This window comes from Numenius arquata, chromosome 5 (genome assembly GCF_964106895.1).
Source record: "Numenius arquata chromosome 5, bNumArq3.hap1.1, whole genome shotgun sequence".
NCBI classification, from domain to species: Eukaryota; Metazoa; Chordata; class Aves; order Charadriiformes; family Scolopacidae; genus Numenius; species Numenius arquata.
This window is the reverse complement of record NC_133580.1, coordinates 21,418,141-21,558,231: the sequence shown is the minus strand read 5'-3', so window position 1 is coordinate 21,558,231 and position 140,091 is coordinate 21,418,141. Positions and strand designations below refer to the sequence as shown.

Below are 140,091 nucleotides of genomic sequence, written 5' to 3'. Positions count from 1 at the left end.
GCTGAAAGGCAGAGCTTCGCGTCAGAGGGACCTTGGGAAACATGAGGGTTGGGGCCAACAAAAACCCCATCATTTGAAGAAGTGGCTCAAAGGAGTCAGAGGAGACAAGTTGCGCTGGGGGTGGGGGTAATTTAAATTAACCAGAAATTCTAACTAGTAACACATGGCAGGAATTAAAAATAAACAACCGTTTTAACAGCTAATCTTCAATTTGAACTAATATTAAATCCCCTCACCCCACAAGTCCCTAACATAAGCAATACCAGTAATTTTTCTGTTTCGGTGTGAAATGAGAATGTATGGAGAAGTTCCAGTTAGAAGAAGTGACTGGAATTGCTTCTTAACATATCGAACGTGGCGTAAAACTTGCGTCCATTCAAACCTGGCTGCGTGCATAAGGTTCTGCCTGAGGGAGTCTCATAATTCAGCACAAGGGTGCAAAGATAAGGAGAGCCTGCTCACAGAGCTGGGAAAAGCAGCAGCTGTAACTCGCAGAAACAGCGTCCAAGGGCTGTGCATGAACCGTGCACGAGGAACCTTTTCCCATTTCCAGTACAGTTAATTTTAATGTATTCACACGTTTTCACAAGGCAAGTAAAAATTAAACAAAGACTTACACGGAAAGATTTAAAACCGCTGAATTCTCTTACCTCTAAGTGCACGGGACCCCGTCTGCCTCCGGAGTGCCGAGCTCCCCAGCAGCCTCGGGGCTGCTCTGCTCAAAACTCTGCACTTTGTAGAGATTTGGAGGTTTTTAAAGAGGCCAGTCTGTTCTCTTCAGGGGTCAGATGCCACACTGCAACGTTATGGCACTTGCCACATGATCAGAGGCTTTCCTAAACTAGTGCCATTGCCAGGATTTATAAGGTGTTGGTGTTAATTGTTGTTATGATTGTGCTCAAGCAGGTCAAAGGCATGTTTGAAATGTCTGAGTGACTCACTAGAATGAAAACCGAATGGCATAATCTCCACAGGCTGTCTGCTGGAGGCTGCCCCAGCCCCTCGTGGTGGCAGCTCACAGCTGTCCCCAGTACCCCATGTCACTGCGGCTGGTGGTCCCCGGGGCCAGCCCCGCTTCCACCCACTGCAGCCTCCCCCCGGTGCCGCTGGCTCCGGAGCCCACCCAGCCACTCCTGCCTCTCAGGGCTCTGCAGGGAGTATGTAAAATCATTCCCTCCCCTTGCTCCTCTCCTCTGGGCTCGGCACGTCACCCAGCTGGGCAACACGACCCTTGTCTAAGCCTTGTCTGTCACCATTTACTTCATCCCTCCTTCCCTGCATCACCCCGTGAGCCCCAGCTCGACCCCAGCCTGTGTGAGGAGTGGGGGCTTCAGCTGCACCTGGTTTGCCCCAGGTGAGAGCTCTGGTACTGAGTACGTCTCGCTGGGAAAACGTCTCCTGACTCCTGTTGCTGTGCTGAAGGATCAGATGGGGTCGTGGCACGGGTGGGTCATCTCCAGGTTGCCTTGCATGAGTCATGGGAAGTTGGTTGCAGCAACTCCCCTCCAGAATGGAAAGTTTCAGAGAGTGGAGCTGTGGTGTGCGTGCCCCGACAAGCATCGGGCTGTGACTAGGGCTGGATCTTCCCCTGGCCACATTTGGGCATACTGAGAAACTGCTCAGAGGTGCTGAGAACATGAGAGACAGTATCAGAAACGGAAGGAGTGCTTCTCATTAAGAAGAAAACCACCCTCCAAGCACCTGTACAAGACTTATGGTATCGCTGTTTGAATTGATGTCCGAACGAAGGTGGTATTGCTTCCCAGCTGGAGTCAATGGGAATGTTGTGGAGCAGCAAAGGCCGGATCAGGCCCCTTTTTCCCTGCCAGTTATCCCTCTGTTTCCCTGGGCGCACACGGGTAGACCCGGGCGCAGGCAGGGCAGAGCTGAGGGAGGCACCACCACTTCTCAGGTGTGACACCATCCCCATTACATCATTGATATTTGGTTCTGGCTCCAATCGGATCCTGTGAAGGCGGGTACCAATGGAAAGACCATGACCATCCTTCACTCTTTTGAACTTTTTGAACTTTCAAGGCAGTTGTGAACAAAATTTCAGAACCTTTTTACCTTTCACTGTGCTAAAGATAAAAAGTGATCCCATACATCTGGTTATAGCAACTACCTCCTGGAACAGACACCAGCTGCTGGGTGAGACCTCAGCTTTGAAAGCAGAGGTGAGAGTGAGGAAGAGCACTCAGACTATGAAGACCAGTTAGGTCTGGTAGATGGGTGCCAAGGAGAGCTCTGAAGTGGGGAACCAGGAGGCCCATGACCCACCGCTGTCCTGATCTGAGGAAGCATTTGGTTGCCAAACAGCCGCAGAAGGCCCTGGGGGCTTTGCCCGTGGTTGGAAACCACTGACCAGGTGAACAGCCCCTTGCCTTTCATCTTTCCAAAGCAAAAATGGGTAATACAAACCCTGTTGCCCTGAGCACCCTGTGAATTCTGGGGACGAGGGCCTCATGGGTGAGCTCTCCCTGCGCTGCGATAGCACAGTGCTGGCTGTTTCCTCCTTACTTTCTGAAAAGGATGGGGAAAAAGTCCCTTGGTGCTGGTAAATGTATGGCCCCACTTTCAGAGTTATGCAAGATCAGGATTTAACATTCGTGTATTTTCATTGTGTAAGCTACTTAAGCAGAAAAGGTCACACTGGACACATCATTTGAAACAGATGAGAAACATTTGCCAGTAGGACCAGTGCCAGTTCCAGAGTGCTAGAACTGGGTCAGTTCTTGAGAAAATTTGATTGGGAAAAAAACATAGTTGGGATTAACAACAATCAGGCTCCAGGAAGCTGCCGGCAGCTCTGGAGCCCCTTGGAGGGGGGGGGACACCAGCTCCCCCTGTCCTGCCCTCCTGCCTGGGCTGGGAGAGCCAGTGGTGCTCCGGGCACTCCATGGTTCACACCGTGGCTTGTACTGACCTTGCCTGCCCCCGCAAGCCATGGGGATCAGAGGGCAAACCCCAGCCCACGCTGCACCAGAGCCTCGCCGTCCTGAGCTCGGGAGGGACAGGCGGGCGATTCGCATCTGACTGACTATCCTACAAATGGGATTTAAGCTGCAAAAAAACCTCCTATGTAAAGCGATGACAAGCTCATGGAAGAAGGGGGTATTAAAAATGTTCCTGCTCTGGCTCACCAGCAAGCCCTGCACACAACTGGGAGGGTGCCCGTGCAAACCCCTGTGCTCCGAGCTGTCCCCAACCTGCCAGCCGGGCTCGGCCACCAGCTGCTGTGCCCCGTGCCCACCTTTCCTCAGAGCCATCGGCAGCAAGACACCCCCGCACCAGCAACGGGCGAAGCCACAAGGATTTTTTTCCTGTCCGCACGGCTGCCTTCCCCGCTACAACTCTACTCGGAAGCACCACTCGTCTGGTTTGCTCACAAGTGAGGTTTCTTTTGGGGATTTGTCAGCCAGGTGAGTGACTCCTGGAGTCACTGTGAGCTCAAAAACATCTCGCAGGAGCTTCTTCCTCCTCCAGCAATACGGCCAGGTCCCGGAGCCTCGCAGCTGCTCTGCAAGGGGAAGATTAATAAAGGAGCTAAAGTCCAGGGAAGGCAAACTCGTAAAGGTGCCTCCAGGCTGAGTAAGAGACTTCAAAGAGCAGAGGAGCCCCTGGGCTGGGTCCTTGGCCTCTGACAGATACGCTGGGCAGGTGCATACAGAAATTAAAAGGCACTTCTGTAAAAGTCTGCTTCTGTTTGATGAAATAAAGGAAGAGCAACGTCGTTGCTGAAACATCTCACTACAAACGGCAAAACGGTTGGCAAAGATCATTACTGGAGCTAAGTCCAAACAAATGGACCAAATCTTACTTGTTTAAAATATGTTTGATACGCTCATCCCAGTTGTGCTAAATTGGTTCTTTCATGCAATCTGTTGCCTCCCTATATCAAAATATTGGGATCTGATAGTTCAGAATAAAAGCTTTCAGTTTTGCAATTCCGTTCCACGTTTAGAAGTAGGTTCCTATTTGAAAAAAATAAAAACTAAAAGGCTCCAGCTATGAACAGACCATTTGGTATCGAACAGCATGTTTCACTGGATGCAAAGGGATGGTTTTGAAATGGTCGGTGGCATGAGAAATCAATGGCTTGTAAAAGCCTCGTAACTGCCTCGCGTTTCAGGGAAGCCAGTCTCTTTCATACAAATTGCATTAAACAAGCTCTTTCTGAGGCACCAGAATAAGAGACAGCAATTCCAGAGACCTGTGCCCCCCAGCACCGCGTTATGAATTGCACCAAAAAGGGGATGTCACCACGAGGAGCCGTGAGAGGAAGAGGAGCTTGGGGCAGTGGCAACGGACTGAGTGTTGCAAGAAAAGACTCTTCATTGCATTAATAAATTAAACACTTATGTCTTCCATGGGATTTCAGGAAATGATGGAAAGAAGCCAGGCTCTCTAGCAATGCCCAGTGTCAATATTTATCCTTGTGGTGAGTGGAGACCTCTGTTTTCCTTATTTCTTTGCTGATGGCTGCTGTTTGGGACTAATCCTGGCCTAGATGGTGGCTCAAAGAAGGGATAGTAACTGCTTTGAACGTGCCTGTATCACATACGCCGCCAGCTGCTGTGGAGCTGGCACCGCTGAAATATTTGCTTTCTGTAATCAATTCTGTTCCCAGAAAGGTCCATCCAGCTGAAAGCCAAATGTCACGCACTCCCTCTGTTTTTCAGCCTACTCCGCCGCAGGTTCCACGCTGTGAAGGACCCCCCCTTACTCATCCCGGGTCCTGTAATTGCCCGTGAAACGGTGCCTGTGCAGAGAACGTCTCCTGCCCTGGGAGCAAGCCTCCACAGCCTGCCGGCTCCTGTCTTCTCATCACACTGAGTCACCATCTTCTGCTCCTCCAGCAATTTATTCCACAATCTGCACGTTCCCTTTGCCCGCCCATGGACTGGCTCGGACTGTCCCCCCCGCGCAGCTGGGCTTGGGCTGGGGAATTAGCAGAGCCTGCGAGAATAATTTCATTCCTGTTGTGGCACAGTGGCAGCTTGTAATAAACAACTCAGTGACTAGGTTCTACCCTGGCACACCCAGTGCACATAAAATTTTTATGGAAAAAAATACAAGACAGACTGAGGAACTGGACAACACGTGTAGCTGCATCTGGGAGCCAGCCTGCGGAGAAGATGGGCTCCAGGGCCCCGGGAAGCTAGGGACCAGCAAGCTGGAAGGGGACCAGGAGCACAGCCTGGCATGCCAGAGCCCAAATTCTGCCACAAAAAGCAGCAGGGCATTACAGGAAGAACTGAAATGTAGACGTAAAGCTGGCAGAGGAACAGCTGCTCGTAAATGGGCCGCAAATGTGTGCAGGCAGAAATGCAAAAGAAGCTAAAAATGGTCTGCAGAGCAGCAGGCTCTGACACGGCTCCCGGCAGGAGCTGGGGGACAAAGAGCCCCCCCCGAGTCGTGCACAGAGCTCTGCCACACACTACCCTTGGCAGACCTGGCTGGTCCCAGCACCACGAGCGCTAGGTGCAACTGGGCCCTGAGGCTATGGCAGGCTCTGCCAAGGGATGCAGGTTTACGGGGAAGATCTGTGCATCCCTGGTCCCCAGGAAGGTGGCATTTCCCCTGTTCCTCCTCTTCCCCCCCATCTGCAGGCTCAGACCTGTGCTGTCCAGAGGCGCTGGGAGCTGCTGGCCCTGTGCTGGGAAGCCCAGGGCTGCTCCAGGACCGCTTTCTGCTCCTTGTACCCATCAGAGTGAGCCTGTCTGGAGCACAGAAGCTGAAAACGTCCAAACATAAATTGCCCCCATCCACACTGTCCTGCAGGTCGGGCAGGAGCCAGCTGCAGCCTCTGGGCTGTGACCGTGTAGTTGCTCATTAAGAGTTACAGAACATCCTCCATCTGCTTCCTCCCACCAGACCCATCAGCTGTCACAGGTGGATACGTGGATTCCCCAGCCGGCCCAGGGGCTGTCTTAGGAAAGACAGAAGCCTTCCCACCACGTGGGTTTGAGCCTGGCTGCAAAAGTGAGTTTATCTGGAATGGCCTCTGTGCAATCCTGAACCCCACTCGAGCTCAGCTGCTGGAGGGCGCAGAGCGAGCTCCCAGGCTGGCTGCCGGCGGGCTGCTGAAAACCTGAGAGCCCGGTGCCTCTCCATGAGAGCAGCTTTGTCACCAGAGCGACTCGACAGACAGCAGCCAGGCTTGCAATAGCTACTTCACTGCTAAATGCTAGGGGGAGGAAAAATTCTCACCCTGCCGCATCCTCGGGGCTCTACTGCTGGGACGGCTGAGCCCTGCCAGGGCCACGCTGTGCCTTTCGCCTGTGAGGAATGCCCAGGTCTCAGCCCAGCCTCCCTCCAGCAGGCACCCCACCAGGATCCCCTTCCCCACCACTGCCTGCACTGCCTTGTGCTGATTTTTTTTCCCAGCAGCGTTTGCCCCCCAAAGTTCTGCCTGTGGGCTTTAACCTTCCTAATCTAACACGCCAGGTTTCACAGGACAGTGGCAATTACTTCCAAGCTTGCTTCCAGGTTGCTCCAGAGGTAAATAGACAATTAAAAAAGAGGTCTGGAGAGTTGTAATGAAAGCATAAACATTTCACACAAAGTGCTCTCACAGTAACTGGGAAAACAAGCTTGGCAGCAGCGCAGCACGCTGAAGATCGGCCCCGAGAGCACGGCCGGGGGAGGAGATGCGATGGGCAGAGCAGGGTGCCCGGCGTGCAGGGACCCGCTGCCCCTGCCGGCATCAGCAGCGGCAGTGCCAGGAGCCCGTGCTCCATCTCTGCTTTCAGGCCATCTTAAGATAAGAATAACCTCACGGCTTTTGCCTCTCTGCATCATTTTTTGAAACTGTATTTTCTTCTGTAAGCCTCTGAGGTTTTGGGATAAGCAAAATAAGTTGCCCTTTCCTTCTCCTTTAAACTCCATCCAATGTCTTGTGCTGGAGAGGTTGCAGAGATGTTGGCAGGGGCCCTTGTTGCACAATCGCTGTGCAGTGGGAGTAGTATGTGTGAGAGACAGATACTCTGCCAAGCTGAATGCCCTAACCTCGGGTGCCAGGGAGCCTGGCAATTCCCAATCACTTCATTTTTGCCTCCTGCCTTGTCTCCAGCGGGGACGGGATGCGGCTGTGCCGCACTGTCCCTGCCTGGGCAGGGCAGGATCGGCCAGGGGCTGAGCACTCATCCCGCAGACACTGCTAGGTCCCTGCGCCCGGGTGGCAGCTACATCCCATGGGGACATCCCTCAGGGATATCCTGCCGGGCCAAGCAGCCCTGGGAGGCTGGCTGGGAGAAGTGGTCCTTCCCCTGTTTGCAGTCAGAGCCTGGTCCTGTCTCTGCTGCTTGGAGCAGGATCTGGCAGGAAGATCCGGAGGGTCAGCGCCTGAGCAGAGCAGCTTGCGAAGGCAAACACAGGAGAAAGGGCAAGGTCCAGATCATTATCAGGGACTGAACCCTGAGCTGCAACCCTGAGAAACATAACATAGCAGGTGGTTTTGGAGCTCGGGGTGCCCTTGGAGGGGATGGCAGTGCTGGCCTCCTCTCCCGTGCCTCCTACGTCCCATACAGTGACCAGGGATCACCACTGCAAACAGCAGCCCAAGCCTTTGTGTCTCATGTAAACATCTTATAAAAAAATAGACACCCCAAAAATGCTGAATGGATTTGTCTTTTTCAGCTGCGAATCATTTGACACCTCCCCCAAGAGAGCAAACATTAATCCGGAATTACTGCTTGGCCAGGAACAGACAGCCCCTGAACAGTACCTGTTGACACCTCTAATCAGCAAGCCAGTGCTGACTTAGGACAAGCCTAAATACTGTTAAGTATATTAAAAGCTATTTAAATCTTCCCATAAAAGGGAAAATATGAGAAGACACTTAAGTTAGCAATCATCACAGGAAGAATTTCCGAACACCCAGAACGTGGCTTACAAGGGATGGGGGACACACCGTTTCAAGCAGCAGTGGTGTAAACACACACCCCAAAACCCATATAAACGTACCTGTCTGAAAATCTGCAATCCAGGCACCACCTTCACCTCTGAGCAGCTGCAACCAAAGTTATTTCAAGAACACAAACATCAGTATCACTAAAAAAGACGGAAGCGCGGGAAGACTCTTAAATTTATATGGGAATGCTGGTATGCATAAATCTGCCTTCTGCATTACACCTGAACAGCTACACTGAGTTTCAAGAACACACACAACAAAATAAAAATCATAATATAAAGCAGACAAGTTCCCCAACCCCCATTTTGGCTAACGGCATCAGAGAGTGAGTCGCTGAGATGTAATGCTGACCATACAGTTTACGGCTTACCATAACGTGTCAGGATTTTCCTCTGAGCCAGGTAAAGCGGCAGACAAAAATATTTACTAGCTCTAAAAAATGAAAACTGGAGCAGCAAAATGGAAGAAGAAGTCCGGCATATGTTCCTGTCTCTAGAGAGGGAGTTTCAAGCAGCTGCATCTGAGCAGGCAGCCTGAGAGCCGTTTGTGTAAAGGATGCACATGAAGAAATAGGGAAGGGAAGACACGCGCCGCTCCCTGCCCACAGCGGGCGTCTGGCTCCACATCCCCTCCCAGGCAGCCAAGCCAGCACATTGCACACGCGGGACGGAGTAAACAGCCCCGCGCCAGCCTTTGAGGGATTTTCCTGCCGTGAGATGCACTTTGAGCAGAAACCCCTGATTAATGTGTTTTGTGGAAATACGCTGGTTCCCGCTAACTGGAGAGAGGCTCCTGCCTGGCTGCCGGCCAGGGGACAGCGGCACAGGCAGCCACGGCTCGCTGGGACTCCAAGCTCTGGGGCGAGGGCTCTGCCGTGAGCCGATGGGAAGCCCCTGAAAGTCCCGGCTGGCCTGGGAGGCTGCAGGTCTCCTGGCTCCCACCACCTGCGACGCGGTGACTGCTGCAGCTCCGCACATCCCAAACTAACGCTCAGCATCCCAGCTATGAGCACGAAGTCTCCATGGGCAGATGACAGCCAGACTGCTTCATTTGTGGGAAAAAGAAGAAAAACCACCCCAGGTGTATGAAAGAAAACCACTTGAAGTTTCTATCCAAAGAGAAATTTTGGTCTTTGCTTCCCTTTGGTCCTTCCAAACTGCACGAGGCTCCTTCTCATCAAGGAATAGCTTTGCTCCATTGTTATTTCCCGTGAAATATGTTTTGACCAAGGTCCTGATCAAATGACTATTGCTTTCAGACAGGGGTGTGGCAAATGGAGAAATCTGTCCCAAGCAGTTACAGGCAGAAGTGACACTGGTGGGATGGAGCTGATTCGCTGAGAGATCAGACCCCAAGTCCTGAGAGAAGATGCCAGCAGCTCAGTGATAAAAGGCAGCGCTGAAGGAGGAATTGCTCTCCAGGCACAGCTGGTTGGTCTTCCCAGTTCCAACTGGGATCTCTTGGTTATCGGCCAGTGAAATCGGGAAATTAGATTTCACCAGCATAACTTGGCTTGTGGATGCTCTTACATAGGTTTGCTCTGCAACAGGAAATTTGATTAGGGAAAAAGGGTAGACCAGCCCCTTTTGGCAGTGCTGAAATCCCTCGACGTGCCCAGGAGCATGCACACATCAGGTAACAGTGAGAAGCAAGCAAAAGCAATCCAGGGGAGGCTGACAAGCCGCTTTGCAGCTCTGCTCTCTGGGCAGCGTTACTGTGCATGACGCCTTCTTCCAGCAGCTGGTGGGAGGGTGAGAACGGGACACACAGAGCCTCTCGGCAGGGTGGTCTGGCTAATCCAGCTCAGCTGGGCTGGGAAAGGCAGCACCCTGCTTGGGAACTCTCCACCGCTGCCCTGGTAGTGGGAGAGACTGATTCTGGCCGGAGGTGTCCCTGGGATGTTGAGGGCAGAATTTTTTTTGCCAGGTAATTTATCGACAATTTGTAACACTGACAAAGAAGTGGGCTGGTGTGACCAGACCTGAAGGTAACACCGCTCAGAGCTGTACAAAAGCACAGAAGATTTCCAAAACCACAGCCCTGGGCAGCCTGTTCCCACACAAGTCTCTTCACGATCCTTTTCAATAGGAGCAGTGTTGGGTTTGCCCTTGGGAGAAGCTCATAGAGCAACATTCACACCAACCACAGCCTTGGGGTAAAAATCTAAGGAAATACAATATCTTTGACACAAATCAACAATGCTTGATCCACCATGGATAAAGGGGTGCTAAACTGCCAGAGCGAAAAACCTGATGTCATGGAGAACGTGCAGTTAGCAGCCCAGGCAAAGGATGAACCGAGGCACTACTGAAGAGCTATAAAGCAGTGATTGCCTGGTTCAGTCCTTGCTGAGACACCACTGCAAAGCCCCGTAAGCAAACACTCACCCGGGTTCCCCCTCAGCAACTGCTGAGCACGCAGAGCTCATAACACCCAACAAGCTGCCTCTTCCAAGGACTCCCGCCACTGACAGTCAGGAGTGTCCCAATGTCCATGGTTTTCTGAATAAAGGATGGATGCGGATTTGGGTCCTCGAGCATGCAGTTGTCAGGTGTCCATGCCTGAACTCTCTGGTGTGCAATTTCGGGCTACGGGGCTGCTGCAAGCCAGGGCTTTGGAGAGCCCCCCCGCCCTGCTTCCAGCTCTCAGCAGGGGACCAGAGCACAGCACCTTGCCCTCACAGGTTGTTCTCACCCTGCCAGATTGTCCAACAAGTTCATGGCTTACCCTCGGTGAGGCAGATTATCACATTTCAGCAAGTTTGCTGATGTCACATATGATATCACATATCAGCAAGTTTGCTGATGATACCAAACTGGGAGGGCTGGCCGACACTCCAGAGGGCTGTGCCACCATCCAGCGTGACCTGGACTGGCTGAAGAGCTGGGCAGAGAAGAACCTCATGAGGTTCAACAAGGGCAAATGTAGGGTCCTGCACCTGGGGAGGAAGAACCTCAGGCACCAATATAGGATCTTCTGGAAAGCACTACTGAGGAGAAGGATCTGGGAGTCCTGGTGGATAACAAACTTTCCATGAGCCAGCAATGTGCCCTTGTTGCCAAGAGGGCCAATGGGATCCTGGGCTGCGTAGGGAAGAGTGTGGCCAGTAGGTGGAGGGAGGTCATTCTCCCCCTCTGCTCTGCACTGGTGAGGCCACAACTGGAATACTGTGTCCAGTTCTGGGCTCCCCAGTTCAAGAGAGACAGGGAACTGCTGGAGAGAGTCCAGCGTAGGGCAACTAAGATGATTGAGGGATTGGAGCACCTCCCTGATGAGGAAAGGCTCAAAGAGCTGGGGCTTTTTAGCCTGGAGAAGAGAAGGCTGAGGGGAGACCTTATCTATGTTTACAAGGACCTAAAGGGTGGGTTGAAGGAGGATGGAGCCAGACTCTTTTCAGTGGTTCCCAGTGACAGAACGAGGGGCAATGGGCACAAGCTGGAACATGGGAAGATCGATTCAAATCTGAGGAGAAACTTCTTTCCGGTGAGGGTGCCAGAGCCCTGGAACAGGCTGCCCAGGGAGGTGGTGGAGTCCCCTTCTCTGGAGATCTTCAAGACCCACCTGGATGCAGTCCTGAGTGATGTGCTCTGGGCAACCCTGCTTCAGCAGGGGAGTTGGACTAGATGATCTCTAGAGGTCCCTTCCAACTCTGACAATTCCGTGATTCCGTGATTCTGTGATTTGCTGTGATAAAGTTTATACCCACATGCAAAGTGAGGAAAAATATGGGAGAACGTGGTTCTTAATCAAAAGGATACAGTTCTCCTGCTGCATTTCCCACGCTCGGGCACCATTAGAGGCACCGCTGCCTCTCAGAAAAACCCCATGCTGGGATAACCTCATAGCACATCACTTACTGGCAGGAAAGAATTAGCATTTGCCCGTTTCACCTTGCAGGCAGGGCTCAACTTGTTTAAAGACTGCTTGGGCATGTTGCACACCAAAATATTGGCTAACACCTAACACCTGAAGTCTAATTCTTGAGAAACACAGAATTCCTAAGGGTACGGGCACTTGTGGGTGTGTAGGATTAAGCCCAAAGATCATCATGCTATTTCCTACTTGCTCCCTTTTCTGACTTCCACCAGTGCTATTCTCTGCAGTTGGGGCTTGCCCTACATTACTAAGAGCTGACTTTGTACATTTGAGTAGTACTACAAAGACATATATCAGGAAAAAAATTTCAACAGGCTCTAAGAACTACACTAGTAAATCCTTCATTAACATGTTAATCAATTGAGACAAGATGGATTTCGGCTGGTAAAGGAAGAGCTCTCTTTTAGCTACGCTCTCCTAAACTTCTCACGAGTTGACTGAGCAGTGAATTTACACTGTTAATCCAACTATAATCCTGAATCTCAAAGGGTTGCCTTCTTCTGGAACATCTCCCAGTCTTGTACCAGCTGCCTCTGCAGAAGGCCCCTGGGAACACGCTGCGGGAAGGGAGGCACTCTCTTAGTCAAGCCATTCTTCCCACTGAGTCCCTCAAGAGATGAAGTCCCTTGATTCACAAGTTGGCTCAGCCCCAACCATTATATGATATGGCTCGTTATAAACCAAACTCTATTTAAATAAATAGGGTTTGGAGAAAACCCACGTATTGTCAGGAAGAGCATCAGTAGGAAAGGTCTTCATAGATGTTCAACCATTGCAATGGTCGTGCCTTCGCTCCTCCGGGAGATTGAATTGCACAGGCTGGGATTCCAGGGAGCCACGGGCAGAGGTTCAGGTTCAGACCTGGTGGTGCCCACCATGCCTGGGGCCAGGGGGCGGTCACGGGGAAGGGGAGAGCACTAGGGATATTGGAATGGAGGGGCGTGTGGTGGAGGAGAGGAGAAGGGGCTGCCCAGCACAGCAGGGAGGTCGCTATGGAGGAAGCAAGTGAGCCACAACTCACCAAGGGAACTGCCGCGGCTTATGTGCCAGCCCTCAGCATCTGTCCTGCATTGGCTCCCTGTTTTACAGTCTGAGAATATCAAGCATAAAACAAATTTCCCCACACTTTTAGGTTTTTCCGTCTGTAAATATCTGGCACAGAAAACATTCATCAGAGGTCAGAAATTCCTCCCCGCCCCGGGAATTACAGAATACAAGTTAACCATTGTCTTCTTCCTACTGTGGGGGAAAAAGACAGAAAAGCAAGTAAATGTGCTCCCCACCCTTAATAACTTTTGACAGCCCCATTTCAAATGCTTTACTTTGGTTTGAAATTTGTCTCCTACACCGTTTATAAAATTTCTGGCCCGCGGCAGCACTTTTTGTGGGTGCTTTTCATGGTACCACAATGCATGAACTTAACTCAGCAGCGTGGCGTGGGACAGGGCAAAAATACCTTTGGATTCTTTCGGTCCATCAAAACCACAGGGTGCCTGACGAACCAACCAGCAATAGAGGCACATTTTCATATCAATCCAGCTGCTCGCTTTGCAAATGTCAGAGCAAACTCACTTGTGAAGAACCATCCCACCCTCTGTTCTGCCAGCTGATGGGAGCCCCTACGTGCTCCACATCCACTGCCCTAGAAAAAAAAAAAATCACTGGATTTGGCACAAACCAGCCTCCCCAGCTGTCTGAAGCCTGCTGGTCAGCCAGCTTTTCCTGCAGCACCGTCCTCAGGATCCCCAGGAGGCTGCAAGCGGCAGCGGAGTGGGGATCTGGCAGGGCAGGAGGATTCTCACGACTGCAGCACAAGCTGCTCCCTGCCAGAGCCGAGCCGAGGCTGGAAGGGACATCAGGAGGTGGCCTGGTCCAACCTCCCGTGCAGAGAAGGGTCAAAGACACCAACAGTTATGCAACTGGTTTAAAAACTAAGCGGGACACGTTTTAGCCCTAGACGTTGTTGAGGGACGGGTTATAGAGGAGGTGGGTTCGGAGCTCCCCTGGTCTGGAAAGGGGTGAAGGGATGTCGAGGCTGGAGCGATGCTCCGCGGCACTGCTGGAAGCTGGTGGAGAACTGACCGCCCTCACCCCTACCCAGATGCGTGTTTTTAAGTGCACGTCTGTTCCAGTCCCTTTACTTGCTTTTCGTTTATAAGCTTGCAAAGGCAACAGCTTCGGTACCATCAGGGCGCGACCCGCGCTCCGAAGCGACCGCAGGGAAATTCCAGTTGCAATAGTGTCAAACAGATGTGGGCCATCAGGAAGTTAAAAATACCTGCGTGTTTTTACCAATTTTGATGTTAGGAGTAACCTGTCAATTTAGACATGAAACCTGTCATTTTAGACATGAAAGACATAAGTCTTTTAAAAAGACCACCACAAGAAGTTTAGGTTTAAAAAAAATTCTCTTTAGAAAAATGAGATTTAACCTTCTGTGCGTAAGACTTTCTTGGTTTATGTAAAAGTCCAAGTGAGAAAAAACAGATGGGGGAGAGGTTTCTTTCGCCATCTGTACCCGCAGAGAGAAGTGGCAGGATCTGCTGTGGTTTCTAAATGCCTCCTAAGCACATTACGGCAACTCTGAGTTTGCTTTTACTTAAAACAGAATTTCATGTTGTTTGTTAATATCTGAGACGCCAAATAATCCAACCAAATGAACTGAAATCCCAATTTTGGGGCATGTAAATCCTGAAAGAATCAAGTATGTTTTCCTAAATACAACAAAGTTTATAATTTCAATTTATGCATCAAACAGAACTCTTCAAGTTTGCAATGAAAGAACTTCAAACAAGACGTTAATGCAAGTTATAGAGAAGCACACGTGTCAAACCGAGCCCGTGCCATCAGGCTGCTCCTAAGGCACTGGCAAAAGTTAAAAATTGGCAAAGGGAGTTTTGAAGTTCCCGAACGCACAAAGAAGGCTCAAGAATGCCATATCCAGGCAATACTACAGCAGGGGATAAACAGGCAAACATGGGACTGCTGACAGAAGGGCAAGAAAACTGAGTAACAAACGATGCTTCATTCATTGGGGTGGTCCAAGAGTAATAGTTCTATCCTCTACCTCTCTTCTTTTGCAATCCTTCGCTTGCAGACAGGAGGAAGGGAACTGCTTGATAGTTCCCCTGCTGTTTCACCAGAAAAAAAAACCAGAATCATCATTTAACTTATATTCCCAGGAAACAGAAGTTTATATTGCTTAAGCCAAAAAAGTCACAAAATTATCATTGTTGGCAGAAGTAGCTCAGTTTCATCATCGTGTCAGTGTCTTACCGGAGAAAGAACAGCACAAACTCACCATTTCACCGCGGGGGGTGCGAGCGGGACACATCACCCGCCCATCCGTGCAGAACAGCTTCAACAGAAACGTGATTTCTGACCAAATTCCATACTGCTTACCCGTTTCTAAATGCTATCGCTGAAAGTTTTCAGAGAGATAATCTTCCTTTCTTTTGCCCGAGTTTCTCGGGGGCTAGAGAACACACAGGGCGTAGGACGGCTTGTCTTATCAAATATTTTTCAGAAATATTGAAAAATATTCAGAATATTTTCATCCACTTGGAAGCTTATGCCAGGATGCAGAGTGTTTGCTGTTGCTTTATGTGGGGCTTTTTTGGTTGGTTTGTGTTCCTCCCCCCCCCCCTTCTGATTATAGAAGAGGAGATTCTGGAGATCAAAAGCAAGTGGCTGAAATAATGAACGGTGTCTCATCAGCTCATGAATTCCTACCTGTCTACCTGGAATGCCATATTCTCATTAAAATAAATTAACATTTACACTTAAGATATCAGTATTTCTCACTCAAGCTGCAAGAGGATTTAAAAAAAAACAAAACCCACTCACATTGGAATAGAAAAAATATCTGTAAATGCAGTAGCAGAAAAAGCAATGAAACTCTTAAAAAGGGTGGAAAGAAGGAAACGTCACGCAGCTCGGTTTCATGGAGGATAAAAGCAGCAGCACAACCATCTAGTGAGAGATCTTACTGCTGGGGCCGTCTCCGGGGATGGAGGGAGAGGTAAGGGAGAAGATGGTCCTCAGGAAGGTCCGCGCCTTAAAGTCAGGGGAGCAGCGAGCCCCAGGAGCTCGGCGAGGAAGGCAACGCCGTGTGGAAGTGGGATGGGAGGACAGGATGATGCAGGAAGCGGTGCCCTCCTGCCGCCCCCACAGAAGCTTTCCCAGTTGTACACGAGGGCGATGGCAACAAGAGAGAGTCCCACAGATTCATTCTTAGATACAAACCGAGCTCCTCTTCCTTCCTCCTGTGGGTACCGCGGCAGAGGCGACTCTTCCCCACGGACACGGCAGCACGTCTACAAGCAGAGGCCCTGCAGGATCAGCCAACCCAAGACACCTGGTTTGCCCCGGGTTAAATCATTTCTCATTTCTCCAACTCGCGATTATTGATCTAGAGATCGCACGCACGCACAGACCGCATCTCTCTGTACCTAGGGAAAGTTGTATGAATTCTGGTAATGAAATATTTATAATAAAGCCACAACTATAATACTCCAAAGATAGACGTTTATTGAGTTGCTGAAAAATACAAGTATTCCAGTAAGTTTGTCACATTTAAATGTTAGCTAAAAAAAAAAAACCCAAACCTACATAAATTCCACATACCGTCTAGTTGTTCCACTTCCCCACTATAACGAAAACCGTGTTGAGATGATACAAAGTCCAACCTTTAACAATCACCCGCGAATTTCAGAGAAGTTACCACGTTCTGACTCTTCTTGTATTGCCCTTGCTTGTAGTTACGAGCTACTGTGCCAAGTTATGCATCGTTCAGTTCTGAAGGCAACACCTTATAGCTGCGAAAACTAGATATTCCTATTGCAATCTACTCTTTGGCTATGTAATCACAACGTTATTAGCATGAGATTTCCATTATTAATGAGGCCTAACTAATTAAAACCACAAATAATTACATACACATTTTCCAAATAGGTTTCATCTGCAGAAGTCACCGCAACATTAAACTTCAAACTTTTAAAAAAAAGTGTTCTTAGAAGGGTTCTAACAGCCACTTGAGTGACTTTTGTAGCCACCGATTAATGTGCGACTGATTAATGTAGTAATTAATGGATTTGAATGCAGAAACAGGAGAATTCTGTGAAACCAGGATGAGGAACTGAATTTATTATTTTTTAATTTTTTTTTTAAACTCTCATAGAGTTTGCATAAACTGCGAGCATCAGAAGAGCCTGGGGCGCTGTAGCTCCCCTGGCATGGGCACGTCTCAGCGGGAGGGAGAGGGGGAGGCTCCGGTGGTAGCAGTGAGGCTGAAGCAGCAGCCGCAGGCGGGGGGGTGGTGGGAGCGGGACCCAGCACCAGAGGGTGCATCGCAGGCGTGGGACAGGCCACGGGGGGGGGGGAGGTACAGAAGCTTGAACGGAGAACATCAAAGTTGCACTGAGCAGTAGTTCAGCAGCTTCCATTTAGGAAAGAGACGCTGGACAAGCTCAGGGAAAGGCTACAGGGACCCCAGACTGGCTCCTGCAGAGCCACCGGCTGGACTAAGTGCTGCCACGAAGGTCAAGATAATGTGTTCGGTGGCACCAGTTCCCAAAGCTGCTGGGACCAGCACGGCCACCAGCAGCAGCCCCCTCCCAAGGCAGGTGCCATAAAACACCTGCGTTTGCTGATAGCTGGAGCCTGCCATTTACAAAATACTCATGACTGGGTGAAAAAAGTCCATGTCTAAGCCCCGTTACCCACAGCTGATCATCTAAATGATCTTCAGCAGAAGTAGGGAGGTGATTGTCCCCCTGTACTCAGCACTGGTGAGGCCACACCTGGAGTATCGTGTCCAGTTTTGGGCACCTCAATCCAAGAGAGATATGGAGGTGCTGGAGCGGGTGCAGAGGAGGGCAACGAAGCTGGGGAAGGGCCTGGAGAATAAATCATATGAAGAGCGGTTGAAGGAGCTGGGACTGTTTAGTTTGAGGAAGAGGAGGCTGAGGGGAGACCTCATCACTCTCTACAACTACTTGAAAGGACACTGTAGGGAGGTTGGTGCTGGTCTCTTCTCACAGGTAATTAATGACAGAACGAGAGGGAATGGCTTCAAGCTCCAACAGGGTAGGTTTAGACTGAACATTAGGAAAGAATTTTTCACAGAAAGAGTGGTCAGACACTGGAACAGGCTGCCCAGGGAGGTGGTTGAGTCCCCATCCCTGGATGTGTTTAAGAGATGTTTAGATGTGGTGTTGGGGGATATGGTGTAGGGGAGAACTTTGTAGAGTAGGGTAGATGGTTGGACTCGATGATCCCAAGGGTCTCTTCCAACCTGGATGATTCTATGATTCTATGATTCTAAATCTCAACACACGTGTTTGTGGCACCTTGATCATATGGACCAAGCTCAAATAATAACTAACAACAACAACAACAAAATTACACTGCAAAGCTTCATGAACTCTCCCTTTCTCTCAATACATTTCAGGTGGGAATTGCAGATATTTTTGGTTTTTTGCTTACATTTTCCTTATTCATCAGTGCCTCTCCCCGGTGAAGATGGCCAAGGCCAGGCAGGGATGTCACGCAGACCTGTGCACATGGGGTCATTCTCCTCAGGGACCCGAAGGGCCTTTTCCTAAGGGAAAGTCTTCTTTAGAGCTGGAAACTGAACAGAGTCACAGAACGTTTCCACCACAAACCCTCCACTGTTTAGCTGCCTGTGCCAGGGAATGGTCTTCACTTTCGTTGTGATGCTCCTTCTCAATTTCTGCTTTCTAGTCCCAAATTGTGCTTCATCAGGAAACAAAGACCAGCTGGTGTGCGCAGGGGCAGAATGCAAAGTCACACAGGGAAAACCAGCTCTCAAAAGGCAATCTTTTACTTTTGACATTCAGGTCTAATAATAAAACTGTCTAAACCTTCAAATAAACGGAAAGAAATTAAGGTAAAAAAAAAATCAACTTTGTCATACAGAACTCTATTTTAATCTAAATTTGAATAACTTAAGTACAGCTCCCAAACCTGGCAGCTCTGCTTCCCCAACGCTGGATGGAGCGATTAGCGACTGCAAACCCCACCAAAGGCGCTGTGAGCTATTGCCACATCCGAACCCGGGCACGGATGGGAAGCAGATCACCTCTGTCAGCGCAGGACTCAACTTATTACCAGCAAGATTCAAAAACCTACGTTTTTCCAAACAGACACGCTATAAGCTGTTTCCGTGGTGTCTAAGCGGATAAAAGACCCTGCTCCCAGCGAAGGCGTCACCACCGATGGCCCTGGGGCTGAACACTCAAGTCCCGACACACTTCATATGGAAAAAGGTCCTCTATCTCTGCAATAAAAGTTAACATTTCTTTTGTTTGTCACTATAAAAGAACGTAGCGATGCAGGGCACTCAATATCCAAATGACAACACAGACATTTGAAAGAACATACGACAAATTCTCGTCATTTACTACAAATATATAAAAAGTAAAAGCGAAATCAAATTGAATAACTTGACTACATGAAAGTTATGAAACAGTTTATATTTTATACACAGAGTATGTACACTGCTTTTTGGAAATGTGGGGCTTATCCATGCAAATTTAATACAAAAAAAACCTATTTACAAAAAAAATTAACAATAGGAACATTTTTCAAAAGGAAGATACATGTCGGAAGCTCCAGCAACAATGGAAGTCCTGGAAGAGAGACTTAATACAGTATTGTACAAGGAGACAATCTTCAGAAGTGTGAAAGATGCACTTTACAAGAACATGAAACGCAAAATGAATTAAAATGAGCTAACAAGGATGTTGCAAGTATATACACAATTTAAGCATCTATTTTTAAGTGATCGCTCTCCAGCTGTGCCTCAGAACTGCTCCTGCCGTGTCCCGCACACATTCTCACACGGACCGTTTGGTTACCTTGGGGTTTCTGAGCTCTACAATCACGAGTTACAAAATTAACCAACTGGATACCAACCGAATGAGAACAGAAAAGCAACTGCATTTCCCTCGGTCCACACACTACGGAATCTCAAACAGTATTCCTGTTATTCCCAAGGAAACTCACCCAACAACCCCCCTGCGGGTGCCGATGGGTTTCCCGGGGGCTCCCGCAGCGGCGCGGGGCCGGGGCACAGCAGACCCCACCGTCCCCGTTCCCATGGGATGAGCAGTGACACCTGACAGCAGGAGCTCCCGCCCCAGGGAGGGCACCACCAGAAGCATCACAGGTAGAGCAGAGCCCCAGGAAGATCTCACCGGGTCACTCAAACTTCAAAATGAAACTAAAAAGTACCCCTGCAACTGTTTCCAAACCCTCTCCGTTTCACAATCTGCCTTCATGAAACTATTGGGAAAAAAACCAACAACGTTACGTTTGCCGTATTTTACATGATTTTGAGAGTGAGGAAACCCTCGTTAGTGCCAAGAATTCATTTGAAATGACTGACTTCACGTCGTAGCTCAGTTACAAAACTACCAAGGGAAATTCTGGCCATTGAGCCCAACCGTTAACCTAACACTGTCAAAATGGAAAGTTTCCCAAAACAATTAAATCTGCTTTCAGTTTGAGCTATTCTTCTCCTTTAATATTTGGTAAGAGACTAAAGCAGTCCTGAAAAGACTTTTTGGCTTTGTGTTTTGTTTTTTTTTTAAGATAGAAATTCTAAAGTGTGTATGGGGAAAAAAAAAAATACCTTCTTTGAAAATGCAGTTGGCTTATAAAACATTTAAACTAGAAATAACCGATTATGTCATTTTTATAATAACTTGTATTCCTTCCATAGAAATTTGAAAACTTTGAAGGAAAAAAGGTCAAACCCAATGCAGGAACAAATACTGCCTCTAACCACAGGTTTAAGACAGTATGTCATCAGAATTGTACTACCTGAAATACTTAAAGACAAATAAAGCAAAGCACCTTTGTATTATGTATGAAACACAGGGGTCAGAACTGCTCCTGCGCAGTGGCAACTTCAAACTAAAATCCAGTTAATCACAAATGTTCTCTACTGGAACAGCCAACACCAGCAGAAATTTTCTTCCCAGGAAGAGAATAATTTTTTACCTTCATATTTATTTTACCAAAAAGATCTGTGCCATAAAATTCCCAATTGAAAAAAAAGACAGCTGGACTTTCCCTCCGTGTGTAAATGAGTTATGGATATCCCGGTGTGCTGCTACGGCAGAGGAGATATCTGGGTGCCCCTGGGGTGACCAGCTCCCCGAGGGGACAAGGTGACACACTGACCTGTGAAGAGCCACGGCGTGATCTTCCACCAGGGACGTTCATGAGCTGCCAGCACCAGCTTCCTCCGCTCACCACAGCACTGCTGCGGGCACACACCTACTGTCCTGCACTCCCAAGTAAAGGTACCGCTTTCCTTAGTGTTTCTACTCAGTTTGCAAACATCTGTTTTAAGAGAATCCTGCAGCCGGAGCATGAAGCGAGATGTTCCCTTCACAAGTGTCCCCGCACGGGCCAGCCTCGCTCGCGGTGACAGAGCCCGGCAGGCGGCACCGGGGGACGGCTATCCAAAATACACATTCCCTGTTACTGTGACCCCTACGGGAAACCCCCAGGGGCTAAAGGGTTCCCCTCCCTCAGCACAGAGCAGCTACAAAACACCTCTTTCTTTCTCTACTAAAATCTAAAGGCTTTTCCCTGTGAAGTGATCCAACGTGAAATCAACCCTCTCCTTGGACAACCACACTTTGGCTTTCCCATTCCTGCTCTTAATGACTTGAGAATTATTTTCTAATTTAAAAAAATAAAATAAAATTAAAAAGTCACCTGTAAACAGGAAATATTTCCCCATATTTCCCCAGTTTGGCATGTGTTGGGGCGGTGTTCGGTTTATTTGCTTTAGGTTTTCAAGAAGAGGTCACTGCTCAATACGATGTGCCTCTTGAAACACACACATACATCAGTCTGACTTAGGGAGGAAAGAGAAATCTGATTTACCAATCCAAAATCATCTCCTGGCTGCAGAAAGTGCCAAAATCTCCTGCCAGCAGTTTGCGGTTGGAGTGGGGTGCCACCTCTCCGCAGCAGCAGGTGACAGGCTGACTGCACGGGGCCCCCCCCAGCAGCTCCCCAGGGGCAGGGAGCAGCAGAAGGAGGAACTGCTGGACCTCCATCCTTCTCTTCTACACTAAGACGACACATGGAATCATAGAATGGTCAGAGTTGGAAGGGACCTTAAAGATCATTGAGTTCCAACCCCCCTGCCATGGGCAGGGACACCTCCACTAGAGCAGGTTGCTCAAAGCCCCATCCAGCCTGGCCTTGAACCCCTCCAGGGATGGGGCAGCCACAGCTTCCCTGGGCAACTTGTTCCAGTGCCTCACCACCCTCACAGCAAAGAATTTCCTCCTAATATCTAATCTAAATCTCCCCTCTTCCAATTTAAAACCATTCCCCCTTGTCCTGTCACTACACTTCCTGACAAAGAGTCCCTCTCCGGCTCTCCTGCAGGCTCCCTTCAGATATTGGAAGGCTGCTATGAGGTCTCCCCAGAGCCTTCTCTTCTCCAGGCTGACCAACCCCAGCTCTCTCAGCCTGTCTTCATAGGGGAGGTGCTCCATCCCTCTGATCATCTTCGTGGCCCTCCGCTGGACCCGTTCCAACAGGTCCATGTCCTTCCTGTGCTGAGGACTCCAAAGCTGGACACAGTATTCCAGGTGGGGTCTCACGAGCGCAGAGTAGAGGGACAGAATCACCTCCCGTGACCTGCTGGCCACACTTCTCTTGATGCAGCCCAGGATGCACTGGGCTGCCAGTGCACGTTGCCGGCTCATGTTGAGCTTCTCGTCCACCAACACCCCCAAGTCCTTCTCCTCAGGGCTGCTCTCCAGCCATTCTCCACCTAACCTGTATTTGTGCCTGGGATTGCCACGTCCCAGGTGCAGGACCCTGCACTTGGCCTGGCTTTAATGAAAACAGATGCCTTCTCATTCTTTTTCTTTGAATTCGGCTACACGTTTATGTCAAAACCTGACAAGGCTGCCACTAAACGGTACCTGAAATAGTTTTTAGCGCAGTGCCCGCTGGTGGTGGCCCTGGCCTGCAGCCCCGCTGCGGTGACACACCGCCTGCCCACGCCATGAAGCCTGGACTGCAAAGTGAGGTTCTTCTACCATCTTAACACTGCATGTGGCATATCCGACAACTTGTATTAAATAAATGAATCCGTGTAATACTCTACAGCTTCCTTTGACTTACCCGAGGATCGTTATTTTTAGTTAAGAATTTGACACTAAAGCTTTGCTGGCGTCAAACCAGTTTAGCCAGTGTTTCCTGTGACCTCCAGCTCAGCTGTGCCATTAATCAAAAAGGTGAAGCCTTCACTGAAGTCAAGAGCAAAACTTGCGTTGACTTCGGTGCAGTGAGCATCCTAGGATTTTACCAGAAGGTAAAATGAAGGATTGAAGGATTTTACCAGAAATCCTTATGATTCATGTCAATAGTTATTGTTTCAAATGGACTCCCCCCCTCTCTTATGATGGTTTTAGTACTTGGCTGTACTTTGGACGGCCCCAGTTGCACGGCCGGGGGGGGGGTTCGCCTCCCCCAGGGTGAGCAGTTCCGTGTAACAGACGTGAGGCCATTCTGAGACACCACGTGGGACCGGGTCACACTTTACAACCGTTACTTTAATGCTGCTGCTTTAAGATCTCACAATATCTGACCCATTATTGCTTAAACAAAAGATCATCTGTGTGCGACAGACTGCGCCCGGTGCCATAAAAACCAGAACACCCCATCCCCCCCCGCTGCCAGGAGCCCTGTCGTGGAGTCACTCTGCAACCAGCAGCTCATACCACATCACTGCAGCAACTTCGTAGAGCATCCACGGTACCAAGGGCACCCTAATTAACTCCGACACTTATTAGGAAAACCTAGCGCGGTTTCCTAAAGCTTTGAAAGGTGACTTTTCTTCACGCCCAAAGTGAAACGGAGGGACCACAACAGGAAGGCGCAGGTCTCTGCCTGTAAGCATCCCACCCGCCCCTGCCAGCGTTCAGTAATGACACCGCATCCTAAACAAAATCCAAAAAGGGTATCTCAAAACATGCTAAATGTTGGGAGGAGGGATTCTGGAATCACAGCAGTTCACCAATGCCTCCGGAGCAATTTCTTTACAAAAAGTAAAGAGGAAGGAGGGAAGCGGCATGGAATCATCAAGTCACTAGATCTATGGACAAATAAAAATAAGTAAGATGATGCTGGGAATCAAATGGGAAAGGAGAAAGAGGGGACAGTAGGCAAATTCTTGCACAGGGAAAACAGCAACATTTTCCACAGTCTGCTTTAAAATTAAAACTTAAAATTCTTTAGCATCTTTTTTGCTGTTGCTCCTAAAAAAAAAATATCACGATGGGAACAGCCAATTTTAGCAAGGCTTTAGATTATTATTATTTGGAAAAGCAGCTAAAGAAAGATGAGAAAAAGATGAAAAAAAGATTCATCCAGGCACAGTGGACCTTTTCTCAGATTGCTCCTAAGGATACTTGAAGGCCTTCATCTTTGCAAAGCTGAAAAGAAAGCCCTGGAAGAATCGTGATTATCCTTCTCCGTTAGCATGAAGGCAGCAATAATAATTTCCAATGAACGGCAAAGCAAGACTGTTTCTAGCAAGTTTGTGGGGAAGAACTCCAGAATACTTAAATAAAAATTTAAAAAATGCTATTTTAGCAGTTTTCAACTTCAGAGATACGGTTTAAAATGAATACATTAATTTTATATCCAGTTTTCGAGTTACTTAGGAAATAAGCTACGCTTAAAAAAAAAGGGTAAACAACGGGCATGCCACATCAAGGGAATTCTTCATCTTTACACTGTGATATAACGTTATCAATTTATGTCTAGTTGGAAAAAAAAGTTACTTTAAGATCAAAAAACCATATGTAAAAATGAGAATGACACAGTCGTGTAGATGAGTTTAGGCCAGATAACCCACAGTGACCATTTCCAGTTGGCAGCTCTGCAGCTGCCGTACGGAAAGGGAACTTCGCTGCTGTTCTCAAACACCGCAGCAAGGAATGAAAGACAGTGACTTATTCTTTGCAAAGGGTTGTTCTTCAAATATAGCACACAACAAGCATTTTGCTTAATGTACTTGCAGTACTTTTTCATTTTAGTCTTAGCGTGACTTTTCCAGATACTGCCTTTAATGAAAAATAGGGATTGGAATGGTTAAAATGAGTATTATGCGAGTGATTCAAAAAACAATTAGCAAGATTTGAAATACCATATTTCAAAGGTCAAAGCAATGCAGTTTCCTTAAACAAGTATTTATGTAACCTAAGATTCATATCTAGGACTTCACAAATTCAGTTTTAGACCAGCTGTATTTTAAGAAAACACTGTATAAATAACAGTGGGTTTTAACTATGACACATGAATCAGCTTGTTTCAATGAATTTAAAAATAATGTATCTTTAAAAAATAAAAATATCTTGTCATCAGAAAAAGGTTCTTTTTCTTCTCAGCTATTGATTTTAAGGATCATAGTGAACGAAGTAAGGTGTAAACAATACCCCTCCCTCATTCTGTTATGAATTAGATTACATGGGGTCTTGATCAATTGGGAAGAACAGAATCGGTGTTCCACGCTCGGCAAACGCATCCCTCACTCGAAATGAGCGTAGCCTGAACTAGGAAATCTGTGACAATCAGAACTTTTTTTTTTTTTAATTGAGCTACCTATTCATGAAGAACAAACTAACGCAAACAGATTTATTACTAAAATTATGAAATTATTGGCAGCTGTCTGGAGAAGAACTCAACTGTGTATGGTTTCAGAATGTTCTCAAACCACCGAGAATTTGTGCAGAAGCAAACAAATACATAAACTCAGAAGTTTTAAAAAACCACCACAGTGGAAATTTTTCACATTTATCCCGAAAAGTCTAATGTCTGAGCACAGTGACACCTGTACAAACTGACCTGTGTGCTATGCCACACCTCTGGAAGTTATACAATAAATCCCATAAACGCTAAAAAGATAAACACTGATTTTTCTCAACTAAATTATGGATATACCTGTTGTAAAAATGTCATGTGAGATCAGGAGCAATATTACACAAAATCCTGAAAGTCACAGCGTAAACCTGAGATTTTGGCAGTTTTATCAAAATGTCTTAAATGACTGTGTGCATCACTAGTCCTCACGTCTTACTCACCGTGTGTCTTTGTCCAAAACAAAGAAAAGTAGACAACTATTTTTTGTCCCACAATACGTTAAACCAAAAGTGATTAGGTATTATCAAATTAAATATCATAAATAAAAAGTATTTACAGTAATTTCTAATTATTAGACAACAAAATAACCGATTAGATTGTGCAACAAACTTAAAACACCCAACATCAAAAATGTGAAGTATTACTTAAATCTTCACGTACTGATTTTACAAAAAACTAGTAAAATATTTAAAAATTTCCATTTTATCTATTTTAAACAAAAATTTCAAAAATGTTTAAGACTATTAAGAGTTATCAATTACACAGGCACTTCACATGTAAACAATCTACAGTACAACTGAAAAGAAAATATTTGGCACCAACCTAGAAGACTGGAAAAAACTCAATGTGTCCTTTTCCCATTGTATACTGTTGCGTGTAATCACCATACACTCAGACGAAATACTGGCAATGTTAGAAGTGTGGAAGTTACAATCAGGAGTGCAAAAAATAAAGAACGCAAATATTTAACTTTCTGAGAGAGTGGAAGCGGATACAAGTGATCAGTCGCTCGTGTTTTTACCACCATACCATGGCTACATTTTTGTCTTACCTTTAAATCAAATGATTGACTTGAAAGATTTAAAGGGGAGGGGGTGCGTGCTTTGTACTTCTAAAAAAATTCAAACAGCATTTTCAACGTGGGAAAAGAAATCCAGCATTTAACGGTAACACTGTGAGCTGTTAAACGGCAGCTTTTAACTTAACTGGAAAGAGAACCTGATGCTACCACAATCCCTTGTGCATCCAGTTACAAAAGAAGAAAAGAATAATTGTGTTCTTTTAACTGTCAGCTGACTCCAAGGTTTTCACGTACAACTCCAAAGTAAGGCTCTCTACGGCACCTGGACAGACTAGTTTTGGATGGCTTGGCTGTTCCCGTGGAGGAAGCTGAACTGCCTCAGAGCAACCCGACGGACAGACGGAACGGCACGTCCTCTGGCTTCTGAGAAATCACGTCACATGGAGGAAAGCTGAGATACTTTCAACGTCGGCAACTCAAGCAGAGCTTGAACCGTGAGGCCAACCTTCACCAGACCCCTTTCCTCCAGGATGTGGTGAGGCAAGCAAAGTCTCTCCTGCAAAAGAAAGCGGTGCGTCTATCAAGCCTTGTTCGTTTGCTCCCCCAAGGCGGTAACAAACACGTTCTCTCTGAAGTCACACATACATCACTAGAGACGCTCGCAGAGGAGATGTCTTTGGCCTTCAATTTTACATGTGGCTCTCTACAGTAACAGGATGGTCAGAAACTAATTGGATCTAAGATCTGTTAAAAACTATGACAACATCAGAAGATACACAAAAGACTGCTAATTTCATAAAGCCAAAGACTGTTTCTTTTCATAAGCAGTGCATATAAACAGGCTCAGTGGCCAACTCCCCCCTTCCCTTCTTTTGTAGGTTTATTACCCATTTTCCCCATGGGAAAACTCGGAAGCACTGATAGACCGGGTCCTCACTAGTGAGCCATTCCCCAAGAAAGGCACCTTTCTGCTTCAAAACCCAGCACAAGCCAGACTGCTCCCCGGCTGCTCGCTGGTGTTACCTGTATAGCAGGAGGGAAATCTCGGCATCTCTAACTTCTGACTGGCCTGTGGCTCCACGCCAGATAGAAACTGGGGACAAAGCAGTAACCCAGGCTTCTAAATCCATAAACTCATTCTCTTGTTCCACTAAAAAAAGCGTCGAGGGAGTTTTTTTGTCTCTCATAATATGCAGGAAATTATTTGCTCTTTAGGGTTTTTTCCCCCCCTCATACAGGAAGTAAGAGGATGAACTTGGGCAACAGAAGTATGAAAAATGGGTTGCAACGACAGCGATGCCAGAAGGAGAGAGCTGATCAGTTAGGCTACGTATTTCTGTAGTTGCAGGATTCTTCCTAGGTGGACACTGGAATTCATGCCTAAGTGAGTTGCTAAACTCAAGAATTTCAAATATTACACCACCATCCTCTCATATTAGTTCTTTCGCTTAATTTATTTTACAGGGAGGTCAGTATTATTTTTACTATAAGGAACAGACTAGAAACCCATAAAGTACCTTCCCTCAAGTTCATGCCACTGGCCAGAAATGGAACTTCTTCTCAGATCTGCAAGGTCCCCGGTCAGTGTTATAATCACTATTACCCCCTGAATTAAGCCCCCCCCAAACCCCAACTTCAGTATTTGCTGACTTTTTGTGTGGTTATTATTAATAAGTCAATAAAGGAATTAGTATACCTGTGGAACGCCCAATTTTTTACAAGCGTCGAGGAAGTTTTCAACATTTCTTCGGCACTTTGCCATACTGAGTTTAGGCTGTAAAGACAGGATGTTAGACCTTAGTCATACATTCACGAAGGACTGCATATTTCTGATGCAAATTTAGCAAGAGTTGCTAAAACACAAAGCAAATTCTATGAAAACAGCTCTTAAACTACACTTCTGAGCTTTGTTTCATGTTTCTTGCAGAAAAAAAATGAGGAACGCAGCCAATTAATATAGTAAACATGATTCAAGATGTTTTAGTATTGGACTTCAAAAGCTTGTTTTCATTTAAGATGCGAGAGAAGTGAGATAAATGACTTACCACTGCTGGCGATGGTACATGAATGCTGGCAACAGAGCGGGGCCTTATGTGGTTGGCTAAATGGCAAAGGACGACTCCATCCATCAACGCGGCTCCGATGTCGTCTGGCAAAATGACTTTTAACCTTGATTCAAGATTCTGTTGAAAAGTTTAAGTAGTAAGTTCCTTCCAACATTAGGTAATTTTTAATTTCAAATCCAGTATATTTTAAAGCATTCAGTTTAAAAGGACGTTTGCATGCTCTACTGGCCGAAATTGTGGGGGTCTTTTGTGTGTGTACGGTTGGACTCTGTGATCTCAGAGGTCCTTTCCAACCATCAAGATTCTGCGATTCTGTGATTTAATACTAAAGTTAAGTAAATGGAGTCTATCATACTTTACTGAGTTCAAATATCCTTTCTCTCTTTACAATTAACCTTACATTCCCTCTGCTTGTTTTTTTTTCTCTTTTTCTTTTTTTTTTTTTTTAACAACACAGCTACATACATTGAGAAAGACATTCAGCCTACAACTACCCTGACGCACAGCTCACAAAGCCAGAGGATGAACTCACTGCTCAGAACAGGAAATGTAAGGACAGGAACATTAGGCTGAATGTCTCATGAGCCATTAGCGTGTAGGATTTGTGGCTTGAAATCATACACAGTTTTACTAGGAGAAGGAAGGGAAAAAAAGAGGGGAATACTTTGAGGCACGGCTCTGTCACTCTTGCAGGTGACAATTAAACAGCCGAGGGAAGGGTGGCCACAAAGAGCCCACACTTGTGCTGCAGAAGAGAGACGGGGAGCGGGGAGTGTTTTATTCCCAGCCCAGCAACCAGCCCTGGCTGCTCAGGAAGTGAACCAGGCAGAAACAGCCTTCAAAGACGTCACCCACCAAATTAGTACTGCCCTGAAAGCAGAGCTGCTGCCGTTTACAGTTAACTACAGCTGTGAAATATCTCGAGATCAGAACTATACAGAAAACAACGTACTAGAAGTCTGAAATTCAGATCCCATTCAGTATTGTATAACTTGTAGCAACCTTCTACCCTCAAAAAGTATTTGGCCATTCGGAAGGCTACGAGCATCTTTCTTCAAATCTCAGGTCAAACAGCAGCAAACTGGCAGATCTACTGTCTCCCTGGGAAAACCTAAAACCTCAGAAACCTAAAAAAAATTTTTCATTTTTCATTTCATTTTATTTTTCAGCGAAAAAAACATTTAATTCCTTAGAGGAAATATCACTACAGAGATGCCCTTGTAAAACTGCAATGATGTGCAGGCCTTTATTTTAAAGGTTTAAATTGTGGTACAGAGCAAACTAAATGCACTGCACCCATATAGTAAGTAATGGTACATACATTGCGAAGCTGTCTTATTTGTTCCCTTTCTTCTCTTAAGTGCTCCATTTTCCTCCTCATTGTAAATCCAGGATCCACTGCACCATAGTCCTGGCGAGACGCACGGCTGAAAGCTATTAAACATTAGCGAAGTCAGTTTTCACAATTCAGACTCAAAAACCCACCCTGACTAAAAATCTACCACCAGGGATAAAAATGTGAAAAAAGCTGCAGAACTTTTATATACATTTAAGTATCCTGATGTAAAAGATGCTGTGAAACTTATCTTCCAAACATACACAGATCATCTTACTGAAGTGCAAATGGGTAACTAGGAAATACGGAGACAGAATTGACTTCAGCATTCAAATATCCATTTGCACTTTTCCAAGGGTATCTTGCAATCTAGCTTTGCAAGTATTTTCATTGTATTTTACTTTTAATTCTGTATAACACCTTTATGGAGACTACAAAAAGGGACAGAACTCCCTGCTAAAACTTACAATGAAAGATTTAAAATATATATATAGACACACGCACATGTGTGGTATGCGTATGCACAGACACCATGATTGCTTATTAAAGAACAAATTGAAAAAATATGAAATTTCTCATCTAAAAGTTCAGTGTTGTTCTTTCAAAAGGAGGTCTGTTAGATAATTACATTCACTTTACTATTCTTCATGTCAGAAAGCCATCACATGGCAATTCTATTATTTTATAGAACACAGGCAAATAAAAACTCTGTAGCAGTATCACTGTATCCTTAAATATTTTATCCCAGGCTTTTGAGAAAAAAAAAAAAATCAATACTTACACCTTCAGAACTTTCTATACTGTTTCTAACAGTTTGGATTTTAGCAAGAGATCTAACAATCAAAAGTAACAGAAATTTTATACACTGCCCTGATTTTATATATATTATGAGAGTATATAGTTTGTAGACAGAAAAATACAATTGCATGTTACTGACAGTGCCTATGGAAGCATCTGAACCCACAAAGATTTTGGCTTGTAACTAGGAAACAAGAGGCTGTTGCCTTTCCTAGCGCTGGGTGAGACGGTGCTGCCGTTTCACGCTGCGAGCCGGCAGCGGCTCCGAGGAAGCCCCTGCGGCACGGAGAGAAGCTGGGCTACAGAGTCCTGCCACGCCGGGTCGCTCCTATCCAGCCTGTGCCTTCCTGCAGCCAGGGGCATGGGTAACTCCAAAGCCTCCAAACGAGCCCAGGCATGTCCCGGTACATGCCACTGATCCAACTATCGCCAACCAACTCAACAATCGCTGGCGCAGGAGTTCCACGCAACTGCTCCCAAATCCCAAGTGGCTGAAGGGCCCTGCAGGAGCCACTCGTGTGATCTCAGCCAGACGCACGCTCCCGCTCGGGGCTCGCAGGCCAGCAGTAAGGAGGTCAGGCTTTGCTACCATAAACACCCAGTGAAATGAAACTGAAGAGATCATTCTTTCATACTAAATTTGCACGAAGACTGTTCCCTTAAAAACAGAGACGAGTGGTATTAACTGGAAAAAGGGTTGCACAGTGGCTTTTCCAAACTATGTTTTAAACTGTTGACATCCAATGTTCATAGACACTTGCACACAAAAGAGTACTGTATAAAAAAAAGACTACTGTAACTGCAAAGAAAATAAATCGTATTATTTCTACCCAGAGTTCAGGGGACTGAAAGTCTGCTTTAGACAATACAACCTTCTTACGAGGGATGGCAGAGCTGAAAAAGCCAGGGTGCAAAGCAGCACTAAGCCATAAACCCCCTGGCAAAGCCAGGCTCGCAGCATCCTTTTGGAGGACAGATTACAAAACCCTACTCCTCTTGAAGCCCTCCTGCCTCAGCCAGCAGGTCTCAAGAACGATTGCATGCTGGCTCCCTGTTCTTTGACAGTGACTAAATACGCACAAAATAAGTCAGTGGGGGAAAAAGAATTTAAAATTAATTAAAAAAAAAAAAAATCACTGTCCAAGTTGGGGAACTTTCCATTATTCCTTTGCCAAAGCAGGTGTCTCTGCCTTTCCCAGCACCAGGCCGGTCATAAGCACACCGAGTGGGTTGCTGTACCGTGGTGTCTCTTCATATTCATCCCAATCCCTGCCATCTGCTGTCCTTACCGCCTGTTCCAGCCCGGGAAATAAACACTGGACCTATCAGCAGAGAACAGCAGCTTACCTGACCTTGGTTTGAGACCAAACGGACCATGAGTGTTACTGTCTGTCCTTTCATAATCCTGTTAAAAGAGAGAAAGTCAATTTTCTTCCATTCATTAAAAGAACTAACTTCTGTTGCCATCAAGATAGTGTTTAAACTACTCTTGCCTAAGAAAAGTGAGTCCTTCTGCTTCACTGTAACACACTCTTTTGAAGGGGAGAGTATAAAATAAATGGAATGAAAGTAACCTCACTACATGCAGATAAAATTATCTTACCGAGAAAGAAAAGCAGTACCAGGTTAACTAAAACCTATTTTAAACCATTTCAAACTACTGGAAACCATTCTGTGAACAGCGTTCTAAGCCAGCTGTAAGCAAATGCAAATATCCCCCCAATCCTTAGCATCAAAATATTTCTTAACAAATATTTACTTTCAGTTATGAAGATGAGGTTTTTTCCTCATTTCACCATCTAAAAAGAGCTGCAATCAATTAGGTATGAACAGAAGAGATCCTTATTTCAACTTGTTCCACTGCACTTGGAGGTGCTCTCACTGATGGGAAGCGGCAGTTTCCCCAGTCCGTGGTGTGCTCTGCTGGGAGCTCAGCGGGGTGGGATGGCCCGGGGGGGGGACACCCTAGGGACAGGGAGGAAGCTCCGGAGCTGCACCCCAACAGCCACAGCCAGGGTGGAAGGGATGGAACCTGCCAAGAAGGGTCAGTACCTTTGGGTTCCCTGTGGTATAGAAAATGCTAAACCACAAGTTTTGCTTAAAATTCTCTGGACGGCTAGTGCATAGGACACCTACAAAATACTGCATATTTTATTTTTGTTTTATTAGCTATTTTCATTAGGAAAGATAGAGACAAAGCGATGCAGCTTTCTACACACCAGTCAAAAGGAGAAACCTAGAAGAGATCAGAGAGCTGCAAAGGCAAAACAAGTTGTAGCACCTGGCTCTAGTTTCTACCTATTTTTGAATTTTTATGATGAGGAAATAGTTCTAATTGCAGTTTCAAAGGAAACTAGCAGCTTTATATCTGCATGGGAAACCAGGTGACAAGTAACACACACAGAGAAATGTTTGTTGAATGAATAACAAAACCACAAACTTGTACCTCAGACGACACAGGAGACTGTGGGGACACATTAGTATTATCACTGTCTTGCTAGAAAGAAATCAAAAAGATGAAATTATAAAAATGAAAATTATGATTTAAAAAGAAACACGAAATTATGAAATACACAATACACGAGACATGCAACATTTGGCAGGTATGTGACAAACCGGCAGCAACTAAATTTAAAAACACGTTAAGTCAAGGGAACACTGTTCCCTGTGATGGCTATTACTGTTCCATTCCCTCTGCTCGACAGGCCAATTAACTTACCTATTACCAAAGCAAGTAAACGTCCTACTTTTCCCCACTACACAATCTTGATGACTTTTTTCAAATAAGGGAGTACAATACTTATTTCCATATGGCTTTGGAATGCAGAGTTTGTTTGTGTGGACTCTAGTTAATGTTCTGTTCACAGGCTCACAGGTGAAACATACTGAAGAAAATGTTTTATTTATTTTACACAATTACTATTCTCACCTCATCATTTTCGTTCCCACTTGAACTCTTTCTGGAAGACTTGTACTGCAAAACACACACAATTAGTACTTTAACATGGCAGTATGGTTTTCATTTGAACTAAATGGCTTGATATCACTCAGATGTAACTTATTACTGATGAAGCTGCTGAGAAAAAAAAAACATGTTACAGAATCAAAGGAGCAAAAAAAAGAAATAAAACAGAAAAGGAATATCTAGTACCTAGGCTAATCAAGCTCTTTGTTATGTTAATGAGAGGATAAAAGCATTGTAAAACTAAGTGTTTTTATGTGAACTCTGACTGCATATTGAGATTAGATATTAGGAAGAATTCTTTGCTGTGAGGGTGGTGAGAGCCTGGCCCAGGTTGCCCAGAGAAGCTGTGGCTGCCCCATCCCTGGAGGGGTTCAAGGCCAGGTTGGACGGGGCTTGGAGCAACCTGGTCTGGTGGGAGGTGTCCCTGCCCAGGGCAGGGGGTGGGACTGGATGGCCTTTAAGGTCCCTTCCAACCCAAACCATCCTGTGATTCCATGGCATGAAAGTTGATCCAAGTGAAAATCTCTCAACACCTGCCACTCTGGAGCATTATGTGTTAGAAAAAATTATGCAACCCCACGAAAGTTACTGCTCCAACGTGTTTTGTGATGTGGCTGAGACTGCTTACACTTCAAGAGGTTGACTTCACATTATAAAGAACTAAATAAAAGCAATCAATGTTTCCTTTACGGCTTCAAAGCCTGATCACATCCTTTCATCTATTTAAAACCAGCCCTTTTTCCACAGTTGTGTCTGATTTGTTGTGTGCTGCCTTCATCCCTCTCCCACCTCCTGATTGTCCTGGCAGTGTAGGAAAGCGAGCGATTGAAGGAAGAAATTTAGAAGAGAGGTATTTAAGAAATTAAGTGCATTTCATTGCCTGAGACAATGCACACAGAGCAAGTGTACAAAAAATAGAAACCCCCTGTAGCTAGAATGATCCATCACTACAAAATTCCATAAGCGTGGGGTGGGTGTGTGTGGCCAACCCACCTTTGATATAACACAGGCTAAATTAAGAAACTAACTTTGGGACTGGAAGGATGGCTCTCCTTCAAAGATCTGACTTTCAGGGATACATATAGAATCATAGAATGGTTAGAGTTGGAAGGGACCTTAAAGATCATCGAGTTCCAACCCCCCTGCCATGGGTTTTAGTTAGAAGAATTTCTTTAAAAGGAAGAGAAACCTGACTTGCAACTGTGCTTGTTAATATTAATAAACACACAAACTTAGCTAGGTCTGGTACAGAAAGTTGCATTTCTTAGCTATGCATAGAAGATGGCTGTTCTAACTGAGCACTGCTGGACTGTAGAACTGAACAGCGGTAGAGAGGGGAACCGTCAACAGCTCTTGAAGACACACTGAACGATGCTGACAACAATGGTGACCAGTGTCTCTTGAGAACCAAAACCGAGGCCAACCCCAGCCTTGGTACCACCCTACTGCCCTTCATCCAGGCAAGTCAAACACGCGGCTGAAAAAACTGTCAGCTCTTGGTTTGTGGAATCCTTTTGTTGTTTTGGGGTTTGGTTTTTTTGTTGGTTTTGATGGGTTTTGACGGGGGTGGATTCTGTTCTGTTTTGGTTGGGGTTTTTTTTTGTTTCTGTTTTTGGTTGGTTTTGTTTGGTTTTTTTTAAACTATGGAAGGAGCGCGGGTAGTTCTAAGATCTGATAGAGAGCTATGACACATGAATGGATATTTCTCTTCTTTGGTTTATTTCCTTTATGTTTGCAGTACAAGGGAATACATTACTCTGGCAGCTGATAAGGCAAAGCCTAATTTTCTGTGCCCTGCAGACCTCTGCTGCCAACTTCTGTTTCTACAGGCCTTTGGCCAGCTCAGCGTTCAGGTGTTTCCACCATAATTAACCATACCAAAGCTAGCAAGTAGTACATTTTTTCCATTGTGGAAATGCTAACAAGAATTTCAGCTTGGGTGTATTCAGGATCCAAAACAATTGCAAACAATTCCAGGAAAAAAAAAAGCAAGCATTTTGCCTGATAAAATTGTCTTCAATGTTAAGATTCTTTTCACATATTTAATGCAACAAAGATTTCAGGCCCCAGTGAGACTTCAGTGCAATGCTACAAGAAAAGGAATTCCAGTTCTTGCAGGCATTTTCTTACCCTTCTGCTGCCCAGTACAATTGCACAATAAGAACATATAATATTTAAAATAGAGACGCTCTATAAATACTTCTGGATGCTGAACCAAGCAAACTTTCCCTGTTCTAATGACATCCCCTGCAGTAATTTGGCATGCATTCTTGAGATATTAACGTTTGGCAGTACAGATATGATTATTCAATGAGCTTTTTTGCCAAGAAAACATGAACACTGTATGAACTGTATTTTCACTAGTTTCTCAGAACAGCAGTTATTTTCTTTTTCCTAGTTTGCCATGGAAAACAGACTTTGTTTCACTTGCTTACTGCCTTGTTTTTGCAAATGAAACTCTCAGTGATACAGTATTTTTCATTCCCGATACAGCCTGCTTAATTTACTTCTGAGACACATCTATAGCTATACATCATGCGGTTTCAGGTACCTGCTTCCATCACAGAGCTCAAAACTGCAATCGGTATTAGCATTTAAAGACATCGTTTAAAGTTATGAGGAATCACTACTGCAGGTCGTCTGCATCAACAGCACAACTGCTTAATGAGTCACACGACTGAATTCTGTGCAGGGCATAATTAATTTGGGGATGAAAGCCCTGGAAAGTAGAATTCCAGCTAGGATATAACTCCACGTGCTCTTCAGGAAAAGAAAATTAATAGCTTCTATAATCACAAGAATGTATCTGAGGTGCATGGCATGGTCTGTTTTTACTATAATTTAATTTCTTTGAAGTCCCCTAGCATTTCATAAACATGTTTGATGGCAAAACACCCAGGAAACGAATTCCATATGTGACAGATTTAATTTTAACTCAACCTAGCACTGGTCAGAATTCCCCTACTTCTGTACCATACCCCCAAACTGCTGTAACTTCCTACCTGTTTGCACTAAGCAGACACTGACATCTGGTGACCAATGGGACACACTACAGCAGCAAAGTAATGCACAGATAATTTCCTCTCTAAAATGCAAACTAATGCAGTGAGAACCGAGATGCAGAAATCATTTTTATATCCAAGCTGCACAAAAAGGTACTGTACATTTTCCTACCAAAAAAAAAAAATCATCATCATCCCTCAAAATGGATGGGGAAGGACCAACAACTGCATTAGTTTCTGGCTTTAACAGAAGCCAACTGTAAATTAATGTCTTTTATTTAAAGGATAAACAAAGTATTTGGTCGATTTTTTCCTCCTGATTTTCCTGCACTCTCGCATTATCTTAAATACACACACATATATTAATTAACTCAAAAGAGCCAAATAAAGAATCACAGGTTACATGTAAAATCAGAAGCATGACAACCTTTTAGGTTTTCTTACATTTACTTATAGTTTCTTCTACTCTCATTCTAAAAAAAAAGAAAGTGTCACCCAACGCTCCCCCCCATTACCTTGAAATACTCTTTTCTAATTTGTTTACTTCTCCTTCTTTCTTCATTCTGCCAAATCACTGGCTGTGTTTCTGGCCAGCGCTGCTCATCCATCGGATCCTTCTGGTTTTCCAGTGGCTATAAGGTTCAGAAATATTTTTAGGTGAACGGTAAATATGCTTCGTGTGCACTAACAGCAATTAGTATGAACTACAATTACAAATTGTTTGCCTCTCATAATGTAGCTTTATGACATGGAAGTGTTATCAGTCTTAATGGTGATTCTGGTAGAAATCACTTATTTCCTTTCAAGTCCTAACACATACTTCATAGAAGAAAAAGAATCTATGAAATAATTCTTAAGAAAAATAACACCCTTTTCTGCTCTGAGCCTAATTTTCGCAGGTAATTTTTCACAGCATATCTAATTAATCTGAACACTTATGGCACAGGAAAAGGACAACTACAACAAGACAATTTAAGGATTTGTCTGCTGTTCCCATCTAAAAGATTATACACATCAACCAGCTGGAAATGACATCTCTCTTTCAAAGTACTGTATTATGCAATGTGTTCTGAGGAGACAGCTAAAGTATACTTGTTCTTAAAAAAACCAATGAATATGTATGAAGATGTCTATTTTATGAAAACTGAAAGCAGTCAATCTGAAGGGACCACTTCATAATAAGGCTAAAGCTACATTTCCAACTATTTCTTCGTATTAGATTATCAGGCCATTTAAAGCAATTGCAAATACCTTATGGATTAAAATCTAAAATAATAAAGAAGTATTCTCTACAGTTTCACTGCAATTTTATCATTAATGCAAGCTTCTCAGTGGGGTATGGGCAGTGGAAGGCATAAAAAATTCAAAGCATTTAAAAATTAAAAAACAGAATATTATGGTGAGGCAATAAAATTTATACGTAAAAAAATACTAAAACCAAGTAAGTAAAACTTATGTCTCATTAGTTTCAAGATCTTAAAGCTAGTACTAAGTGCTCTTAAAAGGCCTCCATTACATACAAGTGAAATTATCTTGAAGTATAAGTTCTTCAGATGTTTTATATTTTCCACCACAACCACACACATACAATAACTATGTGTATAAGCAATGATAGGAGCGTGTAAAAGTTTTCTGCCAGAAATACAAAACCGAAAACCAAACCAAAACGAAAAAAATCACCCGAATACGAAGCCACCACATTTACATTGAATATTTACCTGCCAGCTGTATGGGGACACTGGGGAACTCACTTCATCTGTTGAGACGCTAAAAATTAAGATGAGGCATTACAACTTTTACTGCTTTTTTGTACTTTAAAACATCGAAAAAGTGAACACTATTAAGAAGCAGTTTCTCTGCAGCACTACTGTATTTTTTGGCTACCTGTTTAAGGATGTCACAATGTGGCTAAAAAGTATGAGCATTTGACTAAAATCTCAAATCAGATTTCACTCTCCCTTCCATATGCTGATAATAGATATTCCACACTACAGCACTTTATTCGGATCAAGCCTTTTTTAAGCATGTTGATCTTTAGAGATTACTAATTTTTGTTTCCCAAAGCAACCAGTGAAACATCTTGTTCAAAGTTGACAATCTATTCTTAAACTTCTGGAAGATTCCCATGCTCCATTTCACTGCAGGCTCTGTGCAGCAAGGTGGGAGCTGATACTGAGAGGGAAGTGAAGAACATTTTCAGCTTTCTCTCTGTGAAATTCACCTCTATCACCCTCCCAGCAATCACCCCACCAGCACTGGGCACGCTGGCTGGGGAGCTGTGCAGGACCCACAGCCCGACACGGCTGGGATTGGGACACGAGGAGGACACGCCACCACGAGCAATTTCATAAATCCTAAAGGTTTCCTTTAGGAATTAGTGCCGCCAGGCACTTCCCATCTGCTACTTTCTATCCCTATCCCTTCCTACTTCTTTCTGTTTGCCTCAAACCAATAATGCTGCCCTTTAAAGCTGCAAGGCACAGGAAATTGGTCTGAATCATGCCCAATAGCTTGGTAAGTCACCCAGCTGAGAACCGCAGGAACTGCTCCAATAAATAATTGGGCTTTGCTGTTGGCAAATATGTTATCTATTAACTATGACATTCTACAAGTGTCAGTTCTTTGGGGATATGACAGTCTCTCTACTCTCTTTGTATGTTCCTTACGCAGAGCGTGACTTGGGTTCCTATGTATCAGTGCAATAAACCAACAAAGAGCCTGCAACACCCACCTTACCTTCTGTGTGTGCCTCAAAATTTGGGGGGGGGGGGGTGTGTGTGTGGCTGGGGTTTTTTGGGGGGGTTGTTTTGTTTTTAAGTCTCACAACTGCTTCTGTTTCATCAACAAAAGAGGGAAAGGTACGTTTAACCTTTCCTGTATCACCTAACATAGCCGCACCCTGCCCCGAGAGACTCCCAGAGAACAGATCCTGCACAGGAAGCAGCCAAGGATCCAAAGGCTGCAGGATGGGGCACAGAACCACAGACGCAACCGGCTCCTTAAAACCACAGATCCCAGTGAGAGAGGATAGTCAAAACAGGATGCATCACACTGAAATACCTACACTGTGTCCCTTCTCTGTTGGGGTAAATGCTTTCCTGACGTGTACCTGAACCGTTACCACCCCCAGTGCTCTCCAGCAACACCAACAGCAGCTGTGGCCCTTCTCTCTAAGATTCACAGCCAAACTGGACACACGCAGGTACAGGTCCTTACCAAGGTAAAGATTTTAGAAAACTTTGAGGCTGGCAAAAATAAAAAAAAGGCATCATTCGAATGGAGTTCTCATCAGGAGGCTGTCAGTAAGCTCTCCCTCTTTAGCTTAGACATTGAAATAGATTATTTCTTAACCAAACTGCTGAAAAGAATTGACCTAGGATTCCTTAAGGGAGGGAGGACTGAAAACTTGCTAAGTTCTTTCTCACCCATGTAGGCAGAAATGGGAAGCTGTGATTTCCCAGTTTCCTAGAGACCAAGGCTGTGGGTAATGTTGTTTGGTGTTGACTTGGGGTGGGTTTTAACTCAAAGAGCATGAGAGCAGAGCTCCTGCAGAGAACGGGTTCCTCACTGACACAACCTCCGCAGGCTGAGCTCCAGGCAACGCTCTTCCAGCAGCTCTTCCGAGCAGCAGGGGGCTGCAGGGAGGGAAACCGGGACACCCCAGCACAGCTCAGTGCCATCTGGTGTCACACAGGACCGTCACCTCAGGGAGACATGACCTTCTGCACTGGAAGTTTCAAACACCACTGAAGGCCTATCTTTAGGCACCGGAATTGCTGCCATAAATCAGACCCACAAATTACTTTTTGGATGACATTAACTTTCCTAAAGGCTCAAAAGAGCAGATTTTACTTTTTTTGTTGTCTGAAAGAAGCTCAAGCACAGATTATCTGTATAGGTTCTATTTCATCCTGAGCTAAAAACATTATGACACAAGATGGCAGTAGCAACACAATATGAAAATTAACAAAATATTGAAAGCTGTGATATATTAAAGTATATCAGTACCATTTTTCAGATTCCATTGGCTGCTTTGGCCTGTTCCTTGTGCTTACTGAAACGGAATGATTAAGAAGCCTAGAAAGAAAAAAAGAAAAACATTTATTCAACAGCTTTGTAGCTAAAACTTTTTCTTAGAATACATGTTACTTTCACTGTGTAACACTTCCTGTAAATAAAAAGTGTTGAAAAGTTAAGATGACATTTTCCATAAAATTAGAATATGTATGTGTGTACATGTATGAAATCCAAGCCCAATCCTGCTTCCATTTAAATCAATGATATTGTTTCCAGCTCTTGAAATATTTCAGGTTCTGAATTTTCAGGAAGTAAAACCTGATGACAACTCAAAATGAAGTCTCCTCTTACTTTTCTCCCTAAATAGACGCTATTTCAGCTGGGCTCACACCCGTGCACAGTTACTGCCCTCGCTGCTGACAAAGCGGGAGAGAGAAGCAGAGGCAGCGGGTCAGTGGGACAGGGCAGGATGCTGAAGGGCAAAGGACATGCAGGGAAAAAGGAGAGATGGAAAGTGGAATAACACAGGCTAAGAACTCAATGAAAAGTCTAACGCAGAAATGAACCAATGGAAATTCCATTTTTCTAAACGGTAAACAGTCAAAAGCCCCTAAACTTTACATAAAGATTCAGAAACGTTTTTTCATCTGGAACAACCACACACCAGAGCGTGTGCACACACAGGAAGAAGATATGAGCTACTATGGATGGTTAAAGTGTTAAAAATAACAAAACAATCAAATTAAGAATTTCAAGTAAGTGTCATGTTGAACAGTAAATAGAACAAGTGATTCTGAATTCTTGGAGGTAGCAATACTACACTTTGATCACATTTCTGCATGTGAAGTCAGTGTCAAAGTATACTACGCTGAATTATAGAGAACTAGAATGCGTTAAGAATCAGAAAGAATTAGAAGAACACCAACTATTCAATGGAAAAAAGTATCACAGTAGGCACCTCTTTATATTTCATTCTCATTACATAAGGCAGTACAATCATTACCTTTAAATGACTGATGATTTTCAATCAGACTTCTCTGATTATCGTGATAACTTTGAGCTCAGTAATCGCATTTGTGGTTTAAACCTCTCACTGTGTGAACCTCAGTTTAATGGGATTATGAGAAGTTAAGCCCATAAACCAACACAGGCTGCAGCATCCTCAGTCCGCACCATCTGCTCCCTACCTTCAGAAACTTAATTTTGAGGGCACGTTCCAGAATTAAACTATACTACAGCCTGAAGTGTTACAAAAAAATTCATATTCAGAGCATGGGTTATCAAACCATAATATAAACGTGCCATTTTAAAGTCATTAATTTTTAGAGAGAATTCCCATTTTAAATTAGCCTTTTGTCTTCAACTGCAAGCAAGGAGACATTCAAAGAGACTTTGTAGCAAGATCTGACCATTACAACAGAATGAGGTTTAAGAACAGAAATAGACATTTGAGTCACCAGAACAGTTTGATGCAACACTTGCACCAAAACTGACTTCAGTGTAAATTCGATGATTATATGTAACACAGGCCATTTCTTTTTTTATACTCATACGAAATGTAAGGAAAAACTATTCGAGCTAATTTAAACATATACACACCTGCTTTTCTGCTACACTGTTTCTGTGAAGCATGTATATAATTAGTGTTTGAGTTTATTATGAATTAAGTGTATTATAAACAGGGTATTTTTATACTTTGTAAAACAAAACCAAACAATCATTTTTGAAACTTCCTGTTCAAAACCTGAACGATATTGATGGGGAAGTAACAGCAAGTTCAGTATCTGTCAGGCTGGCAGTTACAGTCCAGTCAGAGAAATCCGAACTTCCTGTAAAATGAGGAACTTTAAAGCTTTTAGTTCAAAGAAAATTAATCAGAATTTACGAAACTTTGCACTAAGGAATTCATGGCAAAATAATTTGTTCAGCTGGAAGGGGTGTGTGTGGAAATCACTGTAGTCGTGTTAAGAACTGTCTTCCAGGAATTACAATGCAAAACTGAGTATGCAAAATAAAAGTACGGCAGTAGCTCAGACTCAGGAGTTACGCTCTTAAGAGTGGTGTTAATGCCGCAAAGATTCCAGCAACTGTTTTCATTCATACCACAATTAATTAAATCCAAAACTTTTTTTTAAAATTAGATCCATTCTCAGGCCAATTTCTTACTGATGGTCATACTGCATCGCTAAATAAGACTTTACTTGTGTTAGTACTGCAATTAATTTCCTTCTTATGGTTCCTCCTAAACATACAAATTCTGATGTTACAGAGGCATCATTAAAACTAGAACAAAACTACTGCTTTGAAAGGGTTCTAGAACTCATACAAACTTTGAAATGGAAGTTAGCCAACAGCACATACACAATGACACATATTTAGATATATTAAACTTAAAAGACAACATTGTGACTCATTTTTCTAATTTTACATCATGCAAGCATAACATGTCCTCCAAACTGCTGACTAGAGGGGAGAGAAAGGCGATAGCAAGCCCAATTATGATATTGGAAAATATCTTTTCAAGTTTGAGAATTTAAAAAGTGGAACCTCAAGTCACTTATACTTTCATATTCTGAGCAAACGTAATGTCATGATTAAGGGACACAAATGAAGAAGATGATGGTAATGCTAATTTTAAGGCTATCTTCAAGTTTAAAAAAGCAAGCACTACCTAGGATCTATAGGCGTATAAAGACACTAGAAATGTTTTACAGTGAGACAAAAAAAAAAAATCAATGGATTTTAAACTCTGTCTTCATACGTGGCTCTGCTTTGTGCCCATCAGCTGTGCTCTGAGGGACTGGGACAGCTTTAGGGAGTCCCTCCTGCCAGGTAGGAACCCACACGTTACTGATGCAAACTGAAACGCACTCATTTGGCGCTAATGAAGATTAAATAATCTAAGCTATCCTACTTCCTTCTGAAACTGAGCAGGAGTATCCAGAGTAAGCTACAGGGTTTCAGTTGATACAGTGACAGTCTGAGATCACTCCATTCATCACCGACATGTCTAAGCAAAGTCTGCACAGCCCAGTCCAGGTTCCGTGCTACCTGTGTCTATCTGCAGATGCTTCCCTCATGGCTGTCAAATGCAAAACAAGTTGTGACTGGTCACACTAATTTGAAAATTGTCACTTTAAAACCAAGATATCTGAAATAAATAAAAAAACGAAAATACCCCACTTTTGCCTGAGGTTCTATACTTGAGATACTTGATACTATGATACTATGAAAACAAAAAAAAAATTGGAGAGAAAGCATGCCAACGGTACAGGAAATTATGCTTCTAGCTTCAGATTTAAATGTTCTTTGGAATTAAATATTTTCTTTAAATGGTATTTCATCTTAAAGAACAATAAATGCATTGCAATCTATTTTTGATTACAAAAAAATCTTAGGCTAACTTAGCCCATCCCTTTATTCTGTTTTTGTTCAAGAAATGGCCAAAACTGTTACTTTTGTCTGCATTTTAACTTTGGAAATCTGAAGCTCTACAAACACTTGATACCTTGATGCACGTCCTGCCGCCCTTGTCCTCTGGAAGAGTTTTTCACTGAATGAAGTTCTATAGCTTAATGGCCTTCGTCTGTGTTCACATTTCATGTACAGCAAAGCCAAAGACGGAAGAAGGAAGCGGGACAGGTTGGTGGGAGAGGACAGGGAAGTCATTAGCAGAGCAAGCAAACAGAAAAGAGGCTGCATAATATTTTAAAAACACACCACACTGAACGAACAGAAATATTAGTACGAAATTATTTTGTGATGCTCACTTCTGAGGATTCTGTTTACTCAGACTGAACATATTTTCCACAAATAAACACAGAAATACCTTCACTGAAATTCTAAATATTATTGCTTTTTATGGCAAGAAAGTGTGAATTTATAACACTATGGCACTTAAAGATACATAAGCAAGCTTTAAAATATCAATGCTGAACTAAGATATAAAACTTAAAATAATGAGATTGCATATGCCTGGACAATTCAAGAGCAAAGCAGAGCCATTAGCAAGATCGCTACATTAAGATACAGCAACATATGAGAAGTAAAATTGAACTTGTAGTACTTGAGAAGAGGAGTGGCTTGGTATTTCAAGTGATTAGATAACCAGGAAATATTGAAACTAATCAAACAAGACCCACATGCAACATAAATAACCATCATATAAAACCCTAACATAAGAAAACCACGCTTATTCTGTCTGTTCAATTTTCTCATATTATGTTATTAATATTCTTAGTCTTTTTTGCAATACTATTGGTAATAAGCATGTTATGAGCACTAAGATTTCATTCTTACTTTTCCCTTCCCGATGTGAACAACCAATTCTTAAATACACTGCATGGAGTCATAAGCAAAACCTATTTTATCTCCCCCCCCCCCCCCCCCCCCCCCCCATACTACTGCTACTATATTTAACTAATATAAAACACTGCTGAATTTTTAAAGCTCTGCAATTCACAGTATCAGGATATCAATTTCTCTAAGGGTTTCACAGGTGTTTCAGCTATCCTAAAAGAAAACCAGCAGTGCAGAATCACATCATTACAAGACACTCAAAAGAAACAAAAATCCTACCAGTATCTAAGCTGGTATGAAGTTAAATCCATTGCTGTGGGATGATGAACGACTATAACGAACTATTTTAGTTAATGAACTACTATTAGCTACAACTTTTACCTTTCAGGGAAGAGCTCACTCTCGCCCAAGTACCTCACTGGCTATTGGCCTGCCTGGGACAGGAACCGGAGCCGAGGTGGTACCTCTCCACAGCCAGGTGTTCCCTCCGCTCTGCCCTGCACACACCTGGGAACTCGGTCTCTTACATCCCCTTACCCTGCTGCTGCTTCTGCAGCTCCTCCTCGAGAATTATTCTGTTGCGATGCCAACACCAAGTGCAGGAAGGCAGGCAGTTCATCAAGATCAACTTAGACTGTTCAAGTTACTTATTTTTATGCCGCTTCTCTCTACGAGTGAAGTGCTTCACTCCAGCTGTGACTAATGCCCAACATGGAGAAGGTCAGGCAGTTCATCAAGATGAACTCAGGCTGTTCAAATTACTTATTTTTATTTTTATCTTGCATCAGAGCGAATGGAGAAATTACTGCTTAAATTACCTCATATTTGAATAAAAACAACCAGTCACAAAGTGTACGCAGGTTCCATAACTCATCCAAACGAAGACAAAGTCATTTCAACGTGTTACCAATAATCTACTTACGAGCATTAGCCACACCTGCTTAACTATACTGCTTTGAAAAAAACAAAGAAAATTAACATACATCAAACCAGGAAATCAAGAGACTTTCACATTCACCTCTTCCTCTCCACAGGAGGTAAGTCACCACTTCTCTGGGCAGCAATTTTATGAAAAGAAACGCAGGAGTGGTGTCTTGAAAGCACCTGTCACTTTAACTGTTCAACAGCTGGACAAAACTGTTCTCAAAATGAAAAGGTGTCAAGAGTTGTTGGGTGTAAGGCAGGTTAAAGCGTAAGTTCATTGCAAGACAAATTATCATAACTACTACTGTAATACCTGTGTTTTTGTTCTTGCTGCAGTAATTGAGCTGCTATTTTTCTCAAGTCAGTCACTTCTTTGAGTTCATCATCATCCTCAGCCAGCAGCTGTTCTTTCTGGGCTCTGAAAAATTAAACAGTAGTGACTTGCCTGACTTCAGCAAAGCAAGACTCATAAATGGCTCCGTTATTGGACAATAACCAAGAAACGCTTTCTAGAAGCTTTTTTTCTGCGCAAGAAGAATCACTCTGTGTTCAATATGAGATTTCTCTCCTTCATACTCAAGAAGCTTAAAACAAAACCATCCTCACCCCCCATGGTCTTCCCAACAAAAGATCAGGAAGATTTACCTTTTTTCATCTCCCCAGTCCTCATTCTGTTCTATTTTCTGGGATTTCTCAGGATGCTTTCCCCTTTCCTTACACAGAATGAAAAATAAACTTAGACTTGAATTACAAAAAATTTAAAAAAAAAAAAAGGGCAAGTCTGCTGAGGAGTTTTTCTCTCGTCAAGTTACACTACCTTGATGTAAGAGAGCAACGGGCCCAGCTGGACATCCCCTTGCTCAGGAACAGCTCCTTCTTCTGCGTTCGGATCAATGTAGTCGTACACCTCCTGGTCTAGTGAGGTTTGATGAAGAAGGGAAAAGATGGTATTAAACAGTTCTCTCAGGAATGACATTTGGTTGAGAGAAGTACTTATGAGAAATGTCAGATAAATATAAAACAATGAAATCAGGTCTCCTTGAGCTGGAAATTATCTTTTTTTCTTTCTTTCTGGTCTTGTCTGTTTGTGATTATTCTATTGCTTTCTGAAACGATGAAAATACAATGCCAACATGTGATCATATCATTCTGTGCAATTTTCTTATATTAGCATACCTAAGTGAAAGTACTTCTGTTGCTCAAAGTGACAGATGCACAACAGATATTACCTTTCTGAGGATCGAGTTTACTTCCCATTACATGATTGTCATTCCTTAGTGTCTGTTCCCTTGTTGACTCTGACACCTGGGAGTGGAGGCTGATGGTGTCATCATCAGACGGCTGCAGAGACATTTGATACACAACTCACGTATTTATTACATTATTATACGATCTGCTAAGAGCTCACAAATTACAGCACAACTGACCCTATCGTGAGGGATGGCTCCCAGGACAGGGAAAAGAACATTGAGTCAGGTGGGGGTTTTGTGGCTGGGTTTTGTTGTTTGGGTTTTTTGGGGGGAGCTGTGCATTAAGAAAATCACAGTTTAGGGAGTGACAGACAACTATGCAGTGCAAAACACTGAAATACAGCATTTTGTTCAATCGAAGAGGTCCAGTCCAACCCTGGTCGCTGGGCTAAGAAAACTGTACTTAGGTACTTTCTTATCTAAAGCTTCCAACTACTTTGCCCCTTCTTAGATCACTGAAAAAAAAATTTAAAAAATTCACAGCTTTATTTCTAATCATTTTGAATTTTCTTTAAAAAACCCCCAACTAACAACAGTCCTTGTTTTACAGTTTTTCCACGAACACTCACTCTGCATTTGCAATAACTCTTTCTTAGTTTCAATAATCTTTTGCTCTGCACTATTCAGCTTCAACACCGCTGTTATTAATTACAGCTCCTTAATCTACATTTCTGAAAATACACAGATAACTTGTAGGGATTTTTGTTCACCACTTTAAACCTAGCAGACCATCCCGTTCATTAACATTTAAACAACAATAAGGCTTACTAACATATACAACACTCCAGTTTAGTCCAAATAAACTTTCATTTTCTTAAGTAAATTAATTTCTTTCATGATAAAAATGTTTTCAAATAAATTTTGTCCTTTGTGTAGAAAACGATTATGCACTTCACACATTAAAAGATCCAAACAATTTCTTAGGTCAGAATTCAGAATTTGGACTGGAATCAACCTTCCCCAGAAAAGTCAAAGCAACATGTAAGTAATTTGTGTCTGATACTGGCAGTCTAATGGTTTAAACTCGACTGTACAGATATTCAAATAATGTTAGATGCAACTTAGTTAACTATTTCTCAAATGATACAAAATACAGAGGAAAAAAAAATCAAAAATACAGAACTTGCACAAATTCATCACTGAAAAATACTCACTTCTGTTGTGGACAACCTTTTATCTCCATTATCACTTCCAATGCCAGAGTCTGGTCCATGATTTTTATTGGGATAAAAGTCCTCCATGCTACATTAAGAAAAACAACACACAAGAAACCACACAGGAATGAAAGAAACAGTAGTTTCCCTTTTAGAAAAGAAAATAAACATCGATTAAAAATACGCTCTCTCTACTCATCTACAGTTGCTGATACAGAATTTCTGCACAATGCCCTACGTGCAGAGAACAAATTCTTAATCTCCTGCAAGAGCTGTTCAAGAAATAAGTTAAGTGAAGTTAAAGTGCAAACAATCAATTACGGTGCTCTCTCTGTATCTACGCAATTGTAGGATTGTTCTACTTCATTCCAAAATATCATCTTCCGAAAAGAAGGCTTCCTCTGAAAAATCATTAATTCCTTGAATTCTATTGGCAGACATGGTTATACATATACAAATGTATATGCAAATATACATTCCCTAATAGACTGTCGTATTATCATAGAATGGTTTGGGTTGGAAGGGACCTTAAAGGCCATCCAGTCCCACCCCCTGCCCTGGGCAGGGACACCTCCCACCAGACCAGGTTGCTCGTCCAACCTGGCCTTGAACCCCTCCAGGGATGGGGCAGCCACAGCTTCCCTGGGCAACCTGGGCCAGGGTCTCACCACCCTCACAGCAAAGAAGTTCTTCCCCAGATCTCATCTCAATCTCCCCTCTTTCGATTTAAAACCACTACGCCTTGTCCTATGGCTCCCCTCCCTGATCAAGAGTCCCTCCCCATCTCTCCTGTAGGCCCCCCTTCAGGTACTGGAAGGCTGTTATAAGGTCTCTCCAGAGCCATATTATTGGTTATTATTGGTTATGGTTATTATTATAAACATATTATAATGGTTTAACTCTGCCTGAATATCTGTGAAACATTTCCTCCAAATTTATGCCTTTCGAAGACGAAGTTGGCAGCACCAGCAGGATATGTTTTCCAGCTGTGCACTGGAGCCTGGTTTACACCATAAGATTATCTGGAAAGTTTAACTAAACAAGTTCTCACTCCTACAGACAAGATATACAGTGGTACCACCCCATCAACCCTGTTCCTCTGCGACACATTTCGGTTGTAGGCCTTACGCTCAGTGGAGGCTTTTGGGGAGCAGCTGTGGACTGCCATTTTTAGGAGCATCTACAGACACTGTGGACAAATTCCCTATGGCAGAGTTACCCCAGCCCAAGAGCACAGTGGTTCAGATGGTTCTGGGTAAGCTTTAGTCATAGCTTTCAGCTTTCCTTCAGCCTTAAACACAGAGAGCCACGAGTTGTCTGTGATGTTTTAAGAAAATAGGCAAAAAAGAAAGTATTTTCCCATATGGTTTCCAATGGCAAGCCAATGGATGACAGAAAATACAAAAGCATCCCCATTGAAATCCTTAAGTTACTTAGTACAGAAGTCCAACAAAATCTTCTGCACTTTTTGACCTCAACTAATCTAATAAAGAAAATCCATGGTATTTCACTGATATTTACATTAGTTGCTCTTAACATACATGAGGGAGGCAGACTTCCCATCCAACAGACTGACTCTATAGCCGGGACATTCATGGGAACTTCTCATCTACTGTTTTGACATATCCATTCAGGAAATAAATAGCTGAGTCTTCCAATAAATAAATTTTAAATACAACTTTGTTCTGATTTCCACATTAGTGAGTGCAAAGAAAAATTTTCATAGCAACTCAGATGAGCCAATTAAGCTTCCAGTAAGACGACCTTAGAAAATAAATACTAAGACTCCTAAATAAAAAACAGTTAAAGTATTGAAGTTACTAGCTCTTATCTGTAATATACAGATCACTTCATAGAAAATGCTGAAGTAAAATAAAACAAAAATCCCACTACTCACCTGTCTGTGAGTGGCTGGGAGGGGATTCTTTTACCTAATGATGGAAGATCCAAAGAATCTGGTTTTTTATCTATTCTGAGGCACGCCTGAATGCTGAGGAATTTAAATATATGTACTTTACCCTTTAAACATATCTGTTGGGAAACAAACGAACAACAACAAATCATAATTAGGTAGCATGTCTTTTGAAAATGCACCCCAACAAATCCGCTGAGTTTGTACCCACAGCTTCCCCCTAGGAGAAATACAACTGGAAAAAAAAAAAAAAAGAAAACCTGATTGGTGTAACTCAGAACAGCTTCCTCTTTCTTAAGATCCTGATGCAAATTTCTGGACTAGAATGCTTTAATACTAACCTGTGCTGGTGGTATCTGCATTGGATTGTTATCCAAAACTATAACTTGTAAGTGACGTAACTTTCTGTAACAAATTGGAATTTCTGTAATTTTATTACAAGAAAAATCCAGTTTTACCAAGGGAAGGTCTCCTAATTCTGCATTGGAGGAAACAAACAAACAAAAAAAAAAAAGAATCAGCTACCTTCTTAGCAGTTCACCTTATTTACCTGCAGCAAAGAAATGAGGACTAGTAGCTTACCATCTGGCAACATATGGAGATTGTTTCTTCTTATGTTTAATTCTCTAAGTGACTGCAATTTTCCTATTTGCTGGGGAAGAACCTGAAGTTCATTGCAGCTAATATCCTGAGAAAGACATAATTAATAAATAAGCTGAACACCTTAAATAAAATTAAACAAAAGAAAATTGCTATCAAAGCTACTATAAAGCATACTATTAAAAAAAAAAAAAGAAATCCTATCTTTCTTGTTTTTTCCACAAAGGGAAGAAGCACCAAAACAGATCTCACTGTTTCTTCAGTACTTAGCACTCCGTGTTTCAGAAACAAAAAGTAACAAATGATGAAAGACTGGGTTTGAGATTAAAACTGTAGCCCAGGAACCAGGAGCTCCTGCTGTGGTTCCCATCGCAGTTACAAACTTCTTGTGCTGCTGCTGGCAAGTGATTTGCATTCTGCTCTTTTTATAAAAATTCTTCCTTAAAAAAAAAAAAAAAAAAAAGAACCGCTTGAAGCAATCCATGCAAGTAAAAATTTACAAAGGGCAATAGCAGGCTCACCAGCTTTTTGGCTACAAGCACTAGAGGGTGACAAAGAGCACAGATTACAGGTATTTCTGCCACTGATTTAACACTTATTTATGTAGTCCTGACTGAGCCAACAAGCACGTTGATACAAGATCGTTTCTAAGCTTTTTTGTTTCTTATTCAATAAAATAAAGTGAGCCTTCAGACACTAGTTTCCTAGACTAGATACCAACAACAGATATCCATCTACCCGATGACAAACTGAAGCTGATTTTAACGATGAGGGGAGTCAGACGAATCCAGCCTCCCTTAACCCGGTGCCAGAGCTTCATCTCAGGCACTGCCCTTCTCCTTCTGCAGGCAGTGGGGTGTCTCCAGGCCCCCCAGCTCGGGATCGACTGTGTCTACCTACTTCAAGTTCTTCTCCCACTTCAGATTTAAGATAGGACTCCCTTCCTAAAAGCATCTTCTAGCGTGTGGTTTAGTAGTCAACTTTTTTTTTTTAACATATATATATGTTACTTATGTTCTAAACAGGTATAACACAGATACCGGAACAAAACTCTCTAGTATGTCCTTAATCCATATCATCAAACACACATTTGAGGTTTGACAAGTTTGAGAAATAAATCAGATATACCCCAACTGCAATTCTGAAAAATATTCACTTCCTGTAATCAATAGCAGTGATCCCACCTTGAAATCTTACCACATTGAAGTGAGCATAAAGAATTTCTCACCAAAAAATACAGGACACTAGAAAAGCCTCACAAACATTCAGAATATCCCATATTACTTGTAAATTCAGAAAGAATGTTGAGTTATAGCTCAGAAATTAGGTCATGTTAAGAGAAATCTCCAGGGCATACACAGCTACTCTGGACAGGGTAAGGATTGCTTGCAACGCCCAAAGAAATCATACAGACTGAAAAAAAAAAAAAGAAATAAAAATCAGACCTAGTCCAACTGCCAGGTTGGTGAATAATTGTGCACCGTTCTCCCAAAAACGAGCTTAACACGGAGCAATGAGCAGAAAAGCCCAAAATATGAAGAAATATAGAGAACGCAATGGATGACAAAGCGCACAACTTTAGTGTGCCACAGGAGAACATCACGTTGTTCTGTGAATATCACACACCATTCTATTCACCCCAATCAAAATAAAGGAATAGCAGAAATGGGGGAAAAAAACCAAACAAAAGACAAAACAAGACAACAACGACTGAACGGCATGACTTGTGTATGAGTACAGAGTAACTTGGGATTAACTCTTCAGCTGGAAAGAAGATTCCTGATAACTTACAAGACAAAAAAAAATAGAATTATGACTACTGTAAGGAAGGTAAACAGAAAAATTCACCATTTTTAACAACATACAAGTGAGGGGCTCAAATGAAATAATCTGAAGAGTAGTTTTATTTATGAACCCCTTAATATTTAGTTAACCCAACATACTGATTTGTGTTTAACCCCATTTTTTAAATTCTACTATATATCACACCTGTAATTTGAGCTCAAACGTAAAGAAAAAGCAGTAACTGAATTTACATTTTACATACTACATTTTGTAGTTCTATATTTTAAAAAAAAGTATTAATTTACATTTTTCTTGTAATGTAAATAAGCTGCTTATAGTTCCAGTTTACTTAGTAAAATGGTCCACAATTGTACTTACCAACTCCATTAGATCTCTCAACTTCCCAATCTCTTCTGGAATGGAGACCAGCTTATTATTACTGACAACCAGAACTTTGAGTGGAAGATCAAACAGGTATTTTGGCAACGTTGATAAAAGATTTCGACTTTAAAGAAAGAAAGAAAGAATGAACAAGAAAGGCTAGATTATGATCTCCTTTTTAAGCCTGACGGGAAGTCTGAGATGCACACATTGTACAACTTTTCTCCTATTCCAGAAGATATTCCCCACCTATTACAGTTTCATCTAAATTTAAGCTACAATCTCCATCGTGAACTCCTTCCCAGGTAAAGCCTCTCCCGTGTGAATTTTAGGTCCCTATCTCGCCTGATGAAATGAGTATGTACTGTAAGTGAATCGAACACTAAAATGTATAAAAGAAATAATACATTTGATGTTTGCTTTTATTCTGCTTCCTGATACCTTCAGGGGGGGCAGCTGATCTGTCTCTCTGCCAGTAGAAAGTTAATGTTCTGGGCAAGTCAGAGTTTGTACGAGGCCATTGCTTCTCACGTCACTCCTGAGCCAGCACAAAAAGCCCCGAATATCTATTTATTACTTTGCTGCGCAAATTTCTTGTGTGTATATAATTTTCTAACTGCAAGCATGGATGTCTTTGTACACAAGAAATACGCTGTTACTCACAATTTCATTTAAATCCGCATTAGAAAAAACTACCAACTGCAGACTGCCGCTGCCAGAAATACAGAGATTTTTTTCTAATAAGATATTTGTACATTTTAAAAAGCCATTGGAAAACCAGCTTGTTTAGATGTGGCATGAAAGCAGCTCCTTTCATATATAAACATAAAACAATAAAAATCCAGGAATTTTGCTGATGCTTTAAGTAGAACTGCGTAGAGGCCAGAAGTTCTATTTTGGAAAAAAAAAAAAAAATCAACACAAATAGCCCCTTTTAAGTGTTGACATGTATATTCACACTATACTAAGAATAACCCAGAAGTTTACTGTTTAACTGATGTGTATCAGAGCACTGTTTTCATATTTAAACCAAAGGTTTTTACATTATTTTTCTCCATGACTACAGTCTACAGAGCTGCAAAACCAAGAAAAGTAAATCATGTCCTTGGAACATTTCAGCTTCAAAGCAGTACTGCAGTTTTGACACCAAAGAATGAAAGTAAACTTCTAGCGGTACTTTTATAGAAGTAATGTATTTATTCTTTTAATTCTAAGTGAACAATACAAATAAATTTTGGATATATGTATGCAGTAAGTCTCCTCTTATGTTGTATCTCAGGCAGATAAGAGAGGCTTTTTCAGTTTGTGAGCATGAGAAGCAAGAATGACGTGCAAGCAAACTTTTTTTAATTCATTATAAAAATGCAGCAATGAAACAGTCTCTGCATCACTTAAATTTCCTCTTGTTTTTTTTTTTTTTTTTTTAAAAAAAAGAGAAGAGCTGCCTGCTTTACTAAAAGTTGCACAATACTTCAGCTGTCAGAATCCAAAATTAGAATTTGAGATCATGTGGTTTTCTGCTGTAACAAAATACTGAAGCTGCTAAGCCAGGAGTTCAGCCTGTTCCTCAGCTCCTGCGCTGGGTGGGATACAGCTCTCAGCCATCAGCACAGAACGCAAACCATGATGAGAAGAGTCGAGTCATTGCAGGAAGATGCAGAGCCCAGTTAGAACTACACGCTGCTTTATTTCTGTGCAAAGAATTGTACCAGCACCTCAACTATCACCAGAAGAGAAATGAGCTGGTGCTGCTCTGTGAAGAAAGTTAGGTCAAATTTCTTTCAGGAAACACTGAGGTTTCTCATATCATTATTCCTCTTTAGAACTGCCACAGACCAGACTACTCAAATTATCACTGACATTTACAAATTTTGAGACCATAGTTTGTCTGGGTTTTTTTGGTGTGGGTTTTTTTTTTTCTTCTCTTCCAAGAATCAATTCAAAAAGGTTTTTCAAACTAAATTCTGGAACCAAATCTCACATGTTAAGTGGCTCTTACCTGAGAAGACCGTTTTGGACTTGATGTAGTCAATATTAAAAAACAAGGAATACTGTGAAAAGCAGGATCTCGGCTCTTTAATGGGAGGGTTCTTCTAGATTCCCTCTCCTTCCAGAGCTCATATTAATCTTCAGATATTCTAAGAAGATCCAACCATTTATTTTTTTTTTTTCAAGTTTAACAACAGCAATACAGCAGCGGATGTAAATAGTGTGCAAAATGAGTAGGGCCTTCTGGCCAGAGCAATCTACCCTCTTGAGAGCAGCACATTTTTACATTGTCTGCCTGAATAACATTCCAAACAAAGGAAACTTTGCAAACTCTCCTTATCCTTAGCTACCAGAGTTCACTGATCGACATTCCGTCACGCAGTTAGTAACAACTGCTGGCCCTGACACACCAAGGATAAGGCAAACAAACAGAATAATTTTATCTATGTGGGCAAAAATGAGGGAATGCAGGCACTCGGTGACCCGATGAAGCAGAATCTCACCTCTCCAACGAGGTAAGGCCAGAACTAACAGGCATTACTCACCTAATGTTAAGGTAGGTAAGCATTTGCAGGTTTTTAATAGATTCTGGAATGGATTTGATGCAGTTGTGATACAAGTTTAAAGTTTCCAGTGGTGCAAACAGCCAGACATCAGGAGGAATTTCAGTAAATCTGTTCTTTGAAAGATCTAGAAGAAAAAAAAAAAAAAATAAAAAAATCCTTTTTCAGTCAAAAATTTCCCTGAAGTAAGAGGAGATAAAAGTATCCACTGTTATTCTTGTCATGTTCCTAAAAATTAAGGTGTTGCAAGAAGTGTAAAATAATTCAGTTTTACCAGATGCTACTGCATATAATTAATACACAAAAAAAAGACTTCAAATACTAAAAGATTATTGTTTGAGATGCAACTTTAACAAAAAATAGAAAAATGACAGGAATTCAAAAATATGTGATCCACTACATAATTAAGAACATTGTAAGCGTAACTGAGCATCAATTATTGTTGTCCCTCAGACTTTGCTCTGTGCAACTGTTGGGTTTGTTCCTCCAGTACCAGGCACAACACTAAGTCAAGGTACAAACCCAGGAACCATTACTCTTCCTGTTTGACAGCTACATTACAATCTCATTTCATTGTACAAAATTACCTGCAATGCTAACGCCAAGTTTGCAAAAGAACACTACAAATTTATTTTGCTAAAGAGCTAAAATTCTCATAGAAAAAAATACGTTGAGCAAAGCAAAGTAACAGAGACATTCTCCAGTTACACATCCATAACTTAGCCAAAAGAGAATAAAGCCACAAAAAGCCAGTGCCAAATGCATTTACCTATAAAAATAATAATTTAGCCCAGCCTAAGAGCAGAAAGAGGAGGTATCTTTGACAGTAGAAACATATACTTGAGCTGGAGTTATTTTGACAATGCATGACTGCATTATGCAAATCTGCATGCAGAAGATATGAAAAACCAGTGCACTACAAGAACCCAAACCATCTCTGACTGCAGGAAATCTTTATAAGAGACCAGAAAATTCCAGTGGGATGTGACCCAAGAATCATGGAAATTATCAGTTAACTACCAAAAAACCTGTGTATAGAAAACCCATGAAACTGTCTTGGAAAGAAGAGGTATTTACTTGAGAGCGACTGTCTACTTTTCTGAAAGTAACTCTGGTTCCCAACCCAAGATTTCAAAAGGATGTGGTTTCTCAGAAACGCTGAACAAACTCTTTTAACAACAAAGCAATACAGATCCCTTGCTATTTCAGGCTTTAGTTCTCAGTTTCTAAGACTTTAATGCAATAACGTGTTTCTGCTTAGCTCCTATCACATTATCATGAGAACAAACAAATAGTTTGTTCTACACTAGACTGAAAAATCAGACTAGAAAGTGGCTGGAAAGCGGCTCAGTCATCGTCAGGCTCAAAGACGAGAGCTCCACGGCTTGAAGTACGGCAAGCCAGCTACGAGCGCTGTTTCTCGGGGCCAGCACCAGGAATAGTATCATTTAATATTGTCATCAACCACCTGGAATGTCCACTCGGGAAGTACACAGACACCACCGAGCTGCAGGGAGGGAGGAGGAACCCCGTGTGCCGGAGGGATGGGATGGCGGCCAGAACGAGCTCGACTGGCAGAGGCCCCGGCCAGTTCAATAAAGGCAAAGACCTGCACCCCTGGCAGAATGACTCCTCACAGCAGCGTGGGCTGGAACACAGAAGGGTAGCAGACCTTTGTGGAGAACACCCCGTGATGCTGGCAGAGAGCAGGCTGACTGCATGGCCTCAGCGTGCCCGGCAAATGGAAAGGCCATCCACATGGCTGCTGCAGGTGCCCATCACATACCATGGACTGGTACAATGAAACATCCCCCTCCAGGGGCATTATTTCTGCAAGTAACCTCAACTTTGCTTCCTGAAGTCCAGAATACGTGACATTAGTGAGCTAACTGGCTGTCACTCCATCCTTCCATCATTTCTAAGAAACGTTCTCAAGTTAAAGTATCACAAAAAGCCTGCCTTTACATGAGGCCATCCACTGCTGACGCTGAACTCCGCAAACTCTAGCTGCAAGAGGCAGAAAGAGAAAGATTTATGTTGCAGCACTGACATTCTTAATGATGTGAATGAAAAATGGAATAAAGTTAACAAACACTAAACATACCAACTAAAATTAAAAAGGTTCTTAAAAAAAATTGTAGCTTAAAGAGTTTTCACAATAATGACGTTTGTTTGCTGTTTTCTACCACACCAACCTTCCAAACTTTATATGGAAAAACGGCAACTTTCACATGAAAGAGGTTTTTCTCCGCAAAACCGTTTTTAGGTTAAACACAGGCTCTTATCCTAATATCCAGCAGGGTGGGATAACTGTGTGCAGAAAAGACACACGCAGTTTTTTCGCTGGCACAGCTCTGCAGCCTCCACCACGGGATGAACGGACAGGCTTTGATACAACCCCATTCCGAAGAAACCAGTTCTAAGGCTCTTCCCGATTTTGCTTCAGCAGCAGCTGGGAAGAAAACTGAAGGCTGGTTCAAAGATCATAAACCCCAAGTGACAGAATCCCACCCTGCTGCCACCGATCCAACGGGCGGTTCCATAGGTTAGAGCTGGACTCGAACATTCAAGGAGCACCGTGAAAACTGTGCCACTGCAGGAGCATCCGGCCATACCCCGACCACTGGCCTTGGAAAGACACAGGTTAGAAAGCAGCTTCTGCAGAAAGGAAACCTGGAGATGGGGCAGATACCAACCGCAGTGACACCAGCTCCTGCTCTGGGCAGCAAGGGGCCAGCGCTGCAGGGCACGACAGCACTGGAAAACCAGTGGGGTCTCCAGCCTGGCCTGACAAAAGTCACGCTCAGTCACACAGTCTGGCTGGAGTCCCTTAGTTACCTCTCATACAAAGCCCACACAACTTCACATTCGATGAAAATACACAAATATTGTGAAATTGGTATGTATTACTATTGAAAACACTTCCCTGAAAACACTGCCTTAAGACACCGGGGGCCAGGGATTCCACTTTTCCATTATGAAAAAAAAAATATGAAGCGATAACTATTATCTGTCAATAATAAACTAAAAAGGTAAATAAAAGTTGGAAGATAGCATGACTTCTTTTCCAGGCAATTTTTCTTTCATTCATTGCAAAACAGTATTAGAATAGGCGTAGGGGTTTGGGTATTTCTAAAGAGAAAGATACAGAATCACATGGGGTTGGAAGGGACCTCTGGAGATCATCCAGTCCAACCCCCTGCCAGAGCAGGTCCACCTAGAGCAGGTCGCACAGGAACATGTCCAGATTGGTTTGGAATGTCTCCAGAGTAGGAGACTCCACCACCTCTCCGGGCAGCGTCTTCCAGGGCTCTGCCACCCTCAAAGTAAAGAAGTTCCTCCTCGTGTTTAGGTGGAGCTATTTACAAGTGTATATAGCTTCCCACAGCATTCAGATCTCAAATGGACTTACAGCTTTTTAAAAACAAGTAACAATATTCTTTATCCAAACTGAAAAATTACTCCTAACTCCAGACATGTTTTCACAACAAGCAAAAAATTTATGAGTTCACCTATTACACTAAATAAAGTGTACTTGTGAAGCTTATGCAATTTAGGTACCTTTTGAAGACTAATCAGATGGCAACTCCTCTAGAAGTGAGATTGTAGGAATCCTTTGCTTATCCAGTTTAGACTAGAAAACTCTAAACTGGGGGTCTTATGTGAAGACTAAATAGAAGACACTATCATGACTGCTCATGAATCAAAGGGTATTTCAATTTGTTATCTCTGTGGAAAAAATAAAAGTGAGAAGTAAACCATTACAAAGGTTAAATCTAAAAGAGGAACTACAAAAACATGAAGAAGTTGGTTGCATCTTAGTTTAACAGGAAGAACAAAGTCTTTACTGACTGTAAGACAACAATTAAAAGGCAATATATTTAAAGCTCAAAAGGAAAGAAAGAATTTTAGGAAACCAGTCAGCTTGGAGGGGAAGCTATTGGGATTAAGAAGGTATCTTGTATAAATTTAAGGCATGATCAAAAGGCAAAACCAAAAGCTCAGGCTGTCAGGTTACAGCCACGTACTGTAAGGGAGTCACTAACATCACATTTGCCTTGGTTTTGCACTTTTCCGTGAGCATTCACTACTGCTTACTACTAGGGGAGGCTGCTAGAACAGACTGGCCTTTTATTTCATCCAGTACAATCATTTTTATATTCACATTTTGTATGCACTACAAGTTGAATTTGAGATACAAGGCTTACTTGGGAAATTTACACTTGAACCTCATCTTGATGTTATAACATTTTTCATAAAAATATGCCGATATATTGATGTCGGGCTTTTGCTTGCTGCAAGTGTTCCAATTTTATTTAGAAACTAGCTCAAAATGAAAGCAACTCACCCCCAAACCCCACATCTGCTCTCCTAACTCTTAATACACACAGATTTTCCTAGCCAGTTTTTCTAGTGATGCTTTAGCCCAGTCTAAGCTAAAAAACATTTAAGCAGAACAGTAATTATATAATTAGTCCCACAGAAGTCAATGAACTTACAAAATGCAAACTGTTCAGACCCAATCCTAAAGATGCACTTTTAGCCAATCTAACCCAAGCCTGAGATCAACACCCAGAACACAGGCAAGGCGTATTAGTCTGTCAGACACAAGATGATTCCGGAGAACCAGCACTCAGCCATGGCAAATGAGATGCATCATTTGTGCCACAACATTCAAGGAACAGTAGACAGAATATGAAATTTAAGAAAGTAAGTTTTGTTGCTCAAAGATATTCCAGATGCTGAAATGTCAAAATAATTTAAAGAAATCAGCCAGTAAATGTATGCATTTCCCCGTCTCCCTGAGGAGGAGGAAGGAAAGTTACATCCAAGCTGCCAAGCATTTAAGATGAACCATAAAGCAAAGATGCATGCACGAAATAAAGTTAAATTTGTCTCAAAAAAACCCAAAAAACTACCAACAGAAAACCAACCAACCAACAGACCTAAGCCAGACTAGACACATCTAATAGCTTAAGCTCCTATGGGCAGGAGTTGCCCATCTTCTACCAGGGATGGAGATTCCAGCATGCACAGACAGAGAAGTACAGGCCCAAAGCTAAGCCCAGGCCAGCTTGCCAGAGCAGTCCCATGTCCCTCTATGTCCCCCATGGACCCCTGGGTGCTGGGGTCACTGCCCAATCCCCACAGTAGTGTGATACAGCTTTGATACCTGTAGTGGAGGGAACCTCTCACCCACTGCAAGTGACAACAACCATGGCTGCAGTTACCACCACAGAAACTGAGGACTAAGCTGGAAACAGCCCTCCCACCTCCCAGCTGGAGCGTTGTTATTGCTCCTGACTGTGGCTCACAGAATCCCAGACTGGCAGAGGTTGGAAGTGACCTCTAGAGACCATCCAGTCCAACCCCCTGCCAGAGCAGGTCCACCCAGAGCAGGTTGCACAGGAACACGTCCAAGTGGGTTTGGAATGTCTCCAGAGAAGGAGACTCCACCACCTCTCTGGGCAGCCTGTTCCAGGGCTCGGCCACCCTCACAGGAAAGAAGTTCCTCTTCATGTTTAGATGGAACTTCTTATGTTCAAGTTTGTGCCCATTACCTCTTGTCCTGAAGGTGACACTTCCTCAGCAGTTGCATCAGTTTATCAGCTCGCCTCCAATTTTATGCTATATTTCATGTTACGCAGAGTTTGCATGGACACACCGTGAAAAAGTGCTAGTTTGGTCCTCAGGAGAATGTTCCAAGCCTGTATGTCTCCCATTAAGGTATGTTTGTAATTATAAATCCCTGGATTTTCGCATTTTCCTTAGTCTTGCCATCTTCTTTACTGGAAAACATTGACGAGCTAACACTAAACTTGACTCATCCACATCTGAAAACATCATTCTTCATTTTACTACTGTCACTATCGAGCTTCCAAAAACACTGAAGAGCTGCTAACAACTTCCAAGCATTTGAACAAAACATTGGAAAATAAATCCACTTGCATTACGTTTTCCTCCTTTCTTGTTTTAGCAATCCTGCTTTGAGAAATAAGACATAACAAAATTCATGGAAATAGTATACAGTAGTAGTTTATTAGCAAGCCAAAGCTGCCGGTTTCTGTTGCGATACTTCAGTAGCGAATACCTACATAATTAAGAATACGATTGGTCTTTAGCGTAATCACTAAGAACACCCTTGTTTTCTACCTTGTTTCAGTCTTCAACAGCATCACATAAGTACACTGTAAATGACATGGATCATTCTAAGACTGGGGACAGTAGGTCCACGAGTCAGCAGGTATTCAAAGCTACTATTTGAATTTATTGATCTTAAGCTGAAGTCTATAAACTCAATATTAAAGTGACAAATGATGTATGAAAAAAAAAGAAAAAAGGAAAAATTTGGAAAAGATATGTTTCGAAGTCTGCTAAAGCTTGAGGGTCCTTGCCCGGTTTGTTGAGAAACTAAGAAATGAAATAAGAGATCTGGCTTTCCTTACCACCAGAGAAGTGGCACTTAGCAGGAACAAGCCCATTTAATTGTTTATGTAAAAATACTTTCTTCAGTCAGAAAAATGAGATTAACTGAGACTTTGAGGAGAATCCAGAAAACACATTTCACAGAGAGACTGAAGCATCACTGGAGACATTCAAAGCTCAACTGGACAAGGTCCCGAGAAACCTGCTCTAACTGGCCCTGGTCTGAGCGGGAGCCTGTCCTGGGCGACCTACGAAGATCTTGTCCAACCTATGTAATTACAGGATGTAAAATCGGGGTCTGTATTACGGAAGTATAATCATCTTAGCACTTCTTGGGTATTTAAAATAGCAGTTCCTTATGATGGTAAAGAGGAAAACTAAAGATGCATCAGAAGAGCCGAGTGTGCCTAAATATGTATCTGCTTCCGAGAAAGGGTCTTATTTCTGCCAGGTACGAATTTTGATGGCAGCATTAATGAAACACAAATCTTCATTTGGAGCTTTCAAATACTGAGTTACAGAAGGGGGGAAAAAAAAAAAAAAACTACCACACCACAAAAATCCCCCAAAACAACAGTTACATCCACCTGAAAACCAATCCCCAATATGCATCCTGTGTCTACACTACAGTGTGTTTTAAACACCCTGCTCCTGTGCTGTTACCTGCTAGAGAGGGGAAAAAAAAAACCAAACCCAAGACCACATCAGACAGCGACAGCTAGATTTGGTGGGAGGAAGAGAGACCATTGAGGAATTTATTTATTTCTTTTTTTTTTTTTTTAGAGATCCTGATCACAAGTCCTTTGCATAAGCTACCTAGGCACTTTCTATTACAACTGAAACAGAACCAGGTTCCTGAAACTACTGATTCATCCTGATTTTCTGGAACCTCAGGAGAAATGGACTCTGAAGCTCACCAAGGTTACGGCAAAAGGAACCACCGCCAGCAATCCCCTCAAGCTCCGCACATCCTACACACAGGTTCAGAGTTCAAGTCCTGATGTCAATGCATAACTAGTGATGTTAAACGTAGAAATGCTTCAAAATTTTCCTTTGAAAGAGGAAAAAAGAAGCCTGGTTAATTAACTAATACCAGGATTCTTAATATTTACTTAAGTTGCAAAATTAAGCAGTGAACAATTAAACTCCACCCACCTGCAGAATGACTGCACCTACTGATATAAACAGCAACCACTTCAGCTGCAGAACTGACACAAACATTTTATAATTTACTGGCAAAGAACGTTCAAGAAGTACAGCAAGATAATTTTTGCACGTAACTATGCATTTCACATACAAATATAGGTTTGGTCTCCAACACGATGAGCCACAGTGACCCATGTGAGCGCCCATCATTTCTTACCCACAGGAAGGAAACCCTGCCGTACCTGACATACCTCCAGCGCTCAGGAAACCCCACTGACCAAACACACTTTCCTTCTCACAAGGGAAGTTAAATACATTTAAAGTCCATTATTAAAAGTTTATGTAGTAATATTTAAATTTATTTTTATCTGTGAAGCATATTCTGTCTTCAACTAACCCTTGAGGTGTCCCTGCCCATGGCGGAGGGGGGTTGGAACTCGATGATCTTTAAGGTCCCTTCCAACCCGAACCATTCTAGGATTCTCTTTATTTTAACTGACATACCAAAATGACACAGAACAGAGAAAAACTCCGAACTGGTTCACAAGCCCCAAGAGCATTTATTGTGGAATGACAAAGAGCAGGACTCGTGCTCTGCAGCACAGCCTCCCCACAAATGGGAAGCAGCTTTAACAGAAGACCCAGACACAACTCGTTATGAAGTTACACCTGAGCATTAACACTGATGTTGTTTACTTTCAAAAAAAATATTAGGCACTTGTAGAAAATAAGACTTCAAATACAAGTATTTAATGCCATGTAAAAGACCATCCTCCAAATATTTTTTAATACATTGTCACCATTGAATTTTAATTCCAAATGAATTGAAATACTATCTGTAATACCTACGTCTAGAAAAGCTCCCTCAAACCAACAAAACTTTGAGAAGAGTATAAGCCTTTTTTAATCTGAGCACAGAGTCAACGTGCAGAAAGAGCAAATCACTTGAAGTTTCCACAGAAGCAAAAGATCACTTTAAGAAATAAAAATGCTAAGAAGGACTTACTTTAGAAACTGCATGGTTAGAATTTTCACATTTAAATAAACTTAAGTGATGTTACCAGAACTTCACGGTTAATACTGCAGTAGCTTACGATTAAAACAAACAAAAAAAAACCCTGAAGGAAAAGTCTTAGAGACACTTTGCATTTTCAGCCATGTCACAAGTGCAGCTAGTTCTGCTGCTGTGTTTCCAGTGTTGTTTCCTATTTATCTTAGGCACAACATTGTGAGGATTCCATTTTCACACGCTTCTCTAGCTTTGATGTATCGTATTTAATTAGTAACTCCTAAGTGTATATGCTGACTTTTCAAAACTGAGATTCTTCCAGCTGTATTACCTGATTCTTGATTTTTTTTGAAAATAGCAACCCAAGTCAAAGGCACAAAACAGTGCAAGGAATGAAGAATAGAAAGTTATTTCGTTGCTTACCCATACCTTGACACTGCATACGCTTCCTTGCTTATAACAACAAAGGTACACTACAGCGCGCACAAAGAGGATATGCACACGCGTGACAATTTCTCAGTATAAAAGATTATACAGAATAGGTTTCATCAGCCTGGAACAGACAACTGAGGACACAATCTATTTTCATTATTTTCAGTAAAAATATGGGGATGCAAAGGAAGTTATCAAGTAACAGGTTAAAAAGATTATTACCAGCTTTTAATAGAGAATCCTGGGATAGCTACACCTTTTGTATCACTACAGTTATGTCCAATTTATATGTCAGACAAGTATTTTACTAACACGTAGAGTGTATATATATATATATTTCTAATTCTATAATATATAATCCTACATGTAACCATGATCAGAGAGACTGCACATAAATAAGGACCAGCACCCTCTCCCAAGGACCTACCGTGCCAGGGAATACAGCGGGAGGCAGCTGCAAAGATAAAAAGAACCCACTGCAAGTGACGTGAGAGCAATTTGACAGAAAGGGAAACAATAGTGAGGAGTTTTTGAAACTGCGAGGAGAAAGAGCACTGATACAGAGTTGCAGCTTTTATGCAGTCACAAAACTGCAACCTGGATGGATGAGAAACTCATCCATGGTTGGATGAGTGGATGGATGGATGTCCATGGATGGATGGACTTCTCAGCAAGTTCAGAAGTAGCATAAAGGAAGTGCTGACATAAAGGGTTTGGCTGACACCAATGTGACCACTAATAGCCAGAGAGGGATGAAAAAACCTTCCAGGAAAATGCATTACTTTGGCTGGCTTCACAGCTTCCAGTCCACGTTCAATCATTTACTCAGTCTTGTAAGGCTTCCCTGCTGCTGAAGAGAAAGGCAAGGTACGGGATGTGCTAACGGAAGCCACCACGGTCCTCGCAGCAATACCCTTTCAGATACTTCAGCACAGGGCTCTCTCTGCCACAGAGCAGCTACCCATCTCTTCACCTGGCTTCTCACTCTCATACTCCTCTGCTTGCGTGTCTTCTTCGAGCTGCTTCAAAGGAAGAAAAACACTCCCAAAACTGTAGCTGGCAAGAAGCAGCTTTTACATTTTTTTTTAACTGGGTGTTTGACAGAGCAGAGAATAGCTTCTATTTTTGTGAAAGAGACATTACAAAGTGGTGTTTGGGTTCTAAATCCAACAACCGAAGAGCTAGGAAATACCTGCTTTCTGGTTATCCATGTCACTGATTTTAGTTGCATACTCTGTGCGGTTAAAGCGACAAACGAAGAAGCTGTATGCGACCACGTAATTAAAGCTTCTCATCAAGCGCAGAGGGAAGGTTGCACAGGCAATCTGCATTTTACAGATTCTGAGTTCTCGGCTTTTCAAACTAAACAGCACTACAAAAGAAAAAAAATCTTTTTTTTTTTAAAAAAAAACCACTTTTATTACTTTAGGGACTTAAATCAAAAAAGCATCCCGTCAGATCAAACCACTGCTCTTCCTTGTGAAATCCATGTTTCTGTAACAGAACAGACTGAGAGATTGTCTCTCACAGACTTCTATGCAGGAGGAAGGCCAGAGACCCCACACACTGGCTCTGGAATCAAGGCAGCCTCGAGGAACTCACTATTCCTGCTCATCCTCATGGAGCCTGGTCTCCGTGTCTGCACTGGATGTGTCTACATCGGCAGTTTGGTTTAAGCAATTCTCGTTTTTCATGCAAGTCGTCTCTACTCACCACATGCTGGTTCAGGTACATGAGGTTTTTCCTGAAATTTGTACTCGTCAAAACCTAAACCAGAAGCTCTGATCTACATGTTGGGACAACTGGGGACATGCCGGTGCTGACCTGCTGCACACCAGTGCAGGGACAAAACCAGCCGATGAGTTCAGGGAAGGCCTTACACGTTACCACACAAGAAGGATCTAGGTATTCCCAACACAAGACACTGCTCCAGCTCTTTGCTATTCGTGTCCAGTTATTGTAGCACACCATGAGTAAAACAAAAAAATAAAGAACACACCACTAAGAGAAGAGAATCATTTGCTCCTCGCAGTAGCATCAGGAGGGATGAAGAGGCACACCAACGGGCTGGACAGTCAGCACACCTCCAGGGGAGATTTAGATTGGATATTAGGAACAAGTTCTTTACTCTGAGGGTGGTGGAACACTGGAACAGGTTGCCCAGGGAGGTGGTTGAGGCCCCTTCCCTTGAGATATTCAAGGTGAAGCTCGACGAGGCCCTGGGCAACATGGTCTAGTTGGGGGTGTCCCTGCTGACTGCGGGGAGGGTTGGACTAGATGACCTTTGGAGGTCCCTTCTGGCCTGGACCAATCTATGAATCTATGTCCAGGATTACCTTCCTCTCCACTTCTGCAGGCGTCTTGTCACCACAAATCTGTTGTACTTTGAAATGGCAAGCAACAAATCCCATGGGAAGATTATTTGTTTCCCTAAATACCACGACACTTTAGTATTTAGTTCAGGCTTTTATTCTTGAAAGAGCTTACTACCAGAAAGAGCGAAACGTGTTTCCTTGACAAGGCAGCAACACTTACTAAGCTCGTGTGTTTCAGCACAGGGCATCTCCTTCCCACCTAAACTGGCCATTGCTTCTTGGTTTGAATCTGTCCACTTCTTTTTTGTTCTTGAAATTTCTAAATTCCAAGTTTCAGTTTAAAATTATTTTAACTCTTTCAAAGAAAAGTAATATAAGGGAAAGTAATCATCATTTGTAAATGAAGCCAAGTCTGGGTTTGTTAAGGATTACCTAAAACGCACACCGAACTCCCAAGCAAAGCTTCTTACGGTAGTGTGTGTGTGCTCAGTCATACACAGCCCAGGGCTCTGCCCTGAAGAGTTTACAATCTGAACATACCCATCAATTGTAACGTCTTTACAACCAGACCGCTCTTCTGGGCAGGTAAAAGTATTTGACACCGGATAAACTAAGCAGAAACATTTTTCAAGTAAGCTAGAGTGCTGGAAGCCAAAGAACACTGGCACACATGGAGGGTGAAGTAAGAGCAAAGCAGAAAAAGCCCTGAAGAAACTGAGGAAACTCTCAGTCCGTGAGCAGAGAGCGCAGGGTCCAGCGGCAGCTCCAGCACGTTCTCCCGAGCCGAGGGCTGCTGCCTCAGCAGCTCCAGCATCTGCTCCTCCTGGCTGGTGTCCCCCGCTGCCTCTATCCCACCCATGCCAGACCTCGTGCCAGCACCTAAGAAGGGCTGTACCACCTCTGTTAACTGAACTACAAGTACAGAATATCACCCAGGACCACACGCAGTGATTTGCACAGAACCCCTCCATAAACCTTTTAGTTCTAGGCCACTCTTTAATATATCAAGTTCTTGTCCACAACGCACTGATGCTACCCATTAAAGAGGGGTAAGGTGACAAATTGAAGGAGATGGCTCTTTTCAGACACAGATGGCCTGGGATTTGCTCGCCATGCAGTTACACCTGCTGGCTGGAGATGCAGGGGTCCTTCGAGCCTTGTAACTACAAAAGCCTTTTCTGAGAAATCCTATGTTGACACTTGGGAACACACCAGTGATAATCATGTCTGTCAAGCAGAAAAAGATTTTAGTTCTGTAACAGAGAATAACTATTTTTTCCCCTCGCCTAAAGCGCTATACCTTCTCTAGATCTGTCAGACCTGGCAGCAGATTCTCCTGCCAAGCAACAAACAATCCCAGGTTAGCTGGAAAAATGATAAAAATCAGAACTGTTGGACAGCCACAGAAAAGTACAGAATTTAAAATTCTCTAAACACCGTCATGTAGAACTTTTACCACAGAAGATATAGCAAGTATCTTTCCCAGCCTTGCCAGTAAAATGAACATATACTTTTGAATCAGCTCTAAAAAAGCTTCCCAAGTCAGACGAGAGGATACTTTTCACAAACAAAAAAAATCTGAAAAAGCAAAAGCTAGTCCCATTTTTCTTATCACACAAGGCTTTGCAACACAATTTGTGATATAAATACATTTGTCCCCTCCTGAAATAAGTAACAAAGCAGAAATACGTATCACAAAAAGGTTTTTTTAGATTGATCAAAAGCAGAAAGATCTGAGAGGTTAAATTTTTTTGATATTCCAAGGCACAAAAATAGTCAATGTGTCAGCAAATTTAATTTTGATGGACGGAGAACGTAAAAAGTAAAAAAAAAATTACACATTGCACATTTCTTGTAGGTCAGTATTTCAGATAAGGCTATAACATAGATTTTTAACTTTTTTTTAAGTCTAGATTAAGATATTAGCAGTATTCTTCATAATGCAATCCTCTTATGCAGGCGAACTAAAAATCAGTTGTTTCAATTCAACTCACTGAACTGAGACTTTTCCTAACTTGTCTATAACACCAAGTATCCTTAACAAGCGCCCTTATTGCTTGCTGGCCTTCAGCAAGGCTGCTTCGGGCAATGTACGCGACTCCTCTTCCCATAGCCCAAACTCTGCACAGACTGGGAAACCACTCCAGGGAAATTCCACAATTACTTCCTTATAAAACAGTGTCACTTCCAGTTTCTACATCTGATGCATTTCTGAGTATAAACACTATCCCCTCCCTGCCAAAAACATTTAATCTGAGTTTCTCTTTTCGTTCAAATCTGAAGTCATTCCTGAAGAACCACATGTTTTTCCAACACGCTTGATTTCTAGAATGCAATCTACATTTAGGATATACATCATATGTGAATGTTATTTTCTTAAGCTGAAAATTGGATTTGGTGTTGCTATTCAGTTACCTGCCATCACTTTAACCAGCCTTGGTACCACCAACAAAGATAACTCTATTCAGACAGGAAAAAGCGTGTATTGTAAATGCAGAAGAAGAATATCGTAAATTAACATTCAGTATTAAGCTATAGGTTTTGTTGTTTTTAATCCGTCACCAGCTGAGTGACTGGATATACCTTAGAAAGGCCAGAAATACGATGTACAAAAATCAAGAAAGTCATGCAAGCAACGCTGGGCAATGATATCCTAAACACCAAGGTGTCTCCTCAGCAGACACAGGCACTATGGAGGAGCCCTGGCTGCGGTGGCTCCTTCCTGGCCGTGAGCACAGGGCTCCTTCTGCAGTCCTGGTGGGAACACACTGCTGCTACTGCTCAGCCAGATAACAAGGCAGCAGGTGGTGAGAAAGGAGAAATTTCAAAAGCAATCATTCACCTTCTTATAATTGCTTGGAGGTTCCCTCAGAATTAAAAACTGGGAATCAAGTTTGCTGTGACAAAGTCATAAACAAGTAAGTCCGATGGCACCATGATATTCATCCTCAGCAAATAAATTGTTTCTTGAGCTGTCAGTCCAGTACCTTTCATATTTACTAATTTATGTTTTAAGAAGCACTCACAAAAAAGGAGGGAAACTGCTAAAGGCATAGGTTGACTTCGTTCAGCGTGGCAATATAGCACATGAACCTGTATTTAAAAAACAAAACAAAGCAGAAGACACACAACTCTTCAGCTAAGCAGACACTGATTACACTGATGCAATATATTCAATTACTTAGCTGCCAGGGGGGCTGATGTTGCTCACGCAGCGAGAAGCAAAATTACACACGTTAATAAAATGACTGGAATATTCAATATACCTCTTGATATCTCATGACCTATGATTATTATTTTTTGCCAGAAGTTCATTTAACAGCAGCAGATCTGTTTGAACTGCCAGAAGACAAATTCAGCGAAGTAACAGAGTAAGGGTGGGTTTTTTTTTTTTGTCCAAAGAGCTGCAATGACAATTCACCATTAAAAAAAAAAAAAGATACGACAAGCATAAGGTCAGAGCTAAACAGCCAGATACCGTCATTATGTTTTTAGCTCAGCAATAATTTTTGTCACATAATTTAAGATGCCCCAAACATGCCACAGTATTTGCAAACTGCGTACTGGCAAGCCACTACCTAAGATGTAAAATATGGCCAGACCTTAAACAGAAAATCCCAGGGTATTTTTGATAAATGGACACCAGTCGTGCTTTACCATATCCATATCTGAACCTGACTGAGAACTGTAGTGGTTTTACTTCAATTCTAGAAATAACTTTCTGTTCCTGATTTTATTGACGTTAAGGCAGAATATTCCAGATTTACAGCGACACTGTAGATCCTACAGCATAAAGGTCTGTAATATGGAAGAGAAATCGTTTACACACAGATTTGTTAGGGGTTTGCTTTTTTAAAATGTTTCTTTCAAGTATCACAGAACCGAGAGTCGCTGACTTAGAACAGAAAGTGAAACAGAGCAAAGATTTTTGAGCCAACCCCCCCATCTCCCATGCCTCAGCCTCAATCTACAACCTCGCTCATGGGTATATGGTAAAATATGAAACGGTGATAACTGCTACAAAAATGCCCACGAGTAAACGGTCACAGCCTCTGAGGCAGTGCTGATCCTCCACCACGCTCCGTGCCACACTGATGCTCTGCAAAGGATGTCCACGATTCACCAGCAGAATACCATTTACCCGCTTACCCAAAAAAATCCTACAGATTAAGTCAAAATAAAGACTACAAATCTTTTTTTTTTTACAAGCATATTCTGAAAAACATCTAAAATTTGTATTTTACAGGGTTAATTTGTAAATCAGTGCTAGATTAAATCAGGATTGTTACGAGATGGTACTTGCACAGACCCACATCAACTGTTTAAGCACATTTTTTAGAGCAGCAAGCAAGATGTCTATTTTTGTCAGAGACTGCCCTTAAACATTTTCACACAATCTTTCATGATGAAAATTCAATACTGATGGTAGTGACTGGGCTCTACTACATCCTGAAAGATAAAGACAAGATCACTGCAGACAGCTTTTACTCAAATATGTTGAGATTCAAAATAAAACAAAAAAAAAAATTAAATCCAAAATGCAATTAGTAACAATTAGATGCAAACACAAAATATAGATTATTGATGCACCTGCTTCAGGATACAGGAAAAGTCTTTTTAATAATAGATTGCCTATAGACAATGCTTCATTTTTAATGCTTTAGTTATTGAATATTTATACACAGAAGTGACCTAGTATGTTGCTGGATACAGTTTTATGCTTCTACAAAGAAGTGCTATTATTTCATGGAACCTCTTTTTATTTTAATCTTGTGCTTCCATTATGAAAGAACTAATACACTTTCACCTATCCCTATTCTGCATTGCACATAGGGATGCATCACATGTGTCAGGAAAAAAAAAAAAGCTAATAACCCACAAATCATTAGCAGGCTTGGTACTAGATACAGAAATTGGATTTTAAAAATCAGTCCTTCACAAATTCTACAACCTGCACAACCTAATCTATCACCGAAGAATGAGTACATCATTATTTAACCCTCTGCACAAATGCAGCCCACAACAAAGAGCAACAGAATGAGCACTTGATAGAGCAGGAGCACCGGATTGTCAGAGATGGATAAGGTACCACAATGGGCAGTCTCATACTCAAAACAATAAGCTAGCTATTCATAACCCCTGGGGAAAGAAAAGCCCCAAAACACAACAAAAAAAAAAAAAAAAAACCAAAACACAAAAAAACCCCCACGGAATTAATTCACCCAAGCAACATTTTGGAAAGCCACTATTAACTGTGAACAAAAGATGCCAGGCCTCTCATCAATATTTTGTTCTAGCACCTTACTCAAAATGCTCCAGCAGCAAATAAATCCAGAAACACATCAGAGATGAGCCGAAATAGAAGAGAACCCCCGCAGAAAATGCAGGTTTGTTTTCTAGGAACCGTATAGAAAAATGTCTCCAAGTTCGCCTCACCTAAAATCCACCTAAATCACCTAAGAGGGGTAAATCCACGCTGAGGGCACCCGAGCGTTTCCCACCACGGGAACAGGCGCTCCATCCCCACACCCGCCGCGCCGGGGGGGGGGGGGGGGGACCGACCGGACACCTCCGGTGATAACCCTCCCGGGGGGGGACCTGCCACCCCCGGGGGGACATACCGGCCACAGCGGGGAGCGCGGACGGAGCAGCTCCCCTCGCCCCGCACACCCTGCCCCGGGCCACGGCGAGTCCCCGTCCCTGCGACACGTAGGGACAGACATAGGGACCACAACGGCCCCACACACCCCCAGCCCCCCACCGCCGCCACAGCGGGGGTCCCCAGCGCTCCTCCCCGCTGCCACCACACCGCCCCCCCCCCGCTGCATCTCCCGCCTTGCCCCTTCAGCTGCCACCCCAACGGATCCCCCCGCTGGGCACCCCCGGGCCCACCAGCGCCACCGGATCAGGCTGCTGCCATGGCACACCCCCACTGCCACCACCGCCCCCGGCCCTCCTTCGCCACCACACAAGAACCCTTCTGTGCCACCCCACCCACACCCCCCCCGCGCCACTCCCCTCCCAACTGCCACTACCCCCCAAGCCCTCCTTCTTGCCCACCACAGAAGACCCCTTCTGTCCGTACCCCCCCTCCGCTGCCACCCCGCGCCCCTCCGCTGCCACCACAGGTTCCCCCCCCTCACAACTGCCGCCCCGCCGGGCCCCCTCGGCAGGAGGGCCGCGGAGCTCCCCCCCAACCTGCTTGCGTGGTGTCGCTGAGGTCGTAGCCGCTGCCGGGGAAGTCGCGCAGCTTCCTCCCGCTGAGGCAGAGGATGCCCGAGCTGCCCGCCTCCTCCAGGGCCCGGTCCAGGCTGCGCACCGTGTGCGGCTGCGGCAGGGTGGCCGCGCCCCAGTGCGGCCCGGCCGAGAAGGAGAGAGTGAGGTGACCGGGGATGCCCAGCCCCGCCGTGCCGGTGCCGTTACCGCCGTTGCCGCCGTTACCGCCGCCGCCCCCCTGCCCGGCCGCCATCTTCGCGCGGCGCCGACCAGCCCCACAATAACAACAGCCGGGGCCGCCCCGCCGCCCCGCCGACACTGCGCAGGCGCGGCCGGGCCCGCAGGGGGCAGGGGAGGGGGCCCGGCTGGCGGAGGGGGCGTGGCTCCTGCGCGCCCCTCGGCCTCCCTCACCAATCCGCGGCGGCGGGGGGCGAGGGGGCGTGGTTCCGCCTCTGCCCTGCGGCCTCTCTCACCAATCCACGGCGGCGGGGGGAGGTTCCCCGAGGAGGTGCTTGCCAATGAGGCGCCGCGCGCGCGCCAGGGGGCGGGGCGGGGAGCGGCCGGGGGAGGTGTCGGCGACATGGCGGCGAGCGGGGAGGCTGGCGGCCGGCAGCGGGGCAGTAGGTTCCGGGAGGAGTCGGGGCGGGGGGGGAGGCTGTCAGGGCCGGGCCGCAGAACGCAGGTTTATGTGACAGGGCAAACGGCACGCCCAGCGGCGGGGAACAGCATCCCTCCCCGCTGGGGGAGCCGCCGCGCCTGCCCGCGGCCTGGCCGGTAGGATGCTTCACTCGTCGGGCGCCGCTGGGGTTTGCTGCCGTATCTATGGCAACGCCGCTCCCCGGTGGGTCCCGGGGTCACACGGTCCCCTAAGGCAGATGGACAGAGCATCACCTCCGTGAGAACAGCAACACCGGTAACGGCGGCTCCTCCTCCCGGGGGCTGGAACAGGCAGCGGTGGGGGGAGTCCCACCGCAGAACAAAGGGCACCGGGAGGGAGGCCGGCACCCCGAAATGGGCCAAGAAACACTCACAAAGGTACTGGTGCTCTCAGAGTGTGAAAAGGGAGCGGTGGAACGTAAATCAGGAGCTGGTTGCAACGTCCGAGGCCCCGTTATATTAATAAACCACTACACAATTGCTGGAATACTGTATGGATGAGTAATTACCTCTATTACCATGTAATCTGTGCTCATTAGGTGCTGCCTAAAATCTGTCAAAAATTACTCTGGAGCCATAATTAAGAAACACTAAAGAAAGGCTCGTAGATGCATATTTTAATGCAATTGCCGTGCATTTGATAAGCAGAATCTGCTTTTATGCTTTGATCCCCCTGAAGGTCCTTAAATGGATATTTTTTTTGCATGCATGCATCGTGACTAATTTGGGGGTCTCAGGGAAATTCCTGCTGTAAGCGGTATGGGAGCGACTAGCCTTCAGTCAGCAGTATGTCAGTGAGAGACAGCTGAGCCGTTATTAGTCAAAAGATGAGGAGCCCTGGAATATCGCGTGGGCGATAGCTGGCTGGAATTCAATAGAACCAAATCAGCCGGGATCAGTAAGAAGGTGCTGAAGAGTGAAGGGTTTAATCCTCTGGTGCGGCATCGTACGGACTGGGCTTCGGCATCACCTTGTCATTGTGAATAGATGAGTTTTCCAGCGCGAGAGGCCGATGTGCAAAATACATGTGTGGTGGGGGAGGGCTCCCGTTGTCACCTGCAAATATTGTGGCTGTCTGCTTCATTTAATCTGAGCTGTGGGTGCTTTTGTGGGCTGCGGGATTAAAGCGCGCAGATGAGTATCTACCGATCAGTCTGCCTGGGGGCAGCGCCTCTGCTCTTGCCCTGAAAAAGCTAATTGTTCCCTGGATTCACGGCAGGAAAATCAGACAAACCTATGTAAGCCCTGATGGCTGCTGCCCTGCGTGGTTTCCAGCCAGAGAGGGTGAAGGTTGAACAAACTCTCGGGCTGATGTTGGGCCAAGTGGCTGCCCAGCCGTGGCTCTGCAGCTGGCAGGAGCGAAGCCGAGCAGTGGCCAGGACCAGCTCTGGTCACTAAATGTTACCTGAAGGTTAGAGATGGTCGCTCGGAGTTTATGAAGCTTGGCCCAGGGCCGGGCGCAGAGACGCAGCTCTGCCATCCTCCTTCTGAACCACATCACACAAGCCCCTTGCTATTTTGAGCCAAAGTGATCTCTGGCCACGTTAGACAGAGAAAGGAGTTCAGCTGGCTTTGTGAGAAATAGGCCTGACAAATTGTCAAAGGATTCAAAACACCATTTAGTTGTGCTGGAGTTCTCACCTATGAGGGGCCTTTTCATCTTTAAATACTCACTGTGGCTGCAGGTGTTCCTACTGAGAAGCAAGCCGAGCAGGCTGGGTGCAGGTTCACACCTTCAGATGCGTTAAAGTGTTTGATACAATGGGCTGGAAGCAATGTCTGAGACTTTTTCTAACGGCTAACCTCAAATCCCCGATTTGCAAACTGTCTTGGGCAAATTGCTGCTTACTCAGGCAAAAGCTTGGGAATTGATTGCACATTCGATGGCGTAGCTACATGCAGATTAACCTGGGGGGGGTCATTTATCACCTCCAATAGCTGCACAATCAGAACAGATGTCTGGAATGCTAAAGTCTAATTCATTTTATTTACACTGTATTTCACAGCCTTTCAACAGTTCTTTCTCCCCACCCCCCCACTGCCCTTTCATTTCACAAGGAAAACCAGAGTCACTAATCTAGTGGCAGAAAGCTCCCAAACCCAACCTTCTTGTCATAATGAGTAGTAAGTCATAGCTGTGCCATCCCTCGGTGTCTTCTATAAAACAGAGGTGATGGCATTTTCTTATTTATTAAGGCAGTTAAGATGAGGACAGGAAGAGCATGCAGATGTTGTAATGAGACAAGACAAACGTATTTTCTTCCTGCCACAGCACAGACAGAGTCTGTGTTTCAGGAGTCTGAAAACCACTGCAAATCCCCCACTTCCATGAAGAGCTTCCACTTTGAAACTGTTTGTGGTTACCCACATCCGCTTTAGATGAGATAAATACTCATAAAGATATGACATCAGCAAACTTTAAGAGGTGGTGTGAATGCCTGGAGGAATGAGATGTAGATAAGGCTTTGATCTCTCTAACTTTCAGCATGGATTGAAGATGTGGTTGCTCACAAGCCTTGCAGTGACGTTGTCCTTGGCATGGTCTGTTGGGGCCATGCAAACCATCTGGAAGATCGATCAAGACTGATTTTGGAGCCCTTCTGAGCATGTCACAGATCAAGCAAAACTTGGTCGGAAATAAAACTATATTGCTTTAAGAATAAGATTGTTTTGAGCTGGCTGGACAGAGGAAAAAAAAAACATTGTGTGTGTCTGTGAAGGTCAGGCTGGAAAACCACCTGGAGGAGCGTGTGTAGAGAGATGTGGCTGAAAACAGTCGCGTTCTGTGAGAATGGGAGTGCTCACCCTCTTTGACAAAACAGCTCAGAAACTAGCTCTCTGTATATAGCTTTGTGTATGTGAGTAAAGTTCGCTCGTGCTTTTGCTGCTGCTGCTTCTCCTTATTGCATACAATTGTGTCCCGATCAACCATCGCCGCAATGGTCAGCCCCAGCCGCGCTCCGAGCTGGGTGTCCATCCTGCCGGTACTGCTCCCATGCCTCATCCCAGCCCTGGGCAGCAGCATCCCTCCCGCTTCCGTGTTTCCCCGGAGCACTGCCTGCCGGGGGAAGCCTCACAGGCTCCTCTGGGCTGGAAATGCTGGTGTAAAATAGGTTATGAGATGGGAAAGCAGGAGCGGGAGTCCCTCATCTCTCCTGTCCCTCTGTAATTCCCCGGTGTCCTGCAGGCTGTGTCCCAGGTCAGTGTGTGGGATAAGGACATCCAAGCGCAGTGACAAAGCGGAGGTGCTGCCTGGGGTGCCGGGGGGTGCAGTGCTCCCCACACACCTCCCCTGCACATGTGGGTCTCTGCCAGGCCAGGTGAGCTCCAGGCACTGCAGACCAAGCAGCAGGGACTGCCAAAAGCAGAGACACCCCCAGGCTTTCCCTGTTCCCAAGGTAAATCCTTGGGCTTGAATACAAAGCAGGTCTTTGTCAGCCTGGATTGCCGTTTGCTGTGAGAAATGAAATCCTCCTGACATGTCAGCACTGACCTTTTTTTTTTGCATCCTTTAGAGACTTTCTTGCTTCAAGCAATTAAACACCAGAGCTTTCATAATGTTCTTACTATGCTTCTTTACGAATATCCTCAGTCCTCCTACAGGCGTGAGGTAGGGAGATAACACAGTCCCTGTGATTTCAGCACCCACATGATCCTTGGGCCACCTCCTTGATTACTCTTCAATTTCTTCTCACCTACTTTGCATATCAGTGCATGCTCTGTTCCTCATTGATACTGCTTTTCTTCTTCCAGACCTGCAAGTGCTCGCAGCTTCCCATGGGGGGAGGGGAGGGTTAAAATAATCTCCAAATAACCGGATTCGAGGTCGATGCTAAACTGGCATCATCCAACCCACTTTGAAAGCAAAGCAAGCCAACTATGTGTTCCTAGGTAGGTCAAGAGGCAAATGCCACGCCGTCCGTGCCAAAGGGGGATTTATATGAAAGAGCTAGAAATAGCTCAAAATACCCCAGCATCTGATGCTTGAATAGAAAAGAAGCAAGCAGGAGTCCGTCTAGCTGCTTTGGTGAGCAATATCTGTCCTTAAAAGTCTTTTTTGTACAGACCACAATAAGACAGCAGATCCATTAATGAGGAGGTTCCTGGTACCTTTTCCGTTGGGAGCATCTGATTAATTGTACAGCTCGCCGTGCTTCATCGCACACCGGAAAATACATTTCTGAAGGCCGGGGGGAGGGCAGCCCCTACCCTCAAAGATGTGATTTCAAGTACCGCTTATTCCAATTACACACACTGGAAATACGCCCTCGTAGTGCTGCAGAGACAGATATCCTTACCTGATCATTCCAGTGTGATTTCTAATGGGATTTCTCCTTTCATTCTATTTTGAATGAGTTGTTTGCTGTGCAGGAGCATACTTGCCTTGCTTGTTTCTTGGTAAAACTAGAAATGCAGCCCTTTCAGTGAAGGCTTACTTTAATATTGAGAGACTCTGAGAAGCAACGTGAACTGAAGTTACTCGTCCAGTGCAATCAGAAGCCCAGTGGTGGTGTGTCTGGGTTTACTGGGAGGCGGCGGGGCTGGTTACAGATTGCACTGAAGCTACCAACCCCCCCGTCACCCTGCACATGGGCTGAGCCCAAGCCCCTGCCATTGCCCTTGTCTTTTATCAAATACGCCACGCATTTCACAAGCCACATCTCTGATCCACAAAAGGCAGTCCCAGATAAGAAGTGACTGTTGTCACCTTGTCCGAGATAACTGTACACAGGGTGACCAGTTGTAGCGTGCTTTAATACACATGTTAAATCCTCCTGCAGGTCTCCAGATCTAGAGGTGCATTTTTATCGGATGACGCTAAGGATGTTCTGCATAGTCCAGAGGTTTAGCTAATGGGGATTGTAAGAGGAGTTTCCCACATACCAGGCTGAGACCTCACTTAATGCACATACAGAGAGAGAGGAAAAAAACCCAGCAACTCTTCTCTAAATACCTCGCAGTCCTACAGGCTGCGTCTGCGAGGTGTATAAGAAGCAAATCATGGAATTTGCCGTTAACTGCTAACAAGAAGTGCTCGAGCTGTCAGCACCCGGTTGTTTCCACTGAGCAGAACTCAGTGGTGTGTGCACCGCCACCACTCTGCTGCCCCCGTCAGAACTCCTGCATAAAAGCTGAAGTGTTATCATCAACGTAGCTCATGTTCTGGGAATGGGTAACGTTCAGAACATCGGCGTAATCTGGAGTGTTCTCAAAAAGCCTGGAGAACGGTTTTGTTCTCTTCCATCTTCTCAAGAAGATGATTTTCCTGAAGCAACATATGGTTAAAAGGCCATGTTCAGCATCTAGCGGAAAACCAGAAGCTCTTCGGTGGCACCAATCTCAGAGCCAGCTAGCCAAGCTGTACTGCTCCCAGTGTGCCTCATTAAGGGCTGAGAATTATGCTCCCGCAGTTGTCACCAATTAAAAGGCCTAACCACCCCCCCTTGTGGGCAAAAGACAAAACATCACAAAAGTGATGGGGTTTTTGGCCCGTTGAGGTTCAGGCTGTGAGCAATTCTGATGTAGGGGGTTCTGCTTCCATACCCACAGACAGAAACGCGTGCGTGTGGATGCTAAACATTTCCGTGAGACGTATTCCTGCAGCCACTCGGGCTTACTTCCCAAGGGAAAAACCTTTATTTGCAACTGCCTCGTATAGTTTAGGGTCCATTTCACCCAAGGTGAACGGTCGTATTTTTTGTAATTCTGGATTAAATAACTGTGACATGAGGTACCCCTGGGAATAACAAAGGGGTCAGCGTTAATTTTGAGGTACTTATTTTTGTATCATGGCATAAGTTTTATTACAACAACAAATCATCACAAGTTATTTAACATGCAGAAAATGCACTAAATCTACTAAGGGACTGAGAAAGCGCTTCAGAGAACACAAGTGTTTGAATGCTGGCATGTGTTCCCTTCTCCCACTGAGTCCTATTTTTATTTGTTTCTGCCTAAGGACGTGTAGGGTTCCTTGGGGTTTGATTATGAGACAAGCAGAGCACCTGAGAAGTTGGAAGGCTCAGTGCCCCCAAACAACACTTGCTCTTGGTGAAAAAGTCCATTCCGCGTGTTCCCTTGGGGGCAGGAATACCTGGCCATCTTCTGCAGAGGTTTTCTCTGAGGTCTTAGCTCGATGGCTACTTGCCACAGTTTTTAGTCAACCAGTTATAGGGGAAAGCACTACAAAAATCCTTTTTTTCCTTTTTTTTTTTCTTTTTTTTTTGAATAATCCCACTTTAACCTTTAGAAAGTCACATTGCTGCCATTCCTTTCCTAGGATGCAGGGTCTGGCAGACACCTGCAGCCCTCTCCAGTCCAGGGGGTTGTGCTGCAGGGGAGGTTCTGGCTCTTAAGGCCCTTTCACCAGCTCCAGCATGTGTCACCTACGCTGGTAATGTGAGAAATTACTCAGAACTGAGTTAATGGCAGTGCTTAGACACACAAAGCAAATGGGACACCCGCCAAGATGTTAAGAGGTCACAGGCTGGCGGCTGAGAGATAACAGAGTCCGTATCAGCTCCAACTTCCCAGATGCAGAAATACGGCCTGGGAAGGTTTTATCGACCTGGGCAGGCTGGAGAGGTGGGCCCAGGTGAACCTCATGAGGTTCAACAAGAGCAAGTGCAGGGTTCTGCACCTGGGAAGAAACGATCCTTAGTATAAATACAGACTGGGGGATGAGGTATTAGAAAGCAGCCCTGAGGAAAGGGACTTGGGGGTGCTGATGGATGAGAAGCTGGACATGAGCAGGCAATGTGCATTTGCAGCCCAGAAGGCCAATCACATCCTGGGCTGCATCAAAAGAAGTCTTGCCAGCAGATCCAGAGAGGGGATTCTGCCACTTTGCTCTGGTGAGACCTCACCTGGAGTACTGTGTGCAGGTCTGGAGCCCTCAATATAGGAAGGACATGGACCTGATAGAGAGGGTCCAGAGGAGGGCCACTAAAATGATCAGGGGGTTGGAGCACCTCTGCTACAAGGACAGGCTGAGGGAGCTGGGGTTGTTCAGCCTGGAGAAGAGAAGGCTCCGGGGAGACCTCATAGCGGCCTTCCAGTCCCTGAGGGGGGCTACAGGAAGGCTGGGGAGGGTCTGTTTACAAAGGCCTGCAGTGACAGGACGAGGGGCAATGGCTTTAAGCTGGAGAAGAGCAGATTTAGATTGGATATTAGGAACAAGTTCTTTACCATGAGGGTGGTGGAACACTGGAACAGGTTGCCCAGGGAGGTGGTTGAGGCCCCTTCCCTTGATATATTCAAGGTGAAGCTCGACGAGGCCCTGGGCAACCTGGTCTAGTTGGGGGTGTCCCTGCTGACTGCGGGGAGGTCGGACTAGATGACCTTTGGAGGTCCCTTCCGGCCCAGATGATTCTATGATTCTATCCCCACCTTCAAAGCTGTGTGCTTAAGAGAAACAGGTCATTAAACCTCTCACCTGGACAAGTGGCATTTGCTGCAAAAGCTATGTTGTAGTTCAATAAAAAAACTGTCATTTGAAAACACCTACAATTAGGTAGTTTCGAAGTTCAGCTATTTAGAAGTTAGGTAGAAGTTTAGGTATTTCAAAGCTGGTCTTGGTATTTCTAAACTCTGCCTTTGTCTTGTTTTGTCTCAAGTGTTTCTTTCACTAAATGTGATCCAATGGAAACACAGTTGGAAATCTCTCAGCGGTTGCTTTCAGGTTGTTTGAAGAGGGATGTATGTATGAAGATGTACGTGTGATTTTGCAGAAACCCACAAAACATTTCATTACACAATCCTCCCAGTGGGACCACCCCCAGCTCCTTCCCAGTGGGGAAACCTGGGCCATTTGGCACCTGCTGGCCTGTGCCCAAAGGAGCCTCCAGATCCTTTGGGGGGGTCCCAGCTCCCAAGGTCCTTCCCCGGCTCCCCCACTGGGTGTTAGAGAAGGCCACTGCTATAGACCACCTCTCCCCGTCCATTGCTAGAGGCTTGGCTCACATGGTGCCCCCAGCCCTTTCCCAGCAGCCACAGCTTCCCTGCCCGCTCCCGCTGAATTCCCGGGTGTTATGGTTTGAGAGAACCCACAACAATCTATTGTCATTAGACAATTATTCTATCACCCGATGACCCCTCCCCACCCAGAAAGAGGAATCGGGGAACACAAAGAAACACAAGGGTTGAAATATAAATAGATTTAACAGACTAAGACTAAATAATTAACAATAATACTAAAGAACCAGTATTAATCCCGATACTGATATAAGATACACAGGAATTATACTCAGCCAATTCCATCAGCAGAAGCCGTGCGCTCCCAGCAGGGACAGCCAATGTGGGACACTGGGAGCGCAATGGCTTCAGGAGGAAGGGAAGGGCTCAGGGCTCCGGCACCGGGGCAAGGAGTTCTCTGGACCCGCCGCCATCAGGGAGAGAGCCCCCTACGCAGCAAACTTTTCTAATTTATATTGGATGTGACGTTCATGGTATGAAATAACCCTGTTGGCAGCCTGGGTCAAATGCCCAGGCCTTGCTCCTCCTCGTCCCTGCCCCTGGCAAGGCTCGAAAGCACTGACCTTGAATCCCACGGAGCCTGGCTGGCTATAAAGTAAATATTTTCACAAATTCAGACCCTGGAGTCTTCTAAAAGTGCAATTTTGCCCAGCATTAGAAGAAAAGTTAGTCCTGTGTCTCTCAACCCAGGACACTGGGAAATGCTAACGATTCCCTTTGAGTGAAAGCTCTTGGACTGGGGGACATCAGAGCCAGGGCTCCCCGAAGGGCAGCAGCACCCCCGGGACACCTTGTGCATCACACAAAATTGCAAACGGGGCATCATGACCTTAGTTCCTAACATTTCACGGTAAAATGCTTCAGGGTTTGTCCTGCGGTGGCACTGCAAAAGGCAGCTAAGGTTATTTGTTGCTCTCCTCACTGTTCTGTTCTTTTCTTTCCTGAAAGAACGGTTCCCTAACCCAACGCTTTCAGAAGCACTTGATCTTGCCAAGAGCTGTGCAGGTACCGGGAGGCAATCTTTGCCCTCGGTTATTGGCACGTAGAAATTTCTCTCCCATTTGATGTGCAAGCTGGGGAAAAAAAGAAACCATCTCGAAAACACAAGAAACTATAGGCTTTGTTCCGAGATTTATGTGGCCTTTGTTGCGTGTGTGGTGTGGAGGATTATTTCAGAGCATTTGTTATATAGAAACTTTAGAAAAAAACCCCATGCTATTCACCTCATCCACTGTCGCCCTTTGGAAGAGGAGTGATTGTTCTCCCAGGTCTTCTCTTCCATTCTGTTTGGTTTTGGTTGGTGTCGTTTGGGGTTTTTTGTTTGTTTTTTTTTTTTTTTTTTTCATCTGGCTTTAAAAGTAGAGGATGGTTTTGCTCACATTTTTTATTCGAACTGCAGAATTTTGACTGGAAGATTGGAAGATCCCCTGAAGAATCTGACTTCTGCAAGCGATCAGGATGGTGCTAGGGACCAATCCCAAATGGACGCTTCCTCCCCAAGAAGCTCACAAATCCACACAACAAGCTTCATGCCTGAGGAGAAGCCCAGAGTGCCTCCATTTGCAAAGTTCCCTTGTTTTCCCAGTCTTAAAATTAGCCAAAGTCATACCTTCTTTTACATCGCTCAGAAATGACTGATGGATTTTAAGCTCTATATGCTCCGGGCGTAAATCCCAGAGGAGAAGGGTTCGTGGGGAGAAGAGGAAGAGCCTTAGCCCCTTAGGGGGACGCTGGAGGGGTAGCGCTGATGGAAAGGATCCCCCGAATGAGCGGGGAGGCTTAGGGGGGGGGTAGAATTCCCGGGGTATGGAGGGGCAGAGAGCCGGGGCAGAGCTTGGCAGAGGGAGAGTGCCCAGGAGTGAGGAGGGGCTGGAGCGGGGCTGGAAGGGATGCTGGGGGTGGCCTGGAGGGGATGCTGGGGGGGAGGTGGGGGCCGGAGGGGGTGCTTGGAAGGGGGGTTGGGCAGGCAGGTTGCGGGGGGGAATGTGTTAGGGAACAGAGGCGCAGGGCGCTGGTGAGTGGGTGCCGATGGCGGCGGCGGGTGCCGGTGAGTGGGTGCCGGTGCCAGTGCCGGTGCCAGGGCAGTGGCGGGGTAGGTGCCGGTGGCGGTGGCGGTGCCGGTGGTTGGGTGCTGGTGGCGGGGTGGGTGCTGGTGCCAGTGCCGGTGGCGGGTCGGTGGCAGGGCGGGTGTTGGTGGGTGGGTGCCGGTGGCGGTGCCAGTGCCAGTGGCGGTGCCGGTGGTGGCGGCAGGGCGGGTGCCGGTGGGTGGGTGCTGGTGCCAGTGCTGGTGCCGGGGCAGTGGCAGGGCGGGTGCCGGTGGGTGGGTGGCGGTAGGTGGGTGCCAGTGGCGGTGCCGGTGGGTGGGTGCTGGTGGCGGGGCGGGTGCCGGTGGGTGGGTGCTGGTGCCAGTGCCGGTGCCGGGGCAGTGGCGGGGTGGGTGCCGGTGGGTGGGTGCCAGTGGCGGTGGCGGTGCCGGTGGGTGGGTGCCGGTGGCGAGGCGGGTGCCAGTGAGTGGGTGCCGGTGCCAGTGCCGGTGCCAGGGCAGTGGCGGGGTGGGTGCCGGTGGCGGTGGCAGTGCCGGTGGGTGGGTGCTGGTGGCAGGGTGGGTGCTGGTGCCAGTGCCGGTGCCGGTGGCGGGTCGGTGGCGGGGCGGGTGTTGGTGGGTGGGTGCCGGTGGCGGTGCCGGTGGTGGCGGCAGGGCGGGTGCCGGTGGGTGGGTGCTGGTGCCAGTGCCGGTGCCGGGGCAGTGGCGGGGCGGGTGCCAGTGGGTGGGTGCCGGTGGGTGGGTGCTGGTGGCGGGGCGGTGCCGGTGGGTGGGTGCCGGTGGCAGGGTGGGTGCTGGTGCCAGTGCCGGTGCCGGTGCCGGGGCAGTGGCGGGGCGGGTGCCAGTGGGTGGGTGCCGGTGGGTGGGTGCCGGTGGCGGGGCGGTGCCGGTGGGTGAGTGCCGGTGGCGGGGCGGGTGCCAGTGCCGGTGCCGGGGCAGTGGCGGGGTGGGTGCCGGTGGCGGTGGCGGTGGGTGGGTGCTGGTGGCGGGGTGGGTGCCGGTGGGTGGGTGCTGGTGCCAGTGACGGTGCCGGGGCAGTGGCGGGACGGGTGCCGGTGGGTGGGTGCCGGTGGCGGGGCGGGTGCCGGTGGGTGGGTGCCGGTGGCGGGGCGGGTGCCGGTGGCGGTGCCGGCACATTCCGGGCAGGCGCACTGGGCGCACGGGGCGGCGGCGGAGCGCTCGGAGCCCATGGAGGCGGCGGGGCCGCAGCCGGGGCCGGGCCCCGCGGCGGGGCCGCAGCCGGGAGCCGAGGAGATCGACATGTCCCTGGGTAGGTCCGGCGGGGCGGGGGGGGTCCCTGCCGGGCCGGGGGCGGCGGGCCGAGGGCGCTGTCGGGGGGGGGCCGGTGGCGATGCCGGTCGCGGTCCCGGCGCGGGTCCCAGGCGTTCGGTTCGCGTTGTCCGTGCGGTTTCGGGGCAGCCGGAGGCGGGCAGCGGAACGGGGGCGGCCCGGCGGTGCCCCCGGGCTCCCGCAGCCGGTGGCGGTGGAAGGTGGAAGGGGAGCGGGCGGGACAAGGCGAAGTAGCCGCCGGTTGTTTTTTTTTTGGGGGGGGCGGGGGGGGGGGCGGAAATCACGGCTTCACCCCCATCTCCGGGCTTTGCACCCCAAAACCTCGAGGGGGGGGGGAGCGGCCGGCGCCCCGGGAGGGGCTTATATAAATGAGGCCTCTATTGAAATGGGGATCTGAGGCATGTCCCCGGGCCTGCGGGCTATTTATAGCCGCCCGCTCGTGATGCTCGCCATTCCTCTGGCTCCGGGTGCGGCAACTCTGCATAAACAACTGCCCTGTATTAACTCCCGCCGCCCGGGCGATAGCTCTCGGTGGGTTATGGTGTTGAGGTCTCTGCTGGGGAAGGGGAATCCACCAGCACCTTTTGTGATGGGGGCAGCCATTCCCAACCCAAAACCTCATGGCGTTTCTCCCCAGCCATGAGCCACTCCACAGGAAAAGCGGAACGTTTTCCACTCTGAACTCAAACTGATGCCTCGGCTGATGGCACCCTGATTTTATTGCCGCTATGAGAATTTCCAGCAATAGTGGGTCCCTAATTTTTCATTTAGGTTTTTTCCCCATGGTGTTGCACCCCCTTTTTCTGTTTGCTGACCTGCAATACTCCCTTTGCTTTTGCTCGCCCTTCGTGCTTCCCTCAGTAGACCCCCTGTGGTCCACCTCCATATTCCATCCAGAGTACACCTTGCCCGGGACAGAAGAGAGAACTGGAAAACAGACGCACTGGTGAAGAACTGATACTGTACCGTCAGGTGGTTGTTTCTGTGCTTTCAGATCTGTTGGGCCTTAGCAGTCACAGGAAACTGCAGGAATTGCTCTAAAGCCGCCCTGATAGATCTAATTCTGTCTTGAGGGCATAGGGGTACCTTAGATGACCTTCAGGATCCCTTCCAGCCTTAGGTAGTACTCTGTCACACTGTGCTGTTAACCCCATCATATTTATGGATGCAAAAGGCAGGGTAACGACTCGTACCTGTGCAAAAAAAAGCCACCAAAAGGTGACAGAGTGGGCACCTGAGCATTCATCTCCACTCCTTCCTTAGATAGCCCACCCGACAGCCCATCCTTGGATGTGTGCGTCCACCTCCCTGTAGAGCAAGCAGGGATGCTGTCAATGTGCTTCAAAGCAGCCTGTGCCCCAAATAGCTCATGTCCCAAAGGCACACTTAGCTGAGAACATTAGCGCATTCATGCCCAGCCTCTCCCAGTGTGCCCTCTTCCCGGCAGACCTGATAGGGGAATCACAAAAGCAGTCACACAGCCCATTCTTACATCCGCCATTGTTTGTTTTCCCTGAGCTTTGTATTAATTTGGACGCAGGAGTTTCTTGATAGAAAATGACAAGTGACGAGCGCTGGAGGTATGAGGTGCCGTTAGTGGTAATCGCCCATGGAAAGCTAATGGCACTTCTGTGCTTTCACTCCAGTGATTCGTTAAGAGGCTGGAGTGACCACTGCCTGGGAAAAGGCCTGATTTGGATGCTTTCCTCACTAATTTGTTAAGTTAGAACATTCTGCTTGGAGCTTAATAAATGTGGCTTTATTGCTTGCTAAATATTTTCTGGAAGGTTTGAGGTTAAAAGAAGAAATTATTGGAAAATGTGAATTAATGAGGAGATATCCCTTTGCCTTTCCTCTTCATCAGAACAGCTTGAAGTAAGAGGATCCCCTTGATTTTGGACCAACTCATTGAGAACTGAGGGCCTTTGAGCTGTTTTTTGATAGAGCTCTGCATCTAAAAGTGGTTCCTTCATGTCCGGATACCTCAACTTCCAGTGCCGTCTTTTAAAGAGTTAAAACCTCTTGTTCAGGATGGGCGTGAGCTTTCAAAACCCCGTCATCAGGTATCCTCTGGGTACGGGAGGTGGATTCACCTTCCTTTGTGTCCCTGGTCTATGCGGGAGAACCCCAGGTTGGCAGGGGAGAGCAGGCATCCTCTTGTGCTTGGGATATTCTCCCGCTCTGCTTCACCAGACCACGGCAGGAGCTACGAGGTTCTTCCTCTGCGGTTGCTACGTCCTTATCCAGCTGTTTCTAGGTTAGCTGTATTGAGTAATTAAGCAGGAGCGTCTATCCCAGATAGCCAGAAAACCAAGGGTCGGGTCCTGAGGATTGTGAAACTTAAAACACCAAGTGCTGTCGATATTCGTTGTGCATGTTGCGTTTATTTGCTTACTGGTTTTTGAGCCGTGGAGGTTTGTGGCTTCAAGCATCTCATACCACCGAGGGCCAGAAACTTGCTTTGTTTTTTGTTTTTTTTTTAAAGCACTGAGGAAAGACACGCAGGTCACTGGCTCCAGGAGATGTGAATTGAAAGGGAACCATCCTACAACTGCCTGGTGAACCCACAAGTGTTTGCGGGACCACCATGTCCCCTTTCTTGTGAGTCGCCCTCTGCAAGTGAGGTTCCTTCCCTGCAGCCCCCACATCGCACCGAGCTTCAGTTCTCGGGGGACATTCATCCCACTTGTGTTTGCGTCACACATAACAGCGTTTGTGTTGCTTATACCCCAGGGACACGTCCCTTGCCTGTGGCAGTGCCCCTGTGCCATGGGGAGCCCTTGGAGCAGCCTTCGCAGCGTGCCCATCCTCCCCCCTTTGACCACCTCCCCCGCAGCCCCCCAACAGTTGTGACCTTCTTGAAAACCCTTCTCTGCCCACCTCTGAGCTCCTGGTACCCCCGAAAAACCATATTCCCTTATTCTCATGGATCCATGCAGGGCTGGATCCCTCGGTGGGACGTGGCTCTGGACTCTCTGTCCTGCACACGGTGGATACGTGCCGGATGGCAGCACGTTTTTAAATAATCTGGAGCACTCTAATGTCCATCCCGCGGGAGCTGATTAAATGGGTCCTATTATACTTTCTGAGCTAAGCTTGATCTTTCATTGTCCAGCCAGCCTAGCTCCCAGGACTGCGAGCTCCATTTTCACTGCGGACAATTGCAAAAGCGCCAAAAGTGGGAATCACCGGTGGGGGAAAGTGCGGGTTTTATGGGTTTCCCCTTTGCCATTTCCATCTAGATGACATCATAAAACGCCACAGGAAAGAGCAAACGGAGGCCAGCGCCACGGGGGACCGGCGGGGGCAGCAGGTGAAGAACAGGAACGCGGCATTCGGGTCCGGGCGGCCCCGATTCCGCGCCTGGATGCAGAGGAATTTGCAAGGTGGGTGAGCGCCCAGGGACGGGGAGGGCTGCCACGCTGGAAAACACGGCTCTCTAACAAAATACAGCTTTCAAATCCTTCTATCTAATTCCTGTGCACGTATAAGATGTACTGGGGCTCTGAATAGCTTTTCTCTCTGCAACAATGGAATATCAGGGCCCTTTCAGAGCATAAATTCATCCGTTTCTCTCCCTTCCAGCCTCTCATGAATTACTAATTCAAAGTGACTTAATATCTGTTCTCTATTCCCTTTTGGCTTTGCATATTTTAATTATGCCTCTTCCTAATCCTCTTTTTCCCAGAACACACTTAAATTACCCCTTCAGTAACTGTCTTTGATAGCTCAGTTATTGGAGCTAATTTGTCGCTTTTGCCAACCATGCTATTTTTATGATGGGCTTTTTTGTAAGACGAAGTGATCACACACTAATCTGTGTTTGGTTCCACTAGCTTTTATCTACAAAACCAAAGTGATCTGCTGCATGAAATGCCACCTCTATCAAAATTTTGCTTTTTCTTTTTTTTTTTTTCCCCCCAAAAATTACAGCTAAATCACTTCATTGAAGATTTTAGAGATGTTTTGCCATCTTCCCTTGGAGTGCCAAAGGCACGTCGGGCGAGTGGGATTGCTGGGAGCAGTCCTGCTCATAGAATCATAGAATCACAGAACAGTTAGAGTTGGAAGGGACCTTAAAGATCATCGAGTTCCAACCCCCCTGCCATGGGCAGGGACACCTCCACTAGAGCAGGTTGCTCAAAGCCCCATCCAGCCTGGCCTTAAACACTTCCAGGGATGGGGCAGCCACAGCTTCCCTGGGCAACCTGTTCCAGTGCCTCACCACCCTCACAGTAAAGCATCTCCTCCTAATATCTAATCTAAATCTCCCCTCTTCCAATTTAAAACCATTACCCCTTGTCCTGTCACTACATCTCCTGACAAAGAGTCCCTCTCCGGCTCTCCTGTAGGCTCCCTTCAGATATTGGAAGGCTGCTATGAGGTCTCCCTGGAGCCTTCTCTTCTCCAGGCTGAACAACCCCAGCTCTCTCAGCCTGTCTTCATAGGGGAGGTGCTCCATCCCTCTCATCATCTTCGTGGCCCTCCGCTGGACCCGTTCCAACAGGTCCATGTCCTTCCTGTGTTGAGGACTCCAAAGCTGGACACTGTGTTATAGAATCATAGAATGGTTAGAGTTTCATCTCCGATCTGCCTCCCCCTCTCGTGTTCTCGGTCTCACCACATATTGCCTTACCGGGGGTTGTTCCGGTTCAAAACAGAATTGACGGTAATTGCCCTTTGCAAATTGATTTTTCTGTTGAAAACACAGGCTTTGATATTCTTCCGCACTCAAGTGACTGCTGCATGCAGAGTCAAATAAATCAAATGAAATATTTATTTTTTTTTTAAGCCTTTCCTTAGAAAGAAGAACCTTCTGTTCACTTGTAGAATTATTTCTGCTAGTCTGAGTATTTCATAGGTTTTGTCTGAGCCTGAACTGAGCCCTGCCAAGCGCAGAGACCCACCGTGCTGCCCGCTGCTGATGTCAGTGGCAATTTTGCGAAGCTCAGCACGACTGAGAATTTAGCCCGTAATTCTTCAGGGGCTCATTTCTTTTCAGTCCCTGCTGAAATGCAGCAGTCCCTTCTGGGCTGAGATGTGATAACCATTATCGAAATGACGACCGGAACAGCCCAGCGCTATAGTGACGGAGGATGGAGAAGGGTATTACGCTGATTAAACCAGCAAGAGAATTCGTGCGAGCCGAGTGCTGTTATCCCTCCTGGAATATGGCTTAAACCATCTCCCCGGTGGGGAAAGATGATTTTTAATGACAAGAAATTTGAATTTCAAATCTCCTTGGGAAAAGAGTCTGTCAGGCATCGGGGCTTCTCCCCAAACTGGTCGTGCTGGGCAGCGGTGCCTCTTGGCCAGCCCCGGTGTGCTCAGCACCAGGCTCTGGGCATCCACCCGGGCGTGGGGGGGCCTTCCCCAGCTGCTGGTGCTGGGGGGCTTTATTCAAATCTTCTTGCATTAATAAATACCTGCTGGATGCTTTGCAGAGATGGGGCCTGTCCCGTCTCGTGCTCGGGGATACAGGTGACAGAGGGAGACCTTGGTCCCCAGCTGGCGAACACGGGGTGCCCTCAGAGGCTGGTGGCCCTGGATGAGGCTGCCGCAGAGGCTCGCTGATGGGGACTGATGCTGATAGGGACTGACTGGTGAGGGCAGGATTTTCTAGTTGGTGCCTCCCTTCACACCGAAGGGATGCCCAGGAGAGGCAGCTGGGCTCGGTCACTGGCCGCAGAGGAGATGCAGAGCTATGTGGCAAGGCTTGGTGGCCCCCAGGAGAGCCGTCTGGCAAGCAGGCAAGAGAGAGGGGCAAGCCTGAGGTGGATGTTGGCAGGAACGAGAAAGGGAAAAACAGGCTGTGGGGACAGAACCAGGAGGAGAAAAATGGGCCATTAAAGGCAGCGAGACCACACCTGGTAAAAAAGACACAGACTGCCAAAATTCCAGTATTTGTCGGGAGAGGAACATTCACACACCTGCACCTCTGTGCCGAGGGCATCCTTTGCAAAGAAAATAACTCCTGGCCCCGCAGAGCTGGTGAAGAGTGTGACATTTTTGTGAGTGCTCCCAACCAGCTCCTCCGGCCATCGGGAGTGAAGCTTCCCAGGGACATGCCTTGCTGCCCCTCTGTCCCAGAGCCAGAGCAGCTCCCATCATCTTCACCTGTATTCCGGCGATGCCAGCCCGCGCCGGCTGAAGCCTTCATTAATCATTGCGGCGGTGGCCCCTGACAGCGATGTCACCGCTGCCTTACAACACGTCATTTCGAATTGCCCCAAGTCGTTATTTCACTGAATTTCACTGAATTTTTTTAGAGTTGGAAGGGACCATATAGATCATCTAGTCCAACTCCCCTGCTGAAGCAGGATTGCTTAGAGAATGCTACTCAGGACTGCATCCAGGCGGGGCTTGAAAATCTCCAAAGAAGGGGACTCCGCAACCTCCCTGGGCAGCCTGTTCCAGGGCTCTGTCACCCTCACCGTGAAGAAATTCTTCCTCATATTCGAGTGGAACCTCCTATGTTCCAACTTGTGCCCGTTGCCCCTTGTCCTGTCACTGGGAACCACTGAGAACAGTCCAGCTCCCTCCTCCTTCAACCCACCCCTTAGATACTTATAAGCATTGATAAGGTCTCCCCTCAGCCTTCTCTTCTCCAGGCTAAAGAGTCCCAGCTCTCTCAGCCTTTCTTCATAAGGGAGATGCTCCAATCCCTTAATCATCTTTGTTGCCCTTCGCTGGACTCTTTCCAGTAGTTCCCTATCCCTCTTGAATTGGGGAGCCCAGAACTGGATGCAATACTCCAGTTGTGGCCTCACCAGTGCAGAGTGTTATACGTTTCTGCGAGGTGGGGATCGATGGTCTGGGATCAATACCTGTATCTAAGGGCTGTGCGGTTGCACCGGCGAGGTCCTGCTCTCTGGGAGCTGCCCCCTGCCACATGCTGCCTTGTGCCTGCTTTATTCTCCCCTCTGAGCGGATGTGCTTGTTTCCGAGTGGTACAGCCGCTGGGAAAATGCTTCATTATGACTCTGGGAGTAGTAGTCACGTGGAGTAATTAGGCTTTAATGGATTGTGCCTCCGCCTGACGGGGTGCTTTCCTCTCGCTTGACCCTTCGGCACGCTCCAAAAGCATAAACAGGCTGAGGGGAAAGAGTTGAATGCAGGATGGGCTGTTGGTGTGTCCGTGCTGTGCGGGTGCGTAAAACAGCAGCAGAAGGTGCCCCCTTCAATATATGCCCTAAGTAAGGATATGCCCAGCTAAAAAAAAATGGAAAAAAAGCCAATAAATACATATACATATATAAATTATGGTCCAGTCTTCACTTGTCAAGTGCTATAATGTGAGCACTCAGAGCTATCCCGGGCTGCTTCTGGCGTTGGCTTCTGGATGCTCGATTCACTCGCGTATCTGTGTCAAAAGGCTTTTTCCATTTCACAGTTAATTCTTATCAGTGTGAGCTCCGATGGGAGATTGACAGGTTTCCTGATGCGAGTGTTCCTGCCTTTATTAGGAATCAGAATTAAGGAAGGCTTTTCTCTTCTATATACTTTCAAATCTAATAATATGTTTGTCAGTCCTACATATAATAAGAATGTCAGAAAGACATTGGAAAGATAAATTATTTAATATTCTGCAAAATTAGTCATCTGGAATAAAATAATGTGATTCTTGCATCGCTACTTATATAGATACTCCTGTATCATACTAAGTTAACCTTGTAATTCATTTGTAAAATGGTAATCATAAATTGAGTTTTGCAGGATGCTAAAATAAGAGTTTATTTTCGTAGGACCTAACCGTTTTAGAAGAGGGTTTGGACAACAACAACACAACCGGAGACAGTTCAGGAACACTGTGCCCGGTCCCAGGAGAAGGGCGGCTGCCGCGTTGAACGGAGTGAGCCCTTTGAATCGCCAGGCGTCGGCTCAGGAGGTAAGGGGTAAGAAAGGTGCAGCTCTTCCCGAGTGTCACGTCCAAATCTGCTGTATTTTTTGATTTTTTTTTATGATCCTGGATCACCGCAAAGAACAATCTACATAAAAAATTTACAGGCACCATCTTTTATATGCCTGTGCACAGCATTTGTACGCATAGGTGAGTACAGACACACGTGCATATAAAATAGCAATTTTCCAGTTGGTTTTATAAGCTTATGACTTGCATCATTTTACTGCATCTCTCCCCATGGCTTTTACGAAAAAGTTTTTTTAAAAAATGTGTTCTTAGAAGATTTGAAAACATTTCCATAAAAACAAATTCCATGTCATCTCATCTTACTGTTATCATTTAGAGGAGGTATGTTAAGATTCATCATTATTTGTCTAGCACCCAGAGCGTTTCCCAAGGTCCAGTGAAGTCAAAGGATGGCCTGTTGTTGACTTCAGGTGGCTTTGGTTCAGAGACGTTTCACCAGCCAGTGGGTATCCCCCCGAGACACTCATTCCCAGTGCCGGGACATCCGTGGGTCACATTGCCCCACGTGCTTCAGTGTAAAATGCGTTTTTTCTTCATTCGTGGCTTTCCCTTTTTACAAGTTTAAATGTTTTGGCCTTGTCTCTGCTCAAAAACGCTTTTAAAAAAAGATAGAAATATTTTCATTTGGGTTTTTTTGAGTTATTTGTAAGACTCTAGAGGTGGGAAGGAAGGTACGCGTTCGCCATTAAAGTAACTCTTACAGCTTTTCTTCCGAGCGTCAGTGATATTAAGCTGGCTTGGCATAGAAGGTGGGAATCAAGTGGGTAGATAGTCCTCTGTGAGAGGGGGTTGGTTTTTTCTGCGCTGATGGAAATCCACTCAATTAGGAGGTCACGAATGCTCAGTAAGCTTTAAAAAAAACCACCCGAGTGGCGAACACGATGGCACATTTAATGGCTGCGTCCTGGGGGTATAAATAAGAGAGCCCTAAAGCGAGCATGCATGTGCATGGCGTGTGGTTAGTCCTGAAAATAAAGGCTGTGGTGACTCGGATATTGAGTGTGGCTGGGCATTAACAGAACGTAATAAGCAGTTTCTAGGAGGCAGAATTCTGCCGTAGCTTCCATTTTGCAGAAATAACACAAGTGGGGAGGAATGTGGAAAGGCGTCTCCATTAGGGGTAGTGACAGTGCTGGGGGCTGTCCCACAGAAGCGACAGGGACAGAGTCTGTGGCAGTTTGTGTAAGGGACCGCGGGAGGATCCGCGCTGCTGTGGGGCTTCGGACGCGCTTCGTGCCTCGGGGCTTGGACGGGGCATCGGACGTGTCCAAACAGGAGAGAGTCAGTGACCGAAAGGGAACCTGAGCCAAGCTGTAACGCTTGGCTTGTGCGAGATTTGCTCTCCCTCGGCTCATTTTTGGGGGCATTTCTGCACCATCAGAATGAAACATTCTTCCTGGTGCTTGTCGTTCTGTGCCCAGGAACGGAGCCACGCGTCCGGGTTGTTGGCAGCGGTGTGCGCCAAGTCCCGGTGTCGAGACTACAGCGACACTGCCGGGTAGAAATATTCCTGCCGTAGGTACACAACGCCGTGGAGGAGACCAGGTTTTAGTAGATGTAGCGAGGAATCAGTTTCCCATCGAGAAAATACCAAGGGAGGGAACAAACCAGAAGCCCTTGCGGAGCAGGGTCGTTCTGTTGCAAAGGCAAAGCGCTTGGGAATGAGAAGAGGGGGAACAGGAACGCAGAGCCCCCAGCGCGGGGCTGACGCAGGGAGGGGACGGTGGCAGTATCAGCAGTCCCCACCGGCGCTTCGGAGCTGGGATTTCCCCCCCGGGACAGAGCCAAAGAAAAACGCCAAATTCAATGCAGCGGCGTTTCCGTCGGCGGGGGAGGAACGGAGGCGAGGTGGTGGCGCGGGTGGCGAGGGTTGAGCTCTCCCGGCTCTTTCAGGGCAACAGGAACGACGACGCTTTCGCCAAAAGCAGTGGGCAGCCCGAGGGACGGCGACGGCCGCCCCCAGGCCCCAAGAGATTCCGAGCAGCTGCTGCCAGCACCCACGCCCCGGGGAGAAGGTAAAATCTCGGGTAAATCTGGGATTTTTTAGGTTTTCAGTGACTTCCCCGTGCAGCTCCTGGGGCTCCACTCTCGGTCCCTGCCAGCTGGGAGCAGCTGCAGTCCCGTGTCCGTGCAACGTGAGAGGAATGCCCCTGGGTATGTTAGGAAAGCACCTGGAAATAACACGGCCTTGTGCTGGTAGTTAATAATTCAGGTATTAGATCCGTCATTTTGTTCTAGAAAGCACGGAAAATGTCACCTTTGTATTTTTATTAAGCTTTTTCTCTGTCACTTTGGGGAAAGTTTTTGGAGGGTGAAATAGCATTTATTTTCATGAAGGCAGGACATCCAGATTCCAGCGGGAAGGGACAGGCAGGGGGAGGGAGCATGTCCTGGAGAGAGGCCGCAGGAGCAGCCGCTGCACCGGGGAGCTGTACAGCCCCGGTGCCTGTCTCATCAGCATCCTCCTGTTCTCCCAGCTGGAAAGCAGGCGCCCCTGCAATCCCGTCTTTCTCTGCTCTGAGTAGAGCAGGGGCTGAATGACCTCCAGAGGTCCCTTCTGACCAGATTTTTTTCTGTGGTTTTCTTCCATGATTTTTTTATTTTTTTTTAATGGGCAGAGTTCAGAACAAACACAAGCTGTTGTTTCATTTGAGCAGAAAAACGAGTTCCTCTGAAATCCTTTGCTGGCAGAAAAAACCTGTTGGGCTGAACTTGGTAACACTCAGCCTCATTTGCTTCTTATGCTGCTTTTTCATATCATGCCGGGTTCGGTGTTTCAGCATTAAACTTTAGGCGAGACCTGGCTTCCTATTCACGGATGTCCTTTTATCTCTCTACCATCAGGCCTTTCCTGCTGAACCGGGGACCAGCCTTCCAGCAGAAGCGGATGCCGCAGCGGTTCTCCAAAGCCAACTTTCAGAGAGGGGTCAGTATTATCATAGAATCATTCAGGTTGGAAAAGACCCCTGGGATCATCGAGTCCAACCATCTACCCTACTCTACAAAGTTCTCCCCTACACCATATCCCCCAACACCACATCTAAGCGACTCTTAAACTCATCCAAGGATGGTGACTCAACCACCTCCCTGGGCAGCCTGTTCCAGTGTCTGATCACTCTTACTGTGAAGAGTTTCTTCCTAATGTCCAGTCTAAACCTACCCTGTTGCAGCTTGAATTCATTCCCTCTTGTTCTATCGCTATTTGCTTGTGAGAAGAGACCAGCACCAACCTCTCTAGAATGTCCTCTCAAGTAGTTGTAGAGAGTGATGAGGTCTCCCCTCAGCCTCCTCTGCCTCCAACTAAACAGTCCCAGCTTCTTCAACCGCTCTTCATATGATTTATTCTCCAGGCCCTTCACCAGCTTCGTTGCCCTCCTCTGCACCCGCTCCAGCGCCTCCATATCTCTCTTGGATTGAGGTGCCCAAAACTGGACACAATACTCCAGGTGGGGTCTCACCAGTGCTGAGTACAGGGGGACAATCACCTCCCTACTTCTGCTGGTCACGCTATTTCTAATACAAGCCAGGATGCCGTTGGCTTTCTTGGCCACCTGGGCACACTGCCGGCTCATATTCAGCCGCTTGAGCCGTATTGAGACATTTGTTCTGCAACCTCCTGCTGGTGACAAGCCTTCGGTTTTACCAGCCCTTCCCCAGTCATATCTTTGCTTCTAAAAGCACCTGGGAGAGACAGATGACTTTAATAGTGAGTGTATTCCCAGGAAAGTATTTGCAGGACAGGCAATTCTTAATGCAGCTTAATCTAGCAGCTGGAAAGTAAAACGTGGGCAGGTGATAGAAGTAAACCTTGCAGGCTGTACAGCAGCACAAGCAGGGCAAAGTAAAGCCTCCCCGTACAGATCCTCGTGCCAGCAGGAAACCCCAGATTAGCAAATTTGTGGAACTGTTGGAACGGGTCCAGTGGAGGGCCACGAAGATGATCAGAGGGATGGAGCACCTCTCCTATGAAGACAGACTGAGAGAGCTGGGGTTGTTCAGCCTGGAGAAGAGAAGGCTCCAGGGAGACCTCATAGCAGCCTTCCAATATCTGAAGGGAGCCTCCAGGAGAGCCAGAGAGGGACTCTTTGTCAGGAAGTGTAGTGACAGGACAAGGGGTAATGGTTTTAAATTGGAAGAGGGGAGATTTAGATTAGATATTAGGAGGAAATTCTTTGCTGTGAGGGTGGTGAGGCACTGGAACAGGTTGCCCAGGGAAGCTGTGGCTGCCCCATCCCTCGAAGCGTTCAAGGCCAGGCTGGATGGGGCTTTGAGCAACCTGCTCTAGTGGAGGTGTCCCTGCCCATGGCAGGGGGGTTGGAACTCGATGATCTTTAAGGTCCCTTCCAACTCTAACCATTCTATGATTCTGTGATTCTGTGAAATTTCTTGTCAGCATGCAAGGAAAGAGCTATTTGGATACACCAAATGAAATACAGGAAATGGAATTGTTGTTGCCAAGAGGTAATTATTTAAGTCTTTTTTTTTTTTCTTTATTAAATATATTTTGCAGCAGATGGATGCTAATAGAGAAGGAAAACCACCCAGGATGAGAAGGTAATTGGTGAACAAAGGCACGCTGCAAACACAATGTGCTCTTTCACGCTGGAACTGGAGCTGGATGCATCTCCCTGTCCCGGCAGGTGGCAAGTGAAACCCAGCCCCGGAGCGGTTCTGACGGTTTCTGTGGCTAATCCCCAGGCGGGCCAGGCCGGCGTGTAAGTAAATGAGGTGATTTGTTCAGATGGGAGCCCTACAAAAGCTGTGGTAAATCCCTTTAGCATTATTGCGGCTTCCCTTCTTCTATAATGAGTGCGCAGAGAGCGGTTCAGATCCAAAATGGTTGGCAAAATGATGTTTCGGCCTATCTGAAAGGAGACGGTAATTACCCTGCGCTCGTTTGATATCTGGAGTAAGGAGAAACAGAAGGAGGTGGTGGTGGCGGGAGGTGACAGGTCGGCCGTGCCCTTGGTGGGGTGTCAGGGGAAACGCCGTGCACCCCAAAGGGAGACGGTGGGCTGGCTGTGCCAGGGGAGGCCAGCAGAGGCTGGAAGGGGACAGTGTCACCCCTGGGCTGAGCTGGTGACCCAGGCACCCAGCGAGGGGCAGAGAGAGGAGTGGGTGAGGGCTCGTGTCACGTCCTGTGTGCAGAGGGCACCCCCGTGGTAGCCCTGATGTGATGTGGTCCCCGGCGCTGAGACTCTGCGCGGCGTGCGGGTGTCTCCTTGACACCTTGCTGCTTTGCGGATGATGGGACGTGAGCTGCCTCAGCATTCGCAGTGACAGCAGGTCTGTGCTTTCCTCAGGCCCGGGTCCAAGCGGCCGTTCCTGCGAAGCCGGAGGCCCCCGCCGCCGCCAGCCAAGCCCCAGCCCAAGGGGGTGCTGCTGAGGTTCAACTTCCGCGCCATGGCCAACCAGGTAGAGGGTTGTCGACGGGACAGGCGGCGCCTGGCACCCTCCAGCAGCCCTGCCGCTGGGCTCCTAACATCACGCTCAGGTGTCTGGGGCTGCCGGCTGGGTTTGTCTGGCATAACCCGGGAGGCGAGTCCCATAGCCCCGTTGGCTGGGTCGCTCATGCAACTGAAGGCACCTGAGAAGACTGTTCAGCAACTGCAGACTCAGCCCAATTTCCCCAACTCTGTTGGGCCCTCTTGGCCTATCCGTGTGCTTGCTCAGAGCAGGGAGACGCTGCTTGTGAGCGGTCCTGGCCGGGGGGGACCATTTCACTGTCGGTGCTCCCCATTCCTCAGGGACACACAGCACTTCTGGGCTTTGCTCTCTCTTTGCTTTGGTGACCTTCTCGGTGCCACGTTTTACACTGAAGTACAGTCCAAAAGCCCTGGGGCAGGTCGGAAATCCTGCTCCACCTTCTTCATTGCCGGCATTTCTTGTCTGGACGGTTTGGTTTTACTTCATGCCTTGTGCTCAAATGCCATCTGCTTGCTCCTGCTGAGGACGCCTGGTGTCTTGGGGCTGGGCACTGCTTGGAGGTTTTCCAGACGCACACAGTCTGTCGAGCTCCTTGTCTCCGTGTGCTGAGTGGTTTAATTGACTAACTGGCTGCCCAGCACCGTCCTGACTGATGGGCTCTAATCAATACCCTGCTGCAAGTGTGGCCACGCTTTTCCAGGAGACGCGGGACTGACTGGCTCTCCCTTTCCCCCGCAGACCAGCCTGACGCTGGATGAGAGGTTCTCTGGGCTGAGGAATAAGAGGCGCTTTACAGCAGCCCGGAGCGCCGGCCGGACGGTCACCATGCCTTAGCACCACCTGCCCCTCGCGGGGGCTGCCCGAAACAGTCCGGGCCCCGTAACGGGCAGCTCAATAAAACTTGATAGATTTCCTCCGAGAGCGCTGATTTGGCAACGTGCCGTCTCCTTCCTTACACGCTGAATGAGTGAGCGACTGAGGGCAGGGACGAGGCAGGACGAGAGCTGTGGCAAAGCACAGGGCACGTGGGACACGAGCAGGGCGATGGAGGGGGTGAATGGAGATGGATTTGCTCCTGCTCTCTGCCAGGGGGCTGGCACCAGCCCTGTCCCCCTGCCAGCCCACCCTGCGCTGCCCGGGGTGACACCTGCAGGAGGGAGGGGGCACCAGCTCCCAGCCGTACCCCCGGGGCCTTCCCTGCCTTGTCCCATCCGTGGGACAGAGTTGAGGACAACGTGCCCGCCCGCCTGGGCGGTGGAGCGGGGAGCGATGTGAGGGGCAGAGGGAGCTGCCCCTCGGTGGCACCAGTGGGGATGCCCCAGCTGCCCACATTCCCCAGCATCACCCCGGCTGCCTCGTGTGCTGTGTCTGCAGACATCCCTGCCCCAAGCTTTGCCGTGCAGGACTCCTCCATCCCAAAAATGTCTCGCTCTGCCCTGGTAGTCAGGCCTGAGTGGCTTGCATTTCTCTTTGGTTTGCCATGCTCTTCTGACTGCTGCTGCTGGCGTGGCCGTGGGGACGTGCCGTGCGGTGTCACCAGAGTGGCTGTGCTCAGCGTGGAGCACAGACGGGCTGCCCCAGCCCAAATCGGGTTTCCCAGGGCTGCGGTAGGATTTCGCATTAGGGATTGCATTAGGGATTTCGCAGGTGCAGCTCCACCCGCGCTCAGAACACCGGCATAATGGAAACAGCAGCTGCCGGAGGGAGGCTGGGCTCTGCAGTGTCGATAAACATTGGCTGAGATGTTAATGACTTGGGTCTAGTCGTTTGTTAATGAAGCCCTGCACCAGCCCTGAGTCACTGATCCCTTCTCCACCCCCTGCTGCAACCCAGCTCCGACTCTGCTGGACGCGGCCTCTCCTGGGCTCTAGGTTGTGCTTGTTGAAGCAAATACGGGGTAGACAGCTTTGCGTTTGACACCGAGCACCTTTCTCCAGAGACTGGACTTGGCGCCGGTTTTGTAGGGATGTGTGAAATGTTGTTCGCTGACGGAGCGGTGATGTACGAGTCCAATGCACTGAATAAAGAGCCAACTTGTCAAACGTCACCTCGGGTCGTTTCGGTCGTTCTCTCTGGAGCTGGCTTTTGGCACAAGTCGAGCCCCTCGTACGGGACACGGTGTGCGTGGCCACGGGGGCACCTTGGGGTGGCTGCAGTCCCCGTCGGTGTCCCCCGTGGGCCGAGCGGGCAGTTTGCTGCTCCAGAGCTGGCTCCAAAGCGCAGCCAGAGCAGTGGGAGGTTTTCAAGAGGTATTTTGTAAAATATTTGCGGTGAGTCTTTGGCCTTTAATGTTATCGGCAAAATCATGAGAGTGGACCCGGCTCCCGGTATGTCCAAAGCGAAACGAATGCAAACAGACTTTCAGGTTAATGAACCTGAAGTGAAGGCGTCACCCCTTCATGCAAATAATCCGGATGTCATGGAAGATGACGAAGAAACGCTGTCACAAATGGCAATACCCATGATTTCAGTTGAACTTTCACTATAAATAATGACAGAAGGTGGTAGACTCGCTAAGAAAAGCTGGTCACGTATTAAACCAGGATGCAAAGGGATGGAGCCGTTCAGTTGTGAAGGAGTGGCTGAGTGTGCAGCATCCCCTGCGTGTTCGGAACGCCCCCTGACACCATTCTCCAAATAGGTGTTTTTTCAGCAATTTGTACCTTATATTTTTTTAAGTACTCCTGGAATTAAAATTGAGGGGTGATAAAAGCCCCTCAATTAAAAAAAGCTGATAAAAAGCTTTTTTTTAAAAGGCTTTTTTAAAAAAAGTGATAAAAGCTACGCTTTTTTTTTTCTAGCTTGGTTCCCACCCCAGCGAGAGACGGCCCAGGCTTTGCTCAGAAGGGCACTGAATTTACAGGTAGCAAAAAAGCATAACCGTCATGTTAAAAACATTGGGAGAGGGCGTGGAGTCCACCCACTCGACAGGCATAAAATACCCCTTTCTGCCGTGTACTGAAACCCCAGAGCCGTTCTCTCTGGGGCGGTCTCTGCTGCGGTGCGGGGGGGTGTGCGGAACCCGGCGGCTCTCCGGGGAGGCTGTCGGTGGGACGCAGCTCAGCGTGTTGGTTGTGGTTTGAGGAACCCACAACAATTTGTTGTTGTTTAGACGATTATTCCCTCACCCCATGACCCCTCCCCACCCAGGAAGGGGAATCGGGGAAAAAACAAGGAAACCCGAGGGTGGAAATATAAATAGATTTAATAGGATAAGACTAGATAATTAACACTAATAACACTAAAGCATGAGCATTGATCCCGATACCAATATAAAATCCACAAGGACCATCCCCAGCCCATTCCCCAGCAGAAGCCGTGCACTCCCAGCAGGGATAGCCAATGTGGGACCCTGCGAGCGCCGCGGCTTCGGGAGGAAGGGAAGGGCTCAGGGCTCCGGCACCGGGGCAAGGAGTTCTCTGGACCCGCCGCCATCAGGGAGAGAGCCAGCTACGCAGCAAACTTTTCTAATTTATATTGGATGTGACGTTCATGGTATGAAATAACCCTGTTGGCAGCTTGGGTCAAGTGCCCGGGTCTCACTCCTCCTCGTCCCCTCACCTGGGGAGCTCAAAAACACCGAGACCTTGAGACCCGCACCCCAGAGCTGGGGAGAAAGTAAATATTGTCACAAATTTGGACACCAGCGTCTTCTAAAAGTGCAGTTTTCCCAGGCATGAGAAAGGATATCAGTCCTGTGTCTCTTAAGCCAGGCCGAGGATTCTCCAGCCTTGGCCCGGAGCTGCGCTCGCCCAGCCGGAGTGTCCGCGGTGCCACACGGGCGGGATGGTGGTCCCTGACCCGGGAGGTGGCAGCAGCCGCCTGCTCTCAGGCCAGGGCCACCGGGGAGGGGCAGCTCTGCCACCCGGAAAACGTTTTTACTCTGTTTCAGGCCAGCCAAAGCCATCTCCAGAATAACCTCTGGTGGGGTCCGAGAGGTTTAAAAGTGCAGGAGGAACCGTACAGGGTCAGGAGAGGGTCCCCGTGGAGCATCCCCGGGAGGGGGACACCAGGATCGAATGAAACCCACAGTGATTTCTCCCATTAGCCGCTGATATCCTCGTGTTTAACAGCATTTGGTGGAGTTTCCTTCCACTGTTGCCTTTTGCTGTTTGCTTCCTATTTGTCTGCCTCCAAAGGCCAGTATTACAAGTGACTATTTGTTCCTGTATGCCTTTTGCATTTTATAGACCCATGCTGTGTTCTCCCTCACCACCTTTCTAGAAAAGCCCCAGTGTATCTACTTGTCCACTGCCGCCTATTGGATATTTTTTTTTTTTTGGAGTGTATATGAATTTGCAATAAAGATATCTTAAATGAAACTATGTTTATATTAAGTCAGTACTGTCAAATATAAATGCCCGAATTGCTACCTCAAGGAAAAGATGGGAAAGATAATTAAATTGAAAAATACCTCATTCTATGTATCCGACTGAAGGACCGAACTTCCTTAGAGGAAAAAGGAGAATTTCAGATTTAAGTCCACTATTAGTTCCTACTAAATCAGTTTTGTTTGCAGCCATTAAATAAGTGAGGTGCAGAAATGGAATTTCGCCATTGATCTCACCTTACACAAAGAGAATACTGCTTAGAAGCAGAGGTCCAAATCAGATACATCATTATGTGTCGACGGAAGCCGATCCATCCCCCTGGTCACCTTTTCTAGCTCTGCTACATCTGCCTGAGACAGCAGGGCTGAAGCAGACACAGTTATTTGAGATAGATTTATAGGGAGGCTCTGCTTTGTTTTCTGTTCCTCTCCTAATAATTCCTAACATTCCAGTTGCTTTTTAACCCAGAATAGCCCCTTGGAGTAGGCAAGGCTGAGGCACATTTATATTGGTTTATGAAACAACCTCCCAGGGACCATTTTGTGCAGTGGCCGGTCTCGCAGCGCTTGTGGAGGTGGCAGAGAGGGCACCCAGAGAGGTGGCTACAAGAGGACGCGCCCAAGGGCCCAATGTCCCCATTGAAGCACCGGTGCTGAGGTTTGGCATTTTCTTGGCTGTTTACGGGATGTCTGGTTTGATGCTACATTTGATGCCTTTAATGAGCTTAACAGATATGGGTTAGAAGGCCAGCTTTCCCTGCGAATTTCCCCCTTTGTCAGTTCTTGCTGATTTTAGGGCTGTATGACCTGGAGATGTACATCAGGTTCCTCCCCAGCATCCTGGGGCACACGTGTGGCCAGGCTGGTCCCAATGTGGTGCCCAGGGAGGAGCATGGCAGCAGGTGCCTCAAGAATAAAAATGTGTGGTTTGGGACAAGCCTGTTGGTCAAATCCATCCCGGTAACAAAGCAGCAGCCACGGCATCGCCCGCGGGGGCTGAGGGTCCCTCCTGCGGGGAGAGATCCCCGTTGCCGGGGGATCCTGGTGCCGGCACTCGTTGAGTGGCTGCAGGCAGGGCATGAACTGGCTGCGTCGGTGGAGGTGGAACCCGCTGTCAGCAACAGGAGTTGTTGGTTTTTAGGGATCCTTGGAGGGATTCAGGCAGCCAGAAACCACAGGCAAAATCTTTTAAACAGAAACCCGAGATCCAAACAGCGTCTCAGGCACCGCGCTTCCCTCAGGGGCTGAGACAAACTGAGCTACAAGCAGAGCATTTGCCAGGCAGCAACCCAGTAGAAAAGAGAGTCACCACAAGCTGGGAAAAGACACACAAACCCCTTGGCTGAAACGCAAGGGGTGCCCCAAACTGGAGCTCAGACAGCAAAACAGCCTGGAGGGGGGAAACATCCTGTGGAAGATCGAATGGTACTTTATAAACTATTTCCAGAAACCTCATCTCGTTTCTGAACAAACCAGTATGCTAGCCCAGCATAGTGCTAGGTGAGAAAGGAAACATTGCTACGAACCCAGAGGATTTACCACGTTTTGCTAGAGGACCAGAACAACCAGCGGCATCCCCCCAGACAGCACCGGGCAATCCCAGTCCCTCCAGTTGAGGCGCTGCAATGGGCAGGATGTCAGGCTTTCATGGCTCGCCCTGCTCCAGCCCAGCCTTAGCTTTGCCAGGAACCTGTGCCCTGCACTAGGGGCAGCAGCTTTGTATCCTGGAAAAGGGACAGCCTCTTCCAGAGTTCGATTAATGGGCCTTTAACTTCCATTTGCAAGACAGAGAGATTTTTCCCCATTGCAGGTTTCATTCGCTGAAGTCTTATTCCCACTGTTCGTCTGGATCAACTCTGACCACTTTTATAGGCAACATAACATTAAGTGCTAAGATGTGGAGGCAAGAGGAACAGAAAAATCAGATTTGGGCTTTATCCACTCAGGATCAGGGGATTAGGATTTAGTATTAAGCCATATCCTAAAGCAGATCCTTCCTGGTGATGTCAGGACTGCTGCCAGCTCTCACGATTTTACTGTTTTACTGTAAGTTCCGTGGTGTTTAATGGTGCCTGGCTCCTGAAGGCAGGTCAGGAGGTGAGAATCTTGGTTTGCCTGTATTAAAAAGTCAATTTTCAGTGCTGTGTCTGTGCGGGGAAGACTGTGACCCAAGAGTAACTTAAAAGCTTGGGCGTCAGCTGCCGAAAAAACAAGGAACCTCTTAATATATTTTTTTTTTTAATGTCATATGTTACTAAGTCAACCTCATGATGTTTGGAGCTTGACTCATGACTCTGAAACGCGCAGAGAAAACACTGCCAGGCCAGAATTAATCCGCAGCTGCATCTCATTGTGAATGGGAATCCCTGTCCCACCACCAGCATTTGGAGACCTTTGTCCCCGCGTCCCCCTCTGTTGCACTGCGCTAACAGCCCCGCTGTGTTGCAGAAACGCAGGTGCCTGAGAACCGTGAGATCTGCTCTTCCTGTAGGTGAAGCCTGGAGGAGAGGGTGTTTGCCTCTAAATCACACCAGGCTGCAACTATTAACCCTGCTCTTGCTGGGGTCCAGGAGGAAGATGGCAGGGTGCAGGCTCCCCACCCTCAGATGGGCGATGGCACCGTCGCTCTGTGGCCACCCATCCCTGGAGGCTGAGGATGTCCCTGACCTTGCTGTGGAGCGAGGAGATGTAAGATGGAGATGTGTGAAGATGGAGAGTGGTGACTGTCAGGGCCCCCAAGTGAACCCAGGCCAGTGGGAAGCGAAGGACGGAGGGAGGATGATTTATGTTGTCTATGAGTTTATTTGCAGCTGGTAATGTCTTCCCCCAGCTGCTCCGGGGACGGAGCTTCTTGTCATTCTTGCCAAGAGCGTTCATAAACCTCGTGGAGCCTACTGTGTTCCCAGCAGTGCCAGGAACAGGTGAAGCTCTGCACGTGTTTTGTCCTCCCAGTGACTGTTACTGGAGAAATAAGAGGCTGCCACAGGCACCACAGGACCTGGGGCAGGCAGGCTCTCCCTCCGCTGCTGCGGGGGGCATCCAGCACCCCCGCATCTGAAAACCCTTCCTAGCTTCAGTTTTCCAGCCTAAATGAGTGTGGCCATCTCTGCCTGCTCCTGAGTCAGCCTTATCCTCTGCTGAAATGGCTCTCCCCTCTCTGCTGCCCTGTGTCCCCCAGGAGTGTATAAAGGCAGAAGTCCCTTCCCAGTCTGCATTTTGCCTCTTTTGGCAGAGTTTCTCCCAGCCCTATTAAGAGCCCTTCTCAAAGCCCACAAATGGAAAATCCCCGGTCCTGGCATCCCCTTCTCAAATGCACTGTAGCTGAATATGCTGTCTTACCTATGAGATATAAGGAAGGCTATTGCCGTAGATGCGCAGCCCTTCAATTTTTGAGATTTTCCTAGCTTCATGCAAAAACCCACCCCATGGAAGCTCTGGCAGAGCACTGAGAGCTTCACTCACTGAACGGTGCTCCCACCACCACGCAGGGACCTCACTTCTCTTGTGTGTCACACCGTGGAGTGCAGCTCTGCCGGGGAGCACAACCACATAACGCTGCCAGCCAAGACAGCAGGATTTAATACCAGCCCCTTTTGCACCGTGCTAAGTTGGCCTTGCCAAGGAGGCATCTGCAGGAGGTCCCGGGTTTCACACCTCCTGTGGGCCTGCAGAGAGCACACATCCTAAATTCAGATTTTTCCCTGGCCCTAGACCCAGCACAATGATTCATCTGTGCATTTGCTTAAAGGATCTCACTGTCGACCAATCCAAGGTTTCTTTCTTGACCGCAGTTGATTTTGGTATGCAGAAAATGCCTGGGTAAAGACAGGAATCTAGCGGCATTTTCAGTGTCTGCGAGCTGCCTGCTATATATTAACAACAGACTAAAGAGCTCTCGACGGTTGAGTCCCAATTTCCATCACTACAGTTTTGTAGTTATAACACTAACTAGCAATATGGGAAATAACTGGAGAAAAACCTCACCTGAGGAAAGACTGAGCTGAAACACCCTTAAAGGTCTGGATCTTCTCTAATAGCTATGGGAGTGCAGGAGCCTGTGGGTTTCTCAGCCACATGGGTTCAGGCTCAGGAAGAAAATACGGTCCGACATGCAACAAACCTTGGCTCTAGGATACGTGGCATGGCTGAGGGTTTCCTCCCTGTAGGAAAGACTGAGGTCAAATATCTTTATTTGCATATTAGCGGTGATGGAAGTTGCCTGTGTGCAATGAGAAGAGAGCATGGTCCAAACAGCTAGAGACTAGAACAAGACTGATTTACTTCTGTTTTGCATAAGCCTATAAATTGTCCGGAACTCGCTCCTTTTCCTGAAAAACTGCTATCGTCTGCAACAAATTTGACTAATTCCACCTCAACACAAGGATGATGCAGGGGAGGCAGATTCCTCAGGGATCTCAGTTCCTGGAGAAAATAAAACTCAGCCTTTTCACCAGCTTTTCATGGTTCACCAGCTCCACACGAGGGGAAAAAGCGTTCGTTTCTTCCTCATGCTGATAGCGATGGGAAGGTGAAGGACCATCAGGAAAGTGTCCTGCTTGGACCTCAGCATCAAACAGCTGTGAAGGGCTGGGGAAGATGGAGAAGCTGCAAGAGGAACCCCCTCGGCCAGGTGGTCCCCAGCACTGCCTGGGCATTTGGGTGACCAGCGCCCTGCTTGCTGCAGCTCCCGGCTACAATCCCTGCTAAGCAGCCCCTGTGGGGGGAAAAAAGGAGCGTTTGGGGTTGTTATGCTTCTACAGCAATCCAGAGACACACCAACAGCCCCGGGTGGTGGGCACGTGGAGCCTTTTTGGGTGCAAGGGGTCTAACGCATTCAGAAGCACTTTGATTCAAGCCGTTGAATGTGCCTGGTCACGAATCCATGATGCAAATCAACACGACAGCACTTCTGGAAGGAAAAGGAACTTTTGTGTACTGCATACAAGATGTTCTGGTGATGTATTTATATCAGCTCCAGCAGCGTTCGTTAAAATAGACGGTAATTGCAGCACTTTTAAAGCAGGGCGATAACAGAATGTAGCCACAAACAGAATGTGAAAACGTAGCAATTTCCACCCAGCACCTACCTTTAATGCAAGGTTTTATCTTCTAATTTGAGCCCCCGATCACATCTTTATGTGTAACCACATGTCTTTGCTTTGAAAATAGGCTAGGTGGTACAGATCATACATATTTAGAGAAGGGTGTTTTTAGATCCTTCTCAAATTACAAGCTGGTTCTCTGCTGAGATGCTCTCTGACTAGGACCAGCCAGGAAAAAATACTCAAAATGTCATGAATTGAGGGCTAACTGTTATACTGGGGGGTAGGCAGGGTTTCTCCCGAGCCCAGGCAGAGTTTTCCCTCTCTCGGAGCAGTCCTGCCACAGCCTGGGTTAGAAACGAGCTTGGCACAGCCTGAGATGCGTGCCCAGACCATACTCATACTCTAGCTCCCCATCTCTTCCCTTGGTCTTCATCCAGCCCCACGTACGCGGTGGGGACCCTGACCTCTGCAGCAGGGTCCCGGGTAGGATGCAGTCCCTGCTGTGGCACGGGCCCGCCGTGTCCTGGCAAAAGCAGCATCAAGCTCAGCATAAAAGCACCTGTGGCTGCTGCCCACCCTGGAGTGCTCTGCCAGCCCAACCGCTGCCACGGAGGGTTTTACTGTGCTGGAGCCATCAGAGCCCACCACCATCTGGATCCGTGCGGAGAAAACCCTCGCAGAAGTCTCCAATCCAGCTCTCGCTCCATCTAACCAGAAATCTTTGGTATATTTGCTGGTTGCTGGTTTACATCTGTGTAACTTCCTGCTCATCTTGGCTGCTGAGGACTTTGGTTACCTCGGGACCAGGGGCAGATCCTCTGTTATCTCATCTCAGCTGTGGGTATCCAGCTCTGCTCAGCCGCGCACGTCAGCGACTTCAGCCACCACAGAAAGCCAGGGGAAGGCAGAGCTGAGAAAGAGCCTGGAGCTGCTAAAAACCAGCTCACAGTCATTCACGATTCTCAAAGATGGTTCCATCAGAGACAGCCAGCTGGCTGATGGAAGGGCTGTGGGAGGTCATTGCATCCTGATCTACACTGCTGGATAACGTGCAATAAACTGCCAAAACCCAGTGGTTTTTTTTTTCCTCGAATGCCCTCATGTGGGTCTCTAGCAGTAGGTAGAAAGCAGCCATCATCTGCATATAAAATCCTTAGAGATGGCAGTTAGAACCAGGAAAGGGAATTCTGGATTTCATTCAAATATTAAAACTGAACATTTTGGTGGCAAAAATGGACAAATTACATTTTCAGCTGTTCACGTGAACCTCCCCCTAGCTCTCGAGGAAAACCAGAACTGTTTTCATGAAAATGTTGTGTTTCATCAAGAAGCTCTCACTGCTGGGAATAAAGGAGATAAACATTTTTATAGGGGTTATATTTATTACATACCAGTGTCCTGACGAGATAGGGGATATTCAGTCTTTTTTTCAAGTTCTTGTGTATACATTAAATCAAGTCCCAGACCCATCCAACAATTTATGGGCTCCTTTCCACATCATATCAGTCTCTGCAGGTGCTGTTATAACAGGTCTCCCTTCCAACTGCTGCTATTGTCTGTGCCCTCCTGTCCTCTCCTTCCCAACAGCCACTGGGAACCGTGAGCTGCAACTCTGGATGCAGTTAAGGGCAAGCTTTGGAAAGGTTTTCAAAGAATAGTCAGCAAATTCTAGGAGTTGATGTGATCTGTATGTCAGGGTCAGATGGGCTGAGAGAGGCCCTGCTTGGAGGCGCCGCGTCGTTTCCCTGCCGCGATGACTTCCCTCCTGCCCGACTGTGACCAGCGATGCTGCCCACAGCTACGTAAGCCTTGCATTTTCTACAATTTTGACCCAGAAATGGCTGCTGAGCGCTGGCTGGCTCTTTGGCCAAGCTGCTGCATTGCCCACTGCAGCAAGGGGCTGCCCTGGAGCAGGGGAGGGACAGGGGGCCACCACTGAGGGTAGGCTGAGGGGCCACAGAACAAAACTCTTCTGCCGTCCCCCACTGCTGCTGATCTGGGTGACACATCACATCTACAGCACAGCAGCCACCTGGCCCTGTGCCTGCTGCTCCTCAGGGTTGCTTGGGAGCTCGTGATGGAGCATCTTGCGATTGTGGATTGTAAGGTCCTGCATGTGAGCCAGGACAATCCCAAGCACAAATCCAGGCTGGGTAGAGAATGGCTGGAGAGCAGCCCCGAGGAGAAGGACTTGGGGGTATTTGCTGATGAGAAGCTCAACATGAGCCAGCAACGTGTGCTCACAGCCCAGAAAGCCCCCGGCATCCTGGGCTTCATCCCCAGCAGCATGGGCAGTGGGGTTAGGGTGGGGATTTTCCCCCTCTGCCCCACTCTGGGGAGACCCCCCCCCTCCAGTGCTGCCTCCAGCTCTGGGGCCACCAACATCAGAAGCACACGGACCTGTTGGAGCGGGGCCAGAGGAGGCCATGGAGATGCTGGGAGGGCTGGAGCCCCTCTGCTGTGAGGACAGGCTGAGAGAGTTGGGGGGGTTCAGCCTGGAGAAGAGAAGGCTCCGGGGAGACCTTAGAGCCCGTTCCAGTCCCTAAAAGGGCTCCAGGAAAGCTGGGGAGGGACTCCTGATCAGGGAGGGGAGCCACAGGAGCTGGGGGGGAACGGTTTTAAACTGAAAGAGGGGAGATAGAGATGAGACCTCAGGAAGAAATTCTTTGCTGTGAGGGTGGTGAGACCCTGGCCCAGGTTGCCCAGAGAAGCTGTGGCTGCCCCATCCCTGGAGGGGTTCAAGGCCAGGTTGGATGGGGCTTTGAGCAACCTGGTCTGGTGGGAGGTGTCCAGGGCAGGGGGTGGGAACTGGATGGTCTTCAGGGTCCCTTCCAAACCAAACCCATTCTATGATTCTGTGAGCAGCACATTCAACTCCTTTGTCTAAAGGCAGTTTAGGAGACACCTGAGGGGAGTCCCATCCTTTGCCCTGCCAGCAGCAGATCTGTGAAGGACCATGCAATGGAGCAGGTAAAAGGGAATGTGAAGAACAACTGGTTTTTTCTCTACATTCCTTTAAGCCCTGATGACTCTCTGCTTTCTACTAGCACTTGTATTTTTGTAAAGACATTAAAATAGATCTGACCATTAGTCCAGATGTACAGACAATAAGAGCGTTGCATATGTAAGGGTTTCAGGACTAGATCCAGTTTTTCTGTGGCTTTTTAAGCCGTATTTAAACAAAATTGCTTCTGAATATCAACTGGTCAATGAATTCTTTTTGGTTTAGTCTTGCTGAGTTGGATTAATCATGTTTACCAGGCTATAGAAATGCTTGATAAGTTTTTTTCTCCCTCCCTCTCCCCTATTTTTATTAAACTCAGCATTCCCAGAAGTTGCTGGTTGCTTTTTAAAACAACTGACAAAGTAAAACTCACACAATGCAAGAGAACTGAAAGACAGTTCCATGTGTTATTTTGCTCAATTTGTTAAATCGCATCAGCGCTAACAATAAATTTCTACTCCCTACCCTAAAAAGTTAAAACATTTCAGCCCTTTGTGTTGTTCGCTTGCATTTTTGGTCAGAGGGAGACCTACCTTTTGCTGGACTTTATGCCGCCTTTGCACTGAGTGGTTTAGCAAGTGTGTGTTAAATGTTATCATAAGAGCTGAATTGTAAAGCGGTGAAATCATCTGAAAGTGCAACAGGCCTAAGAGGCACAGCACGGTTCACATCCATTAGAGCAAGCTCAGTCACAAATATTCCCTTGATATTTGCCAAGAAAATCTGTTATTTTCCAGCAAACGCAGTGGCAGAAAGCTGAAAGCAAAGGGGATTTTTCATCATTAGCTCCTGTCGCATGTTCTGTGTTCAGTTCTGGGCCCCTCACTACAGGAAGGACATTGAGCTGCTGGAGCGTGTCCAGAGGAGAGCCACCAAGCTGGTGAGGGGTCTGGAGAACAAGTCACACGAGGAGAGGCTGAGGGAACTGGGCATGTTTAGTTTGGAGAAGAGGAGGCTGAGGGGGGACCTCATTGCCCTCTACAACTGCCTGAAAGGAGGCTGTAGAGAGGTGGGTGTTGGCCTCTTCTCCCAAGGGAATAATGACAGGACCAGAGGAAATGGTCTGAAGTTGGGGCAGGGGAGGTTTAGATTAGATATTAGGAAGAATGACTTTCCTGAGAGGGTGGTCAGGCACTGGAACAGCCTGCCCAGGGAGGTGGTGGAGTCGCCATCCCTGGAGGTATTTAAGAAACGTGTAGACATGGCACTTCAGGGCATGCTCTAGTGCCTGAGATTTTTGGTTTGTGTCTGTTTGTGGGTGGGTGTGGGGTGTGGTTGCGGGTGTTTGTTTTGTGGTTGGGTTTTTTTGTTTCTTTGTTTGTTTGTTTTGGGTTTTTTTTGTGGTTGGACTCAATGATCTCAAAGGTCCCTTCCAACCAAGATGGTTCTGTGATTCTGTTCTCTGTCCCACTCAGGCAATATAGAGCCCAAACTCTACATAAGAATTAAAGCAAGTGGGATGAGGAGATTTTTCAGGTTTTTAAAAAAGAAACACCCATTAAGTCCAAAGACCCTCTCTGCCTCTACAGAGCCCCAGGTCCATGGGGACAGTGGGAGGGGTGCCCTGAGTGCTGCAGGGTCACCGGTCTCTCCCCAGGCTTCCCCGGCTGCGCTTTCCCACAGCCACAGCCAGCTTTGCCGCCGGGCGCATCTCCCTCAGAAGTGCAATTCGCTGTGCAGGAAGGGCAAGTAACAGCCCCACGTGTGCAGCCAAATCATTTGTCATCTCTTTTCAGATCATTTTCTATCTTCTGCTGCCGCTGTGTGCTGCACTGGCCAGTGCAGTGCATTCATTCACGTTATCCCGATAAACATGTCAGCAGATTTGAGAAAGGGAATTTGTGTCTGCTCTGCCAAAGCCAACCGATGCACGCCTGTGTTTTCCTTTCAGGAGAGAAGCGTGGTTTGCTGGGATTTACCAACAGTTACTGAGCAGGATTTCGGGCCCAATTAAGATTCTGTCTATTTTTGGATCTAGAAGGTGATGGTAACATTCAGTCAGCTTTGAATGTCTGGCTGATTTTAGCTAAGAAATTTCTTACGTTATCTATTAGAAGCAAACCCTTTATCTCATGACTACCCCCCCCAAACCAAAACGTAGAGTATTTTGCAATACTTGTATAATGAAATTTACTATGTATCAAAGTCTTTAAGATCTACAGCATGTGTCTACACAAAACTGTCTTTCTGTCTGTCTCTTACCTTTTACAGCTAATGCAGAATAAGAACTGCAGCTCTCTATATTGCACTGCTTACAAACTGACAGCCCTTCTCCTGCCCTCCCGAGCCGGAGCCGTCATCCCTGCAGCGAGAGCAAGAGACAATCTCTGCCCAGACGTGTCCTGGAAACCATCGTCCAACAGACCTTCTCCTGCCTTGCACCAGCCCAAATCCCATCAGAATGGCACACTCCCGATATAATACCCAGACGCAGACATCTTCTGCTTTGTTCTGTAAGAAGATGTACCCAAGGGACTAATTCGGCATGGTTTGGACACTAATTGCTTGGCAGCCCTGTTTGCCTTTGGATACCTTGTTACAGCCAGTTGCATGAGTCTGTTTGTCTGATCTAATCAACGGAAGCAAGCTGGGCAGCAGCCAGCTCTGCCAGGAGGGGCTTCACTTGGGGCAGAAAATTATGCAGGGCTCCACGTTGCCTTGAGTCAGACATGAAGCACCTCTCTGGGCTTGCAAATGGCATCTGGGACCCATAGAATCATAGAATGATCTAGGTTGGAAAAGACCCCTGGGATCATCGAGTCCAACCATCTACCCTACTCTACAAAGTTCTCCCCTACACCATATCCCCCAACACCACATCTAAACAGCTCTTAAACACATCCAGGGATGGTGACTCAACCACCTCCCTGGGCAGCCTGTTCCAGTGTCTGATCACTCTTACTGTGAAGAGTTTCTTCCTAATGTCCAGTCTAAACCTACCCTGTTGCAGCTTGAATCCATTCCCTCTTGTTCTATCGCTATTTGCTTGCGAGAAGAGACCAGCACCGACCTCTCTACAATGGCCTTTCAAGTAGCTGTAGAGAGTGATGAGGTCTCCCCTCAGTCTCCTCTTCTACAGCCCATTCTGTGGGACCCACAAGGCAAAGTTCAATCCTTTGCCATGGGGAGGATGACCTCGAATGGATGGGGTGCTGCTCAGGGTCACCCTCAGAGCCCCACACTCTGCAGGCACGTGGAGAGTTAGGCTTGAGAGAAGGTAATGAACGATAAGGAAACTCCGCGTGAGCAGGGTGCACAATATTAAATGCATCATTAGCGCGGAAGCTTTGTTTAAAGCCAGTAAGTCTTCCCCTAAACAGAAAGGCTGGAAAGGTTGAAATGTCAAATTCCTGTGGGAGAGAAACTCTGACTTTCCTCACTCTGCCCATCATCCCTGTGCAAACTGCAGCGTGGCCTCTTGCCACCACGCAGAGCTCTGCTTTCCCACACACGTGGGTCCTCGCGTTTGGGGTTTCAGAGGCAGAGCCGTTGGGGCTTGCTGCTCTGCCTCCTGACCCACAGCGAATAAAGCAGGCTCAGTGCACTTCTCCAGACAGAGCCTTCTTTCTCAAGTCCTTGTCCTGAACACGCTTATTATGGACAACTTCACATCAAACCCAGGCAACTCATCACTTGGGATTAGACAGTGTGCTGCCTCCCCCCTCGCCACTTGCTTGCAGGCAAGCCCAGATAAATACCATTGCTCTAATTCCGGACCAGTGGCTCCTCCAGGGAGGCAGCTCCACCTATGTATAGCCTCTTGAAGATTTGGCCGTGCCACATGCGTCTCTGTTAAATCTATGGTTTTAGATGCTGTATTAACTAAACTTATCCTTTTTCTGCTGCTGCAAGCTACAGAATAATTTTTAGCTAACGTATGCCACAGAAGCTGAATAGCAAAGGGTTAGTCTCCTGTGGCAAATACTCCTAACCAGAGAATTATGCCAACATCCTCGTCAATTCTCCGATATAATAGTTTGAGGGACTTCAGTGACTAGAACTGAGTTGCTCCGAGTGTTTTCCCACAGCAGCACCTTCCACCACTCGTGTCCTGAGCTCACTGACCTCCTCCAGCAAAGAGCTGGAACTGAACGGGTTTCAGGAATTTGGGAGAAGTGAAAAAGCCCAGAGGCTAAATGTTAAGCTGAATCAGGGCCAGTTGAAGTTGATTTATAGCAACCACTACCAATTTCCAAATAAATAATAATTCTTTAGCCATTTCTTGGCTAAACAGTGAATAATCAGATCCACTCCAAGTATTGATCCAGAGAATGACTTGCTTCTGTTGAGTAAGCACAAACATGTTTTGCGAGGAGGCCATGACTGAATTATCCTGTTACTTTTCTTACAAAACCCTTTTCCCCAGTCTTGGCTGGCATTTGGTCTCAAAAAGGAAGCTAAAGTAATTATTCTAAACAATAGACTTGCTAACATCATGTTAGTGTAGGAGTTTGAGATTCAAATTTTGTTGGTGAACGTTCTTGCCAAGCCAGGTTTATGATTCTTTGACAAAACTGCCACTTCCAGGTTTTTGTTTTGCTTTTTTTTTTTCCCACTGGTGAACATGAACTTCCATTTATCCACACAGGAAAATACAAGTTTCTCCTAAGTTGGTAAAAAAAAATCTCTTTTCTGTGGATAATGGTAACTTTTAATTCTGTCACCAGAAAAGATCATCAGCTGTAAAGCACCGCTCAAGCCAAGCTTTGGCGGAAGAGGAGCTCTGAAGCAAGGTCCTTTCCCTGCAGTGAGCTGTGCCTCGGAGGCCACGCAGCCAAAGCAGGACCCACCACGTCTCAACGGCCTTTTGTGGCCATTCCCACCCTCTGGCTCTGAAGGAGTCACCGGCCAGTGCTGGCATCACTCCTCGCCGTGATCCTGACACCTGGACCCTCCTGTCCTGGATAACACCCCGACATGCTGCTGTAAGCCTGGGTCACCCCACCAAATACACGAAAACAGCTTCCCTTGGGGATTAAAGCCTGGCTATCCATGGGAGAAGCCCCACTTAGGAGCACACAAGGTTCCCACCCACAGGTGGGGAGGTGGTGGCAGGTGGACCCCGTTGCATGGGCAGGAGCTGGGTAAGGGCAGAGCTGCAAAAACAGAGCTGGGCCCTCGGACCAGTATAACCAGTTGAGATTATACAAACCCAGCTTCGGTCTGGAATTAGTTTTAGGTGTTTCAAAGGCCAAGCCAGGTCCCCAGCAGATATTCCTCATGTTTTATTTGGTTTTATGCATAAGAGATTTCTTAGAGCACAGAACAGTTTCATGAAAGAGTTGTTAACGAAACCTTTCAGCCACAACATCCCAAAACTGCAGGAAACGCTGGAATGGTAAATAATAAATATTTTGCTAAAAGCAGACTATATGTTGTGCTTTCCCTCTGTCATCGTCTGCAGCTGGCAGACCTCATCTGCAAGGTCTCTTAAGCAGTACGCTTCTGTGATACTTTGCTGCTTGACAAGTACAGCCAAAGATCTTTAAACAGAGATAAAAGCCCAAGAGTACGTGCCCAGGCTACCACAGCCCCAACAGCACGTCCTCGTGGGGACTGGGTGCCTGTGATTGCTAGAGTGACACCAGTTTCTATAGGAGCACAACAGCTAACATCAAAGGTGGCAATAACACCATGCCAGAGCTATCCACACAAACCGGGAACGCCCGCTCCTTTTTCCTGGGATGAGCAGAGAAGACGGAGTTGTGCTAGAGTACTTTTCCTGGTGCTTTTCAACAAGTTGGGATATTTTTAGCCCAGATTCAGAATGGGTCACAAGCCACCTCTATGCACATACCTCTCCTCTTGCTGCACAGAGATAGAGAACTGCAGCTGGGCTCTGCGGCGCACTGCTGCTCTGCCCCAGGAGAGCCACACAAGCACACCTACAGCCACCCCAGGGACCTGGGAAGGACCAGAGAACCAGGGGAGAAACTACCAAAGGAGAGCAGCTGGTAGCTTGCTCTGCTTTATAATGAGGTGCCAGGGATGCAAATGAGGAGCAGGTTTTATAAACTGAGAGCCGTAAGTGCTGCTTTAGGAGCAGCCAGCTCTTTGTAGCTCCTCCTGCTCTGTGCTACAGCTGCTTGCAAGAAGTGACTGAGTGGCAAGCTCAGCTAAGGACTTGATAAGCCCCGGGGTTTTTCTCCTATCTGCACCCAGAGCAAACTGGGAAGCTGGGGGAGGTTGAGGAACTGTTCATGAGCAGAGCTGATGGAAGGGCAGTCCCGCACTGGGCATGGTGGGAAGGTCAGAGATGCTCCTGCAGGTCTTTCTGTCGTCTTGGCTCTGATGCAAAGCACCTCTCCTGGCTTGCAGGTGGCATCTGGGAGAGGTTCAGCTCTATGTAGAAGATAAAAGGGCTGCTTTCAAAGAGGAAATGTGCAAATTAAAGCTGTAACTGGATTAGGCTGGGAGTAGAACTTGCCTTTAGATTATTTATGTTCCATGTGCTTAGTCTTGATCATACTTATTACAGCAAGTACAGCCCAGGGCTGTTTAAACTGGGAGCCAGGAGGGCTGAATGGCAGCCTTTGGGCAGTGGGGACTGGTGGCTGCTGTGACCAGGCTGGTGTCAGGAGGGTGACCGTGGCTTTGGGCTTGCTTCTGACTCATACGCACTATTTCAGGATGATCACAGGACAACAAAAATACACAAAGAAGTCATGCTTCTGCTTTTTTATTTTTTGGCTATTTTTAACGCATCCTTGCCTCCTGTGTCGTCCTACCTCTTAATGTCTCTACCTTGCTTTAAGTGGAAGATCCACAGGGACCCTCTGAGCACTGCTGATTCTGTCACCCAGCACACAGATGGGATGATGCTCTGCAGGTGCACAGGGTGCCAGGTCCCGTCACAGGGCAGACACCTGCCCCCTCTCCCTCCAGAGCAGCTGCTGGGTGCCCTCTTGGGCATCTCTGCAGAAAAGGACCATGGAGAAGCAGCTGGTCTGGGTTGGACTCTGTCCTTAGGGCTGCTCTAAGTAACGGCAGGAAGATAACTGGTGTGTTTGACCCGTCCTGAGCAAGGTGGGAGTCCCATCTGGGGAGCTGCAAGTGTTTGTGGCCACGTGCCCTTTATTCATGCATGGCAAGTGTGAAGACCTGGACACACCTTGCATCTTCTCTGAGATGCTGCAGCTCTGCTGAGTTACAGCAAGTAACTGTGTGTGCTCTTGGTCCCCAGCAAAAGCAAGTCGGAGCTCGTTCGGGTGCTTTGCCTGGCTGCTGACCCTGGAACACTCGCCGCTGACCCGCCGTGCGGCCGCAGAGCCAGGGGCAGCGCTTTGTCTCTGTTCAGGAGGCTGTTGGCCGGTCAGGGAGCGCTGCGGTGAGCTCATCGCCTCCCGGGAGTAAAATCCTGACCCACCACTTCAAATACAGGGACACTTGGATTGAGAAGCTCATTTCTTTTTGTGGGGAAGCAGCTTGTACAAGTAAACAAAGGGAAGAGAGAACAGATTCAGACTTCACTTATGTGAAGCCATAGAAACTATAGATTACTGCTCTGCTGTCTCAGTGCTTGAAATGACAGACTTTGAGGGTTTTGATGTAACAGATCCAAACATTGTCTCCCAAGTCCATATTTAACCGCTTGCTCGAGTTTTAAGAGTACCAAATACCCAGAATTTCCCACTGAGGTCAGACAGGATGTTTCTGGAGTGAAGAGAGGACCCAGATGCTGAGTCTTTTTTTATAAACACACCAACTATAGAAGAGAATTTTAACTTTTGGCGTGTTATTTTTTGTAGCTATAGTCTGGAAGCAGCTTCCTTTTCTGAGCTGACCTTGGAAAACATGTTAGGAGTATTTTCTGCTTTCCATATCAGGAAATGTTATTTGCATCTTAGACTCATTTTTCCTTTCTAAAAAGAACAAAAAAGAACCAAATGATGTAGCAACAAACAGCAAGCTAAGAACTTCATTTCGTATTTAAAAACCAAACTACAAGTTTTTATATCTGAACCTTCTTTTTCACCGTGGAGGCACTTTAGTCCAGTGTCCATCTAGTTCTGCATTTAACTGTTATAATTTGGTTAGTATAAGCCTGTGTAACGCATAACAGTAACACTGTCTCTTTGCCCTTGCCATTGCACGTACCAAGACTGTAAGTGTTAAAACACTTCTGCATTTCTGCAGGAACAGTGTCCTGGTGCTCTGGGAAGTGCCTCAGGGATCAGTCCCGGCAGTGGAAAGAAGCTGGCTGGCAGAGAGGCCAGTGCTGAGCCTGGGTGGCCACATCAGCATCGCTCGCAGTGGCAAGCCCTGGCGGAGAAGCCAATGCTGTGGAGGAAGAGCAGTGACAGGAGGGTCCTGCTGAGCCTGGGGCTCAGGGCTCAGGGTCTCGAGGATGCCCGTGGCTGTGACACACCGTTGAATATACCCTGAGCCATGGCCAGACTGGTGAGATGAGCCACCTCCAGGTAGAGGAGCACACGGGATCATGGCTAACGCTGCCTGGCACTGACCCACAGCTCTGCTTGTGAATAGCCCTGAGTGGGGAGGAGGGACAACCCCCCAAAATCTCCCCGTGCCACATCCCAGCCCAGCTGTTCCATGGGTCCTGTGCCCTCCTGCAGGTGCTGGGCTGAAGTGAGACTGTGTACCCTGGCCACCTCTTCCTGGTCCCACGAATGCCACGGCAAATGCCAATGCGCAGCCAGCCTGAGCTGGCTCCACAACCAGCCAGATGGAAGATCGCTGCCCTGTTTTCTCCGTAGCACCATCGTCCTACAGGCTCCTTCAGGTGTCGCAGATACTGCATGCAGTCAGTGTAAAACCCTGCTTTAGAGAGCTGGCTTCGAGAAAGAAGCATCATATTAGCAAGATCTAAGATAGCCACCAAGTGTTCGTCTCAGCCAATTAATTCCTGGCCTGTGCTGTATCTTTGTCGAGACAGAGCAGATCCAGCAAAGCATGTCACCACAGACCAGTATGTTTTAGCAGAGAGATTTTCCAGAGAATGTAGACTGGAAAAGAAGCTCGGAGCTGTACAGCAAAAGCACAATTCAGCGTTACTAGAGATGCTGCGTCATTTTGCAATAGGTTGTGAACGATTTTTCTCCTGCTTCTGTCATTTCATCCCAGAATTGCTGTGTCACTGTCGTACAGTACTTTGGGCCCCAGGTCCAAGGAAATGCAAATCTGAAGAAAAATTCAACTGACACAATCATTTTGGAAAGGTTTCTGGAATAAAACCTCTCTCTAGCCTTCTACGGCTTGCTCCAACCCCAAATAGGGTCCAGAGTTGCTCCAAAAGTTCTGCGATGTTCTGATGAACACGGTGAATTGTTCCTACTCTTAAACTTGGCACATTTTACATGGGTGTGGTGACTACCTACCTGCACAGGCTCATACCTTGCCTGCTGGTGGTGGCCTGGCTCCTGAGAAGTTCTTGCTCACAGTATTTAGAGAAGAACCTGTCCTCAGTGCTGCAGAATCCAGATCAGCCCAGGAGTTCTCCCTTGCTCTTTGAGGCATGTGAAGAAAAGTCTCATTAATATTAATAATAATAAATTATGCATGTCTCATTGCTATTAAAAGGAGGATGCTGAATGGATGAGAATTCCCTGAACCAAATAGATGGCATTGCTCACACCTGGGAATGCTACATAGGGATATATTCCAAGCAGAAGGAAAGGATACAGGATGACATCCTTTGGAAGAGGCTAATGTGAGCTGTACATCCTCAGCGAGCAGCTCCTGCATCCAGCCTGTCACTGCTGATTGTGCGGTGACAACAGCCACTCTTTCTGTTGCTATTAATGTGATGGAAAAATTTACTTTCTGAATTGTCTTAATGATTACCTAGTTTTGTTACTATCTATATGCATCTTAATTTCAATTTTCCTCTTTTAGATCAATTTTAAAAATGCTTGTTCTTGAAATTGCATCCTCCTGTAGGCAGACCGTGACCAAGTCTCCCTCCTTTCTTGGGGCAACGAAGATGATTCAAGGACTGGAGCATGTCCCTTATGAAGAAAGGCTGAGAGAGCTGGGACTCTTTAGCCTGGAGAAGAGAAGGCTGAGGGGAGACCTTATCAATGCTTATAAGTATCTAAAGGGTGGGTTGAAGGAGGAGGGAGCCGGACTCTTTTCAGTGGTTGCCAGTGAGAGGATGAGGGACAACGGGCACAAGCTGGAACATAGGAGGCTTCACTCAAATATGAGAAAAAACTTCTTCACGGTGAGGGTGCCAGAGCCCTGGAACAGGCTGCTCAGGGAGATCGTGGAGTCCCCTTCTCTGGAGATTCTCAAGACCTGCCTGGATGCAGTCCTGAGTAACATGCTCTGACATGCTCTGGGCAATCCTGCTTCAGCAGGGGAATTGGACTAGATGATCTTTATGGTCCCTTCCAACTCTAAAAAAATTCAGTGAAATTCTCCTGGATAAATTGACTGCTCAGCTCCATGCTCTCATGCTGAAGGCATGTTTCTAGACTGCAAGTAATTCTTGTGGCTCTCCCCCGAACCTCTTCCAAGCATTGAGCATCCTGGAATATATTTACATCCGAATGGGAGGTGCTGGGGTTGGTTTGCCTGTTTCTCCCCCTTCCACTCCCTCAGCTGAGGGAGCCCCTCAGCTTCTGCTTCATAGGCACAAGTGACGATCCTGCCTGGATCTCGGGTTCAATTTACCACAAATTAGTTTGTGTGAGGAAAGCTGGCTGAGCGTGAGCTGAGGCACTTGTATGCCTTGCGGGGGAGGCATCTTGTCTTTGAAGGAGTTTCCACTGAAAAGGGGGGAATGCATTTCAAAGCAGGACCTGAAGCTGACAACGAGGTTTCAGACCGTGCCAGCACAAGGTCTGGGTTTGCAGCAGTCTAGACACCGGCCACCACATCGTGTGAGGGTGGCTGGAAAGCACCGTGCCCTCAAACCAGAGCAAGCCACCAGCAGCCAACAATTTGCCTGTTTTTTTTGTCCCATCACCCAAGGAAATATTTCAGAACAATGAAATTTACCCAGGTCTTACAAATCATCTGCCTTGAGCACCGTTTTTCGGCTCCTCTGTCATTTACCGGCTTCACTAATAACCTGTTCTCAATTATGTGATGAGTTCAGTGATGGGGCAAGCTCAGCCGCTCTGGTCTCAGCCCACTGGGACCACTGGTGATGGGCAGGAGTGACTGCCCCAAGGCAAATGGGGCCAATGGCTCCATGTCCTCTGTTATTTCATTCCTGGATTTCAGGAATGCTGATGGAGTACTTCGTTAGTCTCCTTGTACTGTTGTTTTGCATCGCTGCCTAGTCTGGGCAGATGGAGAGGGTGAGCTGGAGAGGAGACAGTTCTGGTCACTTCCAACAGTCTGTCCTTGAGAGGAACTAGAACTAGTCAAGAGGTTGATAATTTTTCAGGAAAAAGGCTCCACTGGGGCAAAACTAAACCAAACCAAACAAAACACAAAACCAAAAACATTAGCTATTTGACAGCATATTTCAAAGCTTTTCAGCTCGTTAGTGAGAAGATGACAATGCTGGCATCTGCAGGATTAGTTAATACTGATTTTCCATCACTTTTAAATCTCATTCATCTTCCTTTTTAGCAAAAATCCATAGAAGTTACTTGCAGCGGTAGTATGGTACATTCCCTATAGTTTTTCTTCAGTAATTCTCCAGTTCTGATGATACTTCAGCTTGCTTTTAGGATAACTTCCAGCATGATAACACCTCTTTCTTCACACTCTCGAGATCACGGAGATGGAACATCAGGCATTCAGCAGCCCAATTCCAGCCCTCGTCAGGCTTTTTCATGGAGTAAATGAGAAGAGGAGATTTTTCTTAAGAAAAAAATCTGTTTGGAGGCAGGAAACGGGGAGCGTGTGGCTGTGGGAAGAGCTGTGAGCCACACATAGATTCGAAGCTCACATTTATCTTGCTGCAGAATGCAGTCGCACAGCAATGATTCTTTCCCCACTTGCAGATGTCAAGATGAGATATGCCCATGAAAGCTTAATGCTCAGCCCTGACCCTGAATTTGTGAATTAAACGTAATGTCCAGCAGGACTTAGAGCAGCGTGGCAGAATTAGGAAGGTAGCAAGCCTCTCCATGGTGCATGCAGGCAATGGTGAGCCATCCCTCGTCGCTCCTCCTCTCTCTCGGTCCTAAAACGTTTTTCTGTGGAAGGATGAAAGCATGCAAAGATGTTAAAGTCATTCTGCAGGGTAACAGTGTGGTTACAAAGATGCGGTAAGAATAGGAAAAGCCTGAAAGCACTTTCATTACATTAAGCTAGACCCAGACAGAGGGTTTGTATTGCAAAGAGCGCTTCTCGTAACGCATCTTTTTTTCCCAACAGCATAACACTGTTCCCAGACTATCAGTGACAGAAGCATCTTTGCTGGTTCCTGGCTGTTTCCAGTGATACAGGTGGATGGAGCAGCCACCGCAGGCTATACTTGCTCTATCTCCTGGAGCACGGCACTCTCCTATTGCTTCACAGTACATTCTATTCCAGCAACCAAGACTTATCACAGAATCATCTGGCTGCTCTGCATGGCTGATGTCCTCTGTGATTCCCAAAGGATCCTGTGTGGTCGCTGCTGGTCATCGCTGCCTGTGGTTTGCACTAGAGCTTGAGCCCTGTGTAGGGCTCCTTGAGATCAGAGGGAGAGGGCCACAAGCAGGGGCACCAGTTTCATCTTGAGATCCTATCATTTCTAGTTTTTCACTGTCATCCTCAAGAGTGCTGGGCTGGACTGTTGCGAGTGACAGGTCTGGAAGGTCCTGTGGCAGATCTGGCCTCTCCTGAGTCTGACACAGAAGAGAGGACATCGTGGGCCCTGCTGGAGCCAGGGAGGTCGAGGCTTCGTTCTCTGGACATTCCTCTTCCGATGAGAGAGGCAAACTTCGAGGAGAGAGGCAATCTTCGAGGAACACATGCTTCTGTTTTGGGTGCTGAAACATCCTCTGGCACTTTCTCCTGATGCTCTTCTTCAGTGGCTGGTGCTTGTTTGTCATGGTAGCCTGCACGCTTTTTTCTGTGGGAATAGATCTGCCGGCAGCCGACAAAGTCCCAGCACTCCAGGTATCATCATAGAATCATAGAATGGTTAGAGTTGGAAGGGACCTTAAAGATCATTGAGTTCCAACCCCCCTGCCATGGGCAGGGACACCTCCCACCAGACCAGGTTGCTCAAAGCCCCATCCAGCCTGGCCTTGAACCCCTCCAGGGATGGGGCAGCCACAGCTTCCCTGGGCAACCTGTTCCAGTGCCTCACCACCCTCACAGCAAAGAATTTCTTCCTAATATCTAATCTAAATCTCCCCTCTTCCAATTTAAAACCATTACCCCTTGTCCTGTCACTACTGCAGGTATGGCGTATAGGGTGAAGCTGCAGAAGCATAAAGCCATTTTGCAGAGCCTCAGCAGTTGTATGGAAGGTGCAACCGGTGCCACCCTCCCTCTGCCGGTGCCTGGAGCAGGTCCCGGTGCCATCCGCCACCCCCCTCCTGTGCTGAGCCCACTGCATCTCTATAAAAGAAATAGCTGGATGATGTTGTGGTATATACTGGAAATGTGTCCCTGGTGTAAACTGGTGCTGCTTCATTGCCTGAAGCAACCTTTTTCTCTTTTACAGCAGATGAATGCTTGTACTTTTACACTACAAAGAGCCTCCAGACCTGATGACATGGTTAAATTTTGCACAACCAGCACTGAATCTCTTCTTACAAATAAAAAATGTCACAGTAGATGGGTGAGCTGCTAGAAAAATGTGACACTTGGAGAAAATCCAGGTGATGTGGTAACAGATTAAGACTGTCTAAATGTGTGGTAGGTCTTGGTTCTAGCTACAGAGAACTACTATGAATATTGCACAATGACTCTAGGAAGTTTGGGGTTTTCATTCGACTCAAATCTCCCCTATAGCAAAATCTGATGTTGTATGAGCGATTGGCCTGACCTAATGCTGCAAAATGTTCACTTGAGAGGATATGTTCAACTAAATGCGTCACCTTGTCTTGTCCCATTTGTGCACGCGTTTGTGCACGCAGGGCTTTGGGTATGAATGGGGTCAGGCTGCTCCACCTTCGCTCCATGCCCGGCTGCTCCCTCCTCCTCTCTCCCGGAAGGCTCGGACCCAGAGATAGGGCAGACCCAGCAAAGAGCAGCTCACAAAGAACTCGCCATCTCAAGTGTGTACCGGCATTTTACTGAACAGTTACTGACAACGAATACATCAACAAAAAAGTACACGCTCATTTGTGGATAACTCCCAGGCAGAGAAAAGCTGGCCTTATGTGGCCTGGTAAATTGTTTGCAATGAATTATTCAACCAGTCAAAGTGCATTTGCTAATAAAAGAGAAGGGGAAAGGAGATGTGCTAGCGGCAGCAATGCGTTGTCAAGCCAAGATGAAAATGAAAACGAGAAGTAGGGCACTTCGCTGCCTCCCCTCTCTCCCCGGCATTAATACCCGAGAAAGTTTAGACTCTTTGAAAGCCTAAGAGCTTTGCACTCGGGCAGGAAACTCCAGAAATAAAAGCGGGGGCGCCGTGTCACGCCGTTCCTTCCTTGCCATTCTGCAGCGTGCACAAAACACATCGTTTTTGTTATTGCTCATTCCCACTGAGATGGTGCCCAAAGGTTCTGGTGGGGCTGGCTGACCCGCCGGAGGGGCTGAGCAGCGTATCCCCCCCCGATGGCGCTGAGGGTGATGGGTGACCAGGGTGGCTGTGTCACCAGCAACTGGTGGCACCTGCCCTTGTGCAGCTGTCAAGCGTCAGCCCGGCAGCAGGATTATGTCAACACTGACTGGTTTCAAACGTGCTCCAGAGAAATTTTGGAGCAGCTGGTGATTAAGAGGATGGAATTATCACGACAGGTTTGTTGCTGCCGTGTGTGACGCTGTCAGCCAGGCGCAGCGTGCTGCCCACCAGCTGAGTCGGCCAAGGCTGTCCTTGGCATCGGGGATGCTGCGCGCTTTCACCCAGCGCCGGCCAAGGGCTGCCTCCGCTTGGAAATGAATATGAGCAGAATTGGGTGGGCATCCGCAGGACAGCACGCCTGGCCCGTGAAGAAAGCGGTGTGGAAAGCTGACAATTTTGCCAAAAAGCTTCCAGGCTTTTTTTTTTTCCCCCTCTTTTCAACTTTCACTTGAGTGGTAATACTTAGGATAATCAGATGATTCAGAGGACATTTCAGATAAGTCAGAAGGGACATTTCTGTGTATGTGTGTGTGTTAACACCTCAGTCTCAAAAGATGCAAAGGATAACCTTTGTGTATTCTATGTGCTGTCACCTTCCTTGTGACAACGTGCTTCCACTTTCGTGGCTCACAGTGCTGAGGGCAGTGGCTGCAGGGACTATTAGGACTGTGTGACTGAGGAATGCTGCTCCTTTCACCCCGCTTTGGACCATATGCATTGAGATGGGGGATTTTGCTACGCACACCTCTGCAATGGGGAGTGTGACATGGAGCAGGAGCTCAGGCAGCGCTCTCTCGGTCACTGACGGCTGGGTGTTCTTTCCTGGCTGAGCCTCAATCTTCTTATCTGTTCTTTGGGCACGGGGGATATTAACCTTGTTGGTAAAGTGTTTGAGATCCACTGGGGAAATCCCCTTGATAAGACGAGAGGTTGGTATTAAAACATTTTAAATTCCTCCACGACCATTTTCCAACCCTGCTTTGCCGCATAGTGGAAAAAATGTTTATTAATGCCTTGTTCTTCTCTTTGGCTGTGCTGCCACGGTCCCAGGTGCTGGCTTTAGTACTGTCCCCTCATGCTCTAGTCTCCCTCTGGAACCCACCACCACAGGTCTCTCCTACCTGTATACTCCATGGGCTACCTAAAGATATGGATGCCTTCATTTTCCCTACACGATCCTCACTCCAGGGGCCACTAGGACAAAATATTGCTTGGGCGAAGATGACACCTCCTCCAGTTCTCACCCTGATAGCTGGCAATGGCTGGAACAGTTCTGTTTCCCCTCCCCAGGGCAGAAACTCCTCTGCTGTGTTTCTTGCTGCCTCCTTCCCGGCTGTTGCTGCCCCTCTTGCCGCTGATGGGGCGTCTCAGCACATGCAATCTCAGCTGGGTCGTAAAAGCGACTGCTGACTGGTTTGGGCAGAGGATGCATATATGTCTGTCCGATGAGTAATGCACTGTGTGCACTGCGGGGTGCGTTAATTCTTTATTTTATGAGGGCTGGCAGTGTTTGCTGACTTCCTCTCCTGCGGAGATGAGAGCGGAAACACCGTGCCTCCTCACCAGAGCCGGCCTCCGACCATCGCTGCTGTTTGTTATTCACACACCAGAGACCAAGACTGATGGGGGTTATTATGTTATTCAAGGGAAGGAGACAAAAATTGCATTAAACAGAATGCGGGGAAACACTTCAACAAGGGGCAGCTTTCCTTAAATGCATTTTAAACCTCGTAGTGCGCTGCCAGGATGCCTAAAATGCTTCTGAATTCGCCGTATGTATTTCTTTTCTTACGGGAGCCAGTCTTCTTCCTTGCAGGGCACAGGGACTGAAAGCACTTAAGAGCAACAGAAGGAGACTGGTTCATTTGGTGACCAGGCTGCTATTGTAAGAGCCAGGAATAACAACCCACTTCTGAAACAGAATCACAGCCAGGGGCAGGGAAAGGGACATCAGCCTCGCGTGCCACACGAGGGTCTCAATGTAGCTGCCTCCAGGAGATGGAGCAGACCCTGGCTCATGCCTTGCAAGGGTCAGTGTCCCACCAGTGGCCCCAGGGCCATCCCTGCCCTTGCGGCACAGAGCATGATACCAGCCTGGCTCCCTCCACCCGTAGCATCCCATTTCCCGGCTGCTTTTCTGCACTGCTGGTGCTCCTTTCAGACAGATGGGGGTCAAGGTGATCTGCTGGAATACGATTTCAAAGCTTGTTACGGTGCACTGGCTCTCAGTCGGGATTTATGTACCTGGCATGCTTGTTGCTTGGCCTCTGCTTTCTCTGTCAGCATGAAAATTAAGGGACCTGTGAGTGTGACTGCAAAGAGAGCATTCAACACCTATTATACTGGCTAAGGAAGAGAGCTATGGCAGGACAGCATACTCCCTCCATGCCTGCAAAATGTCCTGTCCCTGTTTGCCTTTGAGACATCCCGATGAAGCGGACTCTTCCCAGAGCATCAAAACTTATTGCCCCAAACTCGCAGCTCAGGAGAAGCTGCTGGCCTGAGCCACCTGCCTTAACTTCAGCCTGAGGACAAGGTGGCTGCAAAGAGGTTAATTTGCACCAGGAATCAGCAGGGACAGTGCAGCACCCCAATATCCAGCACCCCGACATCCATCTCCCTGACATCCAACACCCCAACATCCGACACCCCAACATCCATCTCCCCGACATCCATCTCCCTGACATCCAACACCTCGACATCCAGCACCCCAACATCCATCTCCCTGACATCCAACACCCCAACATCTGACATCCAACATCCAACATCCATCTCCCTGACATCCAGCGCGTCCCCCAGATGCTGCCAGTGTTGGGGGCAGGACCTGCTGCAGTGGTGTGGGCTGCCAGGCTGATGTCCCATGGTCACAGGCCTGTGCCAGGACTGCCTGCAGGACAAGTACACAGTGTCCTCCTGCTCCCAACACCACCTCTGCTCTGCTATTTCCTTTAATTAACCCCACGACAATTTCCCGGCTGGAAGCAGCTCCCTCACACCCAGCCCGTGTTGAGCACTGCCAGCACCTAATGCTGTCCCTGATTTCTCCTCTGAAATTTCCCAGCTTTGGAGCTGATCAGATCTGAAAGGGATGGTTTTTGCAGAGATGCTGTCCTCGCTGGTCCCTCCCCGCAGCCCCACGAGGCAGAGCGGAGTCTGCCGGAGCTGCATGGCACTGGAGCGCTTACGAGCTGGATGGAAAAAATGTTGAGCTGTGGGAAGCAATGATCTTTCAATAACCACTGAAAAGTGTATAGTCAGACATTTAAGAGCAGCCCTGGCAGAAGAACAAAGAGAAACTCTGGGTCAACTAATCCAAAAACAACAAAAGAAGTTTTCCTTTGCCCCTCCTGGGTTAGAGCACTGCCTTTCCATCACATCAGCCTGTCTCGCTGTCTCTCTCTCACACGCACCCCATCTACTCCTGCCCAAAAAGTGTTCAGAAAGGAAAACAACTCTGCTGAGGGACCATTAATTTGCACATTTTTCTGTACTGCAATGCAAGAGGAGAAAGAAGGCGGGAGGGAGAGGGGGGAAAGCCATGAGATGGCACACAGCATGGGGTAGGTCAGCCTGTGAAGGCAGCTGAGGAGCAGCAGAAGCAGCTGGATGCTGCCTGCAGGCAGCTCTCGTGGCAGCAGAGCCATGAAGGGAAGGGTAAAGCAGGAGTGACGGTGTGCGCAGAGATCCGCAGCTGGACCGGGGCATGGATGGTCTCCTCTTCCTCACCCTGAACGCCTCTGGGCTGGGGTGGGTGGGGGTGGACCTGCAACAGGATGGGGAAACAGCCATTCAGGGAATGGAGGAAGCAATGGCATATGGGGAACCGTTACTCAGTGGAGCTTAGTTTGGTGACTCAGTTGAGCTCAGTTTAGTAACTCATAATCATAACATGTCACAAATGGCACAGGGCATCCCTTCATGAACAGCTTGGCTCGCGCTCCCACCCCAGGCTGGATGGGGTTTGGTCTCCTGAGTAAACATATTGGGCAAGGAAGGAGTAAGGAGTAAACATATTGGGCTCACCTCCTGCCATCCTTTCACAGAGGCATGAAAATGAGACTCCTACTTGCTTTTAGGGTTTAAAAGGTGTTTCAAAGCGAGTCCCAGGAGGGTGTGCTGACTCCATCCCCAAGCCTAGCTCCACGCCTGGACCCTGAGCCTGCATCCTCGGGCCGGGGACTGTCACCACGTGCCCCCCATCGTGCCCACTGGGCATTTCCAGGCAAACTCTGCCTCACTTGGAAAGTTCCTGCCTGCCTGGAGGTTATTATTTGCAACAGCGCTGGCTGCTGTCGAGCACTGGATGTGGAAGGCAATGCCCCAGGGAGCATCCTTCCTCCGGTCCAGACAGCTGCTCACTGTGTTGGGCTGCACCCAGCAGCATTGCCACATCCCCGCATCCCGAGGGAGCATCCTCGGGACCCGCCTGGCCATACCTGCCTGGAAATGCCCCGTCCTCCTCCTTTTAGGTGTTGCCTCATACAGCGGCAGCATTTGAGGGGCACCATAAGCCTCCCAGCTCATCCCTCACTTGCCCAACAAAGAAGAAGAAGAAAAAAAAATAGTTATTTGCTGTTTAAACAAACGAAATTCACTAGATTTGCAGAACCAGGGAAATTCTGGGGTTTTATCAAAATCTTTTGACATCTGGCCAAATGAACACAGTCACGTTGGAGCAAATCTGAAGACTTAGAGAAAACGGACTGACATTTTTAGCATCCCTTCCAATTACATTTCTGATTTTTGAAAAATGCTGTCCGCTTTAATCAATTTAAAAAAAAAATAAAATAAAAAAGCAAAGAATAATTATGTATGAAAGAAATAAGTTTCCTGGAATATTTTGAATCACTCTGGAAGTTTCTAGTTTCAAGAGCTTTGGAAGAGACAAATTCCTTTGCTGCTCAGAGCAGCAGGCACGGCTCCTGGCCAGGGAGCTGCAGCCGGAGCAGGATTTGTCCTTCAGGGCAGCAGGCTGAGCTCCACAGCCCGGGCTGTACGGAGCTGCGTGCCTCAACAGCAAATCCATGACCAATTAATAATTATTTCTGCATTAATCTGTGATGGCTATTGTAATATTTTACATAATATTTTACAGTATTATTAACATTGTAGTATTTTCCTTGTACATTTCCACCCTTTTTCAGGCAGCAAAGCCAACATCATATGTATCAGAGGGAGGGGAACAGCAGGGAATAGCACGTTTCCACGCAAACTTCTCTTCGGTTAGAGAAGGGATGGTGGTTGTCCAGTGTCTCTGCAGGTTTATCTGCTCCCGCCTCTTCCCCAGCTTCCCTCGTGGTCGTTATTTCTGCCCGTTATCTCCGTGTGCCATGTGTGGGCCGGGAGGAGGCTGGGTCTCCCCCTGGGGCCAGGCATCCCGTCTGCTCCAGCGAAGCCCTTCCCCGAAGGCACGGGCTGCTCGTGGCAGTCCCGGGGCACGTCTCTTCTGAAAGAGCGCGCCAATAGTCAGCCCACAACCCAAATAACACACTGCTCCTTCTGCAGAAGGGCAGAAGACCCGGGCTGGTTTGGGAGGAAAAGATCCCCCCGTGAACCACCTCCCTTCGCAAGAACCGTTCCTTTGAATGACTTCCCGAAATATCCACACGGCTCCAGGAAAAGCTCCAGAAATCCGAATTAGAGAGGCCTTGCTCCACAGTCAAGACTTCAAACATTGCCATTTAGTAGACTTCTGAAATACGGTATTTCAGTGTCTCTTTGCACAATAGCAGTAATACGAAGAAACCTCACAAGCACAGCTGGTCTAAATAACTATGTGTACGAAATATAAACAGACTCCTTGGGCCTGGTGCATACATCCTGCTGCTCGGGAGGATTTCTAAACACAGAACACAGTGAGCATCAATTGACAACTCATAAACTATTGAAAAGGGATGCTGGGCTATTTCTGTACCCTGAAAGTGTGCACCGTCTGGAGAAAATGGGAAGGAATAGTTTTAGTTTTAAGCTTAACTTTAGTGAGTGAAAGGATTTAGACAGCGAAGCGTATTTAAAATACCTTGGCCTGTAGTTTATTTTGTTTTTCTGGCATACCTATTAAGTAGCAAGTTAACCATATATTAACGTACAAACAGCTCAAGCCCAGAAATGCTTTAGAGGAGGCTGAGGGGAGACCTCATCACTCTCTACAGCTACTTGAAAGGACACTGTAGAGAGGTTGGTGCTGGTCTCTTCTCACAGGTAACTAATGACAGAACGAGAGGGAATGGCTTCAAGCTCCAACAGGGTAGGTTTAGACTGAACATTAGGAAAGAATTTTTCACAGAAAGAGTGGTCGGGCATTGGAACGGGCTGCCCAGGGAGGGGGTTGAGTCACCATCCCTGGATGTGTTTAAGAGCCGTTTAGATGTGGTGTTGGGGGATATGGTGTAGGGGAGAACTTTGTAGAGTAGGGTAGATGGTTGGACTCGATGATCCCAAGGGTCTCTTCCAACCTGGACGATTCTATGATTCTATGCTCAGTGAGTTCTTTCTGAAGAGGTAGAAAAAGGAGTCAATCCATAGCTCTGAGCCTGGAGAGTGTTATCTCTGCTGTTTTTTCACCCTGGGCACTGGCTGTGCGTGGTTGTGGAGCTGGCAGATCCCCAGCACCTCAGGCTGTGCCTGCTCTGGGTCCCAGACTCCTGTGTGACCTGTATGTACAACCCAAAAAAACGAGAGCCTTGCCCCTGGGGATGAGCCCTGAGCCGTTTCTGCCGGGAGGTGACATACGGCACGAGATCCGCTGAAGGATGGGGGGGTAACGGGCCCATTTGTCAGCCTGTCCAAAGCAGTTGTCTTTCAGCTATAGTTCAGCATCTCACGTATCCTGCGAGCTGCTGTCTCGTGCAACTGTACGGAATTTTTGCAGGCACCGCCATGGTGGCTCCGCTCAGGGCAAAGAGGCCACACGGCGCTGCGCTGCTGTCACAGCGTGAGCCTGGCACCCCGGGGAGGGACTCTCTGCCCTCCCTTGACGGTGCCGCTGACACCAAAGCCAAAAACTATATGTGGCCAGTTAGAGAGATGGGAAAAGTGAAGGGTTTCGTTCATTACTCTCTGTCTTGGAACAGAGAGGGAAATACAGATATCGTAACCACGTATGATAGTGAACATGCTTTTGTGATTTCCTTCTCTCTCCTCCAAAAATGGTTCTTTGCCAGTTGAGACAATCATTATTTGGTTCTTGAAAACGCGATGGCAGGCAGAGACATGTTCAATATGCATAAAAACAATATTTTTGATTTATATAATATGCACAAAAATTCAAAGGATTTTGTCCACGTAAGTAAAAGCAATACTAGATATCCATTGACCTACTGAAATCACTAGATCTACTGATACATTGGACACTATAGCTGGGAAATTAGCTGTCTTTTAGGAACATAGAATCTACCGAGAAATAAAAGAGGCTGTGGAAGAGGAGAAATCCTTGTTGCAACTGTGAAGTCCTGGTAACAACATCATCTGCTTCCAGATACCAGGTCAGCAAAACCGGGGAGAATATTGGAATTGCGTTTAACGTTACTTTTCTATGTAAGGATTCAAAAGGACAGCACAGTGGAAAAATATGCATTCCCTTGAGAGGTGCCAAAAGAGCACTGTGAATATTCCTGGTGTGAGGGTTCCAAGTGCCCGGGGTGGGTACCAGCTGCCGGCGCAGGGGGTCACGGGGCACAGACCAGGGCACCTTCAGTCATGGAACGGTCAGGAGGAGAAGTCCTCCTTCAAAGTGAGAGTTCAGTGGCTTTTTATTTGCAGCTTTTTGCCTCTCACCAGAATATTCCTGCCAGCAAACTTGTTTATTTGGATATTTGTGGAAGGTGAATCATAACAAAGGAATCACAGACGCAGCTGAAACAGGCTGCCGCCCGGTCCTCATTCTGGCAGCTCATTTTAGGAAAAGGCCACTGATTTACTGCCATTGACATCCAAAATCCTACAGAGCAATCAGGCCTTTGCTTCTCAGACACACGTGTTGGATTTTTCTGGCTATGCTGGGTGATAGGGGGGTTATTTTGGAATGGAACCAGTAAGTACAGCGTAAACAAAAGAAAAAAAAAAAAGGAGAGAGCATCACGACTGCTGTGACACCTTCAGCCTTGGCAGCCTGAAAGTCAAGTGGCATTTCTGCAGGACAGCAGGCCAAGCAAATTGGAAAGTCATGAGTTCGATGGATGGACCACTCAGTGGATAAGGAACTGGCTGAATGGCCACACTCAAAGGATTGTGGTCAATGGTTCAATGTCCAGTTGGCGGCCAGTGACGAGTGGAGTTCCTCAGGGATCAGTACTGGGACCAGTGCTGTTCAACATCTTTGTTGGAGACATGGACAGTGGGATAGAGTGCACCCTCAGCAAGTTTGCCAACGACACCAAGCTCGGTGGCGCGGTCGACATGCTGGAGGGATGGGATGCCATCCAGAGGGACCTGGACAGGCTGGAGAGGTGGGCTCATGCAAACCGCATGAAGTTCGACCAGGCCAAGTGCAGGGTCCTGCACCTGGGACGTGGCAATCCCAGGCACAAATACAGGTTAGGTGGAGAATGGCTGGAGAGCAGCCCTGAGGAGAAGGACTTGGGGGTGTTGGTAGACAAAAAGCTCAACATGAGCAGGCAATGTGCACTGGCAGCCCAGAAAGCCAACCCCATCCTGGGCTGCATCAAGAGAAGGGTGGCCAGCAGGTTGCGGGAGGTGATTCTACCCTTCTACTCTGGGCTCGTGAGACCCCACCTGGAATACTGTGTCCAGCTTTGGAGTCCTCAGCACAGGAAGGACATGGACCTGTTGGAATGGGTCCAGCGGAGGGCCACAGAGATGATCAGAGGGATGGAGCGCCTCCCCTATGAAGACAGGCTGAGAGAGCTGGGGTTGTTCAGCCTGGAGAAAAGGAGGCTGAGGGGAGACCTTCTTGCTCTCTACAACTCCCTGAAAGGAGGGTGTAGCCAGGGGGGGTCGGTCTCTTCTCCCAAGTCACAGGCGACAGGACTAGAGGAAAGAGCCTCAGGTTGCACCAGGGGAGGTTCAGGTTGGATATCAGGAAGAATTTTTACACTGAAAGGGTTATGGAGCATTGGAATAGACTGCCCAGGGAAGTGGTTGAGGCAGCATCCCTGGAGGTGTTCAAAAGATGGGGTTGACATGCTGCTGTGGGACATGGTTTAGTGATGTTTTTTTTGTTTGGTTTTGGTTTTTTTGTTTTGTTTTGTTTTGTTTTTTTGTCAGAGTTAAATTGATGGTTGGACTAGATGGTCTTGAAGGTCCCTTCCAACCTAGAAGATTCTATGATTCTGTGATTCTATGATTCTATGTCTGGCGGCAGCAGCAGGAGTGTAACGCGGTGAAGGCTGCAAGGAGCTCATCTGCTTTGGTGCTGGGCAGGGCATTGCCCACCTGGATTTCTGGCCCAAAAGCCAACCTCCAATATCAGGAAGATGCACCTTAAACAGCATAGGATGCATCCTTATTTTGCTGATACATGCATGTTATTTTGGAGATCAGACACCCTATTTATGATAGGAGCCATGGCCACCACATAGTGCCTTCTGCAGGAGGGGACACCGCAGGAGAAGCTTCTCAAACTGCACAGGGGGAAACTGGCTGGCACTCTGGTTGTGTCCCAGGTTTGTGCATGTCAGGGGTCTTGGGGGCTGGCTCTGCAGCAGTACAGGAGTGTGAGAGCTCCCCACGGCAGGGCAGCAGCCCGGGGCTGTGCTCCCACCATCGCTGGCTCAGACCAGGGAAGGGACAGGCGCTGCGGTCGTGGTTTCTCCTCTCTGCACCTCGGTCCCACAGGCAGGAGTTTCTCCTGCTGAATGGTGTCATTGAAGCTGAAAGGTAATGTTTCAAAGAACTTCTGGCATTTAGCATGCAATAACTTAAAATCTTATCAGGATCAAAATGCCTCTGATATAAAAAGCCATTACAAAGGGGTTTTTTAAGGACTTGACTTCCTCTGCTCTTCAGTGGATACAGTCCAAGGTAAAGTCCAACCTGAGACTGTCACACCAGCTGAGGGACACTCTTTTTGCTAATGCTGACACTGCTTTTCTAATGTACCTGAAGCTTGCTGTGGGGGTAGCTGCTAACTCCAAAAAATGAGCCACCATTACTGCTGCCATTGCTGGGTGGGACAGGATCTTCCCCGAGTGCTTCCCACCGGGACACCAGGTCCTGGGGATGCATGGCTGGCAGGGGTAATGCCTCTGGGAAGGGAAACAGAAAAAGCACGTTGTGGCAGGATCCACCATGCCCGAGCCCAGCAGAGCAGCCCCTCTGCACGGCCACACTTCCTCTTCTCATCCATACTCTGGGTATTCGACTGGTGAATCGAAAAGCTGCTCTGCAAAGCTCTTCATAACCAAAGATGCCCCTTAAGTCAGTTGTTTGCTTCAGGCTTTAACTACTGGAAAAGTTATGTCCCATTTCAGAACAGGGGGCAAAGTACCGTACACTGAGGTCTGAACGCTCCGTACAGGGAACGTACAAACACTGCTACAAAGTCCATGGGCCGGGAGACTCCAGGCAGGGAGGCGGGAAGGGAAGGGAAGGTGCCAAATATCACACCCTTCACCCCTCGATGCACAGCTGCCCTCCAGCTGAGCCACTCCTGCCTTTGCCAGCGCTAAGGGACAAGTCCCACATCAACACTCAGAAGGAGATTTGGCCCCAAAAGGTGTGTCTGGCACCTTCCTGCCCTAAGAAACATAGAAGCCAAAACCCCAGGCTCCCCTGCTTGGCAGCATCCTTGGTTCCCGTGGTACCAACAGCCTCTGAGCTGCTGAGCCCATCTTGCTCCATGGCAAGGAGGCTCCGTTTTTTCATCGCCACCTCCAGTGGTGGCTACTGCATGAACCAAGCCAGAGGGGGCCTGCCGGGCACGAGCCAGGCGCCAGGCTCAAGGGCTGATGAACTATGGCACCCGCTGCTGTTTGCAGTCAGGTGATTATACGTTAATAACATATACGCAATCAGCTCAGTGCAGTCGGGAACCTGTTTCATCATGTGTGTGCCAGGGCGCAGGTACAGGCTTGAGCTGCCTCCTTCTTCAACTCTTTAAGGATTTTCTCTTCTGCTGGGTAGCCCCTGAGCTGCTGCCCATGAGGAGTCCACACATCTCCCCTTCACAAAATGAAGGCACAAAGGCATTTGGGGAGAACCAAAATTACTCATGATTTCGACAACGACACAGCTGAAAAACATGTTTGTTTCAACATCTTCTGTTTTCCCCTTTGTTTCACCTTAGGGCCTCTGTAACTACTTGGATCTCCAATGGAAGTTTTAAAAATGCATTTTTTCCATTACAAGTGACCTTAAGTGTAAGGGGAGTTAAATATAGGGTTAGGAAACACAGCAATGTTCAGGTTGAACTAAGGGCTTTTGATTGCTCAAGATTAAATATTTTTCTCCTCCCCATCTTGCTAACCCAGACCTGTTTTCTTTTTGGTTTGTTTTGACCTCTCAGCTGACAAACGCTCCCTCTCCTGTGCCTGCTCGAGGGGAGCTGTAACACCCGGGCAGTAGGTGTACCTTGTAGTACATTTAGTGTTTCTCGCCCCGGAGTTCTGATTTGTCTCGAGCTCTTCTAATTTGAAGCCTTCATCTCTGCTTTCCAGCACATTTTCTCCTCTGCCCGCTGAGGAAAAGCATGTTGAGTGCTGCGACGGGGAGACAGCCACGCTGAGCCCTGCGGGCGAGGGCTGCGGCAGGGCAGGCACGTGGACTGCAGAAACCTGCGATGCCCCTGAGTGCCAGCATCAAGATTGCTCTTTTGAGAAAGGAAGGATGCTTACACTTTCCCTTGGTGGATTGGTTTTTTTATTTGTGAAAGACCCAACCTGACCTCGACAGGTTCTATTGCTTTGGGTGTGGAGCCAAGGCCACGGAGCTGCATTACCCTTCATACCGTTCTTGGCAGTACTCCAGGGGCAGACAGGGACACAGCCCTCTTTCATTGTGAGTTTTATATCATCTACTCATCCGTTCTGTCAGAGCAACCTCTGCTCTCAACCTGACTGGGTGGGCAGCAGAGGGAGCATCCCCATCTGCATCCCCCATCTTCATCTCCATCTCCATCTTCATCCCCATCCTATCCCACCCCATCCCATCCCATCCGCCCACATGGGGCGGAACACGGAAGCAGCTCCTGCCATCACCCTCAGCTGAGGGGGGACATCCCTTGCCACACTGAAGGTCAGCTGTCACTGCTGAAAGCATCCTTACTTTGCGAGACATGAGGATTCAGAGGATTTTGAGCTTGGCAAAGCGTTTCGGAGATTCATCGCAGCACGATAAGATTCCTTGGTTTGTGGTTCCTTCGCTTTCTGCTCTGCATTTCACACGGGTTCCCAACACTGTTCACTTTAGGATGGGTATTTATCACACATTAAAGCCTGTCTCCAACTCATCAGGGACAGCCACTTTGTCCAGACCAGCAGTTTGATGTGTGGAAGTTTCAACATCTGCAAGAGTGGCTTCTCTAATTCTCCTTCCTGATCCCCCAGCATGGAATATTGCCATCCCTGATCCTCCTGCCAACGCCCGCTTGGGATATGGAAATGTCAGAGGAGAGAGTCCTCATTGACAGAGCCATAAACCCGGGCAGCTCTACAGCAAAGCTGGTGTGTGACAGGTGCTGCAGATAACCGCGCTGCTGGGAGAGAGATAGCACAGACAATAAAATTCAAACAACGAGTGTTTGCCCAGCAGGTTGTGAACTCGCAGCCGGCTGCCGGAGGGAGCAGGGAGCAGCTCATCCCAACCACCTCACGGTCAAGGCCAGAGAAGCAGGAAAGGAGGACTCAGGGATGATCTGCTGACAGCCGGGAGCCGACGGGGGGAGATCTGCCTTTGTGGTCCCTTAGAGACAACTGCAGCCCTCTGGTCCCCGCCGTCCTGCTAAAACGTGGACCGTCCACGTGTGGCTTCCCCCTCTGCCAGTTTTCTGCACACCGGGCATTTTGCCAGGAAAAGGGAAGAGAAAGCAGAGGCAGGGGTGAGCAGGAGTGCGGCCTGTCCCCAGCCGAATCACACCGTTCGTACAGCAAGCAAGGGAATGCCATGCTCTTGCATGCGTGCCACTGAATAAACCATGCTTTTAACAACAGTAATGAGGCTGAAAATCAGTTTTGCACACACGTGGGTGTGCAAGAGAGACGACAGGACCTCCCCCCCTCCCCCCCCCCCCCAACAGCTGATTCCACCAGCCCCCCTGGCTGCCGGCTCTTGTAGCAGTTGTGTGTTCCTCGTCCCCCATGTGTTTGTGGTCCCTCGGTGTCCCCAGCGTCACTGGCGAGGCCACGGTTCTGCTGGGTGGGAGCAGCTGAGAGCCGAGGAAGGGCGGCCTCCAAGAAGTCTTTATTTTCATGCTGATAAAGATCAAAGTTTTGCTCTTGGCTCCAGGGCAGGTCCCGGACAGGGAGGAGGGCTTGCTTGGGAGCCGAGCCACCATCCCAGGGTGAAGGCATCATCCCACACCAATAAGGCAGGGCTGCACGTGATGCCCAGGGCAGTTTGCTAAGGGCAGTTTGGGACAGAGGGACTGTTGGCCCCCGGTGAATCTGTGTCCAGAAAGTAAAGCCATCCTTAAAGGTCTTGCAGATCACAGCATATGTGGCACCCAAGAGCTTGTCTGTAGAAAACACAGGTTTGCATTGCCATGGCCTGTCCCAGCCCATCACCCTCCTGTATCCCTTGGTGAGACCACTGCTGCCTCCACAATCACGGCTCCGAGAAATCCCGTGGGTGGACCAGCACCCTGCTGTGCACATCAGCACTGGACATGGTCATCTTTATCCCAAAGCATCTAAGTACTCAGAATAAAGAGTGCAAGGCAGCAGATAGACAACCAGAGTGGTGTTGTGTATTCAAGGAGGAGGCACTGTGGAGGAAGGCTGGAAATTTTAAAAATTGTGCAAAATATTGCAAGCCTTAGCAGAAAAAGTTGGGCTGTGCCAAGGGGAATATCCAGCTCACAGGCCTGAAGGTGAGCAGGTAGGTGTCCTTAGCTAGGGTGGGACTTGATAGGGGAAGCTTTAAGAATCCTGTCTTGCTCACTCAGAGATTATTATCATGATGAGAAGAAGATGCCAGAGTCTCAAGTTGAGATTTAAACCTGAGGAGCTGTGCATGCACCAGAAAGATGGATGTACGCAGAAAAGTCGCCCTCCCAGCTGGGGATGGAAAACCATTAAGGGTTTATTTGCATTGCAGGGCCAAGGGTTTATTTGGCACGTGTTACACATAGCGCATCTTCCAGCTCCCTGCTCTTGAGGCTGGTCCCCAGTGGGGAAGTTAGAGTCTTTTTCCCAGTTACAGGATGGGAAAATAAGGGTTTGGCTCGTGAAACAGAACAGGAAAAGGATCTGTTATAGCTGGAGCGAAAAGAAGTGCTTCATTCTGCGTTGACTTGAACACTTTCAACACTTGCAGCCTCGTTAGATGTTTAACCTTGCATTCAGAATGAAGTGTCAGGTGATGTTGCTTTAAAATGTTGCACTCGAACCTGTTGTCAGAATTTCTATTTCCCAGGATTTGGGGATGATTTGCTGAGTTTGACCTGAGCCCACACACTTTCTGTGGCTCACCAGAGCTGACCTTTTAGGGGAAGTTTACTATCCACCCAGCTTTTATGAGAAGGG

At 47.0% G+C, this 140,091-nt stretch overlaps 2 protein-coding genes across 4 annotated transcripts; one reads left to right on the top strand and one right to left on the bottom strand.

The window, feature by feature from the left end:
- Positions 1-26,955: 26,955 nt before the first annotated feature.
- Positions 26,956-73,423, bottom strand: LRCH2 (leucine rich repeats and calponin homology domain containing 2). The gene is made up of 21 exons (XM_074147283.1): positions 73,087-73,423; positions 55,543-55,687; positions 53,006-53,132; positions 50,825-50,930; positions 50,584-50,720; positions 50,228-50,361; positions 48,331-48,418; positions 47,156-47,267; positions 46,744-46,841; positions 46,572-46,639; positions 46,240-46,344; positions 40,695-40,763; positions 38,405-38,453; positions 37,202-37,318; positions 33,649-33,693; positions 33,166-33,216; positions 32,067-32,124; positions 29,907-30,019; positions 28,565-28,702; positions 28,216-28,293; positions 26,956-27,075 (listed from the first exon to the last, which is right to left on the bottom strand). The coding sequence occupies exons 1-21, from the start codon at positions 73,355-73,357 to the stop codon at positions 26,956-26,958; spliced, it is 2,229 nt and encodes a 742-aa protein (XP_074003384.1). The 5' UTR covers positions 73,358-73,423.
- Positions 73,424-84,951: 11,528 nt separating this feature from the next.
- LOC141464472 (UAP56-interacting factor-like) lies at positions 84,952-116,164 on the top strand. Of its 3 annotated transcripts, XM_074147412.1 has the most exons (10): positions 84,952-85,049; positions 87,555-87,670; positions 88,334-88,455; positions 92,815-92,957; positions 94,893-95,014; positions 95,844-95,925; positions 97,510-97,553; positions 97,640-97,714; positions 98,303-98,414; positions 99,165-100,472. In XM_074147412.1, exons 2-10 carry the CDS (start codon positions 87,657-87,659, stop codon positions 99,258-99,260), a joined length of 810 nt encoding a protein of 269 aa, XP_074003513.1. In that variant the 5' UTR covers positions 84,952-85,049; positions 87,555-87,656; the 3' UTR covers positions 99,261-100,472. The 3 variants fall into 3 exon arrangements, with proteins under 3 accessions (XP_074003513.1, XP_074003511.1, XP_074003512.1); XM_074147410.1 differs by lacking the exons at positions 87,555-87,670; positions 99,165-100,472 and adding an exon at positions 113,017-116,164 and having other exon boundaries at positions 84,958-85,049; positions 88,312-88,455; XM_074147411.1 differs by lacking the exon at positions 87,555-87,670 and having other exon boundaries at positions 84,958-85,049; positions 88,312-88,455.
- The last annotated feature ends 23,927 nt before the right edge of the window (positions 116,165-140,091 follow it).

Coding starts and splice junctions, on each gene's coding strand:
- LRCH2 (XM_074147283.1), bottom strand. CDS start 73,357: ATGGCGGCCGGGCAGGGGGGCGGCGGCGGTAACGGCGGCAACGGCGGT. Junction 38,454..40,694: donor CCAATGGAATCTGAAAAATG/GTACTGATATAC, acceptor CTTAATTTTTAG/CGTCTCAACAGATGAAGTGA. Junction 33,217..33,648: donor GTGGGAACGAAAATGATGAG/GTGAGAATAGTA, acceptor ATTTCTTTCTAG/CAAGACAGTGATAATACTAA.
- LOC141464472 (XM_074147410.1), top strand. CDS start 84,968: ATGGAGGCGGCGGGGCCGCAGCCGGGGCCGGGCCCCGCGGCGGGGCCG. Junction 92,958..94,892: donor GCCAGGCGTCGGCTCAGGAG/GTAAGGGGTAAG, acceptor CGGCTCTTTCAG/GGCAACAGGAACGACGACGC. Junction 97,554..97,639: donor AAACCACCCAGGATGAGAAG/GTAATTGGTGAA, acceptor CTGTCCCGGCAG/GTGGCAAGTGAAACCCAGCC.